The sequence below is a fragment of the Petromyzon marinus genome, unplaced genomic scaffold (assembly GCF_048934315.1).
Source record: "Petromyzon marinus isolate PM22_M1 ecotype Great Lakes invasive population unplaced genomic scaffold, UKy_Petmar_22M1.pri1.0 PM_G_Scaffold_10, whole genome shotgun sequence".
Taxonomy (NCBI): Eukaryota; Metazoa; Chordata; class Hyperoartia; order Petromyzontiformes; family Petromyzontidae; genus Petromyzon; species Petromyzon marinus.
The window spans coordinates 759183-888524 of NW_027422651.1; the positions used below are offsets into that span (position 1 = coordinate 759183).

The 129342-nt window shown below is 50.2% G+C and overlaps 4 protein-coding genes across 6 annotated transcripts; 3 read left to right on the forward strand and 1 right to left on the reverse strand.

Annotated features, from left to right (window-relative positions):
* Nucleotides 1–16437: 16437 nt before the first annotated feature.
* LOC142908579 (uncharacterized) lies at nt 16438–19918 on the forward strand. The gene is made up of 3 exons (XM_076059343.1): nt 16438–16505; nt 16808–16873; nt 18010–19918. Exon 3 carries the CDS (start codon nt 18020–18022, stop codon nt 19325–19327), a length of 1308 nt encoding a protein of 435 aa, XP_075915458.1. The 5' UTR covers nt 16438–16505; nt 16808–16873; nt 18010–18019; the 3' UTR covers nt 19328–19918.
* Nucleotides 19919–30904: 10986 nt separating this feature from the next.
* Nucleotides 30905–37135, forward strand: LOC142908641 (uncharacterized). 2 transcript variants are annotated; one of them, XM_076059402.1, is made up of 7 exons: nt 30905–30988; nt 31561–31619; nt 31751–31820; nt 33997–34070; nt 35083–35191; nt 35797–35891; nt 36862–37135. In XM_076059402.1, the coding sequence occupies exons 1-7, from the start codon at nt 30934–30936 to the stop codon at nt 37117–37119; spliced, it is 720 nt and encodes a 239-aa protein (XP_075915517.1). In that variant the 5' UTR covers nt 30905–30933; the 3' UTR covers nt 37120–37135. The 2 variants fall into 2 exon arrangements, with proteins under 2 accessions (XP_075915517.1, XP_075915518.1); XM_076059403.1 differs by lacking the exon at nt 35083–35191 and having other exon boundaries at nt 36862–37050.
* Nucleotides 37136–38787: 1652 nt separating this feature from the next.
* LOC142908580 (uncharacterized) lies at nt 38788–59352 on the forward strand. 2 transcript variants are annotated; one of them, XM_076059344.1, is made up of 10 exons: nt 38788–38872; nt 39045–39097; nt 39813–39926; nt 41089–41196; nt 44111–44164; nt 47979–48164; nt 49904–50050; nt 50848–50925; nt 53607–53666; nt 58162–59352. In XM_076059344.1, the coding sequence occupies exons 2-10, from the start codon at nt 39050–39052 to the stop codon at nt 58318–58320; spliced, it is 954 nt and encodes a 317-aa protein (XP_075915459.1). In that variant the 5' UTR covers nt 38788–38872; nt 39045–39049; the 3' UTR covers nt 58321–59352. The 2 variants fall into 2 exon arrangements, with proteins under 2 accessions (XP_075915459.1, XP_075915460.1); XM_076059345.1 differs by lacking the exon at nt 53607–53666.
* Nucleotides 59353–59714: 362 nt separating this feature from the next.
* Nucleotides 59715–104066, reverse strand: LOC142908616 (cadherin-2-like; the record flags this gene model as incomplete). Its single annotated transcript, XM_076059383.1, has 14 exons — nt 59715–61131; nt 72392–72527; nt 73882–74020; nt 74381–74602; nt 81704–81932; nt 86485–86627; nt 88409–88551; nt 89568–89678; nt 90618–90839; nt 93573–93710; nt 97417–97586; nt 102476–102620; nt 102972–103124; nt 103905–104066. Coding segments are annotated over 14 exons (2139 nt in total), but the record flags the coding sequence as incomplete, so codon positions are not given.
* Nucleotides 104067–129342: the final 25276 nt, after the last annotated feature.

The following is a 129342-nucleotide window of genomic DNA, read 5'->3' on the forward strand; positions in this document are numbered from 1 at the left end:
TCCTGTACCACATCACTCCATCTCTTCTCTAGCCCGTGCCGCGCCCGTTCAGCCCCCTATATCCGGCCGAACAGGAGCTGCTTGGGCTTGCGGTGGCTGGCCATGCGGGCCACACGACTGAGCCAACGCAGCCTTGCCTGCCGGAACTCACCGATAGGAACATGTCTAGATTGCCAAAGATCCCATGTGTAGCCTCAGGCTGTAGGGGCAAGTGCTGTAAGAGAGCAGCACCTATGAAGGCCGGCACCGTGGCACACGAGGGGGTGGGTGGCCAGCACCACGCCCGGCCGCCTTTGTCTCTCGAGTGGCGATGTTCGCCAGGTTCGTAGCGCTGCGCGCTAACCGCTACCCATAATGTACACACACACGCGCACATACACACTCAAAGTCACGCGCGCGCGCGTGTGTACGTCGTCACCGTCGCCACCGTCGTACCCAGGTCGGCGTCGACGGCGCGCGCGCTCGTCACCACCGTCCCCACACCGGCGTGGCTCAGGCGCAGGGCGACGGCGTGGGGGGGCGACCCCGTGTTGAAGCGCGGGGCCGAGTCGTCCACGTCCTCCACCCTCACGAGGACCTCCGCCCGGCAGGAGCGGCCGCCGCCGTCGGTCGCGGCCACACCAAGCGCGTGGGCCGGGGCGGCCTCGCGGTCCAGCGGCGCCAGCGTGAATAGCTCCCCTACGCGGGGCCACGCCGACGAGAAAGACGTTAACCACCTCGCCCGCTACACAGGAGGTGGACATGAAATTTTATCACAACCCCGACGGCTGCGAGAGCGTGATGGAGAGAGCGCGATGAGCGTTACCGCTGACGGGGTCCAAGCGGAAGAGATTCGCTCCGGCACCGTGCAGCGAGTACCCGATGGTTCCGTTAGAGCCGGAATCGGAGTCACGGGCTGAAACCCTCAGCAGGAAGACTTGTGGGGCGACGTCCTCCCGCACGGTGACGTTGTACCACAGCTGGGGCACCGTGGCGACAGCGGTAGTGCAGTGAGCCCAAAGGTGAGGGAGAGCCGGTAGTCGAGGCGACACTTATTTAACAGTAACTATAGCACAGGGCCCCTTACGCCCGCCATCTGGGGAGGTGTGGCCTCCGGGCTATCGTGTCCTATCGACTGGGACCACGTACACTCTCAGCCCTGCGGCTAGGGGCCCTAGGGGGAGGCTACTTTGACCCGACCCGGCCAAGGTCCTTGGGTCCGACCACTTTCCCTCACAGCCCCGGCCCTTACAAGGACAGTGGGTCTGGGGGTTCCCAGGGTCCTACTCTAAGCCCGGTCTCCAGTCTTCAACTTGAGAACTGCGGAACCCATTCAGGGGTCCGGCTTTTATACCCTGGCAACGCCCTCTCCGCCCCTGGCCACGCCATCTCCGCCCCTGGCCACGCCCTCTCCGCCCCTGGCCACGCCTTCCTTCCAGAGTGTTCCAGGGGATCCTAGAATATTCCCACAGCCCCCTTATTTGGGTCTTGGGAACCCCGGTGGCCCACATACCACCCCCTACTGGCGTCTGTCCGCCAGTGCAGGTAAGTATACCGTGTGTTCATGGCGTTACAGCAGTACGGTGGTGTGGTAGGGTATGACGAGTCTGTGAGCCTGTGTGGCGAGTCTACGGTTACGGGTACCTTGTCACACATGGGGCCGTTGTCGTTGACGTCCAGCACGGTGACGGCCACGACGACCATCCTCACCAAGGTGCCGTCGGTGGCCATCACCAGCACGTGGTGGCGTTCCTGCTCCTCCCGGTCGAGCGGCCGCTCCAGGCGCAGCGTCCACTCGCCCCCCCTCTTGACGGGGCCGAGGGAGAAGTGGCCCAGCGGGTCGCCGCCTGTGGCCAGCGTGGACGGGGGGTGGGACGCGGACGTCGCTCGCCGTCGAGACGGAGAGTGTGACGAAGAGAGTGTGATGAAGAGAGTGTGATGACGAGAGTCGGTTTAATGCAGAGGCTTCCGCAACCAACTGTGAATGCGGTGGTGGGTTCACTCCAACACAACAGGTGTAGTGGCGTACTAGTAGACTACACTATACACTACTGCACACTACCTGTCAGGTGGTACGTAAGATCCCGGTTTTCCGGCGCGGCGTCCGCGTCGTCCGCCTGGACGACAGCCAACGCCAGGCCGGGCGCGGCGTCCTCCGGCACTCGGACGTCGATCACCGAGGCCGAGAACCGCGGGGGGTGGTCGTTGGCATCGCTCACGATGACGAGCACCTTGGCGATGGCCGGCGGGCGCTCGGGGCGTGCCGGGTCGAAAGCCTCGACGAGGAGGTGGTGCCGGTCACGGGCCTCGCAGTCCAGCCGGCTCAGCGTGCTCACCCAGCCGCTGCGGGCGTCCACCATGAAGAGCGGCTCCGCTTCTCCGGCGTCGCCGCTCTCGCGTGGCTCGACCAGGTTGTACACCGGCTGGGCACCGCCGTCTCGGTCCGTCGCTGAGGGACGGGTCGGGGGGAGGATGGGGGGGAGTGGGGGGGGTGTTGTATGTAGGCCTTTTTTCCAAAATTGATATTAAGAATGATTTTGCCAATATTTTTTTTTTATCAATCATGGTGTCGCTTGGAGGCCAGAGGGGGTGAGGTGAACACCCCTCCCTCCCCTCACAGCAACAGCCTCTTACACACAACCGAGGGACGGAGATAAGCCATAAAAGAATCAAACCAGGGTGAGGCTGAACAGCAGATGGCTTAATAAATCAGAACACACACGGACACACGTACAACCAACCCCCCCCCCCCCCCCCCCCCACAACACAGAGCGAAATCAAAGGAAGTTCCGATCCTTGGTGAGAAGGCGGCAGAGGAAGAAATTTGGCATAAGAAGAGAGACACGAGCCATACGTCGTCATCACAGCTACCGGCGGCAGAAGACGGCGACCAACTAGCGAAGACGACGGCCAGCCACCGAGGGCGATCAAAGAGTTCTGCAACGTCAAGCCATCAACGTCGAGAAAGGGCGGAAAGCGCCAAGCATCGACCGAACCAGCATAGCAGAGAACCAGCGGCACGCGCAATTGACACCGCCAGGGGAGAGAACGCCGCTGCGTCAACAGCGTCAGGCGCGGTCCCCCACCTGCCCTGCTGTTTCCAGGCCTCGTCCCTGCGGACACTTCCTCCCGCCGTGATATTTTCCCAGTAAATTGGTTAAATTGGTTACCGAAGAGTGGCAGCCCCTACCATTTGGAGCTATCTGTGTGACCCATAGACTACTCGCTCAGAAACCCATAGACACACCACACAGACACCCGCACAAAGACGCGTTTGTTGACCGAGTGAGCCCAGCGCCGCACACGGTTGCGTTACCTTTCACTTGCACGAGCAGCACTCCGCCTGGCAGGTTCTCCAACACGGTGGCCTCGTAGACGCTCGACTCGAACACGGGCGCTTCGTCCTCCACGTCCTCCACACGCACCGTCACCGGGACCTGCGCCGTGACGTCGGCTCCGCCCCGCCGCCACGTGGCCCTCACCTCGAAGCGGTGGCTCCCCACGGCCTCGCGGTCGAGCGCCCTCGCCACCACAATCCGCCCGTCGCCGGCGACCACCGCGAACGCGCCGCCCCCGGCGCCGTCATCCGCCACCCCGCCGCCGCCGCCGGGCACCACGGCGTACGCGGCCGCCTCATCGCCCGCGAGCGCGGCCGCCACCGCGCCGACCTCGCTCCCCGCCCGCGCGTCCTCCGCGACCGTCAGCTCGTAGGCCGCCTGGGCGAAGGCCGGCGCCGCCGTGCCGGCGGGCAGCACGGCGACGGACGCGGGGACGGCGGCGGCGCGCCCGCCGCCGTCCTCCGCCACGACAAAAAACGACAGCCGCGAGCCCTCCAGGCCGGCGAGGCCGCCCTTGGTGACGACGCGGCCCGTCAGGGGCTCCACCTCCAGGACGTCCTCGGAGGCGTCCGGCTCCCGCCCCTTCCGGAGCGAGTAGACGACAGCCCCGTTGCTCCCCTCATCGCGGTCCGTGGCGGCGACCCGCAGGACCGCGGTCCCCTTCGCGGCGCTCGCCGGCACTCCGCCGGAGTACTCGGCGGCGACGAACCGGGGCGCGTTGTCGTTCTCGTCCGTGGCGACGACCCTGACCGTGGCGAAGGCCGCCCTGCTTCCGCCGTCCCGGGCCACGACGCGGACGTCCACGGCCCTCTGCGAGGGGTCCTCCCTGTCGAGGGGCGCCCTCGCGAAGATCCGCCCGCTCCCGTCGACGGTGAAGCGCTCGCGGGCGAACCGGTTCGCGATGGAGTACGACGCTCGCCCGAACGTGCCCGCGTCGGCGTCCGTGGCCCGCACCGAGGCCACCGGGGTCCCCGTCACGGAGTTTTCAGGAATCTCCGCCGCGTACTCGGCCCGCTCGAAGGCGGGGGCGTGCCGGTTGGTGGGCCGCACGTCGACCGCCAGCGTGGCGTCGCCGACGAACGCGCCGTCCGTGGCCGAGACTCGGAGGTGGTAGCAGGCGGCCAGCTTCTTCCGCTCAAGCGGGACGGCGACGGAGACGACGCCCGTCTCGGCGTCGATGGCGAAGCTCGCTGGGTCGTTGTCGCCGGAGACGATGGCGTACCGCAGCCGGTAGGCGTCCGACGCGTCGGCGTCCAACGCCCTCGGCGCGGCCACGAAGTGCCCGGGCCAAGACAGCCGGCTCACGGACGCCTTGTACAGCGGCCGCTCGAACACCGGCGCGTTGTCGTTCGCGTCCTCGAAGGCGACGGTCACCGTGACGTCGGAGGCGAGGGGAGGGGAGCCGCCATCCGTCGCCCGCACCGAGAAACGACGGAGCCGGCTCCGCTCGTGGTCCAGGGGCGCCGTGGTCATGACCAGCCCGCCGTCCGGGTCCACGTAGAATCCCTCGCCGCCCTTCTCCCCGTCGTCCACGATCTCGTAGCGGAGCGCCCCGTTGGGGCCGGCGTCGGTGTCGACGGCGCTCACCCGGATGACGGAGGTCCCCGGGGGCGCAGATTCGGACAGTGTGGCGGCGTAGGCGCCCCGCGCGAAGAGCGGCCGGTTGTCGTTGACGTCCCCGACGACGACGTCCAGGCTCGCGTCGGCGTGCAGGCCCGTCGCCGGGGAGGCGGCCCGCACCGCGAGGCGGTAGTTGGCCCGCGTCTCACGGTCCAGCGAGCCGACGACGCTCACGACGCCCGTGTCAAAGTCGATGGAGAACTGGTCGAAGGGGTCGCTGTCGACGATGGAGAAAACGAGCGGCAGGCCCTCGGGACCTGCCGCGCGGACGTGAGCGATCGGCGCGGGCGGCCCGACGTCCTCGGGCACCCACGCGACGTGGGAGAGGCTCTCGAACGCCGGCGTGTCCTCGTCGAGCACCGTGACCGTGACGCCGACCGCAGAAGACAGCGGAGGAGTCCCGCAGTCCATCGCCACCATGGTCACGACGAAGTCCTTGCCCGACACGCCCGGGGCGAAGCTCGTCCTCAGCAAGATCTCGCCGCCGGAAGGGCGGACGCGAAAGCGGCCGTCGCGGTCGTCCCTCAACGAGTACCTCACCCTGGCGTTCTCGCCGACGTCCCGGTCGAGGGCCGCCACGATCAGCACGGCGCTCCCTGGCGCCGCCGCCGCCCCGACGATGGCGCGGTACGGCAGGCCGACGAACGCCGGGGCGTTGTCGTTGACGTCTTCGACGGCCACCTCGACCACGGTGCGAGCGACGCTCGGGCCGCCCCTCACCTCCACCAGCAGCTCGTAGCGATCGCGCTCCTCCCTGTCGAGCGCGACGCCGGCCGTCTCCAGGACGCCCGCCGTCGGCCTCATCCGGAACGCGCCGCTCGGGTCGAGCAGGTCGAAGACGAGCGGCTCGTTGAGGTCCCCCCCCGTCGCGACGACCGCGGCCACGACGGCGCCCGCCGCGCCGTTCTCGGGGATGCGCGCCGAGATCTTTGGCGGAACCCGCAGCCTGCCGCCGAACGCCCGCACGGAGACCTTCACCCGCGCGGCGCTCCGAAATTTCCCGTCGGACACCTCGACCCCGAGGTCGTAGCCGGCGGCGAGGAGGGAGGCGTTTCGCACCTCGACGTCCCCAGTGCGCGCGTCCACGGCGAACGCGCCGCCGACGTTTCCCGAGGCGACGCGGTAGGTCAGCGCGGCACCGACGTCCGGGTCGGAGGCCGCCAGGGTCAGCAGGCGGACGCCGGCGTGGGTCGGCACGGTCAGCGTCGTCTCGTACGCGGCCGTCGAGAACGCCGGCGGGCAGTCGTTGGCGTCCAGCACGGCAACCGTCACCTCGGCCGGAGCTTCGGCGGACATCCTCGGACTGCCGCCGTCCGAGGCGGTCACCCGGAAGCGGAACTCGGCCGTCGTCTCGCGGTCGAGGGCCCCGGCCGTCCTGACGGCCCCCGTGCGTGGGTCGACGGAGAAGTACTTTCTGGCTTCGCGCTCGACGATCCGATAGGCGACCGTCGCGCGCCCCTCGCCGTCGTCCGCGTCGGCGGCTCGTATGACGAGCGGGACGCCGTCGGGGTCCAGCACCAGGGTCCCCGCCACCGCCTCCTCGCCGACGGCCCCGCGGTAGCGCGGGCGATCGAAGACGGGCGCGTTGTCGTTCTCGTCGAGCACGAGGATCGTCACCGACGCGTCCGTCGAGAGGCCCGCCGCGTCTGTGGCCCGCACCGTCAGCTGGAACGACGGCGTCCGCTCGCGGTCCAGCGGCCGTTTGGCGGCAACGACCCCGGATGTCGGGTGGATGTCGAAGGCGCCTTCGGGATCGCCCTCCCGTATTTCGTAGGCGACCGTCGACCGGCCAGAGGCGCTCACCGCGAGCACGAAGCTCCCGGGCGCGGCCCCTTCGGCGTCCTCCGCCGAGTAGCCGCCGCCGCCGCCGCCTCCGGAGGCAAATTTGGGGGGGGCGTCGGCATCGGCGGCGACGACGACGACGCGGACGGCGGCATTCGTGACGCGGCGCGGGCGCCCCCGGTCCACCGCCCTCACCGTCAGCTCGTAGGCCTCCACCGCGGAGCCGTTCAGCTTCCTCGCCACGAAGACGACGCCCAGCGCGCGGTGGACGGCGAAGGAATTCCCCACGTTTCCTGCCGGGAGAATTCGGAGGAGCGGGACGGGCGCGATTTCACGTCACCGAATCCGGAGGGAGACGCCGAGGGCAAACGACGCGGGGGAAACCGCGGCGCCCGTCGGCTCCCGAGCGATCCGAGTTGGACCCGCGGCTCGCGACTCGCTCGGGGAGAGGGACGCGACGGAGAAACCACGACGCTGGAAACGTGCCCCTGTGCAGAAACTCCCCCCCCCCCCCCCCCCGGGGCGGTTGGGAGGGGCGGCGGGAGCGGCGGCGGAAGCGGCGGTCACCGTATCTGATGCTATATCTGACGTCGGCGTTGGGGCCGTCGTCGCGGTCCGTCGCCGTGACGCGCACCACGGCGGAGCCCACGGCCGCCGACTCGGCCACGCGGGCCTCGTAGGGGCCGCCGGTGAAGCAGGGCGCGTGGTCGTTGGCATCGTTGACGCTCACCGCCAGCGTGGCGTACGCTCGCCTCACGGGGACCCCGCCGTCCTGCACCTGCTCGCGCGGGTGAGAGAAAGAGAGTGAGAGAGTGAGAGAGTGAGAGAGTGAGTGAGAGAGTGAGAGAGAGAGTGAGAGAGAGAGTGAGAGAGAGTGAGAGAGAGTGAGAGAGAGAGAGTGAGTGAGAGAGAGAGAGAGTGAGAGAGAGTGAGGGAGAGAGTGAGAGAGAGAGTGAGAGTGTGAGAGAGAGAAAGTGAGTGAGAGAGAGAGTGAGAGAAAGTGAGAGAGTGAGAGAGAGTGAGAGAGAGTGAGTGAGTGAGAGAGTGAGAGAGAGTGAGAGAGTGAGCGAGAGAGTGAGAGAGTGAGAGAGAGTGAGAGAGAGAGAGTGAGAGTGAGAGAGTGAGAGACTTTGACTTTTAAATAAACTTTATTGTCCAGCAGCAAATGCCCTGGATGGTTCCGGTGCTCCATTGCGAGAGTCGCCAATAAAAAAGCCAACAATGTCCGTGCGCGTCATTGCGCGCAAGACCATCGACACCAGCCACAGGCAACAACCTCGTCACCGTCAACACAAGCGCACATATCGAAAAACAACACCGTTCTGCAATGACACAGAAGCGGGAAAAAAACCGGGTCCAAAGTGCGAACCACGCGCCGCCCCCCCCACGGTACGGGTGAACCCAACCACCAAAACAAAATCAAAATCGGTCCGCACGTGTCACCGCGTGCACATCCAAATGACGCAGCTGATCGCCGCCAATGCAGGTAGGTATACAGACCGCCTCAGTGGACGTGCTGCACACGAGGCACGCACAGCACACCTCCTGGCGTGGCCACCGCCAGCTTAGGTGGCTCACGGTCCACCGCCAGCCTCTGGTGATCGCGTGCGCAGAGGAAACCGTTTCGAGTCCGCGCGCGTCATCGCGCACCTTGCCCTTTTAAATCCCGAGGCCACAACGCTAGGTGTTGGTGTTGGCGGTGGCCGCAGGGGGGGGGCCCTTTAGCTGGGAGGAATACCTCCTCTCTGCCTTCCGTACTAGAGCCTCCACCTTGTCGGCCTCCTTCCGGCTGCAGACTTACCTTTGCGGATCCTTGCAAAGTGGTCGCGCGGCCTGCATGAAGGCCAGCGCGTCGGGGAATTGCTCTCTGAAGGTGCCCGCGCGCCCCTTGAAGGGGTGTCGTACATAGTCAATGATGGCCCCTGGGTTGTACTCTATCCCCCTCCGGACTCGCGGGCGGCTCGTTTCACTTGTGTTCTCAACAACGTTGGACCTTAACCACCCGTCGTCCCTGTAGGTGTTGTTGTTGTTGTCGTTATTTTCGTTGCTGTTGTTTTTACAGTCGCCTTGTATGTTCTCTTGGGGCTTGGCGGCCGCCTCTCGTGTCAGGCCACCCCGAGCCGGGTTTTTCTTGGGCTTGGGGTGGTGTACCTCCGCGGGTCCAGCAGCCATCGCCCCGTCAGACGGGGAGGCGGGCTGCTCGTCTCTCGCGTGCGCCGCGGCACCGTCAGGTGTCACGGCACCCTCGAGCGCCGCGGCACCGTCAGGCGCGGCGGCGCCGGTGAAGGTGATGGTGGTCGTGAAGCCTTCAATAGCTGTACCGGGGGAATCTCCATATGGTACAGATATAAAGGGTATTTTGTACCATCGGACACTACACCCCCACAACTCCCAATCGGTGATGGGGCAGTTGTGGAGAGAGTGGAGAGTTTCTCATACCTGGGCAGTGTGCTTATGACCGGCTCCAGTTTAACAGCAGAGGTCTCACTCCACATCAGTCGAGCGGCAATATCTTTTCATCGGTTGCGTAACGCTGTGTGGAAGCTACCTGGTCTGTCGCTCCGCACTAAGCCTCAGGTCTTCTTGGCCACGGTCATTCCCACCCTTCTCTATGCTTGCGAAACGTGGACCCCCCTAATGGAACATCTTCGCCGGTTGGAAACATTTAGGCTGGCCTGCTTACGATCCATCCTGGGTTTAACCAGACTGGATTGTGTGAGGAGCTCACAAATCCTTGAAAGATCTAGGAAAGGTCTCATCGGTGAGCTCCTCCGGCGGGCAAGGCTGCGATGGCTGGGTCATGTAGCCCGCATGCCCAGCCACCGCATGCCGAAACAGCTTTTGTTCGGCCGGATTGAGGGGGCTAAACGGGCGCGGCACGGGCTAGAGAAGAGGTGGAGTGATGTGTTACAGGAGGACGTGGAGCTGAGTGGACTTGCCGATGACTGGTACCAGCGGTGTCAAGATCGGCCTCTGTGGAGGAGGCTCATGAAGGACGCTACTGGGCAGTTGGAGGCAGTCGCCCTCCAACAACAACGGAGGGCGGAGGAACGACGCTCACAACAACGAGCGGAGCGCCGGGTGGCTAAAGCACAGCAGGTTGGCACAGTAGGGGGCACAGGTGGTGCATCAGCCAGTCATCTCAGTCAGTCGACCCGTGGCACCTGGGTCTGCCCCGTGACCTCCTGCCAGCGGGCGTTCGACACTTCACGTGGCCTCAGTGTGCACATAGCCTGGCACAAGCGTCGTGGTGACATCACCGCCACTTAGTGGTGAATGGCGGTTGTTGTTGTTGTTGGTCTGCAATTCCGGAGCGGCCAAGGCTGGGTCCGGCTCCGACGGTCGCTCTGCTACCGCGATGTCGTCCGGCAGGTGGAGTCCGCCGTCGTTGCTCATCCCGTCCCGCGGCCCGGGTTCGCCGTCGCTCCCCGTCGCCGCTTCCGTGCGGTCCTCCGGCTCGCTGTTGTCGCCGGCGACCACCGTCCGCATCGCGGGGGCCCCGACGCGTCCCGCTGACGCGGGGTCGCTCCTTGCCCTCCGCTTCCTCCGCCAGGGAGGGGCGGACGGAGACGACCCCGGTGGCGGGGTTCACGGCGAAGAAGTCGCCATCGGCGCCGCCTCGGACGACGTACCGGCAGCCCCGCGCGCCGCAAGAGGCTCAAGGTGCACCTAGCCTGGCACAAGCATCGTGGTGACGTCACCGCCACTTAGTGGCGAATGGCGGTTATTGTTGTTGTTGTAGGGATGTCAGTTTAGTAGCAGCGAGCATGGGAATCGATGTCCAGGTTGGAACTTTACAACGCGGGGCCTAGCCACGCAGGGCCTTGCCTCCTGCCCTCGCCTGATTGCGTTCACTTTAATTATCTCGCTTAAGTTTAATTTGTCTTCACCCGGCTCGCCACTTTGTAACTTTGTTTTATTGTCAATATTCACGCAGTTTTTATTTTCTTTTGTTAGCAGGCCAAGCCCGCTTGAGCTGCTATACCGCTCTTATTATCAGAAGCGACCTGCCCACAACAACACAAGGTGAGGCTTTGTCAACGTGTGTGAATGTTTTGACTTAAAACTTTGGTGACTGCAAGAATTAATATTCTTGGTTTATTCGATAAAGTAACGTAGATAGAAAATAAAATAATAATAAAATGAAAAATAAAACAATAAACCCACGACGTTTCGATCGCAACACAAGTGGTCTTTATCTTATTGAATTTAATCTGTTATTTTTATTTTCTATCTACGTGACTTTACTGAAAGAACCAACAATACATGCGTCAGTGTATCTATAGGTCAAAGACGCTAAGCGCGTGCCGCTGTTGACTCTGAATGTGTGGAGGGGAACACCTTCACCACGGGGAGAGAGAGACAGAGACACGGATAGCCTCGGCTATGTTGATTGATCCTCCATTCATTACTTGGTGGAGTGAGGAAGAATTAATGCTGAGCAGATGAAGGTGGCAGGCATGGTTGTGGTCACACCACCACCTGTTTACTCATGGCAGTGTGTGACAGTGTCAAGTTTGTGTTTGAAGTAAAGTCTATGAACTCTGTTGAACACGGAGGTTATATCAAAACAATAGTTTATATATTTTTTTCCTCTGGAAATCTTTATAAGAATGGAAACAGGAGGTGAACACAGCACACACATGCAGCTGAAGTCGGATCTGTTCATCCCAGCGTTCAAGGACATCTGAGCCTGGATTCACACCTCTAAGATGCGATTGAACATTGATTTATGCTATTCTGCATAACACAAATAGTATTGTTTTCAACACCCTTTGCTTTGTCAGCTGAATTTAGCTTTCATAGATATTCATTTTGTAGTCAGACAGCCGAAATTGTGTGCTCGGAGTTTTGGGTTAACATTCATTTTGCAGATATGAGGGCTTCCAGGCATATTTATGACATTTCCCCTCTCATTGTGATGAATTTGGGAAACGTTTTCACTACATCATGAATATAGTAATAAGTATAGACGTGTAAGTCACTGTGTATATATGCATTCCTCTGTGCCTCCAAACTGACTTGTAAATGGCGTGGATATTCTTATTTTCTGTCTGCAGCTGACGCTTCCTCTGACGCTTCCTATGCAGAATTGGTTTCATGGAGCAAAGGCAGCAGCTCGGTACGACAAGTCAACAATGCGACCAGCGTGCATACAGCACGGACCGGACTGGAAACTTAACACGGCACCAGAGAACTCACACAGGAGAGAAACCCTTCAGGTGTACTGTGTGTGGGAAGGCATTTGCATGGTCATCAGTTCTTGAGACCCACCAGAGAACACACACAGGAGAGAAACCCTTCAAGTGCACTGTGTGTGGGAAGGCATTTTCATGGTCATCTACTCTTAAAACACACCAGAGAACACACACAGGAGAGAAACCCTTTAGATGCAGTGTGTGTGGGAAGACATTTTCAGATTCATCTACTCTTAAAACACACCAGAGAACACACACGGGAGAGAAACCCTTCAAGTGCACTGTGTGCAGGAAGGCGTTTGCACAGTCACCACATCTTAAAGTACACCAGAGAACACACACGGGAGAGAAACCCTTCAAGTGCAGTGTGTGTGGGAAGACATTTTCAGATTCACGTAATCTTGTAACACACCAGAGAACACACACGGGAGAGAAACCCTTCAGGTGCACGATGTGCGGGATGGCGTTTACACAGTCATGTAATCTTGTAACACACCAGAGAACACACACGGGAGAGAAACCCTTCAAGTGCAGTGTGTGCGTGAAGGCGTTTGCACATTCATCTGATCTTGTAAAACACCAGAGAACACACACAGTAGAGAAACCCTTCAGGTGTACTCTGTGCAGGAAGCCGTTTGCAGATTCATCAAATCCTCGAAGACACCAGAGAACACAAAAGCATGGGAAGATCCACAAGGAGCGGAGTCGGAGTCTGAAATCAGCTTGTGAAAGTCAAAGTTCCGCAATGAGCCCATCCCTCATGAAACAAGAACCGGATGAAAATCCCAGCTTGGACACTTTTAAAGGTATCGAGGTGAAATGTGAAGAAGTGATGGTGAAATGTGAAGAAGTGATGAGCGAAGAAGTGAAGGTAAAATGTGAAGATGAAGATTCAACTCCAAAATGGGACCTTCACATCGTGAAGCAGGAGGAGAATTCTGACTGTGAGGCAGAGTGAGGCAACTCCCAGCAGTTTGTGTAAGTGGAGGTGTGGGTGGACTTGCTCCTAGACAATAAAAAGTCAAGTGGAGACCCGGTAGATGTGTAAGCCAGAGACGATGTCGCTACAATAGATACACCTTTGTCACAGGCCTTTAATGACAAGAATGTGAAGTTGAACACTTTGTGGGCCCGTGGGTTGGGTAGATCTCTAACCAGGAGCAAGAGCCAATAAGCTCCCAAGCATTCACTATGTTATAATATTCTTTTACATGGTGCTTGCTTAATCGCCTCAGCAACTCGGAGTTCTGTGTCGTACCTCGTCTGAAACACTCAAAGAGCATCCCCAAGTAGCAGCTGCCGCTGTGTGGCACAAGGTGGTGGCCCTGCACCGGCCTGCATGTGGACGAGAGCCTGTCCGTAGGGGGCGATGATTGATGTGTCATCTCAGTTGTGTAGTTTGTAGGTAATGTTTAGAATTTGCTACATTTTCACTTAGACGCCAGCATGCAATGGCCTACTCGTTTTGAATGACAATAGTATGTTTTACATACACTCTGAAGCAGACTGCAACTTTTTTAAAAAGTTTCTTGTTAATACGATGTAACGTGATGCAGTATATTTCACTGCAGTAATCCAATTTTGTTAATATGCCTGTCAATAATTTAGAATGTATACTTGTCTGGTTTTGTGCATACTTGTAACATTTGATCTACAAGGGTCAAACATTGAATAAGTGATGTTAGGACAAAGTGTGCGTGTGTTTGAAAGTAACCTGTACGGAGAACTCAGGTGAGACCCGTTCTTGTGATACAGGTCAAACGGTGTTGTGTTCCACGAAGCATCTGGAGCAACTCATTGTCTTTGAAATAGGTGGCACACTCGGATCATTCATCAGTTACAAGGCATACCACTTAAAAGTTACACGTATAGGAGGAGGTACATTCTCTACAACACGAATTATAGTTTTGTCTTACGTGTTGAGGCCACGTGATGTGTCGAAGGCTCTCTGCCAGCTCACAGGACAGACCCAAGTGCCGTGTGCTCAATAAGATGAGTGACAGAGGCACCACTGCACCGACTTGGTGTGGCCGACGCTCCGCTCGTTGTCGTGAGCGTCGCTCATCCGCCCTCCGTTGTTACTGGAGGGCGACTGCCTCCAACTGCCCAGCAGCATGCTTCACGAGCCTCCTTCACAGAGGCCGATCTTGACACCGCTGGTACCGGTCATCGGCAAGCCCACTCAGCTCCACATCCTTCTTGTACAGCATCAGTCCATACATCTTTAAGAGGGTTATCGAAATGCCATGCTACAGACAGATGGGCAGTTATGAACGAACAGAGCTAATGCATTAACATCTCAAACTTGGTTGGAAAGCGTTAAAAAGGAATGTCTTATTTGACCTGAACTGCATATTGATTGATTTGCATGTAATTTCTGAGACAATGCAAATTTGGCCCAATATGTACAAATCTTTTCCACTAAGCATACATGTTCCAGGCAACGGTTATTCACCGTGAAACGCGATGCAGTGAAGGACAATAAAAACAACTGTAATACAGAAATCGTGCACTCACATCAGTCTGGGTTAGCGCGTGAGAGGACCTGTAATACTATGATCTTTCCAGATACGGAGACAAATTGGCATTAATGCAGATTTGAGGCTATGCGGATGACTTTGAACCCAATGCACCCTTCAATGGTAATGCACATAATAGAGACATGCTTTTTTCACTTTTCTAAACCCATGCTTTTAAAATAATCTCAAGCAATTTTCTCTGCCAGTCATGTTGCCTGATCTTATTGCACTCACACACACACAAAGATCCCCCATATAGCCTTAACAGACTGTAGGGGCAAGTGCTGTTAGCAAGCACCTATGAAGGCCGGAACGGTACACGAGGGAGTGGGTGGCCAGCACCACGCCCGACTGCCTTTGTCTCCCTAGTGGCAATGTTTACACACCGTACCAGGTACTCACACACTCACACACACACAAAGATCCCCTGTACAGCCTTCAACAGACTGCTGGGGCAAGTGCTGTTGGTGAGCTATAAACGCCGGCACGCACGGCACTCGAGGGGGAGAGTGGCAAACACCGCACCGGGCCACCTTTGTCTCCCCTGGTATTTACCACACTAGGAAGTCATTCAAGACTACATCGGTGTAGGGAAAACCCAGGACTGGTTTAAATATCTGCCACTGTTGTGTGTCATGAGCAGGAATCCAATTTGGGTCACCGGGTTACGGAGTGCAGTGCGATAGCCACTAAATTACCGCTCCCCACTCGTACACAACGACAAGAACAAAGATCCCCAGTAGAGCATTAACAGACTCTAGGGGCAAGTGCTGTTAGCGAGCACCTATGAAGGCTGGCACGGCACACGAGGTGGGTGGGTAGCCAGCACCGCGCCCGGCCGCCTTTGTATCCCGAGTGGCGAAGCTCGCATCACACAAAGTACTAATTTTTAGGCTGAGTCGACCTAGGGGAGGCCCAGGACCGGTTCAGATAATCGTCACTGGCGGTGTTGGCCGTGAGCGGGAAACGATCCCGGGTCTCCGGGTTCGTAGCACAGCGTAGCGCTAACCGCTGCCCTACCGCTCGTACAAAGATACGTTTAAACACTCGCACGCAAATACACATTCTGTTTGACTAACACTTCTTTCAAACCGTACGTAGCCAAACATTTCCGTTGTTGAGTTTCTGGATAATGTTTTGGAATTACCACAATTTTGACCGTGACACCAACATGTGCGTTGTGAGTGACACAATACTCTGTTTTACATCCGCCGTGAAGCAGAACAGCGCATATTGTGGTGAATGTTACTGGGGTGGCCAGGTGTGCCTGTAGGATTTGAACTTTGAACCTCTGCAACAAATAGAGAATGCGCTACCATATTCCTGGTTCTTTCGGTAAAGTCACGTAGATAGAATTAAAAAAAAATACGAATAAATAAAAATATTTTTTTTAATAAATTGATGAGAAGATGCCATGGGTCGACTGACTCAGATGACTGGCTAATGCACCACCTTTGCCCCCCCACTACCCACACACACACAGTGTGTACGTACACACTGTATGTGTGTACATACATACTGTGTGTACACACACACAGTGTGTGTATGTACACACACAATGTCCACGTTGTTGCTGCGTTCACGCACCCAAGGGAGGGGGCAATGGAAAATGAAGCTAAATCAACTTAAACTCCATCCCCGCTCTGCGACGTCACCACTCAGCATGACCTCATCGGCATGAAGTGCCATCGGGAGGTGTACTTCGCTAGTGACGTCATGTCACCAAGGTATTCACACTGCCAACACCGTCCACAGCGCTCTTGAGCGTGACGTCACCTTCGCTTGGGTCACTGCCGATGTCAATCCAGTGCCAATCCTTATTTGGGCAAAGCTACGCCCAGTGACTGGCGGTTCATTAACATAATGTATCCGTTGAAGCCGTCGACAGCCACGCCCCATCCCTCGACATATGGCCAGTTTACATTAACATAATCTATTCAGTTGCCGAGCCGCTTATTATGGGAGGGGCGTGTCTCTTACCCCGGAAGTGACGTCATGTTACCTGCTTACCCGCGTGACGTCGGAAGGTAACAGGAGGCTGCCGATCCGCGTTTGCATTGAAATCCGAGGTGAGAAATTCTCATGGTGGTGGTGGTCGTTGTGGTGGTTGTTGTTGTTTACCAAGGTAGAGCCTCTCTCTCTCTCGTAGGGATGTCAGTTGAGTAGCAGCGAGCATGGGAATCGATGTCCAGGTTGGAACTTTACAACGCGGGGCCTAGCCACGCGGGGCCTTGCCTCCTGCCCTCGCCTGATTGCATTCACTTTAATTATCTCGCTTAAGTTTAATTTGTCTTCACCCGGCTCGCCACTTTGTAACTTTGTTTTATTGTCAATATTCATGCAGTTTTTATTTCCATTCTTTTGTTACCAGGCCAAACCCGCTTGAGCTGCTATACCGCTCTTGTTATCAGAAGCGACCTGCCCACAACAACACAAGGTGAGGCTTTGTCAACGTGTGTGAATGTTTTGAATTAAAACTTTGGTGACTGTAGGAATTAATATTCTTGGTTCTTTTGGTAAAGTCACGTAGATAGAAAATTAAATGAAACTAACAAAAAAATGTAAATAAAGGAAAAAAACTCACGTCGTTTTGATCGCAACACAAGTGGTCTTTATTTAATGTAATTGTATTATCTGTTATTGTTATTTTCTATCTACGTAACTTTACCGAAAGAACCAAGAATACGTGTGTCAATGTCTATCGGTCAAAGACGCTAAACGGAGTGACGCGCAAACTCCAAATATACAGCAGGTGTCAGGGTCGGGATCGAACCCACGACTTCCTGTACACCAGGTGATGTAGTTAACATCTCACCACGGAGAGAGACACGCAAACTCCAGTTAGCCTCAGATATGTTCGTTGATCCTCAATTAATTACTTGGTGGAGTGAGGAAGCATTCATGCCAAGCAGATGAAGGTGGCCAGGCGTGATTCTAGACACGCCACCGCCTGTTTACCCAGTGACAGTGTACAGTTTGTGTTTGCAGTAACGTCTATTCACTCTGTTGAACACGGAGGTTATAGCGTAACAATAGTTTACTTTTGTTTTCCTCTGGAACTCTTTATATGAATGGAAACAGGAAGTTAACACAGCACACACATGCAGCTGAAGTCGGAACTGTTCATCCCAGCATTCAAGGACATCTGAGCCTGGATTCACACCTCTAAGTTGCGATTGAACGTTAATTTATGCATTTCTGCCTAACACAAATAGTATTGTTTTCAACACCCTTTGCTATGTCAGCTGAATTTAGCTCATAAATATTCCTTTTGTAGCCAGACAGCCGAAATTGTGTGCTCGGAGTTTTGGGTGAACATTCATTTTGAAGATTCGAGGGCTTCCAGGCATGTTTATGACCATTTGCCCTCTCATTGTGTGCCATAACAGCCCGTGTGATGAATTTGGGACACTTTTCCACTATATCATGAATATATGAATAAGTATAGACGTCTAAGTCACGTGTTACTGTGTATATATGCTTTCCTCTGTGCATCGATACTGACGTGTAGATGGTGTGGATATTATTTTTTTCTGTCTGCAGCTGACACTTCCTCTGACGCTTTTTCCGCAGAATTGGTCTGATGGAGCAAATGCACTCAGCGCAGCTCGGTAGGACAAGGCAACAATGCGACCGGTGTGCATACAGCACGGATCGTACTCGAGATTTGACACGGCACGAGAGAACTCACACGGGAGATAAACCCTTCAGGTGCAGTGTGTGTGGGAAGGCGTTTGCACGTTCATCAAATCTTGAAGTACACCAGAGAACACACACGGGAGAGAAACCCTTCAAGTGCAGTGTGTGTGGGAAGGCGTTTGCACGTTCATCAAATCTTGAAGTACACCAGAGAACACACACGGGAGAGAAACCCTTCAAATGCAGTGTGTGTGGGAAGGCGTTTGCACATTCATGTACTCTTGTAATACACCAGAGAACACACACGGGAGAGAAACCCTTCAAGTGCAGTGTGTGTGGAAAGGCATTTGCACAGTCATCTGCTCTTGTAATACACCAGAGGACACACACAGGAGAGAAACCCTTCAGGTGCAGTGTGTGCGTGAAGGCGTTTGCACGTTCATCTTATCTTGTAAAACACCAGAGAACACACACGGGAGATAAACCCTTCAGGTGCAGTGTGTGTGGGAAGGCGTTTGCACGTTCATCAAATCTCGTAGCACACCACAGAACACACACGGGAGAGAAACCCTTCAAGTGCAGTGTGTGTGGGAAGGCGTTTGCACATTCATTTACTCTTGTAATACACCAGAGAACACACACGGGAGAGAAACCCTTCAAGTGCAGTGTGTGTGGAAAGGCGTTTGCACAGTCATCTGCTCTTGTAATACACCAGAGTACACACACAGGAGAGAAACCCTTCAGGTGCAGTGTGTGCGTGAAGGCGTTTGCACATTCATCTCTTCTTCAAGTACACCAGAGAACACAGAAGCATCAGAAGATCCACAAGGAGTGGAGTCTGAAATCAGCTTGTGAAAGTCAAAGGGCCACCATGAGCCCATCCCTCATGAAACACGAACCGGAAGAAAATCCCAGCTTGGACACTTTTAAAGGTAACGAGGTGAAATATGAAGAGGTGATGGTGAAGAGGGAAGAAGTGATGGTGAAGAGGGAAGAAGTGATGGTGAAGAGGGAAGAAGTGAAGGTGAAATGTGAGGAAGTGATGGTGAAGAGGGAAGAAGTGAAGGTGAAATGTGAAGCTGAAGATTCAACTCCAAAATGGGACCTTCACATCGATGGAGGCAACGTGAAGCAGGAGGAGAATTCTGACTGTGAGGCAGAGCGAGGCAACTCCCAGCAGTTTGTGGAAGTGGAGGTGTGGGTGGACTTCCTAGACAATACAAAGTCAAATGGAGACCCGGTAGATGTGTAAACTTTGCGTTTTAATAATTGTTTTTTAATTTTATTTTGGGCACCTTTATAATACATGCCACAGGACCCGCATGAGCTTAATCCGGCACTGTCCGGGATACCGTTCCAGTGGCCAACCAGGCTGTTGAAACCACCGCGGGTGGAGTTGAGGGTGACGGTGGAGGGCGCGAAGGGGGCGAGTGATGCCGATGGGCGGCGAGGGGGTCACCCGAGAGGATGCCCAGTGGGGAGACGAAACAATGAAATCGCTCCACGTGTCAGGTGATGTTGATATCGAAAACTGACACACAACTGGCATGCCATAAATAGGAAATTAACTCTGCTTATTCGAATCAATGTATTCATATATGTTGATAAACTGTTTTCAAGCAGATTGTCTCTAACGGCGACTACAGGGACCACGTGATTGTTTAAAAATGTCTTTGATTATAACTATAATTGCCTACAATTCGTCATGTGTAGCTTATTTAGACTATAATTTTTTCACTACCCAAACTGTATTTACTTGAAAACATAGAGCTGATATTTGTAAGCAGTCTTTTTTATTTATACGTTAAGTGGAATTGGTAAATAAAAAATATTTGTACACGTAGAGGCGTTGTGGTCCATAATTCTGGTGACACAGAGGCGTTGTGGTCCATAAGTCTGGTGACACAGAGGCGTTGTGGTCCATAATTCTGGTGACACAGAGGCGTTGTGGTCCATAAGTCTGGTGACACAGAGGCGTTGTGGTCCATAAGTCTAGTGACACAGGCGTTGTGGTCCATAAGTCTGGTGACACAGAGCCATTGTGGTCCATAAGTCTGGTGACACAGAGGGGTTGTGGTCCATAAGTCTGGTGACACAGGCTTTGTGGTCCATAAGTCTATGGGCAGTGTTGAGTCTATGGCAGTGTTGAGTCTATGGAAGTGTTGAGTCTATGGGTAGTGCTGAGTGTGTAGACAGTGTTGAGTCTGTGGGTAGTGTTGAGTCTATGGCAGTGTTGAGTCTATGGGTGGTAGTGTTGAGTCCATGGGTAGTGCTGAGTCTATGGGTAGCAGTGTTGAGTCTATGGGTGGCAGTGTTGAGTCCATGGGTAGTGCTGAGTCTATGGGCAGTGCTGATTGTATGTGCAGTGTTGAGTCTATAATAGTGTTGTGTCTATAGTAGTGTTGAGTCTATGGGTGGTAGTGTTGAGTCTATGGTAGTGTTGAGTCTATAGTAGTGTTGAGTCTATGGTAGTGTTGAGTCTATGGGTGGTAGTGTTGTGTCTGGTAGTGTTGTGTCTATGGTAGTGTTGAGTCTGTGGGTGGTAGTGTTGAGTCTATGGGTGGTAGTGTTGAGTCTATGGTAGTGTTGAGTCTGTGGTAGTGTTGAGTCTATGGTAGTGTTGAGTCTATGGTAGTGTTGAGTCTATGGTAGTGTTGTGTCTATGGTAGTGTTGAGTCTACAGTGAGGGAAAAAAGTATTTGGTCCCCTGCTGGTTTTGTACGTTAGCCCCATGACAAAGAAATGATCAGTCTATAATTTTAATGATACGTTTATTTGAACAGTGAGAGACAGAACAACAACAACAAAATTCAGAAAAACGCTTCGCTACGTGGCCACGAGTGACGGTGAAATATGAAGAAGGGGCGACCTTGAAGCGTGAAGGTCAGGAATCTTCTCCGGGTGCTCCTCCTCCCACGTTTGCAGGCGCCGATCAACGTCATCACAGCATCCCAATGGCAGTATTCTCGACACGAATATCTCGAGACTCAAGGAGGCTATTCTGGGCAAAATCATTCGCGTTATTATTATGATTATTGTAATCCTCATGTGTGTATGTTGAACTTCTTTCGCACAGTACGTAGCCAACCTTGCTATACATCCTAAATAGAATAGGATAGTCATCCTATGCAGAGACCGGTACCTGCCAATAAATGTGTAATTTTCCACCCTCGAGCTCAGATAAGAGCCGTCAAATGTATATTTGACAATGGTGACACTTTGATTTGTGTTTCTGGATAAGGTTAATAGGTTGCATTTTGCATTCAAACAGATGACTATACAGGAATACAGCTTCTGACCTTCAAGTGTGCATAACATTCATTTTATTTAAGCCGAGATGCCATTCATTAATGTGAATGGAAATAAGCTTAAATAAATGTTTTATGAAAGTATACCACATTGATGAAATTTATGGTGCGCATTATTGAAGGTCTGTGAACTTTCTAACAGTCTTCCCAGCAAGTGAAGAAATTTGTCAAGAATGTCTAAAACACTTTATATAAACAAAGTTAATGTTTAATGGTATATGTGAAAGCAGAGGATGGAGCTCTTTTTTTCATCAGCGGAGTACGGTGCCACACTCCTCTTACACAGCAACTCTTTGAGTTTATGGATCACGCAGAGATCGTAAAACTCTGCACGCCCGACTTGCAGGGCAGCACTGTGGTGTCTGTAAGAGCGTTCATTTTGATCTATGCACGTAGTCTTCAGTCTCGGTGGTGCTTTCCTGGGTAAATATTCTAATGAAATATGGATGATGAATGTTAGCAACTGCTCAATCTGCTGTGTGTGTGTATATATTTACATTTCTGCTCTAATTTGATGCGTGAGAAGGGGAGATCCATTTTTCACTTAATGGGAACCAGTCTTTCCGAAAAAAGACTGCAGTATAGTGGCTGTACAAATATACTTACAGCTTTGTTGAACAGCACCGCTCATCTTCATTACAGTGGAGATAACCCATGTATATCGGTTCACCAACATTGATCTGTTGTTCACACGTTACTAAGGTTGTGGTTATGCTGGTGGAGACAGAAAAATACACTCTCATCCCCACAGTCCACAATTGTAATGCGAGCTTGTGATCTTTGCAGGTCTTTCTCCGGGTCAGACCACCTTGCCTTGCACATGAAGAGTGTTGTACGTGTAGAGGCGTTACGGGAGGGTGACACGCGGTTGTGTAACGGTGGCCACAAACACGTGTAGAGGCGTTACGGGAGGGTGACACGCGGTTGTGTAACGGTGGCCACAAACACGTCCGATACGGCCACCACCCTGGGGGACTGTGGGGGACGCTGTGATCCCTCCCAGCCCCGCCCCTCAGTGAGGGACACTATAAAAGGTGGGACCCGGGGAGCTGAGGTTTAGTTCGACTCAAGCAAGATGAAGAGCCAGTGAAGAACGAAGATCGACTAGCCAGACCCTGGAACTCCTTTGGCCCGCTGCCCTTCTGAGGGCCGGGCAAGGCAAGCCAGGGTGTGACCCCAGAGCCAAGAGGGCCGATGACCTTCTGAGGGCCGGACTCGTGTGGCTGGTGGTCGGGACCTGCACCGAAGCTGGGCCAGGTCAGACAGCCTCCCGGGAGAGGACCAGGATAGAGGGAACCAGGGAGCTAGCGTGGGCTAAGGCTCGGGTAAATAAAAAAATGACAATGATGTAACTGCAGATACAGATAAAAGAGGCTGTGAAAAAAGAACCACATTTGTACATTACAAGTTACGTGCCTAAAGTCGTGTTCTAGGATGGACCACCGGAGTGGGCTTGAGAAAGACACTCACACCGCTTTCAGGGATGGTCAAGGCTGCTGATGGAATGGTAGCCAAAGCAGAAATGACTCCCTCAAGGATTATCACCATGGACGTGGAGTAATGTGAAAGGATAACGCGCAGGCATGAGATGGATGGTATTAGCATCATCGAAAGACCATGCGGAATTGTATTGGCGTGGGAATGCTTTCATTCAGCGGTGGATATTTCTGAGCTGATGGTCTCATACTTGTTAATATTGCTCTGATATGAAGTGCATGAATATGCACATATAAAACAGTCTGCCTCAGCAGCAGGCCATGCTTCCCCACCTGATGATGGACGCTTGTGTTGCACCCGAAACGTCGTGATTTATTTGATTTTATACGTGTTAAAGTCTCCCATAGACTTCAATGTTAAAGTCTCCCATAGACTTCAATGTTAAAGTCTCCCATAGACTTCGATGCTAAAGTCTCCCATAGACTTCAATGTTAAAGTCTCCCATAGACTTCAATGTTAAAGTCTCCCATAGACTTCAATGTTAAAGTCTCCCATAGACTTCAATGTTAAAGTCTCCCATAGGCTTCAATGTTAAAGTCTCCCATAGACTTCAATGTTAAAGGCTCCCATAGACTTCAATGTTAAAGTCTCCCATAGACTTCAATGTTAAAGTCTCCCATAGACTTCAATGTTAAAGTCTCCCATAGACTTCGATGCTAAAGTCTCCCATAGACTTCAATGTTAAAGCCTCCCATAGACTTCAATGTTAAAGTCTCCCATAGACTTCAATGTTAAAGTCTCCCATAGACTTCAATGTTAAAGTCTCCCATAGACTTCAATGTTAAAGTCTCCCATAGACTTAAATGTTAAAGTCTCCCATAGACTTCAATGTTAAAGTCTCCCATAGACTTCAATGCTAAAGTCTCCCATAGACTTCAATGTTAAAGTCTCCCATAGAGTTCAATGTTAAAGTCTCCCATAGACTTCAATGATAAAGTCTCCCATAGACTTCAATGTTAAAGTCTCCCATAGACTTCAATGTTAAAGTCTCCCATAGACTTCAATGTTAAAGTCTCCCATAGACTTCGATGCTAAAGTCTCCCATAGACTTCAATGTTAAAGTCTCCCATAGACTTCAATGTTAAAGTCTCCCATAGACTTCAATGTTAAAGTCTCCCATAGACTTCAAAGAATATGGACACAGCAACCAACCTTATTTATTCACTCTAAGCCCTGTGCAGTTTTAATGAAGGTTATACCTGATTGTAAATCAAATGCGACATCATTTAATTTCAAAGGCACGAACCAATAATGCTAATAAAATACAATGCGGGAATATAGATGAGTTCAAAATGAAAATGTGTTTTTTCTTTGCAAGCTAACTGTATGAAAAATTACATCTGTTGAAGAAATAAATTACTTGCTCAAAGGATTAAATCACCTTCCATTATTCAATGTGCATCTCAGATTACTGTTTCTGTGACTAAAGACAATGCAAGTGATCATTGCTGAGATTTGTTGCCAAGATTTGTTCCACTTGCTTGTGTACAGTATATATATTACTTTCATGTTACTGTTTAAATAGAAGGAAGACGTCGTAATGACCCAACGCCACCTATTTCACGGCGTGACTCCACAGGAGAGCCAGGTGATAGGTTTAAGTCTTCTCGACGATTGCCTTGACCTTTGCTAAGATTAGCCAAATAAGCGGATTCTTTACTCATCCATCCCTCGAAGTTGGCTGTATCACTTGGGGTAGCTAATACCCACATTAGAATGAGCCAGCACCGTTTTTAATGACAGACAGAAAAATGGAATGATGGATTGATCCATTGATATCAATATCGATTTCGCATTTAATTAAGCATGCATTGAATCGAATATGAAAACAATGGATTATTTTTATCTGAATGTTTATGCAATGGGCCCAAGACCACTGCTAAATTCACTACAATGTTATAAAAAACGGATAGATGATTTTATTTAAATTGCAGCAATTCATCTAATCACGAGGTGCAACTAGTGACATCATTGTTACACCTACATCAGAGAGCCACCTTGCATTTTTCTTTTCACTTAATTTGGATTCGACCAACTCTGAGAGTGACACACACTACACACAGTACTCACACTACACACAGTACTCACACACTACACACAGTACTCACACACTACACACACAGTACTCACACAATACACACAGTATTCACACAATACACACAGTATTCACACACTACACACACAGTACTCACACACTACACACACAGTACTCACACACTACACACACAGTACTCACACACTACACACAGTACTCACACACTACACACAGTACTCACACACTACACACACAGTACTCACACAATACACACAGTATTCACACAATACACACACAGTACTCACACACTACACACACAGTACTCACACAGTACTCACACAGTACTCACACACTACACACACAGTACTCACACACTACACACAGTACTCACACACTACACACACAGTACTCACACACTACACACACAGTACTCACACACTACACACACAGTACTCACACACTACACACACAGTACTCACACACTACACACACTACACACACAGTACTCACACACTACACACACGGTACTCACACACTGCACACAGTATTCACACACTACACACAGTACTCACACACGCCCGACCGCCTTTGTCTCCCCAGTCGCGATGTTTACACACCGTACCAGGTACTCATTTGAGGCTGAGTCGACCTAGGGGAGGCCCGGGACCGGTTCAGATAATCGTCACTGGTGTTTGGCCGTGAGCGGGAATCGAACCCAGGTCGCCAGGTTCATAGCGCAGCGCGCTAACCGCTACACTATCGCTCCCCACACTGACACACACACAGACACACAGACACACACACACACACAGACACACACACACAGACATACACACACAGACACACACACAGACACACACACAGACACACACACACAGACACACACACACAGACACACAGACACACACACACATACACATAGACACACACACAGACACACACACACACACAGACACACACACAGACACACACACACACAGACACACACACACAGACACACACACAGACACAGACACACACAGACATACACACACACAGACATACACACACACACAGACATACACACACACAGACATACACACACACAGACATACACACACACAGACAGACACACACACAGACACACACACAGACACACACATACATACCAACAGACACACACACAGACAAACAAAGATCCCCCATATAGCCTTAACAGACTGTAGGGGCAAGTGCTGTTAGCGAGCACCTATGAAGGCCGGAACGCTACACGAGGGGGTGGGTGGCCAGCACCACGCCCGACCGCCTTTGTCTCCCAAGTGGCAATGTTTACACACCGCACCAGGTACTCATTTGAGGCTGAGTCGACCTAGGGGAGGCCCGGGACCGGTTCAGATAATCGTCACTGGTGTTGGCCGTGAGCGGGAATCGAACCCGGGTCGCCAGGTTCATAGCGCAGCGCGCTAACCGCTACAATATCGCTCCCCACACACACAGACACACACACAGACACATACTAACACACACACACAGACATACACACACACAGACACACACAGACACACACACAAACACACACACACACAGACACACACACAGACACACAACAACCGCCATTCGCCACTAAGTGGCGGTGACGTCACCACGACGCTTGTGCCAGGCTATGTGCACCCTGAGGCCACGTGAAGTGTCGAACGCCCGCTGGCAGGAGGTCACGGGGCAGACCCAGGTGCCACGGGTCGACTGACTGAGATGACTGGCTGATGCACCACCTGTGCCCCCTACTGTGCCAACCTGCTGTGCTTTAGCCACCCGGCGCTCCGCTCGTTGTTGTGAGCGTCGCTCCTCCGCCCTCCGTTGTTGTTGGAGGGCGACTACCTCCAACTGCCCAGTAGCATCCTTCACGAGCCTCCTCCACAGAGGTCGATCTTGACACCGCTGGTACCAGTCATCGGCAAGTCCACTCAGCTCCACGGCCTCCTGTACCACATCACTCCATCTCTTCTCTAGCCCGTGCCGCGCCCGCTTAGCCCCATCAATCCGGCCGAACAAAAGCTGTTTCGGCATGCGTTGGCTGGGCATGCGGGCTACATGACCCAGCCATCGCAGCCTTGCCCGCCGGAGGAGCTCACCGATGGGACCTTGCCCAGATCTTTCAAGGATTTGTGAGCTCCTCACACAATCCAGTCTGGTTAAACCCAGGATGGATCGTAGGCAGGCCAGCCTAAATGTTTCTAACCGGCGAAGATGTTCCATTAGGGGGGTCCACGTTTCGCAAGCGTAGAGAAGGGAGGGAATGACCGTGGCCGAGAAGACCTGAAGCTTAGTGCGGAGCGACAGACCAGGTAGCTTCCACACAGCGTTACGCAACCGATGAAAAGATATTGCCGCTCGACTGATTCGGAGTGAGACCTCTGCTGTTAAACTGGAGCCAGTCATAAGCACACTACCCAGGTATGGGAAACTCTCCACTCTCTCCACAACTGCCCCATCACCGATTGGGAGTTGTGGGGGTGGAGTGTCCGATGGTACAAAATACCCAGCCAGGTGCTTATTTTTGGTGGGGCTGATGGTAAGGCCCCACCTCTTAGTGGCACGCTCCAGTCTCAGCAGCAGCATCTCCAACTCCTCCTCTGACTGAGCAGCTATTACCAAATCATCAGCGTACATAACGTGGTTGACCAATAGGGAGCCATCCCTTGACCGCACCCGGGCATCGATCAGCCTCCCATTATATCTGTACCATTTGGAGATTCCCCCGGTACAGCTATTGAAGGCTTCACGAACTACGTGGTCAAAATAGATGTTAAATAATGTGGGAGCCAGAGGACATCCCTGTCGCACCCCAAGGTGTACAGGGAATGGCTCTGACTCCCGGCCACGTAGTTTTACCCGGCCCGCTCACCATCATGAAGGTCCTTAATGATCGTGAGCAGAGGGTCAGGTACTCCAAAAGCACGAAGAACGACCCAGAGCCCAGGCCTACTGATGGTATCATAGGCTGTGACCAGGTCAATAAAGCAGAGATTTAGGTCTTGTTGGAATTCCCTACACCTCTGCTGTAGCAGACGGACAGAAAATATGGCATCTGTGCAGGACCGCCCTTTCCTGAAACCGCATTGGGGCTCCGCAAGCCGCTCAGCGTGCCTGGCAAGGCGATGCTGAATAATCCTTGCCAGGACCTTTCCCGGCACACTGAGGAGTGAGATGCCCCTGTAGTTGTTACAGTCTGTGCGGTCCCCCTTCTTAAAGAGGGGGACCACCAGGGCATCCTTCCAATCCTGCGGAACCCGTCCAGCGGCCCAGACCGTTGTTATGATGTCATATAGGGCAGTCTGTGCACAAACGCCACCCTCCCTCAGCATTTCGCTTGAGAGATCATCTCTGCTCGCTGTATTTCCTGGTCTCAGACTCCGGATCGCCTTCAGTACTTCCTCAACAGATGGCACCTCAGCCAGCCACTCACAGGGGGTGACTTCTTCCAATATTTGAGGCACCGCAGCCTCAGCAGGGTCATCCTCACTTTGTGCCACGATGTTTTCCTGGCTGAGGGATTTTCCCTCCCCCAGGACCTCACAGAAATGCTCAGCAAATCTGCAAACCTGTTCCTGGGGGTCGGAGATTGGATAACCGTTTTTTCCCCTAATGATGGTAATAGGTGTGGCGCTGCAGGTTACTTTTTTGATGGAGTTAAATAGGGATTTGTGATCACGGGCCACTGAGGCAGACTCCATCTCCTCAGCAGCCCGCGACCACCACCCATCCTTGCAGCGCCTCACGGCTCTCCGAACCTCCGAGCGAAGGCTGCGGTAAGCCTCCTCATTCTCTGACGTGGGATTCTGTAGCCGATGACAGTGGGCCTGTCGCTTTTTCTCAACCATCCTGAACACCTACTCTGTCAGCCAGGGTCTCTGGGGAGGTCTGGACCGCGTACCCAAAGCAGCCTTTGCAGCTGCATGAGTCACAGTCCTAAACCTCGCCCATTTACCCTCGACATCAGGAGGAGTCGGGGACGATGCCATTCCCAGCCGCAAGCGATGATGAAATTCACGCTTGCAACTTTCATCAGATAACTGAGACCAGGCCACTTTAGGTCGGAATGGGGTCCTGGGTGTACACCCACCACCGGAGTGGAAGAATGGCAGGCGCATCTTACAGATGACTAGTCGATGGTCAGAGGGCAGATCAGCTCCACGGTAGGTCCTGGTGTCAAGGACATAGGCTCGCATCCGCTGGTCCGTCACTATGTAGTCCAGCAGATGTTCTTGCTTGGACCCGGCATGCATCCATGATGTTGTGTGGATGCGCCGATGCCCGAACAACGTGTTGGTAATTACAAGCCCATGGGCTGCACAAAAATCTAGCAGCCTCCTACCGTTGTTATTGAGCTGATCTGGCCCATGCCCTCCAATCACTCCAGACCAGGTGCCAGTATCATGACCAACTCGGGCATTAAAGTCACCCAACATGATGACTCTATCCCGAGGGGCCACTTTAGCCAGCACCTGTGACAGGAGGTCATAGAAGGCATCTGACTCATCGGCTTTGCCTGCATCCCTCCACGGATGTTCATCTTCGGTGGGGGCATAGGTAACCACGACCACCATTCCTCGCCTCCGGTTGATGGGAAGGCGAGCCCAAAGTAGCCTGGGGCTTACAGCTTCCCACACCTCACCGCCACGTTCCCACGCCCCCTTCATTCTTTTGTTCAAAAGAAGAGCCACACCCTGTTGTTTGGCAGTCTGCTGCCCCGAGTAGAGGACTGTCCACCCCTCATGGTGGTAGGAGCCAGAGCCGGTCCACCGGACCTCCTGAATGCCGCATAGATCCAGGCGGTACCGGTCCAGCTCCCGACAGAGGAATGGCAGCCTCTCCTCCGCAGTGAGCGTCCGAACATTCCACGTGGCCACCCGTAGTGGCTTTTCGTTGTTTCTGGAGGAGCCCCGAGGGTGGATATTCAATCTCCTGGCTCCGCCAATTGGGGTTTGGCCAGGAGACGTCATAGACGCCTGGCCCCCCGGGGCCTCCGGCACCTGTCCAGAGCCCCCGTTTAGCCCCTGTGGTGGACACATATGCCATGAGGGGAGGAGCCAATCAAAATTGGATCTCCCCCCACAGCACTGTTCACGACAGTTGCCCGTCCGGCACCGCGAGGAGGTAGAACATCTTTCCAATGGTTGCTTAATTTGAAACCATCTTCTCGGTTGAAATTGTGTCTGTGTTTGTAGATCTGAATTGCCTCGTGAAGAAATCTCTGATTTAAAAAAACCCGTGGGTTTGCAAAGAACCTTGGTATCGGAGAAAATTATATCGTGATCACCCACAGCTTTGTAACAGTGATCAGCTACGGCAAAAGAATTCGTTCTGCCGTGTTTCAAATCTGATTTGTGCTCGCGAATTCGGTCAGAGACATGTCGCTTCGTCTCCCCGATATAGCAATCACTGCAGGTACAACTCAATTTGTAAACCCCGGGGTACTGTAAGTCAGGAATGACATCCTTCACGGATGGGATCAGATCACAAATTTTGTGTACTGTATTGAACCGGACCTGTATCTCGTGTTTGTTTAGAATTTTTGGAAATCTTTTTAGTGACGCCTGCTATATATGGTAGTGTGATGGTTTTGACCAGAGTATCAAGTGGTTGTTTCTGTATGGAGGGAGAGACAGAAACAACCACTTGATACTCCGAGCATTGAAATAGCTGAGGGATTAGTTTGTGACTGGTCACAGAAATGGCTATGTTAAAGTCAAAGCCTACACATCCACAGAGGCACCTAGTACAAATCAAACAGGAGAATTTAGCATTGAAATAACTGAGGGATTAGCTTGTGACTGGTCATAGAAATAGCTATGTTAAAGTCAAAGCCTACACATCCACAGATTATTATTTCCCTTCTACGTGACTTTGCCGAAAGAACCAAGAATATCTTCTCTGCGATGCGCTTTGTCTTAAATGGTGGAGATTTTTCTACGAAGGTTTTCTGACCGCTGTCCTTGCAATATGCCTGTGTCCATAAGAATCCGTGCCACCGGGGAGATGTGTGACGATCTGAAGTGCCAAGCCTCTTCAGTGCAACAAACATTCACGAGAGGTACATTCTCAACATTGACGGTGTGACACGTTTAGCGATTAAACTTGCTTGTCTTTGACTCACGTGGGTCACGTGCGTACGGTGATAATGGACATTGACGGTGTAACACATTTAGTGATTAAACCTGCTTGTCGTTGACTCACGTGGGTCACGTTCGTGCGGTGATAATGGACGTTGACGGTGTAACACGTTTAGTGATTAAACTTGATTGTCGTTGACTCACGTGGGTCACGTGCGTACGGTGATAATGACATTGACGGTGTAACACGTTTAGTGATTAAACCTGCTTGTCGTTGACTCACGTGGGTCAAGTGCGTACGGTGATAATGACGTTGACGGTGTAACACGTTTAGTGATTAAACTTGCTTGTCGTTGACTCACGTGGGTCACGTGCGTACGGTGATAATGAACATTGACAGTGTAACACGTTTAGTGATTAAACTTGCTTGTCGTTGACTCACGTGGGTCACGTGCTTGCGGTGATAATGAACATTGACGGTGTAACACGTTTAGTGATTAAACTTGCTTGTCGTTGACTCACGTGGGTCACGTGCGTACGGTGATATTGACAGCTGAAGCAGAAAAGGAAAACACGGAATATGTTAACTTGTCACGGAAGCAAGAAACGAAGGTAAATGTACGATACATTTTTTATTTTGTTTTAATTTAATTGTATTTCTTGACAAACGTATAATGGTATAAACGTGCACACGTGCACATTTCATATTGATGCTTAAACCCTGCTGTCATCTTCCTTTAAAGACATTTGCGGTGACTCTCGGCGATTTAAATTTAAAGACTCAAAATAACAAGAACGTTACGTTGGACAAAGGTGAGTCTCGTGCATGGTGACGCAATGCATAGCTCAGTAATAAGAAGGTTTTGTCAAATATATAGAGCACCAATGTCCTGAAACTGTCATATATCGTATATTTGTTTGGGCACAGTGGTGCATGCTTGTAAGTAAACTACAAACCCGTTCGGCTGTGAAGTGGCGGTACAGAAAATGGGCCCCTTGATTCCAGCTGTGCGAAGCTTTTAAGTGGTGTGAGCTTGAGTTTTACTGATAGGAACCTCCTGGTTACACCACCAGCCCACAGGGGGTTATTCAAGTGGTGTTAGCTTGAGTCTTACTGGTAGGAACCTCCTGGTTAGACCACCAGCCCACAGGGGATTATTTAAGTGGTGTGAGCTTGAGTTTTACTGGTAGGAACCTCCTGGTTACACCACCAGCCCACAGGGGATTATTTAAGTGGTGTGAGCTTGAGTCTTACTGGTATGAACCTGCTGGTTACACCACCAGCCCACAGGGGGTTATTTAAGTGGTGTGAGCTTGAGTCTTACTAGTAGGAACCGCCTGGTTACACCACCAGCCCACAGGGGATTATTTAAGTGGTGTGAGCTTGAGTTTTACTGGTAGGAACCTCCTGGTTACACCACCAGCCCACAGGGGGTTATTTAAGTGGTGTGAGCTTGAGTCTTACTAGTAGGAACCGCCTGGTTACACCACCAGCCCACAGGGGATTATTTAAGTGGTGTGAGCTTGAGTTTTACTGGTAGGAACCTCCTGGTTACACCACCAGCCCACAGGGGATTATTTAAGTGGTGTGAGCTTGAGTTTTACTGGTAGCAACCTCCTGGTTACACCACCAGCCCACAGGGGATTATTGTGTCCGTCCGTTCGTCGTGCATCCAAAAATGGGAGGGGTGGGGCTGGGTGGAGAGGGGAGGGTGGGGAGGGAGGGAGGGGCTGGGTGGGGAGGGAGGGGCTGGGTGGGGGGTGGGAGGGGTGGGGCTGGGTGGGGAGGGGCTGGTCACCCCGTGGTGCCCTTATAAAACTCAACGTGTAACCTACTCACGCCGGCTTTGTGCCCGCCCTCACAGTCGGGCATATTTGCGGAATACACCACGTGGTGCCGCCATTGACCGGGCAACCCAACGTTCCTACCAGCTCCCTCCACAGGAGAATGTGTTATCTGGGTCGTGTGGAATCCTTCCACTTGCAAAAATAGGCACTGAAGTTATCGATCGTTGAATATCACCTGCTTTGTCACGCGGATTAGAAATCTGGACTTCGACAGTGAGAATGGAACAAAATCTGAAAAGTGCACAAATAAGGATCATTGAAAAGGATCAGAGACCGAACGGAAATTCGAGACACGCAGCGTCGAGTGTTAAGGTGAAAGTAAGTTGGGCTTGGTCGGGTACACGTCGCTCGAACGGGTGATGGTCGATGTCGAGGCTGGTGACAACATTGGGCAGCCAAATGAGGGACGGCTACCACGGAGATGGAGCCATGGGATCCGGCTCGCGTGCAGCAGCAGCAGCAAGGCCATGAGGGTTGACGGTGGCTTGGGGAGGCCTCCATCGAGCAGTGGATAGAGCACTGTCGATGCTGATCAATGACAGTTGTGGTTTTCCTGGATGAATATTGATGCGCTCAACTATTTTGTTGAAATGTTGATTTTAAGCTTTCGCGACCGCAGCGATTCATATCCTTGGTTCTTTCGGTAAAGTCACCACGTAGAAGGGAAACAATAAAATAATACAAATATATATTAAACAATAAAATTCTCACGACGTTTCGACTGTAACACAAGCAGTCATCATCAGGTGTGAAAAACCAACGGCAAGAGACATTTGATGTATGCTGGCTTTCAGACAGCATACATAAAATTTTCGTCTCCCCGCCCTCCTCTTTTCTGAACATAGATGGACTCGTCCATCTAAACAAACTGCCAAATCGCTATCCGTGGTGCCAACGCTTAAAAATAAATAAATGCAAACACCGTTTAAAAATAAATAAATGAATACAAACCGCCACTTCTTTTAAATGTTTCTTGCCGTTGGTTTTCACACCTGATGATGACTGTTTGTGCTACAGTCGAAACGTCGTGAGAATTTTATTGTTATATATATTTTATTATTTTATTGTTTCCCTTCAACGTGACTTTACCGAAAGAACCAAGAATATTTTGTTGAACATACGATGCGGGTGTTGTACGCAGTGGAAGTAGCTGTGGAAGAAATGGGAAGAGCGCAGTGGGACTTTACAATCAAGTTGACGATTAAAGAAAGCCAGGTTCGTGTGAAATCATGAGCTGATCGCTTTTGCTCACATTTTAAATGCATATTTAGAACAAAATATTGGATTAAATTGTCATGTGTTACATTTTACAAACTAGTGTATATACAGCACAAACATAAGGGTCTGTTCTAATACAGGCTCATATTCTTTGTTGATTTCAAATGTAAGAAATTCAGCTCCCAAAGACATGCCTCTCTCAATCATGAAATATCCTTTGAAGAGTAAGATCACCTTCAAATAAAAACTGACGTATTCATGTTCCTATCCCAAACTATTGCCTTTAACGCCTACTATTGCCATTCTGTACATTGGGTAATACATTGGTTTTACAATTTACAAACGTCTGTATAACAATACAATGCCTAAAATGTGACTTATTTCCACTTTAAAACGTATTTAGTGCCCAACATTCATTTGTTCAACGAAATATATGGGATGTACACATTTTTACCTCTTCACGTTGATTTTTCAAGTTCTTTTCATTCTCGTAAACAAAACTTAGTTGAATTAAATGATGACTTGCAAACCAGAAAGCATGCCTTGCCCAGCAGATTCGTGTATACAGTCATATTATTTTAATAGGGTGTTTCCCCTTTTTTCTGGCAACAAAACTGAAACCTTTTTACAAGGATTCATGTCACTGTATTAACCACAATACCTGCAGTCAAAATGCAAACAAAAAACACGCCAAAAGACGTCATCTGGTCGAGCACCAATTGGGTCGAGGCTCAAAAGAAAGCCGTCCCTTGGTGTGGACCAATCAGTTTCAAGGACGATGCATCATATATTATCATAGTATGTGTTTTGTTTGCATTTTGACTGCAGGTATTGTGGTTAATGCAATAACATGAATCCTTGTAAAAAAAGGTTTCAGTTTTGTTGCCAGAAAAAAAATGGGAAAAAACCCCTATTATGATATTTTGGTACTGGCAAAGGAGGTCTAATGATGTAGTCGTAGCATTGTTCAGGAGTTAGCAACATACACCGTTCTGTCTTTCGCTTTAAGGTCAAAGAAAATTCTGAGCTATTGGAGTTAAGAAATGAAGTACTCAAAACGACCTCTCACGCGTTGCAAGATCCCAGTTCAAACTGTGCTGGACTCGAAGGAATAAAGCGTGAGTGCATTAACATTCAGACTTGATTTGAAGCTTTCGTGACTGCAGGGATTACTCTTTGGTTTTTTCAGTAAAGTCACGTATAAATAAGAAATAATAAAATAACATAATAGCAGCACAAGCAGCCATCATCGGGTACAGAAGAGCTAAATTATGAGAGAGGGGAGACACATAACCTCAGATGTATATAAAGACACCCAAGTAGGGGGAACTAACACAGATACAACAGGGGACACAGAGAGAGAAGCATACCAGACAAACAGGGTTTACCCAAAAAAAATTTGGAAACCATGTAAAGCAACACAGATGGTCGGTCAAAACACAATTAACGCATAGTCCGGTTGATCACGCTATTTCAAAAGATTGCTCAATTGCAAGTAAAGTTTGATACTCAAAACACAGACCGCACACACACACACAGACAACCAAGTAGAGCGAGCCAGCACAGAGACAAGCACACAGTAAAGTTGCCTTTACTGTGTGCTTGCATTAACATTGTGGGCGTTTGCCAACAGCCTGGATATGTGTGCGATAGGCAGGCAAATGTCTGCGCATCTGACCGCGAAAGTTGATCTCAATTTTGTTTGTTTTACGCGAATTGACAGGCAACTTTCCAACACGACTTGAGCAAGCACAGGAAGAAATTAATACCCTCAGTCTTGAAAGAGATCGCCGTCAGGAAGTTGAAAGCACACTTCAGGTGACAAATCCATTCATGTTTATGTAGAAGATTGTCTGCGTACCTATTTCTGTATATTTTGATCTGAATGGTCTTCTGTAGCCTTTTTGCAAATCTCAGCTCTTTACTGTATCTGAAAGATGTAGCGGGTCTAATGCCTCATTGATTTAATCTTCATCTATATATATAAAAGGAAAATTTGTGAATGTGTGCGTTTGTTCGAAATGTATCGCATACTTCCCAACATGCAACAAACTTGAAATTTTGCACGTGGGTAGTTTCCAGACTGTACACAATGAAAAATGTATAAAAATAGACTTTTTTTATTTGGGGGGGGGGGGGAGGCACGATAATTGATATAAAACATTGCACAAGTGAGCGGTGACGTCACATCTGTGATGTCACCCGCATGCGGCAGCGTTATGCAATGTGCCTGCTGACGTCACACATCCCCCCCCCCCGACCCTCCGCGCAGGCCGCGTGTCCCGCACAAATGCGCGGTACAGCTGTCTCGATTTTCTACGTCAACGCGACTATTTTCAGCGCGCTCTTAAATATAAAGCAGAAGATCCGTTTGTGTGCGAAGCAGCAAAAACTCTAGAACGCTGAGCTCTGACGTTGTGAAATTTGCACAGCCGACGCCGTCTGGAATTTCTAAGGGAACGCGACGATTTTCAGCTCGCCACGTCATTCCCTCCCCGAGTTGCCTTAATCGAACCTTACGCATAAGTGGGTTATGGTTAAATTTCTGTCAGCGAAAAACATCCGTGTCAAATTGATTTGTTTCGGCTGTTTTATTTCTTGCAAGTGTCAATTTTTTTTCCAGGGTTTTTTGTCAGTGAAATGTAAGGGAATGTGAAATTAATCCAAGACAAGAATCCAAGTCCCGGGCGAAGCCGGGTAGTAAAGCTCGTGCGGTATTAATGGAAATATTACTTTCAGAAATAGTGATGACTAAACGTGTTTTCTGCCACTGCTGTATTATGATAAGATTCAAAACACGGAGAGCAGTCTTGCAGTGGAGGAGCGAGAGCACACTACAAGCACGACGGAGCTGCAACAATCGCGTGACCAGCCGCAACACGAACATCGGGACCTAAACGTAATTGTGCAAAACCTAGAGAAGGCAAACGAAGAGTTGCCGGAAGCAGCCGGCCAGAGGCAAGTGGTGAACTTTTTACAGCACAGCAAGTCGGGTGCGCTGAGATGTTATCATTACATCGCTCTTGTTACGTACCACGCTGGTTGACGCATGGAAGCCCCTCACCAGTGTTCTTAACTAATTTTCAGAGGCAGGGAGGGTGGGGAGGGTGGGCAGGTTCGCCGATAAGACATCGTAAAGTTTGAGGGCCGCCACACGTTTGAAACCGCTGGGTTCGACACCAGCACGACGATGGTGGGGAGGTGTTTTCAGATCTGTGTATTGCCGCGTGTCAGGGGCCGCACTAAAGGCCACCACCAGGGGCCGCTGGTGGCCCGCTGGGCTTGCGGTGGAGAACACCGCCCCACAGTAATAATAAGAGAAGGGGTTTTTCCACTTTTTTCTGGCAACACAACTGAAACCTTTTTTTACAAGGATTCATGTTACTGCATTTACCACAATACCTGCAGTAAAAATGCAAACAAAAAAACACACTATGATCATATCTGATGCATTGTCCTTGAAACTGATTGGTCCACACCAAGGGACGGCTTTCTTTTGAGCCTCGACCCAATTGGTGCTCGACCACATGACCCCAAAAGGCGTCACACAGCTCAAAGACAATGCACTATCAAAGTAATGAGGGCTCGGGGTGAGCATCTACATCATTAGACCTCCTTTGCCAGTACCAAAATGTAATAAAAGTGGAAAAACCCTTATTATATTTTGGTACTGGCAAAGGAGGTCTAATGATGACTGCCCCACGGTGTTAATGTTTAGAAGGTGTCTGCAATTATTTTGCAGTAGGGGGCGACGATTGCTTTGTGTTTCCCCCAGTTAAGTTATTAGCGAGTTTTCAAGTTTGTAAATGTCAGACATTGCGAGCTACTCAGGAGGAGGCGCTACAACTGTAAATGTTGTGGTGTATTCACTCTTCAACACCACCGGCGTGGGGCTAAAGTAGTGAACTATTTTGCCTTTTTATATTCTTGGTTCTTTCGGTAAAGTCACCACTTAGAAGAGAAACAATAAAATAATAAAAATACAAAACAATAAAATTATCACGACGTTTCAAATGCTCTTGCTGTGGTTTTCACACCTGACGATTGCTTGTGTTGCAGTCGAAACGACGTGAGAATTTTATTGTTTTATATTTTTATTATTTTATTGTTTCCCTTCTACGTGATGGTGACTTTACCGAAAGAACCAAGAAGATGAATCCCTGCAGTCACGAAAGCTTTAAATAAAAATTTATTTGTCTTTTGTCAACGTGACACTTTATTGCTGATTGGCCGTGTCGGGTGGTGGAGGGTTACGACACATTTATAAAGAACGTGATCTAACCCACAAACCTTTATTATGAGCACTACATTCCGTAGAACATCTGACTGTTGTATCTGTAAAGCAAAACAAATACGGTACATTTTGTGCACTGATGCAGTTTTCCGCATCGTTTAATCTGGCTTCTGCCGCACATCACGGACACAACGTTCGTGTGACGATTGTCTGAACCGGTCCTGGGCATCCCTTTGGTCGACTCGGCCTCAAATGAGTACCTGGTGCGGTGTGTCAACATCGCCACTGGGGAGACAAAGGCGGCCGGGCGTGGTGCTGGCCACCCACCCCCTCGTGTACCGTGCCGGGCTTCAATGATGCCCGCGAGCAGCACTTGACCCAACAGTCTGTTAAGGCTACACGGTGGAATTTCGTCTTGCATTGAGAGTGTGCTGCATTGCCTATACATTTTTTAAACAATGAAATGAGGCAGATGTCTTGTTACGTTTTTTTTGCAGGTGCAGTGAAGAAGCTGAGATTCGTAGCAGGCTTGAAACAAATATTCGTGGAAAAAATACAGAAATAGGTACGCAACGTTTGAGAGTGTAAATGTCCATTGCGAGTGTTAATTATTTATCGCATGTGCGACATTTTACTTCTATCAGGTGTGTACATTATTAACGTCTATTGTATATTTTCATCATGTCCAACATTCATTGATAGTCCTTTTATTAATATGATTACTTTATTATTTTCAGATAACATGACAATTGCAAGTGACAATAACAATGCGAAACATCAAGAAACGCTGGTGAGTACATTTTAATGTCGTTTTCACAATATCAGCCAGAAGAGTGGACAATATTCAACGTTACAATTGAAGTTCATACGTTTATTACCTAAGTAAAGCCCATTGGGCCAAAAAGCTCTCTTGCAAGTGTGGCTCAGATGTAAGACGACAGCAAATAATTATATTGTAACAATGTCTAAAGCCGGTCTACGTGCTATACTGTAAGAGCAGAATGTGGGAATCAGGTGTTGTTGACTTTATAAATAGCAGACAGCGCGTGATGACATTAACATTGACAGCACTTCTAAAACAACCCCTTTTTATCACGAGCTTTGTATTAACTCACTCTGTTGCATCCTCAAATCTTGTAACTCAATGTTAACCCACTTCTCAATGTGGTATCGACCGCAAACTTGGTATACTTATGTCATACTGATGACAATACTATATTCATGTATTTAAACGTTATGTATTTAAACGTTATTTTTTATATGTTATGTTTGGGCTTGGGTCTCATTGTCAACTGACGTTGGCTGTGATTGGCCACAGGCCCCTTACTTTGTGGCGAGTTTCGGGGCCACTTCCTGGAGTCGTGGAGTTCTGGCATCACCAGCACGGCGCACATTACATTAAAGCGTGTTTTTTTTTAAGTACTTTTTTAAATATTTAAACATCTCAAACCCAAGCAGTCTTTACGGTGACTGCAAGGTTCGCGATGACCGTGTTCACTTTGCAGATCAAGGATTTGGAGTCTGAAATGGACTCGCTGAAGCGACGGCACGAGCAAGCGCGCAACAACTCAGCGGCAGAGTTGGCGGATTGCAGGGAGCAGATAAAGCACCTGAAAGAGGTTTGCGGAAAGAAGTTGACAAATGTTTTTTTTACCTCCGTTTTCAGTCTTGGTTAAAAAAACAACGCACCGAGCATAATGTGTGTGCACGTTGAACTTCTTTCGCGCCGTACGTAGCCGAGCATGATAATCGGGAGGTGCGGGGGTTGAAGGACATCAAACTAAACACAACAAAAAGCAGTTGACGCTGAAACTAATAAGAGTGCCATTTATTTATTCAGTGAAACCTCACCCAAGCCTTGAGCTCTTTTTCTCTTTCACGTGAGAGTTCTGCTCGGAGATTGTTGGCCACGTCCCATCACCTGTGAGTGTCGTGAGTCCGGTATATTGAAACCGGAGCATCTGGCCAAAGATGCACCGCGCATACGAGTTCAATTCAGTCACAGGTTTGCGCCATCTACTTTTCGTGTATTTTCTTGGCCTCCTCATCAGCAGAAGTTGGGTTCGGGGGTTTCCACAAACGATCAACGACCTTGGCCTTTCTTCGAAGGGTGCCGGATTCGCAGACAGCCAAACCCACCGCGCGCAGCGAAGAGGATGCTGCGTGTTGTCGCGTGCGAACTGTGATTTATACAAGTGTTATGGTGTAAATGACGACGCGGAAGGCGGACGTTGTCGGGGCTGACGCCAACGGTTTATTAAGGGCTGTCGCCTAGCTTTTGGGGAAGGGCTAACACGGGACTTGGTGGTTAAGCTAAATCTCCCCAGGGGAAAGGTACCGGGAACCCCTACGCCCCCCCCCCCCCCCCCCAGGCTAACGGGCTCTCCCCACGGCGCTGACCAACTCGGCCAGCCGAGTCAAGTAGCCCCCCTACCCTGGGTCCCCACTTTCCTACCGCTCACGACCCCGGCTCCTCGCGAAGACCCCGAACACGTCACCGGTCCTCCCTCAAATACCCCGAGGGGACATGATGTCACTCCTCCCGAGGCGAGTGTGACATTCTGTCACCCCTTTACTCCTCAACACAAGCACGGTGGAGTCTAATGGTGCCGTAGCAGATGTTACTTTTTATACGTGGAGCGTTAACTTGCACCGATGTTAAGTAAAAAAAAAAACAGCAAATATTTTGCTTTCATGGCATTTAGTAATGAATTTCTTTCTTATCGAGTCAAAATCCCAGGCGCATAGCGTGACCGTTGGGTTTTTTTTACCCTCTTCCAGATAAATTCCCGGAGTATTTCAGCTGAGATTGAGCAAGTGAAAATCAGAGCGGAAAAAACTGCACAGTTCAAAATCACGGAAATGATTGCGATGGCGGAAGAGTACAAGGTAACGCGCGGAAGTTGGCACTTCGTGCTTTAAGCTGCTTCAAAATATCTGCAAAGTTTGTCAAAGGAAGTAACGAAGTGTCTTTTTTTCTTCTGATTGTTCATTGGCAATGGTTGGATTGAAAACGACATTGCGCATTTGTTCATAACGCTCTGCAATTGCCCCCCTTCTTAACGGCAACAATAACGTTTTAAACTTGTAACTCGCACGGCATTCGCTCACCCTATCATAGAGAGACGTAACAATGACTCGGGCACGAGGAGCTACGGACAAGCAGCACGGCAGCCACACGATGAGCCCTGAGCCGACAGTTGCCCAAGCTCTGGCTCCTCTCTGTATATCATTATAATCAGAATATTTATTTAGACTGCAGGAGGAATGCGATGAGCTATAAAGCTGTTTTTATTCTTGGTTCTTTCGGTAAAGTCACCACGTAGAAGGGAAACAATAGAATAATAAAAATATAAAACAATAAAATTCTCACGACGTTTCGACTGCAACACAAGCAATCACCGTCAGGTGTGCAAACCACAGCAATAAAATTTGAAAAAAGTGGCGTTTTTTTAACGTTAGCACCACGGAGAGCGATTTGCCAGTTTGTTCAGATGGACGAGTCCATCTGTGTTCGGAAAAGAGGAGGGGGGAGACTAAAATAATGGATGCGGTCTGAAAGCCACCGTAAGCGTGAACAATCAATTAAGACCCGAAATGGTTTTTCGAATCCTTCCAATGATTGCTAAGCCAGAATCCATCTTCAGCTATAAAGCTGTTTTTCACAAATGTCCAGTAGGGGCACGGGGTCAGAACGTTACAACAACAACAACAAATAATAACCAAAACACGGTAGGAGTGCAAAGTATAGGAAAGGTAAACGAATAGCTTAAAAAAATATATACACAAATAAAACTAGGTAAAACCCACTGAGCTATATTTATATATTATATGCAGGTTTTATCATCCAATTAATGAGTGTTTAACCTGTACGTATGCTGAACTTCTTTCGCACTGTACGTAGCCAACCGTGTTTATCGGAGGTGTCGGGGAAGGACAACAAACTAAGCACAGAGATTAGAATATTTATTTAGGCTGGAGGAGGAATCAGATGAGCTATAAAGCTCTCTTTCACCGATGTCCAGTAGAAATTAGTTTCTCGATCTAGATTTCAAAGTTAATCGCTCTGGTGGTTTCCTAATATCAAAATGAAGAGCGTTCCAGACGGCCCCAGAAGGGCATCTGAAAGCGACGCGCGATGCCAGGGTCATTGCCCGAAAGTTTCCCTTCGTATTTTTGATGTTCCTCTTTAGGGAAGTTTTATTGACAAATGTGTTGGATTTCTGTGAATGTACATTTGCCGGTGTTTATGTTTCAATTTATTTATTTTTGGGTTTATTTACTTTTAGTGGAAAGTTTGTTAAGAATTTTGAAGCGTCGTCTTTCGTCCCTACATTGTTCGCGATATATTCACGAAATGTTTCGAAACGCAAATTGTAACCGTAGCCAAAACACACACACACACACATCTATTTCCTTAGTTTTTGTGCAAGTTGGTAAATGCCGTTAAAATGTTTTGCATTTTCTTTCTTGCGATCCCCGACGTAAAGCGCCAGTGTGACAGGAATCTGGCAGCTAAAGAAAAGCAATATTGTTATATCGGCCACAAACATCAGGAAGCACTTGAAAATGTGCAAACGTCGGTAAGTTTAGCTTCTGTATCATTTGTTGGTTCCTCCGTTGGTAAATCATCGTTGAGAATGGTCACGCTCACGTTCCACCCCACCCTCACAATCCCGGTGATGTTATGGCAGGCGAGCAATGTTGCCAAGTCACACGGCAAATTAAAGACTCATCGTATGAACAGAACGGTGACATATTCTTGGTTCTTTCGGTAAAGTCACCACCACGTAGAAGGGAAACAATAAAATAATAAAAAAACATAAAACAATAAAATTCTCACGAGGTTTCGACTGCAACACAAAGTAATCATCGTCAGGTGTGAAAACCACAGCAAGAAAAATACAAAATAAATTCTTGCTGTGGTTTTCACACCTGACGATTGCTTGTGTTGCAGTCGAAACGTCCCGAGAATTCTATTGTCTTATATTTTTATTATTTTATCGCTTCCCTTCTACGTGGTGGTGGCTTTACCGAAAGAACCAAGAATATGAATCCCTGCAGTCACGGAAGCTTTCAATCAGAACGGTGTCAAATTTTGCTGAAGGAAGAGCAAGCGCCCCATTTGCACGGTCGCACACTGCACACGATTTAACCGAGAGATGGTCCGCTCAGTCGTCCTACCTATGAAATACTCGACGGATCTGCAGTTCAATTATCGTACCGATTGACTCTCGTGAAATTAGTCGACACTGAGATGCACGTAGAGACACAAAGACAGAGATCCCCCCGTGTAGCCTTAACAGACTGCTGGGGCAAGCGCTGTTAGCGAGCAACGCCTATGAAGGCCGGCACTGTGGCACACGAGGGGGTGGGTGGCCAGCACCACGCCCGACCGCCTTTTTGTCTCCCGAGTGGCGATGTTTACACACCGCACCAGGTACTCATTTGAGGCTGAGTCGACTTAGGGGAGGCCCAGGACCGGTTCAGAGAATCGTCACTGACGGTGTTGTCCGTGAGAGGGAATGGAACTCGTGTCGTGGGGTTCGTAGCGCGACGCGCTAACCGCTGCGCTACCGCTCCCCCACTCTGAGATACTGAGCCACGTGACAGACACACAGATAGGGAGGCACAGAAACACGTACAGATGCACGTGAAGTTTCCTTGATAATGCAAGTAGCTTATAATGCGTGTGCCATTCATATCCCCAGTCGCGCCTGCGTTATAGAGAGGTTCTTGGTGTATGTAGACAACTCAAGTATACAATGTCAATCACCTTGACGTTTTTGTTTGTTGAAAGCAGAACAATGAAATGAGAGCAGAAATAGCAAAGTTAAAGGAAGAATTGAAGCAGAAGGTGAGTGTATGAGTGAGTGAGTGTATGAGTGAGTGAGTGCATGAGTGAGTGAGTGTATGAGTGAGTGAGTGTTTGAGTGAGTGTATGAGTGAGTGAGTGTATGAGTGAATGAGTGTATGAGTGAGTGTATGAGTGAGTGAGTGTATGAGTGAGTGAGTGAGTGTATGAGTGAGTGTATGAGTGAGTGAGTGTATGAGTGAGTGAGTGTATGAGTGAGTGAGTGTATGAGTGAGTGTATGAGTGAGTGTATGAGTGAGTGTATGAGTGAGTGTATGAGTGAGTGTGTGAGTGAGTGAGTGAGTGTATGAGTGAGTGAGTGTGTGAGAGAGTGAGTGTATGAGTGAGTGTGTGAGTGAGTGAGTGTATGAGTGAGTGAGTGTATGAGTGAGTGAGTGTATGAGTGAGTGAGTGTTTGAGTGAGTGTATGAGTGAGTGAGTGTATGAGTGAATGAGTGTATGAGTGAGTGAGTGTGTGAGTGAGTGTTTGAGTGAGTGAGTGTATGAGTGAGTGAGTGTATGAGTGAGTGAGTGTATGAGTGAGTGAGTGTATGAGTGATTGAGTGTATGAGTGAGTGAGTGTATGAGTGAGTGTATGAGTGAGTGAGTGTATGAGTGAGTGTATGAGTAAGTGAGTGAGTGTATGAGTGAGTGAGTGTATGAGTGAGTGAGTGTGTGAGAGAGTGAGTGTATGAGTAAGTGAGTGTGTGAGTGAGTGAGTGTATGAGTGAGTGAATGTGTGAGTGAGTGTATGAGTGAGTGAGTGTATGAGTGAGTGAGTGTATGAGTGAGTGAGTGTATGAGTGAGTGAGTGTTTGAGTGAGTGTATGAGTGAGTGTGTGAGTGAGTGAGTGTATGAGTGAGTGAGTGTATGAGTGATTGAGTGTATGAGTGAGTGGGTGTATGAGTGAGTGTATGAGTGAGTGAGTGTATGAGTGAGTGAGTGTATGAGTGAGTGAGTGTATGAGTGAGTAAGTGAGTGTGTGAGTGAGTAAGTGAGTGTGTGAGTGAGTAAGTGAGTAAGTGTATGAGTGAGTGAATGTGTGAGTGAGTGTATGAGTGAGTGTATGAGTGAGTGTATGAGTGAGTGTATGAGTGAGTGAGTGTATGAGTGAGTGAGTGTATGAGTGAGTGAGTGTGTGAGAAAGTGAGTGAGTGTATGAGTAAGTGAGTGTGTGAGTGAGTAAGTGTATGAGTGAGTGAATGTGTGAGTGAGTGTATGAGTGAGTGAGTGTATGAGTGAGTGAGTGAGTGTATGAGTGAATGAGTGTATGAGTGAGTGTGTGAGTGAGTGTATGAGTGAGTGAGTGTATGAGTGAGTGAGTGTATGAGTGAGTGTATGAGTGAGTGAGTGTATGAGTGAGTGAGTGTATGAGTGAGTGAGTGTATGAGTGATTGAGTGTATGAGTGATTGAGTGATTGAGTGTATGAGTGATTGAGTGTATGAGTGATTGAGTGTATGAGTGATTGAGTGTATGAGTGATTGAGTGTATGAGTGATTGAGTGTATGAGTGATTGAGTGTATGAGTGATTGAGTGTATGAGTGAGTGTATGAGTGAGTGAGTGTATGAGTGAGTGAGTGTATGAGTGAGTGAGTGTGTGAGAGAGTGAGTGTATGAGTAAGTGAGTGTGTGAGTGAGTGAGTGTATGAGTGAGTGAATGTGTGAGTGAGTGTATGAGTGAGTGAGTGTATGAGTGAGTGAGTGTATGAGTGAGTGAGTGTTTGAGTGAGTGTATGAGTGAGTGAGTGTATGAGTGAGTAAGTGAGTGTGTGAGTGAGTAAGTGAGTGTGTGAGTGAGTAAGTGTATGAGTGAGTGAGTGTATGAGTGAGTGAGTGTATGAGTGTATGAGTGAGTGAGTGTATGAGTGAGTGAGTGTATGAGTGAGTGAGTGTATGAGTGAGTGAGTGTATGAGTGAGTGTGTGAGAGGGTGAGTGTATGAGTAAGTGAGTGTGTGAGTGAGTAAGTGTATGAGTGAGTGAATGTGTGAGTGAGTGTATGAGTGAGTGAGTGTATGAGTGAGTGAGTGTATGAGTGAGTGAGTGTTTGAGTGAGTGTATGAGTGAGTGAGTGTATGAGTGAATGAGTGTATGAGTGAGTGAGTGTGTGAGTGATTGAGTGTATGAGTGATTGAGTGTATGAGTGATTGAGTGTATGAGTGATTGAGTGTATGAGTGATTGAGTGTATGAGTGATTGAGTGTATGAGTGATTGAGTGTATGAGTGATTGAGTGTATGAGTGTATGAGTGATTGAGTGTATGAGTGATTGAGTGTATGAGTGATTGAGTGTATGAGTGATTGAGTGTATGAGTGATTGAGTGTATGAGTGATTGAGTGTATGAGTGATTGAGTGTATGAGTGATTGAGTGTATGAGTGATTGAGTGTATGAGTGATTGAGTGTATGAGTGAGTGAGTGTATGAGTGAGTGAGTGTATGAGTGAGTGAGTGTATGAGTGAGTGAGTGTATGAGTGAGTGAGTGTATGAGTGAGTGAGTGTATGAGTGAGTGAGTGTATGAGTGAGTGAGTGTATGAGTGAGTGAGTGTGTGAGTGAGTGTGTGAGTGAGTGATTGAGTGTATGAGTGATTGAGTGTATGAGTGATTGAGTGTATGAGTGATTGAGTGTATGAGTGAGTGAGTGTATGAGTGAGTGAGTGTATGAGTGAGTGAGTGTATGAGTGAGTGAGTGTATGAGTGAGTGAGTGTATGAGTGAGTGAGTGTATGAGTGAGTGAGTGTGTGAGTGAGTGAGTGTGTGAGTGAGTGTGTGAGAGAGTGAGTGTGTGAGAGAGTGAGTGTGTGAGAGAGTGAGTGTGTGAGAGGGTGAGTGTGTGAGAGGGTGAGTGTGTGAGAGAGTGAGTGTGTGAGAGAGTGAGTGTGTGAGAGAGTGAGTGTGTGAGAGAGTGAGTGTGTGAGAGAGTGAGTGTGTGAGACAGTGAGTGTGTGAGTAAGTGAGTGTGTGAGTAAGTGTGTGAGTGAGTGAATGTGTGAGTGAGTGTATGAGTGAGTGTATGAGTGTATGAGTGAGTGAGTGTGAGAGAGTGAGTGTATGAGTAAGTGAGTGTGTGAGTGAGTAAGTGTATGAGTGAGTGAATGTGTGAGTGAGTGTATGAGTGAGTGAGTGTATGAGTGAGTGAGTGTATGAGTGAGTGAGTGTATGAGTGAGTGAGTGTTTGAGTGAGTGTATGAGTGAGTGAGTGTATGAGTGAATGAGTGTATGAGTGAGTGAGTGTGTGAGTGAGTGTTTGAGTGAGTGAGTGTATGAGTGAGTGAGTGTATGAGTGAGTGAGTGTGTGAGTGAGTGTTTGAGTGAGTGAGTGTATGAGTGAGTGCGTGTATGAGTGAGTGAGTGTATGAGTGAGTGAGTGTATGAGTGATTGAGTGTATGAGTGAGTGAGTGTATGAGTGAGTGAGTGTATGAGTGAGTGTATGAGTGAGTGAGTGAGTGTATGAGTGAGTGAGTGTGTGAGAGAGTGAGTATATGAGTAAGTGAGTGTGTGAGTGAGTAAGTGTATGAGTGAGTGAGTGTATGAGTGAGTGAGTGTATGAGTGGGAGAGAGACCAGGGGTTAGGGCAGTTAAATAACCCCTGGTCTCTCTCCAGCTTGAGTAAACAATGTCCTTGCTGTGGTTGTCACACCTGACGATGATTTGCTTAGCGTTGCGATCGAAATGTCGGGATTGATTTATTTAAAAAAAAAATTCGCTTAAAGAGCGCGGCTCCCGCTTTGCCCACGGGACTCGCTCCGTCTAAGCGAGCCCGAGAACTTTGCCCGGGGCGAAGGCGGCGACTCGATCCTCTCGCGTTCCCCCCGCAGGAGGGCGGCGTCGACGCGTCGCTCCGACCCCGAGCCGCGCCCCAGGCGGCGGTCACGGCCGGGACTTCCGCGGCGACGCCGGCGACGGGCGACGGGAACGCGCTCGCTCCCGGTTCGGCGGGGGACGAGGCGCCGCGCGAATCCTCTCGGGGGTTCCGCCGGCGTCCACGCGAGAGAGCCACGCAGGTACGTCGCGCGTTTCGTCGCGCACGGGAGCCGATCCCCGTCGCTCCCCGGGCTCGAGGGCGGTCGGCCTCTCTGGGGGCGTCCTCGCCTTCGGCCGCCGTTCCGTCGCGAGTCTCGCCAAGTCGGCTGGCTGCCGTCGTCCGTTCCGGCGAAAGTATATCCGGCCAAAGCCCGCTCGCGTTTTCTTCGCGATATCCATCTCTCCGTTTGGTACGATGATAAACATCTACGTTTTGATTTTAAGCTTTTGTTCGTATTTTTATTATTTTGTTGTTTCCCCTTCTACGTGACTTTACCGGAAAAAAAAACAAGAATAACAATAATAATGTCTCTTAAGCCACCGTCCCACAATTGCCTTCTGGGAGCGCACAGTTGTATCAACATTGTTTTGAGACAATTGAACTCTCTGGGCATTGTGTTGACACACGACGAGTGTGTACACGTCAGCCTTGTGTACACACCTGACCGAGTGTGTACACGTCAGCCTTGTGTACACACCTGACCGAGTGTGTACACGTCAGCCTTGTGTACACACCTGGCCCAGTGTGTACACGTCAGCCTTGTGTACACACCTGACCGAGTGTGTACACGTCAGCCTTGTGTACACACCTGACCGAGTGTGTACACGTCAGCCTTGTGTACACACCTGACCGAGTGTGTACACGTCAGCCTTGTGTACACACCTGACCGAGTGTGTACACGTCAGCCTTGTGTACACACCTGACCGAGTGTGTACACGTCAGCCTTGTATACACACCTGACCGAGTGTGTACACGTCAGCCTTTTGTACACACCTGACCGAGTGTGTACACGTCAGCACTGGGGGGGAGACATGTGACCAGGTGAGGTGCTGGCCACGGCAACCCCCCTCCTCGTGCGCTGCGCTGGCCAAGCCGGCGTGAGGTGGCTCACTCCCCCTCTCTCTCTGAAAGCCAGGAGTGGAAATTCCACATTCTTATGGCGGGGCCCACAGAATCTGATTTCAACTCAACGCTTTTCGTTAACAATCCACGTGGTCTCATCTCTGCACATCTCTGCACCACATAATTGAAATTGATTTTGTATTGAGACTAATTTTTTATTGTGGAACGTTACGGGTAACAATGTATTCTGTTTTGATTTAAAGCTTTCGTGACTGCAGTAATTCATATTCTTAGTTTTTTCGGTAAAGTCACGTTGAAGAGAAACAACAAAATAACAAAATATATATAAAACAATAAAAAATTCTCACGACGTTTCGACCATAACTCAAACGGTCATCATCTGATGGTCATCATCTGATGATGACCGTTTGAGTTATGGTCGAAACGTCGTGAGAATTTTTTATTGTTTTATATATATTTTGTTATTTTGTTGTTTCTCTTCAACGTGACTTTACCGAAAAAACTAAGAAAAATGTATTCTGTGTTTACACATACACGCACATAATAGATGCTTTGGCCATCAGCCTTTTGGCATTACAGACCAATATTATTCAGCAGTATTCATTCAAGCTAGCAAGATCTGGAGCAGTTTTTTTACTTTCTTGGGTCTTATTCATCAGTCAGGCTTGTTAAATAAATCCCGCTGGGTTAAGCGACGATGTTCGGTATTTGCGATCAGCACGGCACCCCTGTAGCCTGCGAGACCTAAATGGGGGATCTTTGTCTGTGTGCCCGTTTGATCTACAAGACTTCACCCCTGTAGCCTGCGAGACCTAAATGGGGGATCTTTGTCTGTGTGCCCGTGTAATCTGCAAGACTTCACCTTTGCCCGCACCAGTAACAGCGGCCAAGTCGGCTCCCGAGGGCATTCGCGAGCCCCTTGCCACGGGGGAGATGGCGAATTCAAAGCGAAAGTTACTCTATTGGTCGGACTCCGAGAGCTCTGAAGGCATGGATTTGACGGTGAGTTAATGCGACCGCTTTGATTGTAATTCTTCGGACGCCACAATGGGACTTGATCCACTCTCGTAGGGGAAGGAGCGGCTCGCTTGACCCCAGGGATGATTCGCGTCATGCCAGGTTCACTTGTGGATGTTCGTGCTGAATAGAGGCATTCCTCCTAATGTACGGCGCGCAGTCAAACCACTCAAAGCCGGACCAACTGGGGGGAGAGCCTTTCCCGTTATTGGGGGCTGACTGGCATGCCGCAGATAATTAAATATTTGCTATAATCTAATGAAAATAATTGCTTAATAATTGCATGGCTGTGTAACTGGAATCTTAAGGCATTCATTTGACAATTGGCACTAAAAGATAAATTTTTAATGAAAAACACAAACAAAATCTCTCCTCTGCAGTTTAATGTGAGTCTCCATCACCATGAATCGGAATAAAAGGCCGCGGTCACTGGATGCGTGAAGGTGGAATAAACATCGTGGCGAGCTTGGAGCATTTGTTAAATAACCGTAGGATGGATGTGCCAGAGACGGAGCGCTCACAAAGCATGCCCGTGACCAGGGGACGGGTTTCTGAATTCCCAAAAATCTCAACGTGCAACACCTCGACGAAGATTTATATTTGCTCGTGCGTTGCGCGCACGGGAACTGATTTTTTTTGTAAAGTAAATTATTATTTAAAAAAAATTCAGGAAGCCTTTTGGCTTACGCCGTATAACAGCAAGGCCGAATAATTTTTGTTTAATTGCAGGATCTATGCATGTGCACGATTTATCTTCATCGATATTTATGAATGTACGTTAGGTGGATGAACAACTCCTAGAAAGTGTGTCTGGCGCGATGCCATCCAAGCGAAGTGACAAGGCCAGGGCAGCAGGCAAGGTGAGGGTCTCCGACGTCTTCCTCACGTAGATGTCGAGGTTTCGCTGACGCGGCACCAATGGTGCCTGCACTCGACCAGGTTAAACCTGAACTGTTTATGGACCAGTCACATGCTAATTCCTCACGTTAACATCATGCTAATCTCCCAGTTACATGCTAATCCCTCACACTAACATCATGCTAATCTCCCAGTTACATGCTAATCCCTCACATTAACATCGTGCTAATCTCCCAGTTACATGCTAATTCCTCACATTAACATCATGCTAATGTAGTGGGGTAGATAATGTGCATAGGAATTGGCCATATACAGTACATACAGACAGACAAGGAGAACGGGTCACACGAGGTCGAACAGGTGGTCGAGTCGCGAGTGGCGTAAACAAACCCAAGTAATTAAGGGAGTCGTGGCACGAGGGCTGTGATTGGTCGAGAGGCTGTTAGCGTTAAGTGGTGGCGTCTGAATGTCTGATGAAGGGGACAGGTGCGGGCTGGCGGGAAACGGCCAGCGAGCCACGTGGCAATTCATTAAGGCTAATGCGAGAGGGGATAAAACGCGAGGTGGTTTGAACGGAAAGGAGTTGCTGTTGGAGAGTTGCTGTTGGAGAGTTGCTGTTGGAGAGTTGCTGTTGGAGAGTTGCTGCTGGGGAGTTGTTGCTGGAGAGTTGTTGCTGGGCAGTTGTTGGCGAGAGGTGAAGAGATACGAAGAAGACAGCTGGAAATGTTATGGAAGAATAGATAGAGAGCCGGACCCCAAAGACAGTAAATAGCGATGGGGAGAGTCAGCGTTAGCGGAGATAGATAGAGTCACTGTGTGTGAATAGATGGAAGTCACTGCGTGTGAAGAAATAGTGGCGATACTGTGTGTGAGGAGATAGAAGACGAACCACTGTGTGTGGAAGGGAAGATACTGTGTGTGAAGAGATAGGCGAAGAAACACTGTGTGTGGAAGGTGATGCACGGACAATGCTGAAGTAAATCGGAGTGTCCGAGTTGGCGGAGCACGGAGAGAATTACTGTGTGTACGGAACGATGGAATAAAAGTGACGGCGGAAAAAGAGACGGTTGTCGTCCGAGTGAATTCACGGCACTACACTAATCTCCCAGTTACATGCTAATCCCTCACACTAACATCATGCTAATCTCCCAGTTACATGCTAATTCCTCACATTAACATCCTGCTAATCTCCTAGTTACATGCTAATCCCTCACATTAACATCATGCTAATCTCCCAGTTACATGCTAATTCCTCACATTAACATCATGCTAATCTCCCAGTTACGTGCTAATTTCTCACATTAACATCCTGCTAATCTCCCAGTTACATGCTAATCCCTCACATTAACATTATGCTAATCTCCCAGTTACATGCTAATTCCTCACATAAACATCATGCTAATCTCCCAGTTACATGCTAATCCCTCACACTAACATCATGCTAATCTCCCAGTTACATGCTAATTCCTCACACTAACATCATGCTAATCTCCCAGTTACATGCTAATTCCTCACATTAACATCCTGCTAATCTCCTAGTTACATGCTAATCCCTCACATTAACATCATGCTAATCTCCCAGTTACATGCTAATTCCTCACATTACCATCATGCTAATCTCCCAGTTACATGCTAATTCCTCACATTAACATCCTGCTAATCTCCCAGTTACATGCTAATCCCTCACATTAACATTATGCTAATCTCCCAGTTACATGCTAATTCCTCACATTAACATCCTGCTAATCTCCCAGTTACATGCTAATCCCTCACATTAACATCATGCTAATCTCCCAGTTACATGTTAATTCCTCACATTAACATCATGCTAATCTCCCAGTTACATGCTAATCCCTCACACTAACATCATGCTAATCTCCCAGTTACATGCTAATTTCTCACACTAACATCATGCTAATCTCCCAGTTACATGCTAATCCCTCACACTAACATCCTGCTAATCTCCCAGTTACATGCTCATTTCTCACATTAACATCATGCTAATCTCCCAGTTACATGCTAATTCATCACATTAACATCCTGCTAATCTCCCAGTTACATGCTAATTCCTCACACTAACATCCTGCTAATCTCCCAGTTACATGCTAATTCCTCACACTAACATCATGCTAATCTCCCAGTTACATGCTCATTCCTCACATTAACATCCTGCTAATCTTTCACATTAACTTAGCTACTTCAATGATAAATTCCTCTGTTGATATGTAAACTCCTTTGTCAAGGGGCTCTGCTCCTCCCACCCAGCTTAAAAGACGCTGCCAAGCTTAGCGGTGTTCACTGGAGCGCTGTCGTCCAGACAGTTCTGTTCCTTCACCTGAGGATGGCTGCTTGTGTTGTGGCCGAAACGTCGCCCCCCCCCCCCCCTGAATGAGCTGTTTTAATGAATGGGATTGATTACTTCAAGTGACTTGATTTTCAATGGAAACAATTTCCTCAACTGAATAACCATAACCGGGGCCTTGAAACGACTCAGGCAGCTTTGAAACGTGGCTGTGCCAAGTGCAGCAGCTACGTCATTGAGGCATTTGTGGAATGAAATTGGTCATGGCTGCAGTGCACGCGGTGTGCAAGATGTGGTTGGAGGAGGTGAACCTAGAAATTGATTTGACCTCTGAAGATGCCCAAGTTTATTTGTGCTAATCACTGTTTACATTTTCCTCAGAACCTTTTTGATGCCGAGGGGTCAGGTGACTCCGATGACGATGACACGGGCACAATCCGAGTGAGGCTTTAGCACTACACTTTAAATTCTTGCAAAATTGTTTGTGGCAGATGTTGAATATACCTTGTGGGGTCTGCTAACGATACCAGGTGTTGCTATGAAGTTGCCAAGGATATGCCTGTATAGTATTGGATTCATAATCTTGGTTCTTTCGGTAAAAATAAAACAATACGAAAATTATTGTTTTATTTGTATTATTTTATTATTTCCCTTCTACGTGACTTTACCGAAAGAACCAAGAAGATGTTTTTGGTTGTTCCATCATATCTGCCGGGTTCTAGACTATTTAATTTCCTAGTTAATTTCCCCCCCCCCCCCCCCCCCCCGCATACCCAGCGTTTGGTTTTGTTGCTGCATTGGCATTGTTGCTACATTGGCATTGTTTGATACATTGTTGCTACATTGGCATTGCTGCTACATTGGCATTGTTGCTACATTGGCATTGTTGTTGCATTGTTGCTACATTGGCATTGTTGCTACATTGGCATTGTTGCTACATTGGTTTTGTTGCTACATTGGCATTGTTGCTACATTGTTGCTACATTGGCATTGTTGCTACATTGGCATTGTTGCTACATTGTTGCTACATTGGTATTGTTGCTACATTGGCATTGTTGCTACATTGTTGCTACATTGTTGCTACATTGTTGCTACATTGGCATTGTTGCTGAACTGGCATTGTTGCTACATTGGCATTGTTGCTACATTGACATTGTTGCTACATTGGCATTGTTGCTACATTGGTTTTGTTGCTACATTGGCATTGTTGCTACATTGGCATTGTTGTTACATTGGCATTGTTGCTGCATTCACATTGTTTGATACATTGGCATTGTTGTTACATTGGCATTGTTGTTGCATTGGCATTGTTGTTACATTGGCATTGTTGCTACATTGGCATTGTTGCTGCATTGGCATTGTTGCTACATTGGCATTGCTGCTACATTGGCATTGTTGCTACATTGGCATTGTTGCTACATTGTTGTTACATTGGCATTGTTTGATACATTGGCATTGTTGTTACATTGGCATTGTTGCTGCATTGGCATTGTTGTTACATTGGCATTGTTGCTGCATTGGCATTGTTGATACATTGGCATTGTTGCTACATTGGCATTGTTGCTGCATTGGCATTGTTGCTACATTGGCATTGTTGCTACATTGTTGGCTACATTGGCATTGTTGCTACATTGGCATTGTTGTTACATTGGCATTGTTGCTGCATTGGCATTGTTGTTACATTGGCATTGTTGCTACATTGGCATTGTTGCTGCATTGGCATTGTTGCTACATTGGCATTGTTGCTGCATTGGCATTGTTGTTACATTGGCATTGTTACTGCATTGGCATTGTTGTTACATTGGCATTGTTGTTACATTGGCATTGTTGCTACATTGGCATTGTTGCTACATTAGCATTGTTGCTACATTGTTGGCTACATTGGCATTGTTGCTACATTGGCATTGTTGCTGCATTGGCATTGTTGTTACATTGGCATTGTTGCTGCATTAGCATTGTTGTTACATTGGCATTGTTGCTACATTGGCATTGTTGCTGCATTGGCATTGTTGCTACATTGGCATTGTTGCTACATTGTTAGCTACATTGGCATTGTTGCTACATTGTTGCTACATTGGCATTGTTGCTACATTGGCATTGTTGCTACATCGTTGCTACATTGTTGCTACATTGGCACTCGTGCACCGCCCGTGCTTCTGGTGTGCTACACTTGGGCTATGCCCCCCATCCCCAAACCTTCACAAACACTTTGCCTTTAGAGGCTGACCCCTTTGCCTGATGATGACCGCTTTGTGTCGCAATCAAAACGTCGTGGTTTAATTTATATTTAACCTTTATTTTTATTTTCTTTACCTACGTGACTTTACCGAAAGAGCCAGAGTGTGTGGATCCTTTGCAGTCACGACAACTTCCAATCTAGAATGAGTGCGCTTCGCTTGCAATCCGGCTTGATCTCCCTGGGCGCTGCGGTTTCAACAATGCCCACGACGTAACGCACTTTTGTCTCTCGCTCCAAAAGATCATTGTTGCTCTCCAGCAACGTTTCACGCGGCAAGCCGCTTCGTAGAGCTGCTGTCTGTGGCCAGTTCGCCGCTCTAAAAGAAGCTCATCGTTCAATGGGCTTTACCTGCTGAGATAAAAAAAAATTTGGTTTTCATTTATTTTTATTTTATTGATTTTTTTAACCTACGTGACTTTACCAAAAAAAAACAAAGAGTAAGATCAAAATGGTTTAGTTTTTTTTGTTTATATTTTTTTATTCATTTTTTTTACCTTTCCTATACTTTGCACTCCTATTGTGGTGTTCTTGTATTGTTTGCTGTTGTGACCTCTGACATGGCCTTCTTACCGGTGGAGAAATGTTAACGGCCTCACCTGGCATACAGGAGGTCGTGGATTCCATGCCGACTCTGACGCCTGCTGTATATTTGGAGCTTGCGTGTTCTCCACGTGGTCGCGTGGATTTTTCTCCAGGTCCTCCGATTGTTCCCTACACATTTAAAAACGTGGCTTTTTAGAGTATTTGGCTGCTATACATTTCCACGTGATAAGCCACTTGGTCGAGTTATCATTTGTGGCCAGGTCACTTCTGAACGAGAGCTATACAGCTCAGTGGGCCTTACCTGGTAAAATAAAAAAAATAGTTAATAGTACCGGACATCTGTGAAAAACAGCTTCATAGCTCATCGGATTCCTCCAATATAAATACAACTTCTCATTCTGGATAAATGGGTGCGCCATTTAATCGATCGGCTAGTTGTGTGTGGTGGGGTCAAGTTGCGGCTACTCCCACCAGCTTCCAAGACGTCGTGGACAGCGCCGCTCACCCTCTGTAGAACTCCTTCCAAGACGTCGTGGACAGTGGTCACCCTCTGTAGAACTCCTTCCAAGACGTCATGGACAGCGGTCACCCTCTGTAGAACTCCTTCCAAGACGTCGTGGACAGTGGTCACCCTCTGTAGAACTCCTTCCAAGACGTTGTTAACAGCGGTCACCCTCTGTAGAACTCCTTCCAAGACGTTGTTAACAGCGGTCACCCTCTGTAGAACTCCTTCCAAGACGTCGTGGACAGTGGTCACCCTCTGTAGAACTCCTTCCAAGACGTTGTTAACAGCGGTCACCCTCTGTAGAACTCCTTCCAAGACGTCGTGGACAGCGCCGCTCACCTTCTGTAGAACTCCTTCTGCCTGCAGTGTGGCATGAGCCAGCAATTGCAGTTCTGCGCCGTCACTTCTATTGTCCACTTATCTCATTGCATTGCTTCTAGGCGTCTCATTTCCAGTCCGCGTATTGCAGCGTCACTTCTATTGTCCACTTATCTCATTGCATTGCTTCTAGGCGGTCGCTCTCATTCCCAGTCCGCGTATAGCAGCGTCAATGCCAGTCACCCGATTGGTCACCCACCCATTCAAGCCAACAATTTTGACCGATCTTTAAATGGGCCCACTCTTGTCAGATCTCAGACACTAAGCAGGATTTAGCCGGTGCAATACTTGCATGGGAGACTGCCGGGGACTACCAGGCATGGCCTATGAGGTGGTCAGGAGATGGCAGCGTAGCCATGGATTCTTGAATCTATCAGTGTGGAGCTTTTGAGTGCTCCCCCCCCCCCTTTTATGTAAATGCTGTTTAATGTTTACAATAATGTGTTCGTGTCACATGTTTGGTGCCCTCGTTTTCACGCTTCTACATTCTTGTTTTTGTGGCATGGAGACTCCCATCAGCCGTAATCATTCCACCTTCCGGACGGAGGCCTCCCCGCACAATCGCCACATCTCTCGCGATCCTGCAGATCTATAATGATCCACACCTAGCGCCTGTGCACGCGGGGCTTAATTCATCGCTCCATCTCCTCGGTTGGCGCCGCCTCGGTCGAGTATCTTCCGTTGGATGCCACTCCGGTCCGTTTTTTCCTTGACCATCGTCCCATCGTCCCTCTCCTGCCCAAGGTGGCTTCTCTCAACAGTTTGAACGATGTCACGAAACCCCCGTGTGTATTATCTGACCCTCGTGTTGTCCGTGCAGTACGTGTGTTAAACTACTTTCGCACCACCGTGCGTAGCCACGAACCCTGTGTACATTATCTGACCCTCGTGTTGTCTATACGTACGTACGTGCGTGTGTGCGTGTGTACGTGTTGAACTACTTTCGCACCACCGTGCGTAGCCACGAACCCTGTGTACATTATCTGTCCCTCGTGCTGTCCGTGCGTATGTGTGTACGTGCGTGCGTACGTCCGTGCGTGTGTACGTGTTAAACTACTTTGGCACCACCGTACATAGCCAACTGTGCTAATCGAAGGTGCGGGTGGATGGACAACGAAAACGTTGTTCCTTTCACCATCTCTCAGTGTAATCCCAAGGGAGCATCTCGCCGTGCTTCTTTGTGAGCGCCTCTGCGTTTGCGTCCCGCATCTTTGTGACTGTTGACGATGGCGGTGTTGTTGTGGCGTCTTCGATGTGTTCATTTGTCACAGGCGAGCGAGATCTCAAGAAAAGCTGCGTCGACAAGAAAGGTCAAACGAGGGAGGATGATATCTGCGTTACCTCCCAGCAAGCCTCCTGCAATAGAGTGGGGCAACATCTTTGACTGGTTTGAGGATCCAGATGTCTACGCTTTTGAACCTGAGGATTAATAAATAATCAGTGTTTTTTTGAGCGACGTTTTAACGTTGTTTTAACGTTGTTTTGCGTTCAATGTTCTTGGCGAAATGGTGGCCAGGGTGGAGACTTTTAGCCACCGCGGTTAAAATATTTTGGGTGTTCAGTTTTAAGTAAGTGTTTTTCTGTTGATTTAAAGCTTTTGTGACTGCAGGGATTCATATTCTTGGTTCTTTCGGTAAAGTCACCACGTAGAAGGGAAACAATAAAATAATACAAATATAAAACAATAAAATTATCATGACGTTTCGACTGCAACACAAAGCAATCGTCATCAGGTGTGAAAACCACAGCAAGAAAATTTGAAAAATATTTATTGCTGTGGTTTTCACACCTAATGATGATTGCTTGTGTTGCAGTCGAAACGCCGTGAGAATTTTGTTTTATATATTTTTATTATTTTACTGTTTCCCTTCTACGCGGTGGTGACTTTACCGAAAGAACCAAGAATAATAAAAGTGTTTCTCACCAATTTTCAGAGAGGAGGGGGGCGACACTTTCGCCGATAAGTTTGAGTTGGGCGGCCACACATTTGAAACCACAGCTGGGGTTGACAGCAGCATGATGATGATGGGGGGGGGGGGGTGTTTTCACATTTGTGTATTGTCGGGGGGGGGGGCGTACGTCAGAGGGCCGCGCTAAAGGCCCATCAGTGGCCGCTAGTGGCCTGCGGGCCTTGCAATGAAGAGCGAACTGTGTGTAGGTCGACTTTTGAAGGCTACGCCATTCAAGACGTGAAAACAACAAGCTGGGTAATTCGGAATAGGCAACACATGGTTCACGTCAGTAGCAATGAACTGGCCATAAACTGTTTAATAAACACGCTTGACAGAACAGGAGCAGTATAACGTCACTGGCGGGCGTGGACTTTCGTGGTATTATATACGTTGCGATTGTAAAGTAAATGTTCATTTTGTTCTGTTCGTTGCTGTAATATCGCTTCATCGAGTGCCGTCTCGTAAGGGCGACGTCAAGTGTACGCTCGAAATTAAAGCACTTAAAATCTGCGAGTAATTCCGTGCCCTTTTTTTTGCTTGTTCGACGTGAGGAAATACGTTGGGAAAGGTCGCGAGTTCGTGAAACCCCGTCGCGAGTGTCAACTCGGCCCTTCGCAACTTTCGGCGTTGTTGACATCACCGGTTTCGATGAGGTCGGAGCTGCACGTGGCTGAGCTCCTGAAAATCGATCCCCTAGGTCGCCTTCAGCCTCGAGTGAAGGACCGGAGGGGGGCGGTGCGTGAACAAACATTTTAAACTCGACGCGACGACCTGACCCCCCCCCTTAAACGGGCGCGAAAAAAAAGCGGCGTTAAGAGTCGAGGTGACGTTCGCGAACATCGCGGTACAAGGGGCGCGCGCTGTGACCACGATACTGAGAAACGTTTATTTTTTTTATTTTACCGGGTACACATGTATATAACAAAAACAGAGAAGCGATAACTCAACGCGTGGAACACTTACAGCAGCAGCTAAATGCTCACGAAAAATAAACATGCCGTAGAGACGTTGTTTCTAAATGCGGAGCGGGGGAAAACACCGGAGCACCAGGAGAAAACTCGCACTGCCATGGGGAGACGCGCAAACTCCAAATACACAGGAGCAGCAGCAGGAGGCCGTGTCAGGGTCTGGAGTGAACCCACGACCTGCGTACCAGGAGGACGTGGGTTCATCTCCTAGCCACCGTGACTAGCAGTCTTTGCCTACCCCGCAAGGGTGAGAGCACGGTGGTACGGCATTACGGTACGGGATTGCTCTGCTGCTTGTGCGGTACATCACGTGGACCGTATGATGTGTTGTTGTTCCGTGACGAGTGTCACGGTGGTGTCCTTCCTCAGCAGCGCAAGTGATAAATCAAGCTAAGGTTCTTAATTTATAATAATTAAACTACGCCCTTGATAATCAAACGACGCTCTTGTCCTCAAGGGCGGATTAAAAACAGAACTGAAACATCAACATCAGCAGCAGCAGGACGTGAGGTGGGTGTGGTGGTAGTGGTGGGTGTGGTGATAGTGGTGGTAGTGGTGGGTGTGGTGGTAGTGGTGGTAGTGGTGATAGTGGTGGTAGTGGTGGTAGTAGTGGTGATAGTGATGGTAGTGGTAGTAGTGGTAGTAGTAGTGGTGATAGTGGTGGTAGTGGTGGGTGTGGTGGTAATAGTGGTAGTAGTGGTGATAGTGGTAGTAGTGGTGGGTGTGGTGGTAGTGGTGGGTGTGGTGGTAGTGGTGGGTGTGGTGATAGTGGTGGTAGTGGTGGGTGTGGTGGTAGTGGTGGTAGTGGTGATAGTGATGGTAGTAGTAGTGGTGGTAGTAGTAGTGGTGAGTGTAGTGGTAATAGTGGTAGTAGTGGTGGTAGTAGTAGTGGTGAGTGTAATAGTAGTGGTAGTAGTGGTGATAGTGGTGATAGTGGTAGTAGTAGTGGTGAGTGTAGTGGTAGTAGTGGTGATAGTGGTGGTAGTGGTAGTCGCAGTGGTAGTAGTGAGTGTAGTAGTAGTGGTGATAGTGGTAGTAGTGGTAGTGGTGGATGTTCTCAGTCTGAGTCGCCAGCGTACAAGTCCGCCAGCTTGTGGAAGTCCGACAGATTGTGGAAGAAGTTCGGCCCCCACGTGTCCAGGACCCCGTGGCTGTGGTCGGCGTCCCACGGTGAGGAGCCGCTCAGTGAGGAGCTCAGTGAGGAGTTCAGTGAGCTCAGTGAGCTCAGTGAGCCGGCCTCGGAGCCGGAGCCCTCGTACGCGAAGACGGCCAGCGAGTCGTACGGAGGTGACATCTCATCGGCATCGGCCGCACGCAAACTCTGCAGGCGCAGCGGTGGTGGTTCAAGTGAGTGGTGTGTGATGGTGGTGATGGTGGTGATGTTCAAGTGAGTGGTGTGTGATGGTGATGGTGTTCAAGTGAGTGGTGTGTGATGGTGGTGATGTTCAAGTGAGTGGTGTGTGATGGTGATGGTGTTCAAGTGAGTGGTGTGTGATGGTGGTGATGGTGGTGATGTTCAAGTGAGTGGTGTGTGATGGTGTTCAAGTGAGTGTTGTGATGGTGGTGATGGTGATGGTTCAAGTGAGTGGTGTGTGATGGTGGTTCAAGTGAGTGGTGTGTGATGGTGGTGATGGTGTTCAAGTGAGTGGTGTGTGATGGTGGTGATGGTGGTGATGGTGTTCAAGTGAGTGGTGTGTGACGGTGGTGATGGTGTTCAAGTGAGTGGTGTGTGATGGTGATGGTGTTCAAGTGAGTGGTGTGTGATGGTGATGATGTTCAAGTGAGTGTTGTGATGTTCAAGTGAGTGGTGTGTGATGGTGTTCAAGTGAGTGTTGTGATGGTGGTGATGGTAATGGTTCAAGTGAGTGGTGTGTGATGGTGGTTCAAGTGAGTGGTGTGTGATGGTGGTGATGGTGTTTAAGTGAGTGGTGTGTGATGGTGGTGATGGTGTTCAAGTGAGTGGTGTGTGACGGTGGTGATGGTGTTCAAGTGAGTGGTGTGTGATGGTGGTGATGGTGTTCAAGTGAGTGGTGTGTGATGGTGATGATGTTCAAGTGAGTGTTTTGATGGTGGTGATGTTCAAGTGAGTGGTGTGATGATGGTGGTGATGGTGTTCAACCCCCTACCTCGTGGTGCCGGACGGGCAACTCTGTCGTGGACAGTGCTGTGGGGGGAGGGCCAATTCCGATTGGTTCCTCCCCTCATGGCGTCTGTGACCACCACAGGGGCTAAACGGGGGCTCTGGATGGGTAGAGGGGCTGGTAACCCCTCCACCTTCAAAAAATTACCGCGAAACTACGATTTGAACTTAAATATGTGTAGAGGTGTTAACTACGCGCTGTTGCGTAACCTGCATTGCCACCGGGGCAGTGCAGCATTACCCCTGGGTACAACGGTTGGGGTCAGTCGAGGTGAAACGGATCGTAGCCAGGGTTTTGTACGAACCAATCAGACGGTTCCACGTGGGAATGTATGATTGGTTCTACCTGGCCACGAAGGGGTATAAGACGGGTGACCCAACGGACCTCGGGGAGTTCTTTCCCTGCACGAAGACAGAAGACTGGGCTGAAGCCTAGCTAGGACCCTGGACCAGCCTCCCAGCCCTTCTAAGGGCTAAGGCTCGGCATACCCAGTGGTCAGGACCCACCGGGCCAGCGGTGGGTCAGATAGCCTCCCCTAGGTCCTAGCCGGAGGACTAGGATAGCGGTAGACGTGTGAGTCCCGCCAAGTCCGGAGGTTGTACCTCCTTAGGTATCAAGGAGGTTAGCGGTAGACGTGTGAGTCCCGCCAAGTCCGGAGGCTGTACCTCCTTAGGTATCAAGGAGGTTAGCGGTAGACGTGTGAGTCCCGCCAAGTCCGGAGGCTGTACCTCCCTAGGGTATCGGGTGAGGGGACCGAATATCCCTCTGTGTGTGTTAAGCATTGTATAAGGAAATAATACAATAAACAGAGTGTGCCTCCTTAAGAAGTCTGCTCGTCCTTACAACACTACAACTGGTGTCAGGAGTGGTTGGAAATGGAAACCAGAAGTTCAGCCCACGCGCGGAGCCAGAACGAAGATAACGCTGTCTCACCTGCAAGCACCGCCAGCTCCACTGAAAATGCTGCCGCGTTGACGGCCGCCCAGCCACCGGTTGAGCAGCCGGTTGCTCCCCCTGCCATGGGGGACGGACTCAGGGCAGCACACGGCCGTCTCGCTCAACTCCTACATGCCGCGGCCTCCATTCTCGAGGAGATCAACTTGGACGTCGCGGGCAGGCCGAGTCAACCGCCGGCAGACGTTCCTGCCATCGGCCGGGGCGGACATTTTGATTTTCCCGCCAGAGAACCACGTGATCCCGCCGGAAGCGGAAGCCAGGGGCATCCTGGGAACGCGGGGGGCCAATCAAAACCCGCAACATCATCAGCACGCGACGCTGCGAATTCAAGTTCCTCAGCGGACGCCGCGTCATCACTGTACCGACATGGTACAGTAGAATCTATCGGCCGGGAAATCGCCGATCTCCGGCTCGAGACGGTGCAAGCTGAGGGGGAGACGACATCCGCCCTCCAACAACGCCTGCCCATCTTCCGGGAATTCACATCTGAAGGGGGCGAATGGGCGGTGTTCCAGCGTCGCTTCCTGAGCCACCAAGAGATGGTGGGCTGGTCGGACGCACAGGCGCTCCGAGCGCTACCGGCCACTCTGGACGACGACGCTCTCGCCTCGCTCCTCACCATCCCCAGGCACAAAAGGGCGACTCTTCAATCGGCCCTCCAACGGATGTCCGACGTCTACGGGCCTCCATCCGACGTCCACAGCCGATTTTACGACAGGCGACGCCGCCCTAAAGAGTCTCCATTGGCATTCCAGACCGCTCTACTGGCGATGGTAAGAGTGGGTTACCCTCGCATGGACGACGAGGCCATCGACGCCATCATTCTCCAGAAGATGCTGGAGCTGGCGCGCGAGCTGCGCATCGTCATCCAAGTGGTGGATGACGACAGTATGTGCTCGCTACGAGCCGCTCGGTGCATCCACGCACATCTGCTGCTCCACACGGAATCGACCATCGCCGCCTCGGCTTCGACGTCGGAGCCTGCCAGCAGGGACGCCGAGTTCTCCCCCGACCGGGCCTTCATGGCGACTAGGTCAACGGGCCGGCGATCGTCCGACCACGCTGGTCGCCGCAACGACCAGCCGCGGGGATGGCCTTCTCCACGCGGCGACGTGACGTGCTTCAACTGTGGCCGACGAGGCCACATCTCCTCTGACTGCCATGCGCCTCGACAACGCCCCTCCGCATCCCGGGGCCAGGACTACAGGACGTCCACGGCATCGCGGCAAAACCAGGCAAGTCACGACGCCTCTCACGCTCGGCCCTCATTCACACCATACACACCGCAACGCACCATAAGAAGGGCTCGCGATTCGGCGTGTGATGGGGGGTATTCTGGCGTTTGTTCGCGGCCACTCGGACCTGGGCAGTGGTCTGAGTTGGCCCATAGGGTAGTCGCGGCGACGGCAGGTTCGTCCGTGGTTGTCGGATCAATCGAGGGTGTGGAATTTCGCGTGTTAGTCGATACTGGCGCGTCAGCTACGATCATTTCGGATTTGATTTACAATATACTGCCCGTACGATGCCGCCCCTTGGAACGGGTTTCTATCCCGTGTTTCGCCGCTAATGGCAGTTCGCTGGGCATTATCGGGCAAATTCGGGCGCAAATTTCGATTGGAGATATTAAATTGGCAGGGCCTATTTTGGTCTCTTCTTCCCTTGCCGTGCCGTGTTTGTTAGGCACTGATTTTCTCACGAAAATGCCTATTAAGATCCTTGTAGATCAAGGCTGCATCAAACTCCCGTCGGGTCGGCGGATGGCGTTCTTGCCCACACCCTCACATCCGCGCATGGCTAGTGCCTCGGTGCAGGCGTTTGTCGCGAGCACAGTCCGCATTCCGCCAGGGACACAAATGCTCGTGCCCTTGCAACTTAAAAAACCGCTAGCCCCGGAGGCCTCGGCACATGGCATTTTGCTGGGGCCTTCAAACGCAGCTGCTAAGGGGTTAGATTTGGTGGCTGCACAGACCCTCGTAGCAGCCGACAGGGAGCCGTTCTTGCAGGTTTTGAATGTCGGATTGTCCACAACCGTCATTCCACAAGGAACTGTGCTCGCTCACGCGACCCCGGTGCCGTTGGGGACCGGAGTCGTGGGACACGTGCATGACACGCCGCAGGTCCCACCTCCTTCCGAATCGGATGAGAGATGGTTGGACGCGCTTTGCACAGACACGGGTGATCTGTCTCATTCGCAGCGAATTAAATTGAGCGCTCTGCGAAAATTTTCCGATGTCTTCAGTAAATCTAAATTTGATATTGGCTGTACCAAGCTGCTGCGTCACCACATTGATACTGGTGACGCTGCCCCGATTCGACAAAACCCGTTTCAGCTTAGCCCGGCGGAGAAACAGCATGTTAAATCGGCTGTGGATGACATGCTGGAGGCCGATATAATTTCTCCCTCCACTAGTCCCTGGGGTGCTCCAATAGTGCTGGTCAAAAAGCACGATGGCAGTCTCTGTTTTTGCGTTGATTTTCGGCGCCTAAATAAAATCCCGGTAGCGGACGCCTACCCTCTCCCTCGTATGGACGAGTCATTGGATGCCCTGGCAGGGGTGCACTATTTCTCCACCTTGGACCTTCTGTCGGGGTTTTGGCAACTCCCCCTCGACGAAGCGTCAAAACCTAAGACTGCTTTTCGGACACCACAGGGCCTTTTCGAGTTTAATAGATTGCCCATGGGTCTCCACTTGGCCCCAGGACATTCCAGAGGCTCATGGAGCTGGTCCTCGCTGGGCTCCAGTGGGACTCATGTCTCATTTATCTTGACGACGTCATCGTCTTTAGCCGCACGTTCGGCGAACACATCGAACGGTTGCGTGCTGTCTTCTTGAAAATGCGGGCCACTAACTTGAAATTCAAGCCGCAGAAGTGTTATCTTCTGCGTGAGTCTGTGCGCTATCTGGGCCACATAGTTAGCCGCTTGGGCATCTCTACCGACCCTGAAAAAACCAAATGTGTTCAACATTGGCCGACCCCTACATCTGCGGGCAATGTTCATAGTTTTATTGGTTTTGCGTCGTACTACCGCCGGTTTGTTGCTGGCTTCGCGACGATTGCCAAGCCGCTCCACGCCCTTACGTCAAAAGGGGTGGCGTTTCATTGGGGGGACGCAGAACAGGCCGCGTTCGACTCCTTGCGGAACGCGCTCGTGGCGGCACCGTCCCTTGTGTACCCCGATTTTTCCGTGCCATTCGTGTTGGACACCGACACTAGCAATACGGGGATTGGGGGTGTTCTGTCCCAAAAAGTTGATGGCATTGAAAGGGTTGTTGCCTATGGTAGCAGAGTCTTGTCTCTTGCTGAACAAAGATACTGTGTGACCAGATGTGAGCTGCTGGCCATTGTTTTTTTTATTCAACAATACAGGCCGTACCTGTATGGTCAGCATTTTACCGTGCGATCTGATCATTCGGCTTTACAGTACGCTCTGCGGGTTGACCAACCGTCCGGGCTGCTTTCTCGACGGCTCGAAGTCCTTCAGGAGTACGATTTCAATGTCACTTACCGTAGGGGTGCACAACACACAAATGCCGATGCGTTGTCTCGCCTCCCGCTGGCTCAAAAATGTGCATGTTTTTTGGGCTCGGGCCGTTGTAAGCCGCCACTGCCTGCGCAGGTCACGCCTCTCACAACGGTGTCAGCCACGCTTCCCGCCGCCTCAGCGCCCATGTCGGATCATGCAGATCCAATGGCCAGTGACGATTTGCTGGGGCTAACTTTGGCAGAATGGGGTCGGCACCAGAGCGATGACATGTCGTTACTGAGGTTGCGTCGCCACGCGAATAATGCGGCTCCAAGACAGGGCAAATTTAATTCATTCGTCATGAAGCACGGCTTGTTGATGCATTGGGATGCTGAGTTGGTGGCTTTCGATATTTTGGGCCCTTTTCCTACTACGCCACGGGGTAATAAGTACCTTCTGGTTGGGGTAGAGTATTTTACGCGGTGGCCTATGGCCTGGGCCCTCCCCAACCAGTCGGCAGCGGCCGTTGTGGACGCCTTTGTTCAGGGCTACGTCCTGGACAAGGGCGCATCAGAACGGTTGCTGACCGATCAGGGAATAAATTTTTCGGGAGCCTTGCTGAATGATGTGTGCCGCCTGTTGGGCACTAAGAAAGTGCGCACTTCGCCGTACCATCCCCAGACCGACGGCATGGTGGAGCGCCTTCATAGAACTCTCACCGCTATGTTATGCCATCAGGTCGATGAATCCCACCTCGATTGGGACTTACAGGTTCCGGGGGTCCTCACCGCATACCGTATGGCACCTCAAGCAGCGACGGGATTTTCCCCGTTCTTTCTAATGTACGGCAGGGATGCCTTTCCTCCCGCCGACGTTCGGCTGGAAATCGAACAGCCACCGCAAAAGTCAAAGCTCGTTGACCACTTGCGATTCAGCCTCCGTAAGTTGGCCGAGGCACGGGAGGCCGCCATTGAAAATTCTGCTTCCCGCCAACGGGCGAATTTGCGACTGCATGACCCTCGGACGTACACGCATCCGTGGGCACCGGGAGACAGGGCATGGCTCCACTGCCCCCAGGTGCCGGTGTCCACGTCGGCCAAACTCCTCAGACCATGGCGAGGCCCGGTTGAGGTAGTGGAAGTCCTGCGTCCCCAATGTGTTAAAATTCGCTGGGGACGGCGTCGCTGGTGCGTTCACCCCTCTCGGTTGAAACCCTTCGTCATGCCACGCGTCCCTCCACAACACACACGACACGGGGGCCGAGTGTGCGACGCGTCCGACGAGCCAGATGTTGCCCCATTGGTGCCTAATCCACAGCGCAGGCGTGTCATTCCTCCTGCAGATGACGCGGGAGTGACGGCTCCATGCAGGCCACGTTCGACCTCAATGGACCGTGGAGCAGCAGGTGTCCGCGTGGAGATGCCTAAAGGCCCACCGGATGCTCTTGCTCATCCTCCTCCTTCCCTTGTGCCGCCGACAAAGCCTGCCATCCCCTACAATGGTCCCGCGAAACACACGCGCGCGAAATCTCGCCGGTTGTTATGATGTTCTTTGGCATGTCTAGTGCCTTGTACATACGTTATGTTGTTAAGGGGGGTATTTATAGGGGTTTTATTGTTCTTGTTTTTCGTGAGGCACACTCACAATTCTTCTACCGTTGGTAATTTCGGAGTTTCCCATTGTTGCAGCCAGGACGGCTGGAGCTTCCGAAGGAGAGGGTGATGAAGAGGTGTTAACTACGCGCTGTTGCGTAAACTGCATTGCCACCAGGGCAGTGCAGCATTACCCCTGGGTACAAAGGTTGGGGTCAGTCGAGGTGAAACGAATCGTAGCCAGGGTTTTGTACGAACCAATCAGACGGTTCCACATGGGAATGTATGATTGGTTCTACCTGGCCACGAAGGAGTATAAGACGGGTGACCCAACGGACCTCGGGGAGTTCTTTCCCTGCACGAAGACAGAAGACTGGGCTGAAGCCTAGCTAGGACCCTGGACCAGCCTCCCAGCCCTTCTAAGGGCTAAGGCTCGGCATACCCAGTGGTCAGGACCCACCGGGCCAGCGGTGGGTCAGATAGCCTCCCCTAGGTCCTAGCCGGAGGACTAGGATAGCGGTAGACGTGTGAGTCCCGCCAAGTCCGGAGGTTGTACCTCCTTAGGTATCAAGGAGGTTAGCGGTAGACGTGTGAGTCCCGCCAAGTCCGGAGGCTGTACCTCCTTAGGTATCAAGGAGGTTAGCGGTAGACGTGTGAGTCCCGCCAAGTCCGGAGGCTGTACCTCCCTAGGGTATCGGGTGAGGGGACCGAATATCCCTCTGTGTGTGTTAAGCATTGTATAAGGAAATAATACAATAAACAGAGTGTGCCTCCTAAAGAAGTCTGCTCATCCTTACAACACTACATATGTAACAAATAAGCTTGTGCCGGAGGCCCCGGGGGGACAGGCGTCTATGACGTTTCCTGGCCAAACCCCAATTGGCGGAGCCAGGAGATTGAATCTCAACCCTCGGGGCTCCTCCAGAAACAACGAAAAGCCACTACGGATGGCCACGTGGAATATTTGAACGCTCACTGCGGTGGAGAGGCTACCACTCCTCTGTCGGGAGCTGGACCGGTACCGCCTGGATCTCTGTGGCATTTAGGAGGTCCGGTGTACCGGTTCTGGCTCCTGCCACCATGAGGGGTGGACAGTTCTCTACTCGGGGCAGGAGACTGCCAAACAGGGTGTGGCTCTTATTTTGAACAAAAAAATGAAGGGGGCGTGGGAGCGTGGCGGTGAGGTGTGGGAAGCTGTAAACCCCAGGCTACTTTGAGCTCGCCTTCCCATCAATCGGACGCGAGGATTGGTGGTCGTGGTTACTTATGCCCCCACCGAAGACAAACATCCGTGGAGGGATGCAGGCAAAGCCGATGAGTCAGATGCCTTCTATGGCCTCCTGTCACAGGTGCTGGCGAAAGTGGCCCCTCGGGATAGAGTCATCTTGTTGGGTGACTTCAATGCCCGAGTTGGTCATGATGCTGTCACCTGGCCTGGAGTGATTGGAGGGCATGAGCCGGATCAGCTTAATAACAACGGTAGGAGGCTGCTAGATTTTTGTGCAGCCCATGGACTTGTAATTACCAACACGCTGTTCCGGCATCGGCGCATCCACACAACATCATGGATGCATGCCGGGTCCAAGCACGAACATCTGCTGGACTACATAGTGCCGGACCAGCGGATGCGAGCCCATGTCTTTGACACCAGGACCTACCGTGGAGCTGATCTGCCCTCTGACCATCGACTTGTCATCTGTAAGATCCGCCGCCCATTCTTCCGCTCTGGTGGTGGGTGTACATCCAGGACCCCATTCCAACCAAAAGTGGCCTGGTCTCGGTTATCTGATGAAAGTTGCAAGCGAGAATTTCATCATCGCCTGCGGCTGGGGTTGGCATCGTCCCCCACTCCTCCTGATGTCGAGGGTAAATGGGCGAGGTTTAGGACTGTGACTCATGCAGCTGCAATGGCTGCTTTAGGTACGCGGTCCAGACCTCCCCAGAGACCCTGGCTGACAGAGGAGGTGTTCAGGATGGTTGAGAAAAAGCGACAGGCCCACTGTCATCGGCTACAGAATCCCACGTCAGAGAATGAGGAGGCTTACCGCAGCCTTCGCTCGGAGGTTCGGAGAGCCGTGAGGCGCTGCAAGGATGGGTGGTGGTCGCGGGTTGCTGAGGAGATGGAGTCTGCCTCAGTGGCCTGTGATCACAAATCTCTATTTAACTCCATCAAAAAAGTAACCTGCAGCGCCACACCTATTTCCATCATTAGGGGGAAAAATGGTGATCCAATCTCCGACCCCCAGGAACAGGTTTGCAGATTTGCTGAGCATTTTTGTGAGGTCCTGGGGGAGGGAAAATCCCTCAGCCAGGAAAACATCGTGGCACAAAGTGAGGATGACCCTGCTGAGGCTGCGGTGCCTCAAATATTGGAAGAAGTCACCCCCTGTGAGTGGCTGGCTGAAGTGCCATCTGTTCAGGAAGTACTGAGGGCGATCCGGAGTCTGAGACCAGGAAAGGCAACGGGCAAAGATGATCTCCCAAGCGAAATGCTGAGGGAGGGTGGCGTTTGTGCACAGACTGCCCTATATCACATCATAACAACAGTCTGGACCACTGGACGGGTTCCGCAGGATTGGAAGGATGCCCTGGTGGTCCCCCTTTTTAAGAAGGGGGACCGCACAGACTGTAACAACTATAGGGGCATCTTACTCCTCAGTGTGCCGGGAAAGGTCCTGGCAAGGATTATTCAGCATCGCCTTGCCAGGCACGCTGAGGAGAGGCTTGCGGAGCCCCAATGCGGATTCAGGAAAGGGCGGTCCTGTACAGATGCCATATTTTCTGTCCATCTGCTACAGCAGAGGTGTAGGGAATTCCAACAAGACCTACATCTCTGCTTTATTGACCTGGTCAAGGCCTATGATACCATCAGTAGGCCTGGGCTCTGGGTCGTTCTTCGTGCTTTTCGAGTACCTGACCCTCTGCTCACGATCATTAAGGACCTTCATGATGGTGAGCGGGCTCGGGTAAAACTACGTGGCCGGGAGTCACAGCCATTCCCTGTACACCTTAGGGTGCGACAGGGATGTCCTCTGGCTCCCACATTATTTAACATCTATTTTGACCACGTAGTTCGTGAAACATTCAGTAGCTGTACCGAGGGAATCTCCATATGGTACAGATATAATGGGAGGCTGATCGATGCCCGGGTGCGGTCAAGGGATGGCTCCCTATTGCTCAACCACGTTATGTATGCTGATGATTTGGTAATAGCTGCTCAGTCAGAGGAGGAGTTGGAGACGCTGCTGCTGAGACTGGAGCGTGCCACTAAGAGGTGGGGCCTTACCATCAGCCCCACCAAAACTAAGCACCTGCCTGGGTATTTAGTACCATCGGACACTCCACCCCCACAACTCCCAATCGGTGATGGGGCAATTGTGGAGATAGTGGAGAGTTTCCCATACCTGGGCAGTGTGCTTATGACTGGCTCCAGTTTAACAGCAGAGGTCTCACTCCGAATCAGTCGAGCAGCTATCTATTCATCGGTTGCGTAACGCTGTGTGGAAGCTACCTGGTCTGTCGCTCCGCACTAAGCTTCAGGTCTTCTCGGCCACGGTAAATCCGTCCCTTCTCTACGCTTGCGAAACGTGGACCCCCCTAATAGAACATCTTCGCCGGTTAGAAACATTTAGGCTGGCCTGCCTACAATCCATCCTGGGTTTAACCAGACTGGATTGTGTGAGGAGCTCACAAATCCTTGAAAGATCTGGGCAAGGTCCCATCGGTGAGCTCCTCCGGCGGGCAAGGCTGCGATGGCTGGGTCATGTAGCCCGCATGCCCAGCCACCGCATGCCGAAACAGCTTTTGTTCGGCCGGATTGAGGGGGCTAAGCGGGCGCGGCACGGGCTAGAGAAGAGATGGAGTGATGTGGTACAGGAGGACGTGGAGCTGAGTGGACTTGCCGATGACTGGTACCAGCGGTGTCAAGATCGGCCTCTGTGGAGGAGGCTCGTGAAGGACGCTACTGGGCAGTTGGAGGTAGTCGCCCTCCAACAACAACGGAGGGCGGAGGCGCGACGCTCACAACAACGAGCGGAGCGCCGGGTGGCTAAAGCACAGCAGGTTGGCACAGTAGGGGGCACAGGTGGTGCATCAGCCAGTCATCTCAGTCAGTCGACCCGTGGCACCTGGGTCTGCCCCGTGACCTCCTGCCAGCGGGCGTTCGACACTCCACGTGGCCTCAAGGTGCTCATGTTCTGGCACAAGCGTCGTGGTGACGTCACCGCCACTTAGTGGCGAATGGCAGTTGTTGTTGTTGTTGTGTGATGGTGGTGGTGGTGGTTCAAGTGAGTGTTGTGTGATGGTGATGGTGGTGATGATGTTCAAGTGAGTGGTGTGTGATGATGTTCAAGTGAGCGGTGTGTGATGGTGGTGATGTTGTTCAAGTGAGTGTTGTTGTGATGGTGGCGGTGGCACCGACCTTACCGATGAAGGCTGCCATGTCTCTAGGCAGCACGGTCTCTCCCAGGCGGAGTGATCCGGGACAAGCGCCGCACGGCGGTGACGGCGGTGATGGCGGTGACGGCGGTGGTTCAAAGCGCAGCAACGTCGCATCGTAGTCCTGCAGTGCAGACACCGCAGCCTCACCACAGTCTCACCACAGCCTCACCACAGTCTCACCACGGCCTCACCACAGCCTCACCGCAGTCTCACCACAGTCTCACCACAGCCTCACCACAGTCTCACCGCAGCCTCACCACAGCCTCACCACAGCCTCACCACAGTCTCAGCGCACGCCATCTCATTACACCGCATCGTCCGTGTCACTGTGGGTGGTGTCACTGTGTCACAGTCGAGCGGCAATATCTTTTCATCGGTTGCGTAACGCTGTGTGGATGCTACCTGGTCTGTCGCTCCGCACTAAGCTTCAGGTCTTCTCGGCCGCGGTAATTCCCTTCCTTCTCTACGCTTGCGAAACGTGGACCCCCCTAATGGAACATCTTCGCCGGTTAGAAACATTTAGGCTAGCCTGCCTACGATCCATCCTGGGTTTAACCAGGCTGGTTTGTGTGAGGAGCTCACAAATCCTTGAAATGCGATGGCTGGGTCATGTAGCCCGCATGCCCAGCCACCGCATGCCGAAACAGCTTTTGTTCGGCCGGATCGAGGGGGTTAAACGGGCGCGGCACAGGCTAGAGAAGGGATGGAGTGATGCGGTACAGGAGGACGTGAAGATGAGTGGACTTGCCGATGACTGGTACCAGCGGTGTCAAGATCGGCCTCTGTGGAGGAGGCTCGTGAAGGACGCTGCTACTGGGCAGTTGGAGGCAGTCGCCCTCCAACAACAATGGAGGGCGGAGGAGCGACACTCACAACAATGAGCGGAGCGCTGGGTGGCTAAAGCATAGCAAGTTGGCACAGTCAGTCGACCCGTGGCACCTGGGTCTGCCCCGTGACATCCTGCCCGCTGGCGTTCGACACTTCACGCGGCCTCAGGGTGCACATAGCCTGGCACAAGCGTCGTGGTGACGTCACCGCCACTTAGTGGTGAATGGCGGTTGTTGTTGTTGGTGTCACTGTGGGTGGTGTCACTGTGGGTGATGTCACTGTGGGTGGTGTCACTGTGGGTGGTGTCACTGTGGGTGATGTCACTGTGGGTGGTGTCACTGTGGGTGATGTCACTGTGGGTGGTGTCACCGTGGGTGGTGTCACCGTGGGTGGTGTCACCGTGGGTGGTATCACTGTGGGTGATGTCACTGTGGGTGGTGTCACCGTGGGTGGTGTCACCGTGGGTGGTATCACTGTGGGTGATGTCACTGTGGGTGGTGTCACCGTGGATGGTGTCACTGTGGGTGGTGTCACTGTGGGTGATGTCACTGTGGGTGGTGTCACCGTGGGTGGTGTCACCGTGGGTGGTATCACTGTGGGTGGTGTCACTGTGGGTGATGTCACTGTGGGTGATGTCACCACCTCACCCGATCCTCCTCCCCCCCGCCCTGCTCCGTGTATTCGGTGGCCGCGTCTCCGCGCGGCTCCGCGAGGCTCCACCTGCCCACTTTGTCTCCATGGCGACGCCGTTTCAACTCCAACGCCAAGAGAAGGGAGCCTAGAACGCTTGTGCGGGGGTCACGGGGTCACGAGGTCGGAGCGGGGGTCGTGGGTCAGGATGAGGTGTGGGGGCAGGGCGGAGTCACGGGGTCGGAGCGGGATCGTGGGTCAGGATGAGGTGCCGGGGTCACGGGGTCGGAGCGGGGGTCGTGGGTCAGGATGAGGTGCAGGAGGAGGGCGGATGAGGAGAGGGAGGAGGGGGAGGAGGAGGGAGGAGAAGGAGGAGTGAGTGAGTGAGTGAGGAGTGAGTGAAGGAGAAGGAGGAGTGAGTGAGTGAGTGAGGAGTGAGTGAGGGAGGAGGAGGAGGAGGAGGAGGAGGAGGAGAAGGAGGAGTGAGTGAGTAGTAGGAGTGAGTGAGGAGCTGACCCAGTAAGATCACCAACACGACGATGGCCGAGACGGCGCTGGCGGCTCCGCTGGCGGCGCTGGCGTGGAGGCAGCGGCCGCGGCGGTCGCACGCGGCGCAGAGCGCCACCTGCAGCTGCCGCACGGCGCTCAGCGGCGGCGTGCCCGAGTCCCCGACGAGCAGCGCCACCCAGTGGAGCCCCTCCGCCAGCGACGACTTGGCCAGCAGCTGCGAGCTGTTGCCTGCGCCGCCGCCGCCGCCGGGGGGACGCAGCACGTGGACAGGCGCGGGGCCGTCGGAGGTGCCGGGGGGAGGGGCGAGGAAGTAAACAACAACAACAACATTATTCTTGGTTCTATTCGGTAAAGTCACCACGTAGGTAAAAAATAAAACAACAAAAATCACGCGTTTTGGCCACAACACAAGTGGCCTTCATCAGGTGAAGGGACCGCACTCCAACGCTGTCCTCATGACAGCACGGTCCCTTCACCTGATGAAGGCCACTTGTGTTGTGGCCAAAACGTCGTGATTTTTGTTCTTTTAATTTTACCTACGTGACTTTACCGAATAGAACCAAAGAGCATGGATCTTTGCAGTCACGAAAGCTTCAAATCTAGAAACAATATTCTTGGTTCTTTCGGTAAAGTCACCACGTAGAAAGGGAAACAATAAAATAATTTAAAAATAAAACGATGACATTCTCACGACGTTTCGACTGCAGCACAAGCAATCATCGTCAGGTGTGGAAACCACAGCAAGAAAATTTCGAATGTTCTCGCTGTGTTTTTCACACCTGACGATGATTGCTTGTGTTGCAGTCGAAACGTCGTGATAATTTTATTTTGTATATTTTTATTATTTTATTGTTTCCCTTCTACGTGGTGGTGACTTTACCGAGAGAAGCAAGAATATGAATCCCTGCAGTCAGGAAAGATTTAAATCAAAACAACAACAATGGCAAGCGTCAAGGAAATTAGTTTGTCAATGTAAATGACGACAATGACAACGACGACGACGATGATTTAAATTTCGATTTAAAGCTTTCGTGACTGCAAGGATTCATCTTCTTTGGTTCTTTCGGTAAAGTCACGTAGAATGAGAATAAAATAATAAAATAACACAATGAAATTCTCACGACGTTTCGGCCACAACGTAAGCGGCCGTCTTCAGGTGAAAGGTACAGAACTCTCGGGACGACAGAGCTTCAATGAACGATGTTAAGATTCGTAGCGACTTTTAAGCTGGTTGGGAGAATTGAGGCACCTTGACAAAGGTGTTTACATATCAAATAGCTGAGGGATTAGCTTGTGACTGGTCACAGGAATGGCTATGTTAAAGTCAAAACCTACACATCCACAGAGGCAACTAGTAATTTAGCATTGAAATAGCTAAGGGATTAGCTTGTGACTGGTCATAGAAATAGATGTTAAAGTAAAGGCCTACACATCCACAGAGCTTCTATGAACGCTGTTAAGATTCGTAGCGACTTTAAGCTGGTTGGGAGAGGTGAGGCACCTTGACAAAGGGGTTAGCTTGTGCAAATAGCTGAGGGATTAGCTTGTGACTGGTCACAGGAATGGCTATGTTAAAGTCAAAACCTACACATCCACAGAGGCAACTAGTAATTTAGCATTGAAATAGCTAAGGGATTAGCTTGTGACTGGTCACAGAAATAGATGTTAAAGTAAAGGCCTACACATCCACAGAGCTTCTATGAACGCTGTTAAGATTCGTAGCGACTTTAAGCTGGTTGGGAGAGGTGAGGCACCTTGACAAAGGGGTTAGCTTGTGCAAATAGCTGAGGGATTAGCTTGTGACTGGTCACAGGAATGGCTATGTTAAAGTCAAAACCTACACATCCACAGAGGCAACTAGTAATTTAGCATTTAAATAGCTAACGGATTAGCTTGTGACTGGTCACAGAAATAGATGTTAAAGTAAAGGCCTACACATCCACAGAGCTTCAATGAACGCTGTTAAGATTCGTAGCGACTTTTAAGCTGGTTGGGAGAGGTGAGGCATCTTGACAAAGGGGTTAGCTTGTGCAAATAGCTGAGGGATTAGCTTGTGACTCGTCACGGAAATGGCTATGTTAAAGTCAAAACCTACACATCCACAGAGGCAACTAGTAATTTAGCATTGAAATAGCTAAGGGATTAGCTTGTGACTGGTCACAGAAATAGATGTTAAAGTCAAAGCCTACACATCCACAGAGGCACCTCGTACATGGACGCAAAAAGGGGCTGCAACAAATCAACTGTCATACAGTAAACCGATGCGAAAAACCTAATTCTAAATTACATCAATATAATAAATGTACTCAATATATTCTTCAATAAGCTGAGCTATTAACATTAACTGGGTATACAGTACACTATATAATGAAAACCATATAGTAAACCAATAAAAACTAAAATATAAACTACCTCAATGATATATCACAATGTTATATGGTGAAAAAACGGGTGGATTCTTACCTTCCACTTCAGCACCACGGACAGCTACGAGCCCCGTTCTTCCATAAGGTCGGGTGTAGAGTGGCAGTCTGGATGGCGTCAGTTTCGAATTTTTCCATGAATACGTTGGCTACAACCGGAGATAGGGGGGAGCCCATTGGGGTGCCCTCAGTTTGTTTGTAAAAAGTTCCATTCCAGGTGAAGTATGTGTTGGTTAAGCAATGTCTCACCAGGGGGGGTACATCAGTGTGCAGTCCTTGATGAACCAGGTCTTCAATGATAGCGATGGTGTCAGGTACCGGAACTTTGGTGAACAAGGACACCACATCAAAACTGACAAGCAGGTCGTCTGGGGACAGGGAAATGCCTTTGATTATCGATACCAAGTGAGTGGAATTTAGTACCGCAGAGGTGGTTTTTCCAGTGAAAGGTCGTAGTATATCAGAAAGAAAACGTGCCAGTTTATAGGTGGGGGAGTTGATAGTAGAGACGATGGGACGAAGGGGTGTATCTTTCGATTTAAAGCTTTCGTGACTGCAAGGATTAATCTTCTTTGGTTCTTTCGGTAAAGTCACGTAGAATGAGAATAAAATAATAAATTGATAAAATAAAATAACACAATAATATTCTCACGACGTTTCGGCCACAACACAAGCGGCCTTCATCAGGTGAAGGGACGAGACTGTCTGGAGGACAGCGCTGGAGTGACAAAAGCCACGCTCAGATCGCGACCTTTAAGCTGTGAGAAGAAACAAAGCGCCTTGACAAAAGAATTAGCATAGAATTTAGCATTGAAATGACTCAGTGATTAGCTTGTGACTGGTCACAGAAATGGCTATGTTAAAGTTAAAGCATACACATCCGCAGAGGCACCCCTTGACAAAGGAATTAGCATAGAATTTAGCATTGAAATAGCTGAGTGATTAGCTTGTAACTGGTCACAGAAATAGCTATGTTAAAGTCAGAGCATACACATTAACAGAGGTACTTAGTACAACTCAAACAGGAGAATTTAGCATTGAAATAACTAGGCGAATTTAGCATTGAAATAACTGAGTGATTAGCTTGTGACTGGTCACAGAAATGGCTATGTTGAAGTCAAGGCCTACACATCTGAGCTATTCACAGTAACTGGGTATACACTACAATATATAATGAATACTACATAGTGAACCAATAAAACATTAAAATATAAATTACCTCAATGTTATCAATAAACTCTATATATTCTCCAATCAGCTAAGCTACCAACAATAAGTCGTTATATATCACAATGCTATATGGCGAAAAAAATGGGTGGATTCTTACCCTCAACTTTAGCAACACGGATAGCTACGGGCCCCGTTCAGACGGACGAGTTCATCCATGGTCGGAACAGAGGAGGGGGAGAGAGACAGCTGCGAGGCGCTGTTATACTCCATGTTGTAAACCATACCATTAACCGTGGTGTGAGAGGAATTAAAAGTCAATGTCAGCGAAAGAGCTGCGGTCTGAAGGTCATCGTAAAATACAATTAATTAAGAACGGAAATGGTTTGAACATCTTTCCAATGGTTACTAAGCCAGAATCCATCTTCTCGGTTGAAAAATGTCTCTGTGCTTGTATATGTGAATGGCCTCATGAACGAATCTCTCATGGTAGCCGGTTGGTTTGCAAAGAACCTCCGTCTTGGAGAAGTCAATGTCATGTGAGCCCACTGAATTATAACAGTGATCTGCCACGGCAGAGGAGTTCATTCTACCGTGTTTCATGTCCGCTTTATGTTCGCGGATGCGGTCCGAGATATGTCGTTTGGTTTCTCCAATGTAGCTACTACCACAGAGGCACTTTAGTTTGTAAACACCCGGGTACTGTATGTCTGGAACAGCATCTTTTAAAGATGGAACTAGATCACCGATTTTATGTACTGTGTTGAATCGGACCTGGATCTTGTGTTTATTCAGGATTTTGGAGATCTTTTTAGTGACCCCTGCAATGTAGGGTAAGGTGATGGTTTTGAGTGGCTCCACAAGAGGATCCTTCTTCATGACTGGAGTGATGGCTTTGCGGATTGTGTAGTCGGAGTAACCATTAGCCCTGAGAGCCTGGTGTACGTGCTTGAGTTCACTGGTAATGTGTTCCTGGTCGGAAATGCATTGGGCTCTATGGTATAGAGTCTTGATGAGGGAGTTCTTCTGGGATGGATGGTGGTGGGAATCCGGTTTCAAGTAAGCATCTGTATGGGTAGCTTTCCTGTAGACAGAGTGGCTCATTGAACCATCATGTCTCCTTTTAATTAAAACATCCAAAAAGGGTAGTTTGCCATTTTTTTCGACCTCCATGGTAAATCTGATGGCTGGGTGTATGGAATTGATGTGGTCGCGAAATTGGTCTAGAGCAGGCTGGCCATGTGGCCAGATGACAAAGGTGTCATCCACGTACCTCTTCCATAAGGTCGGGCGTAGAGTGGCAGTCTGGATGGTGTCAGTTTCAAATTTTTCCATGAATACGTTGGCTACAACCGGAGATAGGAGGTTCTTTGCACACCAACTGGCTACCATGAGAGATTCGTTCATGAGGCCATTCACATATACAAGCACAGAGACAATTTCAACCGAGAAGATGGATTCTGGCTTAGTAACCATTGGAAAGATGTTTTAAACCATTTCCGTTCTTAATTAATTGTATTTTACGATGACCTTCAGACCGCAGCTCTTTCGCTGACATTGACTCTTAATACCTCTCACACCACGGTTAATGGTATGGTTTACAACATGGAGTATAACAGCGCCTCGCAGCTGTCTCTCTCCCCCTCCTCTGTTCTGACCATAGATAAACTCGTCCGTCTGAATGGGGCCCGTAGCTATCCATGTTGCTAAAGTTGAGGGTAAGAATCCCCCCATTTTTTCACCATATAGCATTGTGATATATAACGACTTATTGTTGGTAGCTTAGCTGATTGGAGAATATATAGAGTTTATTGATAACATTGAGGTAATATATATTTTAGTTTTTTATTGGTTCACTATATAGTATTCATTATATATTGTAGTGTATACCCAGTTACTGTGAATAGCTCAGATGTGTAGGCCTTGACTTCAAAATAGCCATTTCTGTGACCAGTCACAAGCTAATCACTCAGTTATTTCAATGCTAAATTCGCCTAATCATTTCAATGCTAAATTCTCCTGTTTGATTTGTACTAGGTGCCTCTGTGAATGTGTATGCTCTGACTTTAACATAGCTATTTCTGTGACCAGTTACAAGCTAATCACTCAGCTATTTCAATGCTAAATTCTATGCTAATTCCTTTGTCAAGGGGTGCCTCTGCGGATGTGTATGCTTTAACTTAGCTATTTCAATGCTAAATTCTATGCGAATTCCTTTGTCAAGGGGTGCCTCTGCGGATGTGTATGCTTTAACTTTAACATAGCCATTTCTGTGACCAGTCACAAGCTAATCACTCAGCCATTTCAATGCTAAATTCTATGCTAATTATTTTGTCAAGGTGCTTTGTTTCTTCTCACACAGCTTAAAGGTCGCGATCTGAGCGTGGCTTTTTCACTCCAGCGCTGTCCTCCAGACAGTCTCGTCCCTTCATCTGATGAAGGCCGCTTGTGTTGTGGCCGAAACGTCGTGAGAATATTATTGTGTTATTTTATTTTATCAATTTATTATTTTATTCTCATTCTACGTGACTTTACCGAAAGAACTAAAGAAGAAGGGGTGTATCTTCTTTGTGTATCTTTGGAGGCCATATAATCTTGGTGGTCTGGCAGCAGAGGGTTTCAATGAAAACTGTTTGGTCTGATCAATTAATGCTGTTGACTTTAACATAGCCATTTCCGTGACCAGTCACAAACTACAAAGACAAAGATAAAGATCCCCCATATAGCCTGTAACAGACTGTAGGGGCAAGTTCTGTTAGCGAGCACCTATGAAGGCCGGAATGGTACACGAGGGGGTGGGTGGCCAGCACCACGCCCGACCGCCTTTGTCTCTCTAGTGGCGATGTTTACACACCGCACCAGGTACTCATTTGAGGCTGAGTCGACCTAGGGGAGGCCCGGGACCGGTTCAGATAATCGTCACTGGTGTTGGCCGTGAGCGGGAATCGAACCCGGGTCGCCAGGTTCATAGCGCAGCGCTAACCGCTACACCATCGCTCCCCACACACACACGCAAGCTAATCCCTCAGCTATTTGATATGTAAACCCCTTTGTCAAGGTGCCTCACTTCTCCCAACCAGCTTAAAGTCGCTACGAATCGTAACAGCGTTCATTGAAGCTCTGTGGATGTGTAGGCCTTTACTTTAACATCTATTTCTGTGACCAGTCACAAGCTAATCCCTTAGCTATTTCAATGCTAAATTACTAGTTGCTTCTGTGGATGTGTAGGTTTTGACTTTAACATAGCCATCCCTGTGACCAGTCACAAGCTAATCCCTCAGCTATTTAATATGTAAACACCTTTGTCAAGGTGCCTCACTTCTCCCAACCAGCTTAAAGTCGCTACAAATCTTAACATCGTTCATTGAAGCTCTGTCGTTCCGACAGGTCTGTACCTTTCACCTGTGGCCGAAACGTCATGAGAATTTTATTGTGTTATTTTATTATTTTATTCTCATTCTACGTGAACTTACCGAAAGAACCAAAGAAGACGACAATGATGACGACGTTGATGATGACGATGATGACGACAATGATGACAATGACGATGACGACGACGTTCATAATGACGATGATGACGGCGATGACGACTACAACAATGACGACGATGACGACGTCGATAATGACAATGACGACGACGTTGATGATGACGACGATGACGACAATGATGATGACAATGACGACGACGGCGAGCGCCATCTCCCGAGCGGTGCGTTCCCCCCCCCCCGGCCGCGCTCACCGTCGACCTGGCGGAGCGTCCAGTCGTCGTCGCCGCCGCCGCCGGGCGCCAGCCGGAAGCGGAAGGGGCGGCCGTTGGGGTCCTCGTCGGCGTCCGAGGCGACGACGGCGACGCCGGTGCGGGGGCACGCGGCGGCCCCACGCGGCCACACGGCGGCCGTGGGGGCGTTGTCGTTGACGTCGCTCAGCAGCAACTCCAGCGTGGCGGTACCGCTCGCGACGGGGGGAGCCTGCTCACACACACATACACACGTACACACACACACACGTACACACACACATGTACACACACACACACGTACACACACACACACACATGTACACACACACGTACACAACAACAACCGCCATTCGCCACTAAGTGGCGGTGACGTCACCACGACACTTGTGCCAGGCTATATGCACCGTGAGGCCACGTGAAGTGTCGAACGCCCGCTGGCAGGAGGTCACTGGGCAGACCCAGGTGCCACGGGTCGACTGACTGAGATGACTGGCTGATGCACCACCTGTGCCCCCTACTGTGCCAACCTGCTGTGCTTTAGCCACCCGGCGCTCCGCTCGTTGTTCTGAGCGTCGCTCCTCCGCCCTCCGTTGTTGTTGGAGGGCGACCGCCTCCAACTGCCCAGTAGCATCCTTCACGAGCCTCCTCCACAGAGGCCGATCTTGACACCGCTGGTACCAGTCATCGGCAAGTCCACTCAGCTCCACGTCCTCCTGTACCACATCACTCCATCTCTTCTCTAGCCCGTGCCGCGCCCGCTTAGCCCCCTCAATCCGGCCAAACAAAAGCTGTTTCGGCATGCGGTGGATGGGCATGCGGGCTACATGACCCAGCCATCGCAGCCTTGCCTGCCGGAGGAGCTCACCGATGGGACCCTGCCCAGATCTTTCAAGGATTTGTGAGCTCCTCACACAATCCAGTCTGGTTAAACCCAGGATGGATCGTAGGCAGGCCAGCCTAAATGTTTCTAACCGGCGAAGATGTTCCACTAGGGGGGTCCACGTTTCGCAAGCGTAGAGAAGGGAGGGAATGACCGTGGCCGAGAAGACCTGAAGCTTAGTGCGGAGCGACAGACCAGGTAGCTTCCACACAGCATTACGCAACCGATGAAAAGATATTGCCGCTCGACTGATTCGGAGTGAAACCTCTGCTGTTAAACTGGAGCCAGTCATAAGCACACTGCCCAGGTATGGGAAACTCTCCACTCTCTCCACAACTGCCCCATCACCGATTGGGAGTTGTGGGGGTGGAGTGTCCGATGGTACAAAATACCCAGGCAGGTGCTTAGTTTTGGTGGGGCTGATGGTAAGGCCCCACCTCTTAGTGGCACGCTCCAGTCTCAGCAGCAGCAGCGTCTCCAACTCCTCCTCTGACTGAGCAGCTATTACCAAATCATCAGCATACATTACGTGGTTGAGCAATAGGGAGCCATCCCTTGACTGCACCCGGGCATCGATCAGCCTCCCATTATATCTGTACCATATGGAGATTCCCCCGGTACAGCTATTGAAGGCTTCACGAACTACGTGGTCAAAATAGATGTTAAATAATGTGGGAGCCAGATGACATCCCTGTCACACCCCAAGGTGTACAGGGAATGGCTCTGACTCCCGGCCACGTAGTTTTACCCGGGCCCGCTCACCATCATGAAGGTCCTTAATGATCGTGAGCAGAGGGTCAGGTACTCCAAAAGCACGAAGAACGACCCAGAGCCCAGGCCTACTGATGGTATCATAGGCCTTGACCAGGTCAATAAAGCAGAGATATAGGTCTTGTTGGAATTCCCTACACCTCTGCTGTAGCAGACGGACAGAAAATATGGCATCCGTGCAGGACCGCCCTTTCCTGAAACCGCATTGGGGCTCCGCAAGCCTCTCCTCAGCGTGCCTGGCAAGGCGATGCTGAATAATCCTTGCCAGGACCTTTTCCCGGCACACTGAGGAGTGAGAAGCCCCTGTAGTTGTTACAGTCTGTGCGGTCCCCCTTCTTAAAAAGGGGGACCACCAGGGCATCCTTCCAATCCTGCGGAACCCGTCCAGTGGTCCAGACTGTTGTTATGATGTCATATAGGGCAGTCTGTGCACAAACGCCACCCTCCCTCAGCATTTCGCTTGGGAGATCATCTCTGCCCGCTGCCTTTCTTGGTCTCAGACTCCGGATCGCCTTCAATACTTCCTCAGCAGATGGCACCTCAGCCAGCCACTCACAGGGGGTGACTTCTTCCAATATTTGAGGCACCGCAGCCTCAGCAGGGTCATCCTCACTTTGTGCCACGATGTTTTCCTGGCTGAGGGATTTTCCCTCCCCCAGGACCTCACAGAAATGCTCAGCAAATCTGCGAACCTGTTCCTGGGGGTCGGAGATTGGATCACCGTTTTTTCCCCTAATGATGGTAATAGGTGTGGCGCTGCAAGTTACTTTTTTGATGGAGTTAAATAGAGATTTGTGATCACGGGCCACTGAGGCAGACTCCATCTCCTCAGCAACCCGCGACCACCACCCATCCTTGCAGCGCCTCACGGCTCTCCGAACCTCCGAGCGAAGGCTGCGGTAAGCCTCCTCATTCTCTGACGTGAGATTCTGTAGCCGATGACAGTGGGCCTGTCGCTTTTTCTCAACCATCCTAAACACCTCCTCTGTCAGCCAGGGTCTCTGGGGAGGTCTGGACCGCGTACCCAAAGCAGCCATTGCAGCTGCATGAGTCACAGTCCTAAACCTCGCCCATTTACCCTCGACATCAGGAGGAGTCGGGGACGATGCCAATCCCAGCCGCAAGCGATGATGAAATTCTCGCTTGCAACTTTCATCAGATAACTGAGACCAGGCCACTTTAGGTTGGAATGGGGTCCTGGGTGTACACCCACCACCGGAGTGGAAGAATGGCAGGCGCATCTTACAGATGACTAGTCGATGGTCAGAGGGCAGATCAGCTCCACGGTAGGTCCTGGTGTCAAGGACATGGGCTCGCATTCGCTGGTCCGTCACTATGTAGTCCAGCAGATGTTCTTGCTTGGACCCGGCATGCATCCATGATGTTGTGTGGATGCGCCGATGCCGGAACAGCGTGTTGGTAATTACAAGCCCATGGGCTGCACAAAAATCTAGCAGCCTCCTACCGTTGTTATTGAGCTGATCTGGCCCATGCCCTCCAATCACTCCAGACCAGGTGCCAGTATCATGACCAACTCAGGCATTGAAGTCACCCAACATGATGACTCTATCCCGAGGGGCCACTTTAGCCAGCACCTGTGACAGGAGGTCATAGAAGGCATCTGACTCATCGGCTTTGCCTGCATCCCTCCACAGATGTTCATCTTCGGTGGGGGCATAAGTAACCACGACCACCATTCCTCGCCTCCGGTTGATGGGAAGGCGAGCCCAAAGTAGCCTGGGGCTTACAGCTTCCCACACCTCACCACCACGCTCCCACGCCCCCTTCATTCTTTTGTTCAAAAGAAGACCCACACCCTGTTGTTTGGCAGTCTGCTGCCCAGAGTAGAGGACTGTCCACCCCTCATGGTGGCAGGAGCCAGAGCCGGTCCACCGGACCTCCTGAATGCCGCATAGATCCAGGCGGTACCGGTCCAGCTCCCGACAGAGGAGTGGCAGCCTCTCCTCTGCAGTGAGCGTTCGAACATTCCACGTGGCCACCCGTAGTGGCTTTTCGTTGTTTCTGGAGTAGCCCCGAGGGTAGGTATTCAATCTCCTGGCTCCGCCAATTGGGGTTTGGCCAGGAGACGTCATAGACGCCTGGCCCCCCGGGGCCTCCGGCACAAGCTTATTAGTTACATATTTCAGTTTAATTCGTGGTTTCGTGGTAATTAATTGAAGGTGGAGGGGTTACCAGCCCCTCGCACCCGTCCAGAGCCCCCGTTTAGCCCCTGTGGTGGACACATATGCCATGAGGGGAGGAGCCAATCAAAAATTGGATCTCCCCCCACAGCACTGTCCACTACAGAGTTGCCCGTCCGGCACCGCGAGGAGGTAGGGGGTTGTTCTGCCGGACGTACACACACACATGTACACACACACACGCACACACACACACATGTACACACACACACGCACGCACACACGCACGCACAACACACGTACACACGCCACACACCACACACGTACGTACACACACACGCACGCACACACACACATGTACACACATAAAATGTAGTGAAGGTGGGTCACTAGGGGGCGTAGCGTTGGTTACAGAGAGGGGAATTGTGGGTGCAGTAGCCCTCTCTGCCAGCACGGCATGCAATGTCATGGAACGGGACCTAGGGGGCGTAGTGCTGGTGGCTGTCAGAGGACGTAGCAGCCCGGCTGGCTTGCAGGGCACGTGATAGGTCAAAGGTGACAGATGGGACACGTGGGGCACGGCCCAGACACCTTCTGGTAGGTTTCAGAAGGGGGCGTGGCCGAGGGCGTGGCCAGGCCACGCCGGGGGCCATAAAAGGGAGGTCCCGAGGCCGGGTCGGGGCCGTCTGCTGGAGTGCAGTCCTCGCTGCCGCGCCTTCCCCTGGGTCCTCGCTCTTCACGCTCGGCATTGTGGGTCAGGCAGCATGCCGAGCGTCCTGACCCGTCTGCAGTGATCCCATGTGTGAACAGAGTGTCTAAAAGTGTAGAACAAACGTGTGTGTGTGTGCCTCCTACTACCAGCGTCTCAGAAGTGACCCTCTACACACGTACACACACACGTACACACACACACACGCGCACGCAGCGACGGCGAGCGTGGCTGTGAGCGTGGGCGTGGCCGCGGGCCCCGCTCCCCTGTAACCCCGCACCGTCGTCAGTCGCCAGGAATGTGGCTGTGTAGACGTTGCGCTGCACGAGAGGCGACTCGCGGTCGAGCTCCGCCGCCGTGCTCACCGCGCCGCCGGCCGCGTCGATGTCAAGCCAGTCGCCCGGCACCCGCAGCTTGCGGTAGCTGCACGCACGCACAAAGATCCCCCAGGTAGCCTCGACGGACTGTCGCGGCGAGTGCTGTTAGTGGCGAGTAGGCAGACACCTACACACAGACGAAGATTCCCCACCGTGTAGCCTCAACAGGATGTAGGGGCAAGTGCTGTTAGCGAGTAAAGTGTAGTGTATAGTGTAGTGTATAGTAGTGTAGTGTATAGTAGTGTATAGTGTATAGTAGTGTATAGTGTCGTGTATAGTAGTGTAGTGTATAGTGTAGTGTGAAGTGTAGCGTGCAGTGTATAATATTGTATAGTGTTGTCTAGTGTCACGCCATGAACAGACTGTGGTAACTTACCTGCAGTAGCAGACATACATCAGCAGGGGGTGGTATGTGGGCTGCTAGGGTTCCCCAGACCCCAAGAGGGGGTGGGCTGGGGGAATATTCCAGGATCCCCCAGAACATTCTGGAAGGGAGGCGTGGCCAGGGGCGGAGAGAACCTGGAGGGTTATAAAAGCCGGACCCTTGAACGGGTTCGGCAGTCATCCCCAAGCCGAAGACTGAAGACCGCCGGGCTTAGAGTAGGACCCTGGGAACCCCCAGACCCGACGTCCTTGTGAGGGCAGGGACTTAGTGGGACAGTGGTCGGACCCTGGGAAACCTCAGACCCTACGTCCTTGTAAGGGCCGAGACTTAGTAGGACAGTGGTCGGACCCTGGGTACCCCCAGACCCGACGTGCTTGTGAGGGCAGGGACTGAGTGGGACAGTGGTCGGACCCTGGGTACCCCCAGACCCGACGTCCTTGTGAGGGCAGGGACTTAGTGGGACAGTGGTCGGACCCTGGGTACCCCCAGACCCGACATCCTTGTCAGGGCAGGGACTGAGTGGGACAGTGGTCGGACCCTGGGAACCCCCAGACCCTACGTCCTTGTAAGGGCCGGGACTTAGTAGGACAGTGGTCGGACCCTGGGTACCGCCAGACCCGACGTCCTTGTGAGGGCAGGGACTTAGTGGGACAGTGGTCGGACCCTGGGTACCCCCAGACCCGACGTCCTTGTGAGGGCAGGGACTTAGTGGGACAGTGGTCGGACCCTGGGTACCCCCAGACCCGACGTCCTTGTCAGGGCAGGGACTGAGTGGGACAGTGGTCGGACCCTGGGTACCCCCAGACCCGACGTCCTTGTCAGGGCAGGGACTGAGTGGGACAGTGGTCGGACCCTAGGTACCCCCAGACCCGCTGACCTTCTAAGGTCCGGGACTGAGTGGGAGAGTGGCCAGGACCCGAGGACCTTGGCTGGGTCGGGTCAGGATAGCCTCCCCTAGGGCCCCTAGCCAGAGGGCTGAGAGTGGTCCCAGTGTTCGGAGGCACGATAGCCCGGAGGCCAAACCTCCCCAAGCAGCGGGTGAAAGGGGCCGTTACCCCTCAGTGTTAGGGACCTTGTATTGAGTTATTGTCAAATAAAAGTGTTGCCTCAAGTACCGGCTCTCCCTCATCTTTAGGCTCACTACACTCGTACAGCACTAACCAGCAGTGTATTGGAGAGCAAATCCACGACATTTCCTATCTGAGTACCGTGACATTTCACCAGTAATTACGACAACGACACCAAGCTTCATCAGGCGACAGCCACATTGGCGGAGAAGTCTTCCTCCTGTTTAGGTTGTTGTGGTTGTTGTTGTGGTTGTTGTGATTGTTGGGGTTGTTTTGCTTGTTGTTTTGGTTGTTGTGGTTGTTGTTGTGGTTGTTGTGGTTGTTGTTGTGGTTGTTGTTTTGGTTGTTATTCGCTTGGCGGGGAGTTGTCCTCACCGCAGGCTCTGCTTCTGTGCGGTGTCCGGGTCCCGTGCCACCAGGGTGGTGACGGCACTGCCCAGGGCGAGGCCTTCGGCCAGCATCACCTGCTGTAGCCGCGGCTCAAACAGCGGAGCCTCGTTCTCATCCTCAACACTCACCTGCCGGGGAGAGACACGGCGCACGGGGAGACAAGCTGTGGGGGGGAGAGACGCGGCGCACGGGGAGAGACACGGGGAAAAAAATGGAGATAGGTACGGGGAGAGACATGGGGAAAAACATGGAGATAGGTACGGGGAGAGACACGGGGAAAAACATGGAGATAGGGACGGGGAGAGACACGGGGAAAAACATGGAGATAGGTACGGGGAGAGACACGGGTAAAAACATGGAGATAGGTACGGGGAGAGACACGGGGAGAGATGCGGGGAGAGACGCGCACGGGGAGGGACATGGGGAAAAACATGGATATAGGAAGGGGGAGAGACACGGGGAAAAACATGGAGATAGATACGGGGAGAGACGCGGGGAAAAACATGGAGATAGGCACGGGGAGAGACACAGGGAAAAACATGGAGATAGGTACGGGGAGAGACACGGGTAAAAACATGGAGATAGGTACGGGGAGAGACATGGGCAAAAACATGGAGATAGGTACGGGGAGAGACACGGGGGAAAACATGGAGATAGGTACGGGGAGAGACACGGGGAGAGATGCGAGGAGAGACGCGCACGGGGAGAGACACGGGGAAAAACATGGAGATAGGTACGGGGAGAGACATGGGGAAAAACATGGAGATAGGTATGGGGAGAGACACGGGGAGAGATGCGGGGAGAGATGCGGGGAGAGACGCGCACGGGGAGAGACACAGGGAAAACATGGAGATAGGTACGGGGAGAGACACGGGTAAAAACATGGAGATAGGTACGAGGAGAGACGCGGGTAAAAACATGGAGATAGGTACGGGGAGAGATACGGGGAGAGATGCGGGTAGAGATGCGGGGAGAGGTCGGGGGTGGCGGCTTTTCTGCAGGAATCTTTGTTCGTGTCGGGAGAATCCCAGCAGCTGTGAAGCTCTTGAGCAGCTCGCAGGTGTCCAGAGCCGGGTGCGGGTGGCACGGGAAGACCGTGGGGGGGCCGTGCGTGGGCCATGTGGGGGCCGTGGGGGTCACTCACCGTGACGGTGGCGGTACTCTCTGGAGGGGGCCGCATGGTTTTCACGAGCGGCTCCTCGTTATCCACGAAGACGATGAGTTGGTATGACGATGACGTCTCAAAGTCTAAGGGCTGCGGCGTACACGCACACACACACGTACACACACACACACGTACACACGTACACACACGTACACACGTACACACGCACACGTACACACACACGTACACAAGTACACACGTACACACACACGTACACACGTACACACACACACGTACACACACACGTACACACACACGTACACACGTACACACACGTACACACACACGTACACACGTACACACGCACACACACACGTACACACATACACACGCACACGTACACACACACGTACACACACACACGTACGCACACACGTACACACACACGTACACACACGTACACACACGTACACACGCGCACGTACATACACACGTACAAACGTACACACACGTACACACGTACACACACACGTACACACGTACACACGCACACACACACGTACACACACGCACACACGTACACACACGGACACACATACACACGCACGTACACACGGACACACGTTCACACACACGCACGCACACGTACAAAAGGCAAAGATCCCCCGTATAGCCTTAGCAGACCGTTTGGCCAAGTGTTGTTAGCGAGCACCTATGAAGGCTGGAATGGCACACGTGGGGGTGGGGAGCCAGCACCACGCCCGTCCGCCTTTGTCTCCCCAGTGCTGGCGACGTTGACGTTCGGACCCCATGCCCCCCCCCCTCACCCCCCACTGGACGTCTGTGAAAAAATACCTCCCTAGCTGCCTCCATCTTCTCCCTCCCCATCCTCCCCTCCCTCCCCTCCTTCCCCTTCCTTCCCTCCCCCACTTCCTTCCATCCCCCTCTCCCCTCCCTTCCCTCCGTCCCTCCCTCCCTCCCCTCCTTTCCCCCCCTCCCCTTCCATCCTTCCCCTACCTCCCCTCCCTCCCCTCCCTCCCCTCCCTCCCCTCCCTCCTTTCACCCCCTCCCCTCCCTCCCACGCGTTACCTTGACAACGACGATCCTGCCATTGTTGGTGCCGGGGTCGGTCTCCACGACAAACAGGTCGCCGGGGTCTCCCGCCCCCCACTCCCCCCCCCCCTGCCCCCCCCCGCGGAAGGAATAGCGGACACGCCAAGCCGCCGTGCCGGCCTCGTCCGAGTCGATCACTGAGAGGGGCGGCATCGTCACTGGCACCCCCACGGCGTTCTCACGGACCGTGCCGAACCACTACGGCGATGAAGATGCCGAGAGAAGGGGGCGGAAAGGGGGGGTGACGTTGTTGTTGTTGTATACCGCCTATGGTGCAGTGTTGAGTCTATGGTGCAGTGTTGAGTCTATGGAGCAGTGTTGAGTCTATGGTGCAGTGTTGAGTCTATGGTGCAGTGTTGAGTCTATCATGCAGTGTTGAGTCTATGGTGCAGTGTTGAGTCTATGGTGCAGTGTTGAGTCTATCATGCAGTGTTGAGTCTATGGTGCAGTGTTGAGTCTATGGTGCAGTGTTGAGTCTATGGTGCAGTGTTGAGTCTATGGTGCAGTGTTGAGTCTATGGTGCAGTGTTGAGTCTATGGAGCAGTGTTGAGTCTATGGTGCAGTGTTGAGTCTATGGTGCAGTGTTGAGTCTATCATGCAGTGTTGAGTCTATGGTGCAGTGTTGAGTCTATGGTGCAGTGTTGAGTCTATGGTGCAGTGTTGAGTCTATGGTGCAATGTTGAGTCTATGGTGCAGTGTTGAGTCTATGGGGCAGTGTTGAGTCTAAGGGCAGTGTTGAGTCTATGGGCAGTGTTGAGTCTATGGTGCAATGTTGAGTCTATGGTGCAGTGTTGAGTCTATGGTGCAGTGTTGAGTCTAGAGTGCAGTGTTGAGTCTATGGTGCAGTGTTGAGTCTATGAGCAGTGTTGAGTCTATGGTGCAGTGTTGAGTCTATTGTGCAGATTTGAGTCTAAGGGCAGTGTTGAGTCTATGGTGCAGTGTTGAGTCTATGGAGCAGTGTTGAGTCTATGGTGCAGTGTTGAGTCTATGGTGCAGTGTTGAGTCTATGGTGCAGTGTTGAGTCTATGGTGCAGTGTTGAGTCTATTGTGCAGTGTTGAGTCTATGGTGCAGTGTTGAGTCTATGGTGCAGTGTTGAGTCTATGGTGCAGTATTGAGTCTATGGTGCAGTGTTGAGTCTATGGTGCAGTGTTGAGTCTATGGTGCAGTGTTGAGTCTATGGTGCAGTGTTGAGTCTATGGTGCAGTGTTGAGTCTATGATGCAGTGTTGAGTCTATGGTGCAGTGTTGAGTATATGGTGCAGTGTTGAGTCTATGGTGCAGTGTTGAGTCTATGGTGCAGTGTTGAGTCTATGGGCAGTGTTGAGTCTATGGTGCAGTGTTGAGTCTATGGTGCAGTGTTGAGTCTATGGTGCAGTGTTGAGTCTATGGTGCAGTGTTGAGTCTATGGTGCAGTGTTGAGTCTATGGTGCAGTGTTGAGTCTATGATGCAGTGTTGAGTCTATGGTGCAGTGTTGAGTCTATGGTGCAGTGTTGAGTCTATGGTGCAGTGTTGAGTCTATGGTGCAGTGTTGAGTCTATGGGCAGTGTTGAGTCTATGGTGCAGTGTTGAGTCTATGGTGCAGTGTTGAGTCTATGGCGCAGTGTTGAGTCTATGGCGCAGTGTTGAGTCTATGGTGCAGTGCTGAGTCTATGGTGCAGTGTTGAGTCTATTGTGCAGTGTTGAGTCTATGGTGCAGTGTTGAGTCTATGGTGCAGTGTTGAGTCTATGGTGCAGTATTGAGTCTATGGTGCAGTGTTGAGTCTATGGTGCAGTGTTGAGTCTATGGTGCAGTGTTGAGTCTATGGTGCAGTGTTGAGTCTATGGTGCAGTGTTGAGTCTATGGTGCAGTGTTGAGTCTATGGTGCAGTGTTGAGTCTATGGTGCAGTGTTGAGTCTATGGTGCAGTGTTGAGTCTATGGTGCAGTGTTGAGTCTATGGTGCAGTGTTGAGTCTATGGTGCAGTGTTGAGTCTATGGTGCAGTGTTGAGTCTATGGTGCAGTGTTGAGTCTATGGTGCAGTGTTGAGTCTATGGTGCAGTGTTGAGTCTATGGTGCAGTGTTGAGTCTATGGTGCAGTGTTGAGTCTATGGTGCAGTGTTGAGTCTATGGTGCAGTGTTGAGTCTATGGTGCAGTGTTGAGTCTATGGTGCAGTGTTGAGTCTATGGTGCAGTGTTGAGTCTATGGTGCAGTGCTGAGTCTATGGTGCAGTGCTGAGTCTATTGTGCAGTGTTGAGTCTATGGTGCAGTGTTGAGTCTATGGTGCAGTGTTGAGTCTATGGTGCAGTATTGAGTCTATGGTGCAGTGTTGAGTCTATGGTGCAGTGTTGAGTCTATGGTGCAGTGTTGAGTCTATGGTGCAGTGTTGAGTCTATGGTGCAGTGTTGAGTCTATGGTGCAGTGTTGAGTCTATGGTGCAGTGTTGAGTCTATGGTGCAGTGTTGAGTCTATGGTGCAGTGTTGAGTCTATGGTGCAGTGTTGAGTCTATGGTGCAGTGTTGAGTCTATGGGCAGTGTTGAGTCTATGGTGCAGTGTTGAGTCTATGGTGCAGTGTTGAGTCTATGGTGCAGTGTTGAGTCTATGGTGCAGTGTTGAGTCTATGGTGCAGTGCTGAGTCTATGGTGCAGTGTTGAGTCTATGGGCAGTGTTGAGTCTATGGTGCAGTGTTGAGTCTATCGTGCAGTGTTGAGTCTAAGGGCAGTGTTGAGTCTATGGTGCAGTGTTGAGTCTATGGTGCAGTGTTGAGTCTATGGTGCAGTGTTGAGTCTATGGTACAGTGTTTGGTCTATGGTGCAGTGTTGAGTCTATGGTGCAGTGTTGAGTCTATGGTGCAGTGTTGAGTCTATGGTGCAGTGTTGAGGTTGGGTGGTGGTGACGGTGTGAGTGTGGGTGGTGTGTGGTGGTGGCGGTGGTGGTGCCGGCGTGCCGTACGGTTCTTCTCGTGAACTCGGGGGCGATGTCATTGATGTCGGTGATGGTGACGATGGCGGTGGCCGTGGTCGAGAGTCCGATGTTGGCGTCTCCCTCCATGTCCGAAGCCATCACCACCAGCGAAAAGTGCGCCACTCTCTACACAGAGCGGACACTCCCACACCGTCACCCCCCGGCACACGCACGGAGTGGGTTTGTAGCGCAGAGCGGTAACCGCTATACATGGCGTGCAAAGAGAGACAGAGACACACACACACAGACACACACACAGACACACACACAGACACACACACAGACACACAGACACACACCTTACACAGACAAACACACAGTAGAGACAAACACACAGACACACACAGACACACACCTCAAACAGACAAACACACACTAGAGACAAACACACACACACACACAAACACACACACAGACACACACATAGACACAGACACACAGACACACACAGACACAGACACACACACAGACACACACAGACAAACACCTCACAGAGACACACACACACTAGAGACAAACACACACACAGACACACACACAGACACACACACACACAGACACACACACAGACACACACAGACAAACACCTCACAGAGACACACACACAGTAGAGACAAACACACAGACACACACACACACAGACACACACAGTAGAGACAAACACACAGACACACACACAGACACACACACAGACACACACACACAGACACACACAGACACACACAGACACACACCTCACACAGAGACACACACACAGTAGAGACAAACACACAGACACACACATAGACACAAACACACAGACACACACATGGACACAGACAAAGATCCCCCATATAGCCTTAACAGACTGTAGGGGCAAGTGCTGTTAGCGAGCACCTATGAAGGCCGGAACGATACACGAGGGGGTGGGTGGCCAGCACCACGCCCGACCGCCTTTGTCTCCCTAGTGGCAATGTTTACACACCGCACCAGGTACTCATTTGAGGCCGAGTCGACCTAGGGGGGCCCGGGACCGGTTCAGACAATCGTCACACAAACGTTGTGTCATTGATGTGCGGCAGAAGCCAGATTAAACGATGCGGAAAACTGCATCAGTGCACAAAATGTACCGTATTTGTTTTGCTTTACAGATACAACAACAGTCAGATGTTCTAGACACAGACTCACACAGACACACACACACAGACACGCACAAACACCTCACAGAGACACACACACAGTAGAGACAAACACACAGATACACACACAGACACACACACACAGTAGAGACAAACACACAGACACACACAGACACACACACACAGACACACACCTCACAGAGACACATACAGTAGAGACAAACACACACACAACAACAACCGCCATTCGCCACTAAGTGGCGGTGACGTCACCACGACGCTTGTGCCAGGCTATGTGCACCCTGAGGCCACGTGAAGTGTCGAACGCCCGCTGGCAGGAGGTCACGAGGCAGACCCAGGTGCCACGGGTCGACTGACTGAGATGACTGGCTGATGCACCACCTGTGCCCCCTACTGTGCCAACCTGCTGTGCTTTAGCCACCCGGCGCTCCGCTCGTTGTTGTGAGCGTCGCTCCTCCGCCCTCCGTTGTTGTTGGAGGGCGACTGCCTCCAACTGCCCAGTAGCGTCCTTCACGAGCCTCCTCCACAGAGGCCGATCTTGACACCGCTGGTACCAGTCATCGGCAAGTCCACTCAGCTCCACGTCCTCCTGTACCACATCACTCCATCTCTTCTCTAGCCCGTGCCGCGCTAGCTTAGCCCCCTCGAACCGGCCGAACAAAAGCTGTTTCGGCATGCGGTGGCTGGGCATGCGGGCTACATGACCCAGCCATCGCAGCCTTGCCCGCCGGAGGAGCTCACCGATGGGACTTTGCCCAGATCTTTCAAGGATTTGTGAGCTCCTCACACAATCCAGTCTGGCTAAACCCAGGATGGATCATAGGCAGGCCAGCCTAAATGTTTCTAACTGGCGAATATGTTCCATTAGGGGTGTCCACGTTTCGCAAGCGTAGAGAAGGAAGGGAATGACCGTGGCCGAGAAGACCTGAAGCTTAGTGCGGAGCAACAAACCAGGTAGCTTGCACACAACGTTACGCAACCGATGAAAAGATATTGCCGCTAAACTTATTCGGAGTGAGACCTCTACTGTTAAACTGGAGCCAGCCATAAGCACACTGCCCAGGTATGGGAAACTCTCCACTCTCTCCACAACTGCCCCATCACCGATTGGGAGTTGTGGGGGTGGAGTGTCCGATGGTACAAAATACCCAGGCAGGTGCTTAGTTTTGGTGGGGCTGATGGTAAGGCCCCACCTCTTAGTGGCACGCTCCAGTCTCAGCAGCAGCGTCTCCAACTCCTCCTCTGAATGAGCAGCTATTACCAAATCATCAGCATACATAACGTGGTTGAGCATTCGGGAGCCATCCCTTGACTGCACCCGGGCGTCGATCAGCCTCCCATTATATCTGTACCATATGGAGATTCCTCCGGTACAGCTATTGAAGGCTTCACGAACTACGTGGTCAAAATAGATGTTAAACAATGTGGGAGCTAGAGGACATCCCTGTCCCACCCCAAGGTTAACAGGGAATGGTTCTGACTGCAGGCCACGTAGTTTTACCCAGGCCCGCTCACCATCATGAAGGTCCTTAATGATCGTGAGCAGAGGGTCAGGTACTCCAAAAGCACGAAGAACAACCCAGAGCCCAGGCCTACTGATGGTATCATAGGCCTTGACCAAGTCAATTATGCAGAGATGTAGGTCTTTTTGGAATCCCTACAACTCTGCTGTAGCAGACGGACAGAAAATATGGCATCTGTGCAGGACCGCCCTTTCCTGAAACCGCATTGGGGCTCCGCAAGCCTCTCCTCAGCGTGCCTGGCAAGGCGATGTTGAATAATCCTTGCCAGGACCTTTCCTGGCACACTGAGGAGTGAGAACCCGTCCAGTGGTCCAGACTGTTGTTATGATGTCATATAGGGCAGTCTGTGCACAAACGCCGCCCTCCCTCAGCATTTCGCTTGGGAGATCATCTCTGCCCGCTGCCTTTCCTGGTCTCAGACTCCGGATCACCTTCAGTACTTCCTCAACAGATGGCACCTCAGCCAGCCACTCACAGGGGGTGACTTCTTCCAAAGTTTGAGGCACCACAGCCTCAGCAGGGTCATCCTCACTTTGTGCCACGATGTTTTCCTGGCTGAGGGATTTTCCCTCCCCCAGGACATCACAGAAATGCTCAGCAAATCTGCAAACCTGTTCCTGGGGGTCGGAGATTGGGTCACCGTTTTTTCCCCTAATGATGGTAATACGTGTGGCGCTGCAGATTACTTTTTTGGAGTTAAATAGACACACACACACAGACACACACACAGACACACACACAGACACACACACACACAGTAGAGACAAACACACAGACACGCACACACAGACAAACACACAGTAGAGACAAACACACAGACACACACATAGACACAGACTCACACAGACACACACCTCACAGAGACACACAGACACACACAGTAGAGACAAACACACAGACACACACATAGACACACACACAGACACACACACACACAGACACACACAGACACACCTCACACAGACAAATACACACTAGAGACAAACACACAGACACACACATAGACACAGACACACACACACAGACACACACAGACAAACACACACTAGAGACAAACACACACACACAGACACACACATAGACATAGACACAGACACACACAGACACACACACACACACACAGACACACACAGATACACACACACAGACACACACAGACGTGATACCCACCTCTCGGTCCAGCCGGACAGTATTGGTGATGATGCCTGTGAATCTGTCGATGGTGAACACGCGGTGTGCAGTCATCATGGGAACCTGCAACACTATATGGTAGCGAATCGCTCCGTTGAGCGTCAAGGGGTCATCCATGTCACTCGCCACCACCCTCATCACGAAAGTGCCTGACACGGCCGGAGGGAGAGGGAGGGGAAGGAGTGAGTGTTTGTGAGTGTATCTGTGTGTATGTGTGTGTGTGTCTGTGTGTGTGTCTGTGTGTGAGTGTGTGAGTGAGTGAGTGTGTGAGTGTGAGTGTATGAGTGTGTGTATGTGTGAGTGTGTGTATCTGTGTGTATGTGGGGAGCGGTAGTGTAGCGATTAGCGCGCTGCGCTATGAAACTGGCGACCCGGGTTCGATTCCCGCTCACGGCCAACACCAGTGACGATTATCTGAACCGGTCCTGGGCCTCCCCTAGGTCGACTCAGCCTCAAATGAGTACCTGGTGCGGTGTGTAAACATCGTCACTAGGGAGACAAAGGCGGTCGGGCGTGGTGCTGGACACCCACCCCCTCGTGTACCGTTCCGGCCTTCATAGGTGCTCGCTAACAGCACTTGCCCCTACAGTCTGTTACAGGCTATTTGGGGGATCTTTGTGTGTATGTGTGAGTGTGTGTATCTGTGTGTATGTGTGAGTGTATGTGAGTGTGTGAGTGAGTGTGAGTGAGTGTGTAAGTGTGTATGTGTGAGTGTGTATGTGTGTGTGTGAGTGTTTGAGTGTGTATGTGTGAGTGTGTATGTGTGTGAGTGAGTGGCCACCCGTAGTGGCTGTCCGGCAAAACAACCCCCTACCTCCTCGCGGTGCCGGACGGGCAACTCTGTCGTGGACAGCGCTGTGGGGGGAGATCCAATTTTGATTGGCTCCTCCCCTCATGGCATATGTGTCCACCACAGGGGCTAAACGGGGGCTCTGGACGGGTGCGAGGGGCTGGTAACCCATTCACCTTCAATTAATTACCACGAAACCACGAATTAAACTGAAATATGTAACAACTAAGCTTGTGCCGGAGGCCCCGGGGGGCCAGGCGTCTATGATGTCTCCTGGCCAAACCCCAATTGGCGGAGCCAGGAGATTGCATACCTACCCTCGGGGCTACTCCAGAAACAACGAAAAGCCACTACGGGTGGCCACGTGGAATGTTCGAACGCTCACTGCAGAGGAGAGGCTGCCACTCCTCTGTCGGGAGCTGGACCGGTACCGCCTGGATCTATGCGGCATTCAGGAAGTCCGGTGGACCGGCTCTGGCTCCTGCCACCATGAGGGGTGGACAGTCCTCTACTCGGGGCAGCAGACTGCCAAACAACAGGGTGTGGGTCTTCTTTTGAACAAAAGAATGAAGGGGGCGTGGGAGCGTGGCGGTGAGGTGTGGGAAGCTGTAAGCCCCAGGCTACTTTGGGCTCGCCTTCCCATCAACCGGAGGCGAGGAATGGTGGTCGTGGTTACTTATGCCCCCACCGAAGATGAATATCCGTGGAGGGATGCAGGCAAAGCCGATGAGTCAGATGCCTTCTATGACCTCCTGTCACAGGTGCTGGCTAAAGTGGCCCCTCGGGATAGAGTCATCATGTTGGGTGACTTCAATGCCCGAGTTGGTCATGATACTGGCACCTGGTCTGGGGTGATTGGAGGGCATGGGCCAGATCAGCTCAATAACAACGGTAGGAGGCTGCTAGATTTTTGTGCAGCCCATGGGCTTGTAATTACCAACACGCTGTTCCGGCATCGGCGCATCCACACAACATCATGGATGCATGCCGGGTCCAAGCAAGAACATCTGCTGGACTACATAGTGACGGACCAGTGAATGCGAGCCCATGTACTTGACACCAGGACCTACCGTGGAGCTGATCTGCCCTCTGACCATCGACTAGTCATCTGTAAGATGCGCCTGCCATTCTTCCACTCCGGTGGTGGGTGTACACCCAGGACCCCATTCCAACCTAAAGTGGCCTGGTCTCAGTTATCTGATGAAAGTTGCAAGCGAGAATTTCATCATCGCTTGCGGCTGGGATTGGCATCGTCCCCGAATCCTCCTCCTGATGTCGAGGGTAAATGGGCCAGGTTTAGGACTGTGACTCATGCAGCTGCAATGGCTGCTTTGGGTACGCGGTCCAGACCTGCCCAGACACCCTGGCTGACAGAGGAGTTGTTCAGGATGGTTGAGAAAAAGCGACAGGCCCACTGTCATCGGCTACAGAATCCCACGTCAGAGAATGAGGAGGCTTACCGCAGCCTTCGCTCGGAGGTTCGGAGAGCCGTGAGGCGCTGCAAGGATGGGTGGTGGTCGCGGGTTGCTGAGGAGATGGAGTCTGCCTCAGTGGCCCGTGATCACAAATCTCTATTTAACTCCATCAAAAAAGTAACCTGCAGCGCCACACCTATTACCATCATTAGGGGAAAAAACGGTGATCCAATTTCCGACCCCCAGGAACAGGTTCGCAGATTTGCTGAGCATTTCTGTGAGGTCCTGGGGGAGGGAAAATCCCTCGGCCAGGAAAACATCGTGGCACAAAGTGAGGATGACCCTGCTGAGGCTGCGGTGCCTCAAATATTGGATGAAGTCACCCCCTGTGAGTGGCTGGCTGAGGTGCCATCTGCTGAGGAAGTATTGAAGGCGATCCGGAGTCTGAGACCAGGAAAGGCAGCGGGCAGAGATGATCTCCCAAGCGAAATGCTGAGGGAGGGTGGCGTTTGTGCACAGACTGCCCTATATCACATCATAACAACAGTCTGGACCACTGGACGGGTTCCGCAGGATTGGAAGGATGCCCTGGTGGTCCCCCTTTTTAAGAAGGGGGACCACCTTTTTAAGAAGGGGGACCGCACAGACTGTAACAACTACAGGGGCATCTCACTCCTCAGTGTGCCGGGAAAGGTCCTGGCAAGGATTATTCAGCATCGCCTTGCCAGGCACGCTGAGGAGAGGCTTGCGGAGCCCCAATGCGGTTTCAGGAAAGGGCGGTCCTGCACAGATGCCATATTTTCTGTCCGTCTGCTACAGCAGAGGTGTAGGGAATTCCAACAAGACCTACATCTCTGCTTTATTGACCTGGTCAAGGCCTATGATACCATCAGTAGGCCTGGGCTCTGGGTCGTTCTTCGTGCTTTTGGAGTACCTGACCCTCTGCTCACGATCATTAAGGACCTTCATGATGGTGAGTGGGCCCGGGTAAAACTACGTGGCCGGGAGTCAGAGCCATTCCCTGTACACCTTGGGGTGCGACAGGGATGTCCTCTGGCTCCCACATTATTTAACATCTATTTTGACCACGTAGTTCGTGAAGCCTTCAATAGCTGTACCGGGGGAATCTCCATATGGTACAGATATAATGGGAGGCTAATCGATGCCCGGGTGCGGTCAAGGGATGGCTCCCTATTGCTCAACCACGTTATGTATGCTGATGATTTGGTAATAGCTGCTCAGTCAGAGGAGGAGTTGGAGACGCTGCTGCTGAGACTGGAGCGTGCCACTAAGAGGTGGGGCCTTACCATCAGCCCCACCAAAACTAAGCACCTACCTGGGTATTTTGTACCATCGGACACTCCACCCCCACAACTCCCAATCGGTGATGGGGCAGTTGTGGAGAGAGTGGAGAGTTTCCCATACCTGGGCAGTGTGCTTATGACTGGCTCCAGTTTAACAGCAGAGGTCTCACTCCGAATCAGTCGAGCGGCAATATCTTTTCATCGGTTGCGTAACGCTGTGTGGAAGCTACCTGGTCTGTCGCTCCGCACTAAGCTTCAGGTCTTCTCGGCCACGGTCATTCCCTCCCTTCTCTACGCTTGTGAAACGTGGACCCCCCTAATGGAACATCTTCGCCGGTTAGAAACATTTAGGCTGGCCTGCCTACGATCCATCCTGGGTTTAACCAGACTGGATTGTGTGAGGAGCTCACAAATCCTTGAAAGATCTGGGCAGGGTCCCATCGGTGAGCTCCTCCGGCAGGCAAGGCTGCGATGGCTGGGTCATGTAGCCCGCATGCCCAGCCACCGCATGCCGAAACAGCTTTTGTTTGGCCGGATTGAGGGGGCTAAGCGGGCGCGGCACGGGCTAGAGAAGAGATGGAGTGATGTGGTACAGGAGGACGTGGAGCTGAGTGGACTTGCCGATGACTGGTACCAGCGGTGTCAAGATCGGTCTCTGTGGAAGAGGCTCGGAGGGCGGAGGAGCAACACTCACAACAACGAGCAGAGCGCCGGGTGGCTAAAGCACAGCAGGTTGGCACAGTAGGGGGCACAGGTGGTGCATCAGCCAGTCATCTCAGTCAGTCGACCTGTGACATCTAGGTCTGCCCCGTGACCTCCTGCCAGCGGGCGTTGGACACTTCACATGGCCTTAAGGTGCATATGGCCTGGCACAAGCGTCGTGGTGATGTCACCGCCACTTAGTGGCGAATGGCGGTTGTTGTGTGAGTGAGTGTGTGTGTCTGTGTGTACCTGTGATTGTGTGTGAGTGAGTGTATGTATGAGTGAGTGTGTGTGAGTGAGTGTATGATTGAGTGTGTGAGTGTATGAGTTAGTGAGTGTATGAGTGAGTGTATGAGTGAGTGTATGAGTTAGTGAGTGTATGAGTGAGTGTATGAGTGAGTGAGTGTGTGAGTGAGTGCATGAGTGAGTGAGTGGTTGCCATGGCGACATCATCGTCATCATCCTCGCCATCATCGTCGTCATCATCATCGTCATCATCATCGTCATCATCATCATCGTCGCCATCGTCATCATCATCGTCATCATCATCATCATCGTCATCGTTATCATCGTCATCGTCATCATCATCATCGTCGCCATCGTCATCATCATCGTCATCATCATTGCCATCATCGTCGTCATCGTCATCATCGTCATCGTCATGATCGTCGTCATCATCGTCATCATCGTCATCATCATCATCATCACCATCATCGTCATCATCATCGTCATCATCATCATCGTCATCATCATCATCATCGTCATCATCACCATCATCACCATCATCGTCATCATCATCGTCATCATCGTCATCATCGTCAGCGCACCTTGCGGGGATCCTTCGACGACGCTGCTGTGAAAGACTTCCTTGGCGAACGTGGGACGGTTGTCGTTGACATCAATGACATCAACGACGAGGTCCACTGGCTTCTCCAGATGACGCCCACTCGTGTCCACAGCGTAGCACTTGAGCTGCAGTCACAACACTGTGGTGTAGTAGTGTATAGTGTAGTAGTGTGTAGTGTAGTGTAGTGTATAGTGTAGTGTATATAGTGTAGTAGTGTATAGTGTAGTAGTGTATAGTGTAGTAGTGTATAGTGTAGTGTATAGTGTAGTGTATATAGTGTAGTAGTGTATATAGTGTAGTAGTGTATAGTGTAGTAGTGTATAGTGTAGTAGTGTATAGTGTAGTAGTGTATGGTGTAGTGTATAGTGTAGTGTATAGTGTAGTGAAGTAGTGTAGTGTATGGTGTAGTGTAGTAGTGTAGTGTATAGTGTATGGTGTAGTAGTGTATAGTGTAGTGTAGCGTGAGTGGTCCGTACCCGATACTGAGCGATCACCTCCCGGTCCAGGCTCCTGGTGACTGAGACTCTCCCCGTCACGGTGTCCATGACGAACAACCCCACGGGATGCTGGTCGGCGCCGTCCCCCAGCAAGGCATAGCGGATGTCCACCCCGGTGGTGTTGGACTTCACCTGTTGGGGTGCCGTGACGAACGTGGGGGCGGCGATGATGCTGTGACGGCCGCTCCTACGCTGGACTTGGACTTCTTTCAGCGCTCTCACGCTCACCTCACCCTCGACTCTCGACACTGCCCCACAGACCTCCCACGGCGGCGTGCGGATGTCTCGGCTGTCCGCGTCTCGTCGATTCGTTGACCTTTCCCTGGACTCTGCGCCACCGCCAGAAGCGTTTCTGTCACCCCCCACCGTGCCCCCTACTGAGCGTGGCAGAAAAGAGCTTCCCGGCTCTACGGATTCCTCCTCCTCCCCCTCCTCCTCCTCTACCTCCTCCTCCTCGTCTCTCTGGTCCAGCTCCACCACCTCCACCTTCTCCACGCGTCCTAACCCTAGGCTAGGGTTAGTTTAGGGCTAGTTAACGGCTAGTTAAGGGTTAGTTTAGGGTTAGGTTACGGCAAGTTTAGAGTTAGTTCATGGTTAGGTTAGGGTTAGTTGAGGGTTAGTTTAGGGTTGGGTTAGGTTAGAGTTAGTTAATGGTGAGGTTAGGGTTAGTTGAGGGTTATGTTAGGGTTAGTTTAGGGTTAGTTGAGGGCTAGTTTAGAGTTAGTTAATGGTTAGGTTAGGGTTAGTTGAGGGTCATGTTAGGGTTAGTTTAGGGTTAGTTGAGGGCTAGTTTAGAGTTAGTTAATGGTTAGGTTAGGGCTAGTTGAGGGTTATGTTAGGGGTAGGTTAGGGCTAGGATGATGTTATACGACAATAAGAATGAGAACACGCCACGTCCGTCACACAGCGCACCTGCACCAGCAGCTTGGGGAAGGGCCCGCGGTCATTCTCGGGCACGGACACCTTGGGGATGAGCCAGGTCCGTCTCCAGCGACAACGACTCGCACCTTGCCCTGGCTGCTGGAACCTCACCACCACCTCCTCCTCCTCCACCTCCTCCTCCTCCACCTCCTCCTCCACCTCCTCCACCTCCTTCTCCACCTCCTTCTCCACCTCCTCCTCCTCATTTCTCTCCTCCAGCTCCACCACCTCCACCTCCTTCTCCACCTCCTTCACCTCCTCCTCGTCTCTCTCCTCCTCCACCTCCTCCACCTCCTTCTCCACCTCCTCCTCGTCTCTCTCCTCCTCCTCCACCTCCTCTACCTCCTCCTCCACCTCCTTCTCAACCTTCTCCTCCACCTCCTCCATCTCCTTCTCCACCTCCTCCTCGTCTCTCTCCTCCAGCTGCACCACCTCCACCACCTCCACCACCTCCACGCGTCTCTCCCCGCGCTCTCCCTGTGCGGGGTGCGGTGAAGACGACACCAAACGTCATCGTGAGCGAGGCCACTTCATTCCTTTTGTCGGCTGGTGGAGGGATTCTTAACGACACGGAATTTGGCCAGATAGTGACGCGTGTGTGTACGTGTGTGTGTATGTGTGTAAGTGTGTGTGTACGTGTGTGGGTGTGTCTCTGTGTGTACGTGTGTGTGTATGTGTGTAAGTGTGTGTGTACGTGTGTGCCGGACGGGCAACGCTGTCGTGGGCAGTGCCGTGGGGGTAGGGCGAATTCCGATTGGCTTTTTGTCCCATGTAACCACCACAGCAGCTAATTGGGGGCTCTGGATGGGTGCGAGGGGCTGGTAACCCCTCCACCTTCAATTAATTACCACTAAACCACGTTTAAAATATCTAATTAATAAGCTTGTACAGGAGGCCCCGGGGGGATAAGCATCTATGACGTCGCCTGGCGAAAACCCCACTTGGCAGAGCCAGGAGACTGAATCCTTACCCTCGGGGTTCCTCAAGAAACAACGAAAAACCACTACGGGTGGCCACGTGGAATGTTCGAACGCTCACTGCGGAGGAGAGGCTGCCACTCCTCTGTCGGGAGCTGGACCAGTACCACCTGGATCTCTGTGGTATTCAGGAGGTCCGATAGACCGGCTCTGGCTCCTGCCACCATGAGAGGTGGACAGTCCTCTACTCGGGGCAGCAGACTGCCAAACAACAGGGTGTGGCTCTTCTTCTGAATAAAATAATGCATGAGGCGTGGGAGCGTGGCGGTGAGGTGTGGGAAGCTGTAAGCCCCAGGCTACTCTGGGCTCGCCTTCCCATCAACCAGAGGCGAAGAATGGTGGTAGTGGTTACTTATGCCCCCACTGAAAACGAACATCCATGGAGGGATGCAGGCAAGGCCGATGAGTCAGCTGCCTTCTATGACCTCCTGTCACAGGCGCTAGCTAAAGTGACCCCTCGGGATAGTCATCTTGGTCATGATGCGGGCACCTGGTCTGGAGTAATTGGAAGGCATAGACCAGATCAGCTCAATAACAACGGCAGGAGGCTGCTAGATTTTTGTGTAGCCCATGGGCTTGTAATTACCAAATGTGTTTCCACCATCGGCGCATCCACACTACATCATGGATGCATGCCAGGTCTAAGCAAGAACATCTGCTGGACTACAGTGACGGAACAGCGGATGCGGGCCCATGTCCTTGACACCAGGACCTACCATGGAGCTGATCTGCCCACTGACCATCGACTTGTCATCTGTAAGATGCACCTGCCATTCTTCCACTCCGGTGGTGGGTGTACACCCAGGAACCCATTCAAACCCACAGTGGCCTGGTCTCAGCTAGCTGATGAAAGTTGCAAGCGAGAATTTCATCATCGCTTGCGGCTGGGGTTGGCATCGTCCCTGACTCCTCCTGATGTCGAGGGGAAATGGGCGAGGTTTAGGACTGTGGCTCATGCAGAGGAGGTGTTCAAGCTGGCTGAGAAAAAGCGACAGGCCCCCTCTCATCGGCTACAGCATCCCATGTCGGATAATGAGGAGGCTTACCGCAGCCTTCGCTCGGAGGTTCGGACAGCCGTGAGGCGCTGCAAGGATGGGTGGTGGTCGCGGGTTGCTGAGATGGAGTCTGCCTCAGCGGCCCACGATCGCAAATCGCTCTTTAATTACATCATAAAAGTAACCTGCAGCCCCACACCTATTACCATTGTAGGGGAAAGAACGGTGATCCAATCTCCGACCCCCAGCAACAGGTTTGCAGATTTGTTGAGCATTTCTGTGAGGTCCTGGGGGAGGGGAAATCCCTCACCCAGGAAAACAACATGGGACAAAGTGGTGATGACCCTACCGAGGCTGCGTTGCCTCAAATATTGGAGGAAGAAGTCACCCCCTGTGAGTGGCTGGCTGAGGTGCCATCTGTTGAGGAAGTACTGAAGGCGATCCAGAGTCTGAGACCAGGAAAGGCATGATCTCCCAAGCGAAATGCTGAGGGAGGGTGGCGTTTGTGCACAGACTGCCCTATATGACATCATAACAACAGTCTGGACCACTGGACGGGTTCCTCAGGATTGGAAGGATGCCCTGGTGGTCCCCCTCTTTAAGAAGGGGGACCGCACAGACTGTAACAACTACAGGGGCATCTCACTCCTCAGTGTGCCGGGAAAGGTCCTGGCAAGGATTATTCAGCATCGCCTTGCCAGGCACGCTGAGGAGAGGCTTGCGGAGCCCCAACGCGGTTTCAGGAAAGGGCGGTCCTGCACAGATGCCATATTTTCTGTCCGTCTGCTACAGCAGAGATGTAGGGAATTCCAACAAGACCTACATTTCTGCTTTATTGACCTGGTCAAGGCCTATGATACCATCAGTAGGCCTGGGCTCTGGGTTGTTCTTCGTACTTTTGGAGTCCCTGACCCTCTGCTCACGATCATTAAGGACCTTCATGATGGTGAGCGGGCCCGGGTAAAACTACGTGGCCGGGAGTCAGGGCCATTCCCTGTACACCTTTGGATGCGACAGGGGCAAGTGCTGTTAAGTGCTGTTAGCGAGTAGCAGCACCTATGAAGGCTACCGGCACTGTGGCACACGAGGGGGCGCGTGGCCAGCAACAGGCCCGGCCGCCTTTGTCTTCCCCAGTGCTAGCCATGTTCACCGCTCTACTACACCGCTACACCGGCTACTTATTTGCGGCTGAGTCGAACTGGGGGAGGCCCAGGACCGGTTCAGATAACGGCCGTCACTGGGTGTGGGTTGAGTCGCGGGAGACAAACTCCCCAAACACCACCACCAACGAGAGAGGGGGGGGGGGGGGGGGCACAGGGGGGTGAATGAGAGGGGACCCCAGGGGGTGAATGAGAGGGGGACCCCAGGGGGGTGAATGAGAGGGGACCCCAGGGGGTGAATGAGAGGGGACCCCAGGGGGTGAATGAGAGGGGACCACAGGGGGTGAATGAGAGGGGACCCCAGGGGGGTGAATGAGAGGGGGGCCCCAGGGGGGTGAATGAGAGGGGACCCCAGGGGGGTGAATGAGAGGGGACCCCAGGGGGGTGAATGAGAGGGGACCCCAGGGGGTGAATGAGAGGGGGCCCCAGGGGGTGAATGAGAGGGGACCCCAGGGGGTGAATGAGAGGGGACCCCAGGGGGGTGAATGAGAGGGGGTGGGGACCCAGGGGGGTGAATGAGAGGGGACCCCAGGGGGGTGAATGAGAGGGGACCCCAGGGGGTGAATGAGAGGGGACCCCAGGGGGGTGAATGAGAGGAGGGGGGACCCCAGGGGGGTGAATGAGAGGGGGCCCCAGAGGGGTGAATGAGAGGGGGGGGGACCCCCGTTACCTGAGACTGTTGCTCTGTGATCAGCGCCACCGCCGCCGCCACCGCCAGCAGCAGCAGCAGCATCATCACGCGGCGCTCCATCAGCCTCACCCACGGGGTTCTCTCTTCAGTGCCACACTCACTGATGCTGCTGCTCATGGCGACATTAAGAAGGAAGTGACATCATCAGGCGACATTAAGAAGTGACATCATCAGGTGACATTAAGCAGGAAGTTACATCATCAAGCAACATTAAGAGTGAAGTGACATCATCAGGCGACATTAAAAGGGAAGTGACATCATCAGGCGATATTAACAGGGAAGTGACATCCTCAGGCGACATTAAGAGGGAAGTGACATCATCAGGCGACATTAAAAAGGAAGTGACATCATCAGGCGACATTAAAAGGGAAGTGACATCATCAGGCGACATTAAAAAGGAAGTGACATCATCAGGCGACATTAAAAGGAAGTGACATCAACAGACGATATTAACAGGGAAGTGACATCGTCAGGCGACATTAAGAGGGAAGTGACATCATCAGGCAACATTAAGAGGGAAGTGACATCATCAGGCGACATTAAAAGGGAAGTGACATCATCAGGCGAGATTAAGAGGGAAGTGACATCAACAGGTGACATTAAGAAGGAAGTGACATCATCAGGCGACATTAAAGGGGAAGTGACATCATCAGGCGTTATTAAGAGGGAAGTGACATCTTCAGGCGACATTAAGAGGGAAGTGACATCATCAGGCGACATTAAGAGGGAAGTGACATCTTTAGGCGACATTAAGAGGGAAGTGGCATCATCAGGCGACATTAAGAGGGAAGTGACATCATCAGGTGACATTAAGAGGGAAGTGACATCATGAGGTGACATTAAGCAGGAAGTGACATCATCAGGCAACATTAAGAGGGAAGTGACATCATCAGGCGATATTAACATGTAAGTGACATCATCAGGCGATATTAACATGTAAGTGACTACGAGATTACGAGTTAAATGTTCTTGCTGTGGTTTTCACACCTGACGGTGATTGCTTGTGTTGCGGTCGGAACGTCGTGAGAATTTTATTGTTTTATATTTTTATTATTTTATTGTTTCCCTTCTACGTGGTGACTTTACCGAAAGAACAAAGAATATGAATCGCCGCAGTCACGAAAGATTTAAATAATTAAATAAACCATAAGAGATTGTGTCGCGTGCAAAAGAGAGTCACGTAACCGATCACTCAGGAGTGGGACCTGCGCCTTTAGTGGCACCCCGACGTGAAACGAGCACACGGCACCAACTGTCCCCAATTCCTGAAACGGAACGGGGTTTTACAATCGATGCACGTGCAACTAGTCTCAATGATTGTTGCGCACAGGAGTGCTTCAGGAGAGCATCAGCGAGGTTTTACTGTTCCTCCTCCACTGGAAGGGCGCAGGCTACAGCACAGCGGTTTACCACCAGGCACTCCGTAGTTTGGGTTTTGTGGACACAACATCGCAGGGCTGTGAGACTTCTTGAAGGAGGAGATGTGGCACATCAGCCTGTTGATGTTTTGATTTAAAGCTTTCGTTACTGCAGTAATTCATATTCTTAGCTCTTTCGGTAAAGTCACGTTGAAGGGAAACAATAAAATAATAAAATATATTGTGTTTTATATATATTTTATTGTTTTATTGTTTCCCTTCAACGTGACTTTACCGAAAGAGCTAAGAATATGAATTACTGCAGTCACGAAAGCTTTAAATCAAGAGTCCATCTATGTTCTAAAAAGAGGAGTGGGGAGACTAAAAAATAATTTATGCTGTCTGAAAGCCACCGTAAGCGTGAACAATCAATTAAGACCTGAAATGGTTTATCAAATCCTTCCAATGATTGCTAAGCCAAAGTCCATCTTCTCGGTTGAAATTGTCTCTGTGTTTGTATATGTGGATAGCCTCATGAACAAATCTCTCATGGTAGCCAGATGGATTGCAAAGAACCTCTGTCTTGGAGAAGTCAATGTCATGTGAGCCTACTGAATTATAACAGTGATCTGCCATGGCCGAGGTGTTGGTCCTACCGTGTTTAAGGTCTGCTTTGTGTTCACGAATGCGGTCCAAGACATGGCGTTTGGTTTCTCCAATGTAACTACTACCACAGAGGCAACTTAGTTTGTAGACACCAGGGTACTGTATGTCGTGATAGCGAACTATTGCGTATAACGCTCCCACGTTTATAATGAACTTAGGTGGGTGACCACTATTGATTCCCATGTCACAGGGCTATACCTAATACATGAAAACTTGAAATGAAACTTGAAATAACAGAATGTTGAGGCAATTGCTGTTGGCGAGTAGCAGCGTCTATGAAGGCTGGCACAGGACACGAGCAGTGGGTGGCCAACAGCAGGCCCGGCCACCAGAGACCCACAGAGACCCACAGGGACACACAGAGACCGACAGAGACACACAGAGACCCACAGAGACTCACAGAGACCGACAGAGACACACAGAGACCCAGAGACACCCACAGAGACACACAGAGACACACAGAGACCAACAGACACACAGAAACTCACAGAGACCCACAGGGACACACAGAGACCCGTAGATACCCGTAGAGACTCATGGAGACCCATATAGACCCAGAGTGACTGAGACTCGTAGACACCCATAGAGGCTCAGGGACTCACAGAGACCCATAGAGACACCATCACCACCACCATCATCACAACCATGATCATCACCACCATCACAACCACCACCACGATCACACTGCACCAGGTACTCATTTAAAGCCATGCCAACCCATGGAAAGCGGTTTAAATATTCGGCACCGTTATTGGTCGTGAGTAGGGAGGAATTGAACTCTGTTCACTGGGTTCGCAACACAGCGTTGCAAGCCACCACACTGCCGCTCCCCATTAGGACGACGCGCACGGCATTGACAATCTTGATGCTTCCGGTTGCTTGCGATGAAGTGACCGGTTGGCTCAGCCTGCCAAGAGCACCGAGCTGTACCGCTGAGACCATGGGTTTGAAATTCAGGCAACTTGCTTGTGATTTTAAACCAGGTTTCTCAAGCGTATTGCATTTGGCTAAATTCCAGCTGAGAATGAAAATATCAGTTTCACTCTCATACGTGAAACATTTTTCTCGGTGGCAGGGCATGTGGGGAGGTGCTGCTCATGACTGTTTGGGGGGGGGGTGGTAGTGACACGTGGCCCCCCAATGATCCGATCAAAATCCCTCATTTCGATCGGATCATTGGGGTTTACAGTGAGGGAAAAAAAGTATTTGATCCCCTGCTGATTTTGTACGTTTGCCCACTGACAAAGAAATATAATTTTAAGAAATATAATTTTAATGGTAGGTTTATTTGAACAGTGAGAGATAGAATAACAACAACAAAATCCAGAAAAATGCATGTCAAAAATGCTATAAATTTATTTGCATTTTAATGAGGGAAATAAGTATTTGACCCCCTCTCAATCAGAAAGATTTCTGGCTCCCAGGTGTCTTTTATACAAGTAACGAGCTGAGATTAGGAGCACACTCTTAGAGGGAGTGCTCCTAATCTCAGCTCGTTACCTGTATAAAAGACACCTGTCCACAGAAGCAATCAATCAATCAGATCCCAAACTCTCCACCAGTCAACGCCCTACCTGGTTGATTGACGTTGAGAGACCACGCCCACACACGTAATCGTCTAACGTGGTCGATTCCCACGTCTACACAGTCGGAATCGATTAATGAAGGTTCATTTTAGACCACTGTTGATTCCCATGTTATCCCAATGCAAATCGATTTTATTAGCCTAAGCCACAAATAAATCGATTCTCATGTTATCGCAATGGAAATCGACTCATACATCCGTAACTCTACTATAATCGATTCCTTATGTTATCCCATTAGGAATCGGCGCGAGTATAGTTAATCGAAATTTAAATCGATTTTCTCTGCAGGTGACTTGGCGCAGCAACCACGGTGAGCCGAGCCGATCGATACATCATCGGGTGCCAGGTTGTGGTGGACGTGGGGAGCGGTGGTGCAGTGGTTAGCTTACTGTGTGTGTGTGGGGAGCGGTGGTGCAGTGGTTAGCGCACTGTGTGTGTGTGTGGGGAGCGGTGGTGCAGTGGTTAGCGCACTGTGTGTGTGTGGGGAGCGGTGGTGCAGTGGTTAGCGCACTGTGGGTGTGTGGGGAGCGGTGGTGCAGTGGTTAGCGCACTGTGTGTGTGTGTGGGGAGCGGTGGTGCAGTGGTTAGCGCACTGTGTGTGTGTGGTGGTGCAGTGGTTAGCGCACTGTGTGTGTGTGGGGAGCGGTGGTGCAGTGGTTAGCGCACTGTGTGTGTGTGGGGAGCGGTGGTGCAGTGGTTAGCACACTGTGTGTGTGTGTGTTGAGTTTGTGTGCGTTGGGGTGGTCGCTGTGAACACAGTGCGGACTGTCTGTGTACTCAGTAGTGAGTAGTACATTATTATACAGCAGTGCATCTCATATACACACACACACGCATCTCATACACACACACATCTCATACACACACACACATCTCATACACACACACATCTCATACACACACACACATCTCATACACACACACACATCTCATATACACACACACACACATCTCATACACACACACACCACATACACACGCATCTCATACACACACACACATCTCATACACATACACACATCTCATACACACACACATCACATACACACACACATCTCATACACACACACGCATCTCATACACACACGCATCTCATACACACACACCTCATACACACATGTATCTGATACACACACATCTCATACACACACACACATCTCATACACACACACCTCATACACACATGTATCTGATACACACACACACACATCTCATACACACACACACATCTCATACACACACATCTCATACACACACATCTCATACACACACACGCATCTCATACACACAAAGACCCCCGTATAGCCTTAACAGACTCGGGGCAATCGCTGGGAGCCAACACCTATGAAGGCCGGCCCAGCACACGATGGGGTGGGTGGCCAAACACCACGCCCGGCCGCATTTGTCTCCCAAGTGGCGATGTTCACACCCTGCACCAAGTACTCATTTAAGGCTGAGTTGACTTCAAAGACGGAAACAGGAATACTTCTTCACAATTATGGCAAATCGCCTGATGAAGCTGGTTGTAATAATCAGTTAAACGTCATACTCTAATGGTAAATGTTCTGGGTTTACTATCCAATACACCAGTGTGCTGAAGCAGTAACTAATTGGCACGTTTTGTTTAAGTGAAATATGCTCTGACTTTAACATAGCTATTTCTGTGACCAGTTACAAGCTAATCACTCAGCTATTTCAATGCTAAATTCTATGCTAATTCCTTTGTCAAGGGGTACCTCTGCGGATGTGTATACTTTAACTTAGCTATTTCAATGAGCCATTTCAATGCTAAATTATATGCTAATTCCTTTGTCAAGGCGCTTAGTGTTTTTCTTCTCACACAGCTTAAATGTCGTGATCTAAGCGTGGCTTCTCTTACTCCAGCGCTGTCCTCCAGACAGTCTCGTCCCTTCACCTGATGAAGGCCGCTTGTGTTGTGGCCGAAACGTCGTGATTTTTTGTTATTTTATTTTCACCTACGTGACTTTACCCAATAGAACCAAAGAGTATATTTTATACTTTTTGCATTGTTTACAGTCTGGAAGCTACCCACATGGCAAATTTCAAGTTTGTTGCATGTCGGCAAGTATGCTAAACATTTCGAACAGACACACATAATCACAAATTTCCCTTTTAGCTATACAGACGAAGGGGTGGGTGACAGCACCACGCCAGGCCGCCTTTGTGTCCCCAGTGGCGATGTTCACACCACACCAGTTACTCGTTTGAGGCTGAGTCGATCTAGGGGAGGCCCAGGAGCGGTTGAAATAATCGTCACCGGTGGTGGCCGTGAGCGGGAATTGAACTCGGGTTGCCGGGTTCGTAGCGCAGTGCGCTAACCGCTACACTACAATGCGTTACGCTTCCACATGCGTGGGTCACGTGACAGATTTGACGTCACAGCTCACTTGCCGTGCAAAAAAAATGCATTATTGAGCTCCTCCCCCTCCTCCCCCCCAAAAAAACACAAAAGTGTATTTTAATAATTTTTGCGTGGTGTACAGTCTGGAAAGTACCCACATGGCAAATTTCAAGTTTGTTGCATGTCGGGAAGTACGCTAAACATTTTGAACAGACACACATAATCACAACTTTGCCTTTTACATATGTATGGAGATAATTTCGGCCAGGGCTGCCCTGTGTCAGCGACTCTGAAAAATCTGCTGACACCCGGCACACCACGTCCAGTGTGTACCTTTCGCTATCGCCGTGGCTACCGGGGCTGTGCTGCCCACTCCACTCCGCACCAGCGACCCGGAAAATATTCAGTGACAGATTAAGCCCTGATTATTATTCACACAATTACACATACAGTGGAATTTGAACACGTGATTTCGTGCTTACTGGACAAGGTGTTTACTCGGTGGGCCATAGCTGCAGCTCCCCAATGCTGCATAAACCCACGGTTCTTGTTATAATTCCAGTTACAGTAATGCTACTTTATCAGGCACTGGCTGTATTTCCACTGAAATACACAAGGAGAATTCTCTGTTATTACGAATCTTATATCTGACATGTTTAAGTGGTGCTTTTCTGTTCGGTGAAATGTGTTGCTATTAAATGTGATGCGAGCAAAGAGACGTGTTTATTGATCGCTGATCGATCGATTGACTTCATGGCCGAGCGGTAGCGCGTTGCGCAGATGTTTGTGGTACGAGCCCCACGACCACCCCGGTTAATACTGTGGGTGTATGAACTGTAAATATTGCGCACTGTCTGCTTCGCAGTGGGATGCTAAAGATCTCGGAGATGTAATTTAAATAAGTAGTATGCCACGTGTGTTGGCACAACTCTGTAAATGCGACAACTACCGTGGGCTGTCCGTGAAGCGTAGCGCCTCCAGGGTGTAGCCTCGTGTGTACGCTGAGCTTGTTTCGCACCGTACGTAGCCAACCGTGCTCATCGGAGGCGCCTCGCGCTGCACGAATGGAGCGAACGCCAACGTGCACTCGCAAAACCCAAAAGCTTTTCGATTGCCCTCGTTTTGTCCGTTGAAGACGATGCAAGCCGCGCCGCAGGACGATGGCCACGAGCACGAGAAGCCGTGCCTCAGCGCGTCTCGCGCGGCGGAGCTGGTTGAGCGCCTCTACGGGGTGAGCGTGGCGGGGATGAGCCCGCTGGCGAGCTACGTCGACCAGAACTACCACGTGCTGGCGCGCGACGGTCGCCAGTTCATGCTCAAGGTCACCAACACGCGGGACAGCCAGCGGCCGCAGCTGCTCGAGGTGCAGATGGCCATGATGAGGTTCCTGCGGGAGACGGGCTTCCCCATGCAGGAGGTGGTGGACAACGTCAACGGGAAGATCATGTCGCTCGAGAGCATCGGTGAGCTGCGCCTGCGTGGGTCCCGGGAGCAGAGACATTGGAGAAGAGATGTACATAATACTAAATCTTGTTCTACTTGATGTGCGTCTCCATCTCTCTTTGTCTCCCCCTACATGCTAAGGCCTCGGCACAGAGACCCTATCTCTCTGTGCTCCGTACGTTGTGTCTCTCTTTGTGTCTCTGTGTGAACTCCCTTCTACTTAGGTGTCTGTATATATATCTGCGGTTCTGTGTTTCCTCTCTCTTAAATTTAGCTCTTCTATGCCTGATGATGATTGCTTGCGTTGCAATCGAAACGTCGTATGCTATTATGTAATTTTATTATTATTTCTTATTTCTACGTGACTTTACCGAAAAAACCAAAGAGTCATTCCTGCAGTCACGAAAGTGACAAATCAAGTTTAATAGATGTACAGTGCAGTACAATTGATTTTGCTGCAACTGAACTCTGGCCCCCACAACATAGCACCACGCAGCAGCCTGTGATGCCTGTTTAATGCACGATTGTCACCCATAGAAGCCCTAATCCAGGCTCAACCTGCTTAGCTTTCAGATCTTATGATAGGGCACATTCCAGGTGATTTAGTCATAGGCTGATAGTAATCATACGAACACAGCATTGGTTTATACTTGCAAAGACAACGATCAATATCCGAGCATGAGGCGGTGGTATAATACTGGGTCGCACTCCACTGGCGATAAGTGATGTAAAAGGATCATACTTTTTAGTTTTTCTGAGGTTGGTGAATGTAACGCACTGCTTGTTGGTACTGGCCCAAGGTCCACATTGTGATATTTTGTAAATTCTTCATATATATATAAAAAAAACAATGTTTGGTGTGTGGGATGAAACTGGAATGACTGCTCACAGCAAAGCCACACGGACGAGACGATAACATCTGTGGTGAGAGATCAGAAGCACACTTGCTGTTTTCTCATCTACTGACCTGCAGGTTGGTAGATATAATGTTTGTACAGTTCACCGACGCCGCCATTCGCCAACTGCACAGTGTGTTCCACCTCCCCACACCTCCGATGAGCACGGTTGGCTACGTACGTATGGTGCGAAAGAATTTCAACATACTTACAAAACCTAAATCGTAATTTTTGTTTCTGCTTATCTTCCCACGAGACCCTGAGAAGCAAACGTCAAACTCTTTGCATCGAGTTCTGGATTGGCTGACAAGGGGAACACGTCAAACCAAAACCATGTATTACATGAACAAGCATAGACGGGAGAGAGATGTCACAAGCGATATATTGTAGAGATATGAGAGAGATTTATTCATGATAAAGGTTTTTGGGTGAGATCGCGTTATTTATAAATGTGTCATAACCCTCCACCACCCGACACAGCCAAACAGTAAAAAATGTGTCACGTTGACAACAGATAAAATAGTTCATTACTTTAGCCCACCGGTGTGATAAAGAGTGAATCCACAACATTTACAATATTTGAGTACGACGTTTCGCTGGTAATTACATCCAGCATCATCGGGCAATTCGCCAGAATGGTGAAGCCCTCACTTGCTCCCGGTCTTAAATAGAGCAGCAGGGTGATGTCATCATTTAACTCATTCAGAGAGAGATTTAATCAGAAATATGATATTTATATGGAAGAGATAGGAGAAAGATCTATCCGCAAGAGGAGAGATTTAGAGAAATGCAAACATGTCGATACAGAGCTTATCTCTCGCCCACACCACTCCGGCCTCCTGCATCGCATCACTTATATTAATATTATTATTGTAATCATCATCGTTACACTTGTTTTCACAGCAGAGCCTCACTGAGTATCGGGAGGGTCTTGTCAAACTTTTCAGTTGGGGGGAGGGCGCGGGGGCGACGGTTGTCGTGTGTAATTTCAAGTGAGTATTGCTGACTGAGACATGTACTTAATTCGTTCTTGTAAGGCGTGGCGGGATAGTTGTCCTGTAGACCAGAATGAATTAATTTTGGTGGTTCGGGCTTGGCCCACGGGCTGTAGTTGGGACAACACTGGGCTGCTAAACATTTGTAAAGCAAAGTGCTTCATAGCTCATCGGATTACTCCAGTAAAAGTACATATTCTGATTATAATGCCTGGGCTAGCAGCGCTCCTTTAAACCCAGGCTCGGGGTTCATCGCGTGAGCTGACATCGCCGCCCAATGCCGTGTTTAGAATGCGAAGATCACGGAATGCCGCTGACCCTTATATTTACGTGATGGAACGAGCGACAAAAGTCGCCTCCTGATGCAGATGGGGCCCCCATTCGCCCTGCTCCTAAGTAATTTGCTCAAGCTGAACCCAGGGAATTCAGCTAGACTCGTGTGCTGACGTATCCATTCTGGCCCGAACCTGGGCGAATTGCCCCCGGTTCCGGCCAGCGTGCGCTAAGGCGTGAGGGTTGCGTGCCACGTTGCAACTTTGGCGGATGCCTTACGCATGGGTGTGGCGAGGTATTATTCCTCTCAAATGCTTTATTTAGCTACAGCGGTTTAGACAACAAGGCCATATAGGAATGCGAATTTCGGAATGCGTTCGTGTTATTAATTTCTGCGTTAATAGTACCGTGAAAGAAAGTCATGAGGAAAAAATCACTCCAATTTACTATTTGGGGGGGGGGGGGGGGGACAGAAATACTCGATTCAAGTTGCTTGAGAGATTGCCGTTTTAAAGACTACACGAATTTTATGTGCGTTATATATCGGACTTAGCACGTTCATTATTGTTATTAACCATTTAATGCTGAGCAGCAAATTGTCGCTTAATTTCCTAAAAAAAAGAATAGTAGCCTTGGCTATCAGTTGAGCAATTCATAAGAGACCCTGTGTAGTATAGCACGTGGGTAATGAACACAGGGCGCAAAGTGGTGAGTTGACACTTTGGCCAGACCTTGGAGGTTCCGATATCAGCTTCCGAACAGCTTTTTATGTTCCAGCAAAAGGAAGCGACGGTGAGATTTCACTAACCGTGGTGACCTCTTGACCTCGGTGGCGACTCCTGCTGTGAATTCTCAGACTGCGGCGAAGGAGAGAAGGAGTTCAACGTGCGGCTGCTCACGTACCTGCCCGGCGTGCCGCTGTCCAGGGTGCTGGCGAATGGCAGCCTGTACTACCAGGTGGGCAAGCTGGCAGCGAGCATCCACCAAGCCCTGCAGCAGGTACGAGCGCACGAGCGCCTCTTGACACGTGACGTGAGACTGCAGGGATTCATATTCTTGTTGCTTTCGGTAAAGTCACCACCACGTAGAAGGGAAACAATAAAATAATAAAAAATATGAAACAATAAAATTATCACGACGTTTCGACTGCAACACAAGCAATCGTCATCAGGTGTGAAAACCACAACAAGGAAATTTGAAAAAAAAAATATTGTTGTGGTTTTCACACCTGATGATGATTGCTTGTGTTGCAGTCGAAACGTCATGAAAATTCTATTGTTTTATATTTTTATTATTTTATTCTTTCCCTTCTACGTGACTTTACCGAAAGAAACAAGAATATGAGAATATTCGCCAAAGTAAAAAGCCAAAAAATAAATAACTCGCAAATTACTTCATTGGGAAATGCGGAGCGATAGTTTCCCCAACCCCTTACTGCGACAATCTTAAAAAAAAAAACTCTTGAGTCTCGGCGAGCCTTTTCTCTCGGTAAGCAAGTGTAATGTGACGTAACGAGCCCACTCGCTCAGAACGTACGCAGCTGTTCATAATTAGCAACGTGAGAGTCCTTCCAAGTGATCGAATGGCTGGTTTTCAAGCAGCGTATTTTTGGTTTAACATGTAGGCTTTCGCGACCAATATTATTCATAATAAAGGTTTTTGGGTTAGATCGCGTTTATTTATAAATGTGTCGTAACCCTCCACCACCCGACACGGCCAATCAGCAAAAAAAGTGTCACGTTGACAAAAAGACAAATAATTCACTACTTTAGCCCACCGGTGTGTTGAAGAGTGAATCCACATTTACAGTTTGAGTACGACGTTTCACTGGTAATTACATCCAGCATCATCGGGCAATTCGCCAGAATGGTAAAGCCCTCGCTTGCTCCCGGTTTTATATAGAGCAGCAGGGTGACGTCATCACTTAACTCATATCAGGTTCATTGATTAGAGGCGGAGGGGGGGGTATTGTAATTATATAATCGATTAGTAATCAGTCATTGTTTATGATTAGTAATGAGTTGTAGATTAGTAATTCTTTAAATCAAAATGTAATGTGTATTATTTAATAATATGCTTCCAGGCCGCATTAAGCCTGTAGCTGTCAGAGCGATTAAAGTGATTCTTGTTCCTCTCAATTTCAATGGATTCTCTAATTAGTCTTTGCCAGTAATAATTAGTTTTACACACCACTGCAACATTGTCAAAATCAATTGAGTGTCCTTGTTGACAAGCATGTTCTGCCACTGCCGACAGTTGTGTTTGAGATAATTTAATATTTCTCTGATGTTCTTTTAGTCTTACGCTGATGTTACGTCCCGTCTGTCCAATGTAGCAGCTGCCACATAAACAATTAATCCGATATACACCTTCTGTTGATAATTTAGGTAATGCGTCTTTAGTCCCAGATACTAGTTTTTTTAATTTTGTGTACTTTACCAAATCTTACTGTAATGTTTTGCTTTTGCAAAACACGGACTAATTTGTCAGTTACTCCCGAGATATATGGAATTTTTATTATTTTAACAATCTGGTCGCTTTCAGCAGTATTGCTTTGCAATCGTGATTTGGCATTCAGTGCTCTGTTAATTTGAGCATTATTGTAGCCATTCTGTCGTAGTGCGTCTTTAACGTGGTTAACCTCTCTCACTAGACTCTCACCATCTGACACTGTTTTAGCCCGATGTATGAGCGTCTTGATAAGAGAGGATTTCTGAGCTGGATGATGATGTGATTCTGCATTCAGATAGGTATCAGTGTGTGTTTGCTTTCTGTAAACGCTGTGTGTTATTTTACCGTTTAGTCCATGTCCAAGCAAAATATCTAGGAATGGGAGTGTGTTATTCACCTCCATTTCCATGGTGAACTGGATGGCCGGGTTTTGTGCATTGAGATGATTTAGAAAATCATTCAGTGTATCTTTACCATGTGGCCAGACAACCAAAGTGTCATCCACATATCTAAACCAAAAGGATGGTTTTAATGTGCTCGAGGCAAGTGCTCTTATTTCAAAGTTTTCCATGTACAAATTTGCTGTAGCAGGGGATAAAGAAGAACCCATTGCTGCTCATTCCTTTTGTTTAAAGAAATCCCCTCTCCATAAGAAGTAAGTGTTATTTAAACAATGGCCAGCAAGTTTCAGAATATATTTTGGTAAACCGGTATTCTTTACTAGTGTATCAAGTAATTTAAGCGATTCGTCCACTGGAACCTTAGTGAATAGAGAAATCACATCAAAACTTACCAGAATATCATCAGGAGTAAGTTTAATATCTTTAAGCACATTCACAAGATGTTCTGAATTTTTTTTTAAGAATGAAGATGTCCTACCGATGTAGGGCTGTATTTGTTGGGTTATATATTTTGCTAATTGATATGTGGCAGAGCCAATTGTACTGACTATGGGTCGTAATGGGATGCCGATTTTATGAATCTTTGGTAGCCCAGAGTCTAGGTGGTTTTGAGGCCCTTGGCTTAATTTGGTATTGCTCATTTTTAGGGATTAATGAATTTGCAATTATTGCAGTGGTCTTACGTTCTAAAGTATTAGTTGGATCTCGTTTAATTTTAATGTAGGTGCTTTCCTCTAGTAAATTTCTAATTTTATTATCATAATCGGCTCGTGACATCACTACAGTTGTGCGGCCTTTATCAGCTGCTAGGATTTGGATATCCTTGTTTACACGCAGCTCTCTTAAGGCTTTTGCCTCGTTAGAGCTAATATTTACTTTTGGAACTTTGCTATTCTCAATTATTTTAGCAACCTCATGTCTAGTCATCTCTGCCTCATTATGTGGAAGGAGTCTAACTGCTGATTCTACCTCAGCAATTATCTCATCCACTGGAATTGTGCGTGGGGTAACGGCAAAGTTAAGGCCTTTAGAAAGGATAGAGACCATGTCACCGGTTAATAGAGTGTTAGTCAAGTTCAGTACGGTTTTGTTTTTAAATTTTTGGTTTTCAGTAGGGATTTGTTTATTATGTAGTCTAGAAAATTTATTAATTTGGTTAGTTTTTGTTAGTTTAAACACATTATGAGCCGATTGTTGTGTTATGTTATCGATTATATTCCAATAATGCATAGATACACTATTGCTTATATCTAAGTGTAACTGCTTTAGCGATTCCGAAATGTAAGATAATTCACTCCTATTGTGCTGTATTCTCTCTATTAATAATAATAATAATTCGCTAGCTTTGTGTAGTATTTGGTTAGCTTTAGAAGACTTTATGTGATGTGTTATTTTAACTGCGTTTGGTATTACCTTTGAATCTCTGCACCTTTTGAGGAACGCCAGTGAAGATATCAATTTCATCCGCTTAATGCGGAGCTTCTCCAATTTTCTGGTTTTAAGAAAAGTATCCTCCCCATAGAAGTTAGTCAGTTTAACATGTAGGCCTTCGCGACCAATATTATTCATAATAAAGGTTTTTGGGTTAGATTGCGTTTATTTATAAATGTGTCGTAACCCTCCACCACCCGACATGGCCAATCAGCAAAAAAAGTGTCACGTTGACAAAAAGACAAATAATTCACTACTTTAGCCCACCGGTGTGTTGAAGAGTGAATCCACATTTACAGTTTGAGTACGACGTTTCGCTGGTAAATATATCCAGCATCATCGGGCAATTTGCCAGAATGGTAAAGCCCTCACTTGCTCCCGGTTTTATATAGAGCAGCAGGGTGACGTCATCACTTAACTCATATCAGGTGCAGTGATTAGAGGCGGAGGGGGGGGTATTGTAATTATATAATCGATTAGTAATCAGTCATTGTTTATGATTAGTAATGAGTTGTAGATTAGTAATTCTTTAAATCAAAATGTAATGTGTATTATTTAATAATACGCTTCCAGGCCGCACTAAGCCTGTAGCTGTCAGAGCGATTAAAGTTATTCTTGTTCCTCTCAATTTCAATGGATTCTCTAATTAGTCTTTGCCAGTAATAATTAGTTTTACACACCACTGCAACATTGTCAAAATCAATTGAGTGTCCTTGTTGACAAGCATGTTCTGCCACTGCCGACAGTTGTGTTTGAGATAATTTAATATTTCTCTGATGTATAAAATAACACAGTGTTTACAGAAATCAAATGCACACTGATGCCTATCTGAATGCAGAATCACATCATCATCCAGCTCAGAAATCCTCTCTTATTAAGATGCTCATACATCGGGCTAAAACAGTGTCAGATGGTGAGAGTCTAGTGAGAGAGATTAAACACGTTAAAGACGCACTACGACAGAATGGCTACAATAATGCTCAAATTAACAGAGCACTAAATGCCAAATCACGATCGCAAAGCAATACTGCTGAAAGCGACCAGATTGTTAAAACAATAAAAATTCCATATATCTCAGGAGTAACTGACAAATTAGCCCGTGTTTTGCAAAAGCAAAACATTACAGTAAGATTTGGTACAGTACACAAAATTCAAAAACTAGTATCTTGCACTACCTAACTATCAACAGAAGGTGTATATCGGATTAATTGTTTATGTGGCAGCTGCTACATTGGGCAGACGGGACGTAACATCAGCGTAAGACTAAAAGAACATCAGAGAAATATTAAATTATCTCAAACACAACTGTCGGCAGTGGCAGAACATGCTTGTCAACAAGGACACTCAATTGATTTTGACAATGTTGCAGTGGTGTTTAAAACTAATTATTACTGGCAAAGACTAATTAGAGAATCCATTGAAATTGAGAGGAACAAGAATAACTTTAATCGCTCTGACAGCTACAGGCTTAGTGCGGCCTGGAAGCGTATTATTAAATAATACACATTACATTTTGATTTAAAGAATTACTAATCTACAACTCATTACTAATCATAACCAATGACTGATTACTAATCGATTATATAATTACAATACCCCCTCCCCTCCGCCTCTAATCACTGCACCTGATATGAGTTAAGTTATGACGTCACCCTGCTGCTCTATATAAAACCGGGAGCAAGCGAGGGCTTTACCATTCTGGCGAATTGCCTGATGATGCTGGATGTATTTACCAGTGAAACGTCGTACTCAAACTGTAAATGTGGATTCACTCTTCAACACACCGGTGGGCTAAAGTAGTGAATTATTTGTCTTTTTGTCAACGTGACACTTTTTTTTGCTGATTGGCCGTGTCGGGTGGTGGAGGGTTACAACACATTTATAAATAAACGCGATCTAACCCAAAAACCTTTATTATGAACAACGTATTTTTGTTGTTTCCCCCCCCACCCCAAATTTTATTCCAAGCGTCGGGGTGGAGCGGTGGCGCAGTTGTGCGTACACTGCGCTACGAACCCGGCCACCTGAGTTTTATTTCCGGCCACGGCTAACATTCGTGGCAAGTGATATCTGAACCAGTCCTGCCCCCCCCCCCACCCCCCCTTGTCCTCTATCCTTCACCAACCTACACTGACCAGTTTGGCGAAGTATGGTCAAACACCTTACATGACCAACACTGAATACGGCAGTGCCTTGATAAGGGCTGTATGAGTTGTGCTAATTGGTGTCATGTCATGAGATGGAAAAAAAAACATCTCATTCTGTGCATCACCTCTGGTTAGAGAATGGCCCGCAGAAGGTGATCTCACAAAACTACTTCTCAGATCCATTCAAGTGTCCTGTTATTCACAAATACCAATCATACATTTGCCAGCCGCACGCAGGACTTGGGCAGCCCCACCCTCAGCTGCATAATAAGTCTAGATTTTTAGCTTTCATGACTGCAAGGATTCATACTCTTTGGTTTTTTCGGTAAAGTCACGTAGGTAAAACTATAAAATGATAGAATGAAAAAAAAATGTAGTTGTTTTTTCATTTATTCTTTTATTTTATAGTTTTACCTACGTGACTTTACCGGAAAAAAACAAAGAGAAAATAATAAGTCAAGGAGAACATCTTTTCTGAAACGAAGACTATACTTTGCTAGCTTGACGTTTTGCTGCCTTTAACTTACATGTGTACTCAACTGGCCAATGCGATGTTAATCTCGTATTGCATTTTTTGTCATCTTACCGCCTTCGTTTTTAAACGTCTGCATAGTTTGAGCACCCGTTCCTGCACTCCCTGCAACGAGACGATTTCATCTGGAACCTGTCAAACACCCACCTGCTCGAGTCCTACCTCTTCACTCTGGACGGCGACCTCAACCAGGGTCTGGTCAGGGAGGTCATCGCCAAGTTCCGCGAGGAGATCCAACCCAACCTGCACAAGTTTACCAGATGTACGCTCGCCTCGCAGCTTCACCCGGGACGTAGCTCCATGCCTCAGGGGGCGAGGGGCGCTTCAGGCCACCGACGAGGCCTTGAAGCCACGACGGGTGCCGCGTACGTGTGTACGTTGAACTTCTTTCGCACCGTACGTAGCCAACCGTGCTAATCGGAGGTGCGGGGGAAGGACAACAAACTAAACACAAAAAAATCAGTTCAAAAATAAATTAGTGTTCAATCTAGGTTTAAAAGTGCATAGCTCCAGTGCCTTCCTAATATCGGAAAGAAGAGCTTTTCAGACGGCCGCAGAAGTGCATCTGAAAGCGCGCGATGCGGTGACCGTCTTTGTTTGTTCGATGGTTAGCCAAAAGCCGCTGCGAGGATCACCCGAATTCGCGTGATGGTGTATGCTGCTTGACGAGATCAGCAAGGTATTGTGATTCATTTGTGGCAAGCATTTTCTTTGCAATGTGATTTACGTGATTACTTTTACCCAGCATACACAGATGCATTACAAGGCATGCATGTAATGGGGAACACTCACACAGACACTGATCACAGGTGAAATCAAATGACAGGGTTATTACATTCAGACGCTACTGTATATAAATCATAATTGTAATTTCTACCAAATCATTTTTCAATGGATGCTAAATTGTGTTCAACAGTTTTTGTTACACATATACTCATAATAATAATGTACAGCCCTTTGTCAATGCACTATCTGGACGAAGGCATTCCCAGGCTGTGTAGGGTCATGGGGGTTGTTTTGCCTCCTTCACCATGCTGGTCGGTGAGGAGGTAGGTAGGATCCCAGGACTTGTTCAGATATCAGTGATGTTCTCCATGGCCGGGAATCAAGGGCTCGTGATGCAGTGTGCAAACCACTACACACCGCTCCATATCTCGCCCCCGTGCAGGGTTGTACGACGCTGGTGGGTTATTGTAATTCTGTGCCTTTGAAGGCAGGAGAAGAAGTCGGTGATTCACTGAGACTCTGCGGGGGCCGTTCTTAGACTCGCACACGCGGCTTGCGCAACACCAATCGTGCGGCCGGAATAAAAACGGCACGGGCACGAACGATGACGACGGCGACGAGGGGAGGACGGTCAACAATAAAAGACAACGGACGAAATCAAATTCGACGTTTTCCCCCCTCGCCGCAGGCATAATCCACGGTGACTTCAATGACGACAATATCCTGGTGCAGGAGGTGGCCGCGGGAAGCGAGCAGCAGCAGCAGCAGGGGCCCAAGTCGGCGGAGGGAGCGCCGCGGCACCGCGTCTCTGGCATTGTGGACCTCAACTCGATGATGTTCGGCTACCACGTGTACGACCTGGCCATGGCCATCATGTACATGATGGTGGAGAGGGGAGAGGCGATGGAGGCCGGTGGTCACGTCCTGGCCGGCTACGAGAGCGTGCAGGCCCTCACCGAGGACGAGAGGAGGGCCGTTTACTTCCTGGTGGCGTGCAGGTGAGAGCGGAGGTGGGGACGCTAAAATCCCAGCTGATCAACAAGTCGGCAGCAAAAACCCTCTTGAATAACAAACGATATTAACCGTCACGACAGCAACGGCAACAACAACATGGTCTACTTTTCCCCGCAGGTTCTGCCAGTCGCTGGTCATGGCCCGCTACACGATCCTGCGATACCCGCAGAACGCCGACTACCTGCTGATAACGGCGCGCACCGGCTGGGTGAAGCTACGCGAGCTCTGGACCAGGGGCCTGGAGGACATGCAGAAGCTGTGGTCCGATGTTGCGGCACGGTACAGAAACTAGAACCGTGGTGGAGATCGAGCAGACGGCGAGGAGAGAGAAGGGGGAGTTTGGGGTGGGGGGGGGCCCACCGTGAGACATGTCCTCCCACTCGCCCCACCGGTACCTCCCGATGCTTCGCAAGGAACCGGTTTCAACTTGAACGTGGCGCCGTTGGTTTTGGACACGTGCGATCTTTGAATACGGAATCTGAAAAATGTGAATTGCTCATGCCAGGCACTTAATGCATAGGAGAGGTTTTGCGTGGCTTCAGGTTGAGGAGGCCACAAGTGCCACCTCGGGTTTTCCAGTCTCGGGCGATGGCGCGCGCGTCCGGTGGATCCGTTGAGTAACTGGAATGCGACGGCATTGGCTTCATCGGCAATACGATCCAAGCGCATTGAGAGACCGTCTAAATCCGCATCGCTGGGAATCGCCCAAAAACAGGAAAGTATTTATTCATTTTCTTCTTTGAAACATTTCGGAGACTTGAGACGATCGTAGACAAGAAGGACGAGGAAAGATTTTGGGCTGGACTTGAACAGGGGGTAGTAAGATGGGAGATCTTAGTTGCCGGTGTGCAGATAATATAGGCGATTAGAGGGGGGGGGAGAGGTAGGAGCGTTGAGAGACCATGGAAGATCTTGAAGACATTGAAGGCGTCTTCAAGATCCTCCATCTTGCGGTTGAGTCGGAATTAGATTGAGAGCACAGTGGAGGGATCCGAGTACCGGGTTGATGCGTTCTCATTGATGGGTGCAAGTTTGAAGGTTGGACGATCACTTGCACTTAGGAAGGTGGGAGATTTGTGGAGTCCACAGAGAGGGGTCCCTCCATGATTAATCAACGAGCACGATGAAGGCACGAATAAGATTCGGAGCGGCAGTTACATCGGCGCTTTCTCCAACCGGACAGGGGCACATATCTTCCCGGGATAAACTGCTCCGTATAATTGGTCCCTAGCAAAGGAGCGTCTTCATCATCATCATCAGACTTTTTTTTTCACGTTCCAGTTCTCAATGAATCCACCTGTACGCGCCAAGTGACGGGCGGGGAAAGCACAGGGCCGTCACAGACAAAATCCATTGTCGTATTGTGCTTCTATGCTCCCGTGTCCATTCTTGGCCGCCTTTAACCCGCACTGACCGGCACGGTGAATTGTGGTCACGTGACCCCAACGGAGCAGCACGACGTGGGGTGGGGGTCGTCCTCATACAGCAGTGGATTGACACGAGGCCTGTACGCGTGCCTCTCAATCTCACGTCACCGGAGGTTGAACAAACCTGAAGTGGAAGCTGTTGTTTCCTCAACCTGGAGGCACTGGTCACCCACTGCCTTGTTGCATATGTACATACACGGATTTATACATATTTCCATACACATGTACATTTGCTTTCCATAGGTTACGTGTGTATGCATGGATGTATACATGCATGTGTACATTCATACCTACACACATGCATTCATATGTACAGATATAAATATATAAGTCCACTAATAATTTACATAGGAACTTGTTGGCAGATCTATACATTTGTAAATACATTTACAAACATATACCCATGTATGTGTACGCAACACATGCATGGGTATATGTCTGTATGGCGCGTACATTGACACGTATACGTATTTCCATACACATACATTTTTTCCCATAGGTCATGTGTGTATGCATGCATGTATGTATACATGCATGTATGCATGTGTACATTCATACATAGACACATGCATTCATATGTACAGATATATACATGTAAGTGCACTAATAATAAACGTAGGAACATGTTTGCAGATATATACATCTGTAAATACACGTACAAACATATACCCATGTATGTGTACGCAACACATGCATGGGTATATGTTTTTATGGGGCGTACATTGACATTGCTTACTTAGGCCCATATAATTATATTCGTATGTATAGCACATTGTCCTGTACAGGGTGTGTTGTCCTTGAATGTACCCATAATTAAATAATCGTAATTATACATCTAATTGAACTGTGCGGTTCAAGTTTCAAGTTTGCTATGTTCATGCAGGTGAGAACCCAAGAGACCAGGATGGTCTCATGTGAAGACTGACCTGGGGCATTCGGATGGGCAGTAGGGAGAGTGATGAACACCATGTATCCAATCGAGATAATTTGCGGTGTAATTTTCGCCAAACGTGGACCCTGACGCCAGCGCACAGTGGTCCCACTCTTGCGAACTACGCCAAGGGATCTTTAACGTGTCCCCCTGGCTGAAATATTGGCAGCAAAAATCATCCTTACCGTGCTTGCATTTAACGTTTGCGAAAACCTCGAGCGAATCCGTGTCGGCAGCACGCACAGAGGCGCGTGCCGAGCGCACAAAAATGTCTCCGCCTTGGTCATTGTGCAAAATCACCAATTCCTAAATAACTGCATCCGTTGGTCATCCATCTTTCTAGAGTGGTCGCCGATAGCAGCACACGAGAAAAGCATGTGATGTTGGCAAACACCTGGGACTTTTAAATCTCGATATGATGCGTGTCAACGCGATGGTCGACATGTGGCGGTCGAGAGGAGGGCATGAGACACAGATGATGAAATCTTCACATTACCAAGTGTGAATGGGTTATGTGATTTCATAAACATAGCTAGGACTGCAGTCTACTGTAATCCATTTTCTTCAGTGATTGGTGGACACCCCTGTAACAGGTACATTCACAATCTTATACAGTAAACGTGTACATTGAGACATTAAATGCATGCTGTTAGAATTATGATGTATATGTATTACTATTAGGGATGTTCCAGATTTTCAGATTAATCTGAAAAATCTTGCAATCCAGGCTGAGACGTAAAATTTGGGACAAAATAAATAAATATTCTTTATATTGATCTGAAAAAGTGATGTCACAAACAGGTGGCATCACCTTCACGCCAAGAGTGGTGTCACTTGACAGGAGGTAATTGCCACGTGACATCACTTGTTAAAACCCCAAAAACGCATAAAAATTAGGACATCGTGTAAGTGGTCAAAAATCCATAAGAAGATCCATAATTGTTGTTACAAATGCAAGCAAGTAATT

Bases quoted from the DNA above. Each gene is read 5' to 3' on its own strand.
- LOC142908580 (XM_076059344.1), top strand. From the start codon at position 39,050: ATGACAATTGCAAGTGACAATAACAATGCGAAACATCAAGAAACGCTG. The intron at 44,165-47,978 runs GTGAGTGTATGA...TTCCCCCCGCAG, and splicing joins AGGAAGAATTGAAGCAGAAG to GAGGGCGGCGTCGACGCGTC. The intron at 53,667-58,161 runs GTGAGGCTTTAG...CATTTGTCACAG, and splicing joins ATGACACGGGCACAATCCGA to GCGAGCGAGATCTCAAGAAA.
- LOC142908579 (XM_076059343.1), top strand. From the start codon at position 18,020: ATGGAGCAAATGCACTCAGCGCAGCTCGGTAGGACAAGGCAACAATGC.
- LOC142908641 (XM_076059402.1), top strand. From the start codon at position 30,934: ATGTGTGACGATCTGAAGTGCCAAGCCTCTTCAGTGCAACAAACATTC. The intron at 31,620-31,750 runs GTAAATGTACGA...CTTCCTTTAAAG, and splicing joins CACGGAAGCAAGAAACGAAG to ACATTTGCGGTGACTCTCGG. The intron at 31,821-33,996 runs GTGAGTCTCGTG...TGTTGTACGCAG, and splicing joins GAACGTTACGTTGGACAAAG to TGGAAGTAGCTGTGGAAGAA.